The sequence below is a fragment of the Triturus cristatus genome, chromosome 11 (genome assembly GCF_964204655.1).
Source record: "Triturus cristatus chromosome 11, aTriCri1.1, whole genome shotgun sequence".
Taxonomy (NCBI): domain Eukaryota; kingdom Metazoa; phylum Chordata; class Amphibia; order Caudata; family Salamandridae; genus Triturus; species Triturus cristatus.
The window spans coordinates 217,700,984-217,845,162 of record NC_140594.1 but is presented as its reverse complement, the minus strand read 5'-3'; positions in this window follow the sequence as shown (position 1 = coordinate 217,845,162).

Genomic DNA, 144,179 nt, shown 5'->3' with positions numbered 1-144,179 from the left:
GTAACAAAAGATAAAATATGTATGAAATACATTGTCGAAATGTGTAGGTTTTGGGGACGTTATAGTTAGTTGCCTACTGGACTCTGAAATTAATGAATCAAGACTCAATTTTAATTGTGAGCCCTGCTGACCGCAGTGTAGGCCGGAGTAAGCGGTCAGCAGGGGCCAACAGCCACGTGGCGTGGAGTTGAGCTGCACAGTTAGTGGCACCTGAAGCAACCAGCATGTGCATAGCCTGCGATGATGCGTGGTCCGGATGGGCCGCACTGGTAGCAATGTCTTTTGTCTAATGAATTCTGCCTTACTAAGGCTACGTGACGATGACTTCTGGTGCACTGAGTTAGTGGCACCAGAAGCACTCAGCGTGTGCGCACCCTGCAATGATGCGTGGTTTGGGCGGGCCACACTGGTAGCAAAGACTTTTGCCTACTGAATTCTGCCTTAATAAGGCTACATGGCGATTACTTGTGGTGCACTGAGTTAGTGGCACCTGAATCACTCGGCGTGTGCGCACCCTGCAATGATGCGTGGTCCGGGCGGGCCGCACTGGTAGCAATGTCTTTTGTCTAATGAATTCTGCCTTAATGCGGCTATGTGGTGTGGACTTGTGGTGCACTGAGTTAGTGGTACCTCTGGCCCTCAGCGTGTGCGCAGCCTGCGATGATGCGTGGTCCGGGCAGGCCGCACTGGGAGCAATGTGTCTTGCCTACTGGATGTGTCATCTGCAATCGCCACTGCATCTGAATTGTGAGCCCTGCTGTCCGCAGTGTAGATCGAAGGCAGTAGTCTGTACAGACATAAGTCTTTGGTGCTGTGCCGCTGTGTTCGCAGGGGGCCTGTGTCGAGGAGGCCGGCAGACATGGTGGCAGCCACGTGGCAGGATAAGGGCCAGAGCCCAGGCCTATTTATTCACACTTATACGCTGGAGTGGCGAACGTTGGACCAGCCCACTGCGCTTCCACAAACAGGGGATGACCATACAGGTACATGACCGAGATCTTCCCCACTGCATGAGGTAACATGGTTGCGTCCACTGTCCACATTACTACAAGCACCAGCAGTATATGTACACATGGAGAGGTTTGTGCTCTGCATAGTGAGGTCTGTCCAGCACATCACCGCTACACTTGGTATTGTGTGCATTATTATTGGTGGGTGACTTGCGTCCTTCACACATGTTTGGTTGCTACATCTCCCAACGTTCAGCTATTATGTAGCTGAGGGGCCATGCCGTTTTTGGAAAGACCGCTGTCCTGTTGTGTGCTGCCTCGGTGGTAGAGGGACGGTGGTCTGGGGGGGAGGTCCTGAGGGTGGTGGCAGTGGGTTTTGTGGCCTTCTTGGGGGTCGGAGTGCATGATCAGTAGCACTATGACATGTTTTGGTCTTCAAATGTGATTCTGGGCTGGGCTCCTTTTCACACTGTAGTTAGTCGTCCTACTTTACACTAGTAAAAGGCAGATGTTACATTCCTACTGCTAATGCAGCTTATCGCCTGTTTTTGGATCGCACCGCAGATTTGGCTGCTCGTTGCAAATATCGGGAGGTGGTGTTTTCATGTTATTTTTGCACAGGGACGCCTACTGCGCATATTATTAGCGTTAGTTGTTGCTCTCATTTGTGGCATTTTTTTGGCGGAAGCTATTGCTGGAAAACTGGCGATATTAGCTGTTTTCACCAGGTTGAGAATGGAATGATAATTTAAAATCACTGAAAAAGCTATAGGTTTAATGAATATTATAATTAGAAATTAGCATTTAAAAAACCTTTGGGAAATTCCCAGAAAAAAACATAGGTTTCAGGGACATTATAGTTAGAAATTAGCATTTAAAATACCTTAGAAATTCACTGATAAAACCATAGGTTTCAGGGACGTTATAGTTAGTGCCTCAGAGTGCGCGGAGCGGGGAGTACGTGGCGATTGTAGAGACAGCACCACTTTCCCTTCTAAATCATATATCACCGCCTCACAGGAGTTAAATATTTTTCTCACATTTGATGTTGGCCATCTGCATTAGAGACAACAGGAATCATTTTCCTCATAATTAAGTCGGTTCCCCAGGTCCCCAACCTCGCTTGTCCTGATGAAGACCCTCTTTGATGCGTACTAATTGGCACACTTTCTTTGGGTCGAAACGTCGACGTTACATGTCCTATGTGTCTCATGCAAATCCACTTATGCAGCAAGAAAATTGAACCCTAAAGTGGCTTATGCATTGTTAATAGGACCCTGTTTGTTGATTATGTTTATGTATTGTCCATTGTACATATTCGTTATATGTGATGTGTTTTGTGCAAATTATCACTGTTTCACCAATTGTTTCACTATGAATGTGTTTTTTGGTTGGTTTATCCTGTAAATATCCTGGTGCTCTAGATACATTAATTAATATCATTCTATCAAGTGACTTGGATTCTGTCCTGTTTCTTTGGTTGTGTGTGTGTCCTTGATAATTGAAAAAGTGTATTCAGCACATATTAAGTTATTTCGTTCATTCTCCGACAGAACCATTGTTCTTGCATACACTATTACGCCCAGGTTCTGAGGGTTACTGGGTTGCCCCATTATCGTTAATGGTTATAGTTAGTTGGACATTTCACTCGTAGAAAACCAGAGAAATTCGAACATTATAGGTAGTAGAGCTAACTATAACTCGCCCCCCACAATGCACTACTGATGGCATCGCGTATTACATCACTCATGACATGGTCAGTGACATCACCGATGACATCACTGATGATATCTCAAATGACATCACTGATGACATCATCCACGTGATAATTTGATGCACCTTCTCACACCCTAATATAACCTTTGATACACCCAATCTAAAATACAGACTACCATTTTCGAAACCATAGACAAATCAATAGCAGTTACTATATACCCACTGACTAATTCCTAGCTATACACACACATTCATTTATTCACCCATACAGTAACTCATACATGCAGTCACTCATCAATACAGCACTATTATATGTACTCAGACACCTATACAAACACTCATACACAGTCACTCATCCATAGAGTTATTGACACACATAGCTAGACATGTAAAGATTCAATAACACTGCCATTTACTCACCTATTGAGTTATACATTCACTATCTAACCTATTTATACAGATACTAACTTATATTTACTCTCTTATACAAGCACTGACACAAGCACACACTCATTTATACTGTCACTCTCACAATTACTCACTCTAGCATATAGTCATTTACATACTCCAACACTCACATATACTGCCTTTCACATATGTAGTTACTCACACATGTACCAGTGAGACATACATTCACTCACTAACACACTGATACACACACTCACTCACCTATACAGCTATTTCCGCATGCACTAGTGAACCCATACACCCAGTAAATTATCCACTCATACATGTAGGCAGAAAGTCACAAACCACCCACCCACCCACACACACTATCACTGAGTTACCCATACAGCTACGCATGCAACCAATAAGTAACCCATATAGACAGTCATGTACCTAATCATCAACCCATGGAGCAGCTTACACAACAACTAAGAGACTGATACAGACATTCACACAGTTTAGTCACTGACCAATGCATTCAGTAAGACACATTTAATCACTAACTTATATAGTCAGTCACACACCTATTAATCCTCCACCCACACACTTATACACCAATTCATTCTTCAATATACCTTGGCATTAACATAAATAAAATATATTTTAACTTTACAGAAACACACATTCACTGGATGATGTCATCAGTGATGTCATTTGAGATGTCATCACTGATATCATCAGTGATGTTACTGACCATGTCATGAGTGATGTAATATGTGACGTCATCAGCAGTGCATTGCGGGGGCGCGAGTTATAGTTAGCTCTACCAACTATAACATTCGAATTTCTCTGGTTTAGTACGAGTAAAAATGTCCAACTAACTATAATGTCCCTGAAACCTATGTTTTTTTCAGTGAATTTCTAATGTTTTTTAAATGATAATTTCTAACTATAATGTCCCTGAAACCTATTTTTTTTTCAGTGAATTTCTAAGGTTTTTTAAATGCTAATTTCTAACTATAACGTCCCTGAAACCTATATATATATATTCACTGAAAAAAACCATAGGTTTCAGGGACGTTATAGTTAGCTGGACAATTCACTCATACAAAACCAGAGAAATTCCACAGCTAACTATAACTCGCGCCCCCGCAATGCACTGCTGATGACGTCACATATTACATCATTCAAGACATGGTCAGTGATATCACTGATGACATCACTGATGACATCTGAAATGACATCACTGAGGACATCATCCAGTGACTGTGTGTTTCTGTAAAGTTTAAATATGTTTTATATATATGCCAAGGTGAATTGAAGAATGAGTGGGTGTATTAGTGTCTGGATGGAGGATTTGGTAGGTGCGTGACTGACTGTATAAGTGAGTGATTAAATGTGTCTTACTGAATGCATGGGTTAGTGACTAAACTGTCTGAATATGTGTATCAGTATGTCGGTTGTTGTGTAAGCTGCTACTTGTGTTGGTCAGTAGCTACATGCGTGTCTATATGGGTTATTGATTGGTTGCCTGAGTATTTGTATGGGAGACTGAGTGTGTGTGTGGGTGGGTGGGAGGTAGGTGTGCATAGATGTGTGAGTGGTTGATTCACTGGGTGTATGGGTTCAAGGAATAACTTTGCATAGATTACTGATTTTACCAGTTGAGCATGATAACAAATTAGAATATCAGAATTTGTCTGGAGAAGCTTCTTATGAAGTGTCAAAAGTGCTGAAGAATCCAGCCGGAGCTGTTACCACACAAGATAAATGTGAACCAGTAGTTTTTTGAAGATAACTGGTCAAAACTTTAATTAAAAAACTTTTACCTGTTCCAGCTTGACCACTAATGTACATCAGAATCGGTTTAAATGATGAACATACACATTCTTTTTTTTCATGTAACAAACCAATCTGTTCTCTCACTTGTACATATATTTATTTCTGTCCAATATTTACTTGTTCTTCTAACTTTTCCAATGTAAGGTTCTCCTCTTGTGCTTGTTGCATGGCAATTTCGACTTCATGCATAGCAATCGCCGCTTCGTTTTCCACTATTGGTTACCCAAGTGGATCTTGACTACATGGACCGGAACTTTGACTATCTTGAGAACTTTCATTGGCAACTTCAGCTGTAATAGTCTTTTCCTGTTCAACTTCATCATTCAACATTTTTAAATATGTAGGGAAAATTGAGCATGCAATACTATCTTTACATGCATTAAAAGAATCTTCGCAGCAGTCAAAATCTCCAAGTAATTCACTTTCGCGACGCCATGGTTTGAACAGTTGGAGAGGTGCTAAATAGTAAAATTCTTGCTTATCTGGAGTTTCACAGCTGAGTTTCTTGTGGTTGATAAGATTCCATTTTGTGTGTTTTATTAAACATCCATGCCATCCAACTACTGCATATTTTCCTTCTTTTTAAAATTCTGTTTAACATTTCTTTTGAAGCTATAATGTTGAAGTACTTCATACAGACATAGCTGTTCCAGATGTCGACTCGTTTTCGGATAGTATGTATCCAACATATTAGTTTTAAGAATGTCTATACTGTCTGGTTCATTTGCTGCTAAGTATTCAATTTCTTCTAATGATTTCAACACTCTATTCCGTGAATAGGCAAGACCTAAACTTACCCAAATGATCCCTTGTGATTTTGAATATAAACTTGAAGAGGACAAGTGGTCTGAACATTCATAGGATCCAATTTCTCTGTGGGAAAGCATTTTTAAAGTAAAGCTGTACAATCTTTTGCTAAGGCTCTTCTCTTGTTCAATTTCCTCCCACATTTGTTTCATCTCATTTTTTTCTGATTTTGTTATGTATGATGTTACATAGCGTGCAACAGCAATTGAGTTGTCTGCAACATACTGGATGTTCATGTTTGCATTCCACATTTTTAAAATAACCGGATTGTAGTCATTAATATACTTTGACGGTTCTGTTCTTTTTAAGTTGTAGGTATTGTTTGGAGATTTGCGATTTATTGTGTGCCCTACAGAAGAAAAAAAAGAATTTACTCTTCCTTTAGAAATTACTGGACGTGGAAATCCAAACTGACACTTGGTATAACATTTTCCTTTAGACTTGTATTTTCATCGACAGTAATTTCCACAATGGTGACTTTGGAAACGTAAAACTTGCTGTCTCAAGCTTCTATCTCCTTCTCTTGAAACCTCACATGTCACATACTGTTCAATGAAAGACAATACTATTTCATCTGAATCACTTCCAAATGTAGGTGCATCCTTAATCCACAATAACATATGTATATGAGGAGCACCTCTTGCTTGGTACTCCTTTCTCCAAAAGAAATCGGTAACTTCTCCAAGAGGTTGATTCTTTTTATTGCAGATGAAAGACATCATAGCTTGAAACCTCTGATTAAAATATTTGCACATATTTACAGGATCCAAAGAACACAGTTCTCCAGGTGTCTTCATTTCAACATTCTTTATATTGGAATTTGCTTCTCGTAGAAATTCAAGCAAATCTTCCCATGAATACTCTGCACAGCTAAGTGTCACAAACCATGCTGGTGTACCTAAGTTCCGTAACATACACATCAGTTCTCCATGACGACGATACCAATACTCATTTGTTCCTCTATGACATGCCATCAAATTAATTAACTGTGCTTCTAAATTTTCATCTGTTTCTTGAACTTTCTCCACAAATTCTTTTGCTGAAAGAAGTTATTGATGAACTCCAGTTTTCAGTATGTGGTTCACTGTATAGGACGGAGAAGACAGATCATTTTCAAACAAAAGGTGAAATATATATGGAATACACTGCCGGAATCTAGGATCTTCAGAGTATAATCTTGTTGAGCGATATTCTGAACCTGGAATCCGCACAGGTCGGTCATCATATCGTCCACCTTCTCCAGTCGGAAACAGCTGTGGAAAACAACGAGCTTCTAAGCTTTTCTCCCATACACTTATTGGAGTTCCCGTTGCTTTTTTCATTTGAAATAACTCAATGCTGTTTCCTATTACTTCTTTTGAATGTAGAGGACATATTGTGTAACGTTCATAAATCTCTTCACCCCTTGACTTGTCCACTTTCTCTATTTGAACACTTGAAATTTCAGATTCATCTTCCAAACTTATTACCTGTTCTTCCACATTCACATTTTTATAAAAAATATTATTCTCCACAAGATATAAAGTATCATTTTGAAGGTTTTTAACATCAATAAATTCTTGCCATATTTTCCAACTCTTTGTTGGTACTCCATTTACTAGAATGACTACTGCTTCATTTCATTTTCATCTTTGTCTCCACCAACAATTTCAATATTTTTCTTAAAATCCAAAGGTACACCACTCTTCCTTTCAGCCCTCTTTGTAAGTCTGTTGGTGGCAGTTTACCTGTTTTTGGCTCCATGCGAATTATAGTTTGAAATGGATGAACAGATTGAATTAGAACTGACTCATGTATTCAAATCTGCCAGCTCCTCTGGAATAGCTACTAATTCTACCTTATTATCTACTGCTCTAGTGGGCATTTTGTTCTCTTCTAATTTGTTATAACAATATTTACGAACACGTTGATCACTGCCTATTTCAAATTGACCTTCCACTAACAAGTAAGTTGCAAATTCCTTACATTTATAATTCTTCTTCTTTTCAGATTACAAATACAAATCAGCATTCCTAGTTTGAATTTTATAATTAGTACATCGACAACAAACACAAACATAGTTTGGAATTTCAGAGCACAGTATGTTAAACTATCCAATTTCTTCTTCAAACTGATCAATGCTAATCACTTTCCCATCTTCTTCAACATCTGTAATTGTCACTCTTTCACTTTCTATGCACTGCTCTTCTGAACCAAAATATCAGAACTGAATATCATCACACTTTTTTTGTACATCTGATAAAGAACCGTATAAAAGAGCTGTATTTAGTACACTTAAACATAACGCAAGACTTTTGACATAGTACACTTTCCTTACAAACGTTCGCATTTCTAAATGGTGTACTGCTAACATCCTCAAGTGATGAAAAACACTTTTACACACTTTCCTTGAAAGACAAGCCAGAGAATGCCCATGTTTCTCAGTATATTTTCTTACATTACATGGATCTAGTCCTTGTAACAACCTAATCTTTTGCTTTACACTTTTCTGTGCATATTCTCGTAACAAATTTCGCATTATATCAATAGATTCCTGTCGAATACTACAAATACTGCTACAACCCCACTGATACACAGGAGCTTGTGTGTGTTTCCCTTGCACTTCTTCAGCTATTAACTGTTCTGCACTAATAGTAACCATTTCATCTTTTAGAACAGGATAACCATTCTGAACTTCGTAGCAATGACCTCCAGTATCAACTGCAAATGGTAAACTATTTTCTTGGAAGTAACTCTCTTCACTAAAAAAAGGTTCACTATTAGATGTATGTTTCCATTGTCCACTGAAGATTTTACAAAAGTTGCTTCCGTTTACACGTCTTTTTTTAAACTTTTAAACTCAGAATCTTCATTGTTTTATCCAACACTTTCATCCTCTTCAAAATCAAAATAAATATTTTTTGTTTTAACTTAAAAGCAGTATCCACTATGCTTTCAACATGCTATTTCTCTTTCAATTGCATCACTTTCTTTTTACATTTGCAGCATCCTTTTATTAAATTCTGAATTACTCTATTTCGAAAAAGTCAAATTTATTGAATTGTTTTTGCCTATGGGTAACAAATACTCTTTCCTTATCATGATGTTTTTTTCTTGCAATTTGAAGTCGAAGTTTGCATCTCCTTACTTGACAAATCCTTCTTTTTCCTTTTTGTGATGCTATTTTCATTAAATGTTCGTAATACTTTTTTAAAAGTTGTAGTACTTTCATTTACTTGTAATCTACATTTTTGACTTTTCTTTAAGTAGATTGCCTTTTTTGTTATTCTTTTCTTCTCAGTTCATCTAGGCATTTTTAATTTTAAATCCAATTACAATAATTTTCTGAGAATGATTTTTTTTTTCAATTGTATGTTATATCTGTTCAAAATGTCAAAATAATCGCATACAATTACATAAGTTCCACTGGCGGCTTGCAGAGGAAATGCTGCATGGTACTAGAGCAGAATAAGGAAACAGTAGGGTGGCAGGTAGTGTCACTGGACATACAGCACGTATTTATTGAATTATTTAGATTCACCTTCCCATTTTATATGTGACTCCACTACCTTCTACTTTTCCCCTCGCCCCCATCCCACCCGACCGTCCCACAACACTTCCTCTGCAACCCACTACAGATAACTTTGTAGTTACTATTTTTGTAAAATTGTGATCAGTATCCTTAGAGTCATATTTTCAACTAAATGGCACATGTAAACGTTACCCTTATTAGTTTAAGACTTCTATCGGCAACTTAGCAAGCATAACACTGCATCATATCAGCAAAGATATCGTACAGACTTATATTTCATTGTGGATGTACATAAACATACACAGATCAACTGTTAGAGAGTAACACAAACAACCAACATGGAGATGAAGAGGGGGGAAACATTAAGTAAGGTGTTATTACCATTCTGGTAATGTGCCAGCCCAGTCGTGTACGGAGCTGTAACACCAGCAGAAAACCTCATAAGTACGTTAATTTACATTTATGTGTGCTTAACCACTGCAACCAACACTTTGTATCCCTGAGACTACTGTCTTGAAAAATAAACAAACAGAGCTTTATCTAGTATAACAATAGCACACAGTGGAGTGAGATGTCCCCTCCCCCCCACATGACCTGGCTCATAGAGGGAAAGCTGCAGGCCACTGGATCCTAGAGGGACAGCTGCCTTCCCGCTTGCAGACGGAGAGCTGAGGGATGCCTCGCAGATGGATAGCTTCGGACCGAGTCGCATGGGGAAAGCTGCGGGCTGTCGGCTTGCAAAAGAATACCTGCGACTGCTAATGTGGGGTGAGGGAAGGTGAAGGAAGTATCTGGCAGAGGGAAAGCTGCGGTATATTTCCAGTATTGGCTTGGGAAAGCTGCAGTATATTTCCAGTATTGGCTTGCAGAGATAGACCTGTGGGCCTAACAGCTTTTAGAGGGAGAACTGGGAGCCGCTGGCTTGCAGAAGAACAGTTGCGTGCCAATTCACAGAGGGAGAGCTGCGGGCCGGCTCGCACAGCATCAGCTGCGGGCCGCTACAGGCCGGTGATGTGGGATGAACGAGGGTGAAGGGGGTATCTAGCAGAGGTACAGCTGCTGTATATTTTCAGTGTTGGCTTGCAGAGTTACAGCTGCAGACCCGACGGCTCGCAAAGCAAGAGAAAGAGCCGACGGGCTGCCTTATAGAAGCAGAGCTGCGAGCCGATGGCCTGGCTCGCAGAGGGAAAGCTGTGAGCCGACCGGCTGGCTCGTAGAGGGAGAATTGCGGTATATTTCCAGTGTTGGCTTGTAGGGTCAGCCCTCCCTCCATGAGACAGCCAGTCGGCTCACATTTCTTCCTTTGCAAACCACCGGTCGTCTGTGAGCCATCGGGCCCACAAGCTTATCTGTAGAATCCTTCAGGTCTGTAACTCTACCTCTACTAGCCAACACTGTGAATATAACGTAGCTCTCCCTCTACCAGATACCCCCTTCACCCTCCATCGGCCCACATCAACAGCCCCCAGCTATCTCTCTGCAAACTAATAGTGAGAATATACCACAGCTGTCTCTCTCCGAAATACCTCCTTTACCCTCTCTTGTCCCGCATAACCGGGCATTCCATATTATAGTTAACACTGTGATCAAATTTTTCAAACCAAAATGTGGGTGACACATGAGAAGAGTAAACGGAGGTGTAATTTCTAAACTTTTACTCTACTGTTCCTTTAATATACGTATATAGAGGCTTTGCAGTGGGATGAAAAAAATTGTGGGTGTCTAAAAGGGATACCAGTGTTCAGCACTGGTAAAACCTGGCCCATTTAAAATTCTGCGTACATTCAGCACAGAGACACATCATAACAATTTTCTTCACCTATAATCACAGTTAGTTTACTAGTGTGAAAAAATCGTACAGAACATTTACTAAGAACATTTTTATTTCTTTTTCATCTCTCAAACATTAATAAAATATCTCTTGTAAAGAAACACCGAGCAACAAATAACCCCTTTACCAGCATTTAGCCACTAACTACTAACACTGTGCACTGTACCCAATTGTAAAGCAGAAACAGTGTTTAAAGTGTCATCAAATGATTCAAACCATGTATACATACACAAAGCAACGTGCATGTTTACTTTGTCCATTTACTGTCCATTTAATCTGTGCACATTCTGAACGGGTTTGCAGTATATCACCTGTCTTCACTTATACTCAAATGTGCCTCACAGTGAAAAAAATGACATCCCAACCTATGCATATGTAATATTTCCAACATAATAAAGTGAAGTTTTATACCATTAAACTGATTGCAACATTCTCTATATAGTACAAATCGTACGAATATGCCAATAAATCTATAAGTTCTATTTTTATAATACCAAAAGCTGTATTAGATTATTTTTATAAACAGTACTGCTAGGGGCACAAAATGGTGGTGGAAGGTGGACACAGTAAATGAAGGTGTAGTTCCAAACTCCTTATGTATCGTCCCTTTACTATATGTATATTAACAGCTTTAAGTGGGATGAAAGAAATTGGCGGTTCTCTTTAAGGGGTGGCGGAGCTCAGTACCGATAACACCAGCACCACTTAAAGGCCTGTGAATATTCAACAGAGGAACACACACTGACAATTACTATCACTAATAATCACATTTACTTTAGCACTGTGAACAAAATCGTACAGAAAATATACAAAGAACATTTTCATTCCTTTTTATCTCTCACATATTTAATAAAAATGTCTTCTGGAGAAACGCTCCCCAACAACTTAGATTTCTTAAGAACACCCAAATCCAAAGTCTCGCAGTACCACACCAGCCTTGACTAATATTGAAATCTACTTCTCAGTGTAAAGAATGAGACCACAAACTGTGCACATAACATTTCTGTTTTTTGTTCCATCTCTGTTAAGTTAATAACACGTAATTTTCTACTCTCACACCTTCCCCATTATTTCCAGACTAAGCATAATTTGTAAAACATACGACATTCTGTTTATCTCACCGGAATAGATATACAAATCCAAATGAACGCTACAGCAAGTTTTCATAACCATACAGTCTTTTACAGATGACAACTTACACCTTTCCTTTGAGAAAACCCCCTAAACATACATAAGGTACTTGTTTAACAACTAGTCACACCTTTTACATATTTTAGAACCAATAAAACACCAGAATTTACTAACACTATGTTATTTAGAAATAAACAATACTTTAAAAGTTAAAAATATCGCCTCAAATACTTAACCACTACTACAGAACACATAACACACCTTCTTAGTTTCTAACTTACCTTTTTAGTTGGTACGCAGATTTCAAATGTCACAAACAGATGCAATTCTTTCTTTGTCACACAGTACATGTACTGCACCGCTTTCATCAAGGATGGAACCAGTAATGGCATAATTTCCCTGTTGCTCCACCCATAAATACATGTAAAGAACAAATCAGAATGGTTCCTTGCTTTTTTTGCATTGCAAAACTTCTCTCTATTAGTAATTTTTTAACTTTCCATTTAAACAGTTTTTTTAAGGACACATACAGGTCAAAAGTTCAACGTATTGTATCAACACTTTCTAGAACATTCTACGACACGTGCAGGTTAAAAGTTCATCATGTTTTTAAACCTTACAATATTTTTTTTGCAACATTTTCTCCAACATTTAATGGCACGTGCAGGTCAAAAGTCCACCATTCTTTCAAATTCGAACTGCACCTTCCAAATACAATTAGCAGGTGTGGCTGAGCTGAGCAAATTTTATCCTATAATATGTACTCCACTATAAACTGCTTTTTTATTAACCAATGACAAAGATGCTTTTCCTCAAAACTAATATGCACCGTGCTTTTTAGGAGACAAAGCATTTCATCTCCCAATCGGTTAACGTTTTGTATGTAAAACAAAAAGTAGTTCCCCATCTTTAAACATATCTCTCATTCTACGAACGGACTGAATGAGCTACAGACATCTATCCATATCTTCCAGCCATACCTTCAAAATGCTAGTGCGGATTGTAGAACATAGCTATGTTTTCTGGTGCAAGAGGTATGCAATACAGAGACATATTGACTTAGACCTAGGTTTACAAAATGTGCACATTAAATGGTTTGCACAGAGAGGATTGAAGTGGCACCAATTGCTGCCTTTGGTTAAAACCTGTTTGCATCTCCAACAACCTGACCTCATAATTGTGCAGTGTGGTGGTAACGACCTTTTGGAAATGCTTATGAAGGACACCTTTGGACAATTGATGTTACTTTTGCCTCAAAATGTCTTTGTATATTCCAATATATGCCAAAGACAGAAGTGGAAATGGTCAAACCAATTTTGTCGTAAGATTGAAAAATCTAGGAAGAATGTCAACAAAGCTGTGTCTGCATATCTCAGAGACCATAGAATGGGGTTGATCTACAACAACAACATACGTTTTGATATGGCTGATATCTACAGAAGTGATGGAGTACACTTCACAGAAGAGGGAAACCGAGTTTTTCTAAATAACCTGAAGCTGTGCATCCGCACTTACATGAAGCTCCAACTAATAAACACAAGGGCTCTTTTTAGAGTCGCCTTATATTCCCAATATCGGCTCGCAGAGTGACAGCTGCGGTTCGTAGCAGAGGGAGACCTACAGTCTGTCGGGCAGGCTTGCAGAGGAAGAGCTGCGGCCTGTGGGTTCAGCTCGCAGAGGAAGAGCTACGGGTCGTTGGCTCGCAAAAGCACAGCAGCGTACTGGCTCGCAGAGGGAGACCTGTGGTCTCACTCGCACCGGGAGACCAATGGTCCAACAGGCCTGCTAGCAGAGACACAGCTATGAGCTAACGTGCTGGATCGCAGACGTACTGCTGCGAGCCCGAGCTGCGAGCAGACGGGCTGATTTGCAGAGGGAGATAACGGGCCGACCGGCCTGCTAGCACAGACACACCTACAAGCTAACAGGGTGGCTCGCAGAGGTAGAGCTGCGGTTCCAACGGCTCACAGACGCAGAGCTGCGAGCCGACGCACTGGTTTCTAAAGGCATAAAGGGCCAATGATGTGGGGAGCGAGCCGCGAGCCTGTGATGTGGGGAGAGGGGCCGTGAAAGGGGTATCTAGCACAGACAGAGCTGCGGTATATTTTCAGTGTTGCCTCGCAGAAGTAGAACTACGGACCCAATGGCTTGTAGAGGGAGAGATGCGAGCTGGTGCACTGACGCACAAAATGTCTGACAGTTCACAGACCCAGACCTGCGAGCCGATGGACTGACTTTTAAAAGCATAACCGCGAGCTGGTAATGTGGGGAGAGGGACCGAAAAAGGGGTATCTCACAGAGACAGAGCTGCGGTATATTTTCAGTGTTGCCTCGCAGAGGTAGAACTACGGACCCGATGGCTTGCAGACGGAGAGATGCAATCTGACGGACTGAATCACAAAATGGCTGCCAACACTTCCTAGTTTCAACCGTTCACAGCCAATCAGCTGCAAGCTCGTGCTCGTAACCGCTCAGCCAATCAGTTGTCAGAATTCCCAAATATCGATATCTGTAAAATGTGATATTTCTCAGAAACTACTGAACAGATATACACCATTTTAACAAAAGCATGCTTTCTGGACCAAGACCTTTATCCCTGCCAAATTTGGCATAATTCCGTTCAGCAGTTTGACCTGTAGCCTTGTCTAAAATTTCCTATAGAAAATGCATTGAGAAAACACTTTTTGGGACCCCCCATTTTTCACAGCCCCTCCTTGACCAATCACCCCCAAACTTTCAAGATAGGAGCTGATCAAAAAAGAGAAACTTTTTGGAAAATTTTGTAAAGATTTGTCAAACGTCGCCAAAGTTATAAGCACATGTAAAAATGCTTTTCCTATGAAAAAGTGGTCCTAACTATAACTATCTACTGGCGACCTTAGACAAGGATAGAACCCTTTTATGTCTACAAGGCACTTTTCCAAGGAGTATCTTTCAAGCAGATGGCATGATTGGTAAAGCTATCACACTACAGAGGGAAGACCTCTCTCAAAGATCTTGTGCACAGCCATTTTAGTGGCAGGGAAAAGAACCCTGCAGACATAAAAGGCTTCTATCCTTGTCTAAAATGCAAGGCACGTAAGAAAAGCAATAAAGTTAAAGAGTTTCAGGTCCCAGGTAGAGTTTCATACAAACAGATAACAAAATTACTCTACGCGGGAGCCCCGACCAAGCTCATCAAACGACTACAACGCATCCAAAACGCCTCGGCACTACTGATCCTCGACGTACCACGCCACGGTCACATCACTCCCCACCTGAGAAACCTGCACTGGCTCCCCGTCAACAGGAGGATATCCTTCAAGCTCCTCATCCACGCACACAAGGCACTCCACAAGACCGGCCCTGCCTACCTCAACAGACGACTCTCCTTCTACATCCCCAACCGCCAGCTACACTCCGCCGACCTCTCACTAGCCACCATCCCACGCATTAAAAGAACTATCACCGGCAGGAGATCCTTCTCCCATCTTGCCGCCAAGACATGGAACACCCTCCCACTAAGCCTAGGACAGACCCAAGACCTGCTGACCTTCAGGAGGACACTCAAGACCTGGCTGTTCGATCAGTAGCTGCCCCCCCCCCAGCGCCTTAAGACCCTCGTGGGTATGTAGTGCGCTTTACACATGACTGATTGATTGATTGATTGAACTGTAATACAGATGTCACCGTTTATTGTTTGGTGTGTCCGTGAAACCAACGTTATGTGGGTAGCACGATACACCAGGCAAAAAAGAGAGTCTTGGAGCATGTGCGCGCGATAACTAGGAAGGAGAGCAGTTATCCAGTTGCGAGACATTTTGCAGAGCAACACAAGAGCAACAGCCAATTGCTGAGTTTCTTTTGTATAGATCAGGTACCAACTCTGGGGAGAGGCGGTGACAGAGTAAGAGCTCTGAGGCAACTGGAGTCGCAATATATAATTGAACTTCGAACATTGGTCTCATATGGACTTAATAGTGAAGAGAAATTATGGGTTCACATTGGCTAGGTCATCTATCAGCATCAATGAATGAATGAGAGGAATATGATATATGAGGTTTTATATCTCTCTGTACATTAATTTGCATCTGTATATGAATATTATCCCTCTCCCCCTCCGTTCCCTTCCACTTTCTTGTCTCTTACTCACTTTCATATATTGTTTTCATATATTGTTTTTATTGTACACGTCACCTTTATATTTGAACATCCTGAAAGAGCTTCAGGAATAACCTTGTTGTGAGGGACATTGCCACTATAGATTAAGAAATGCCAATGTGAACTGTGAGCCCATTCAGGGCATGATTGGTTACAAATTTGGGGAGACATTAACTTTTGATATTCCCCACATACGTTCTGAAACTATCGTGGTAGTAAACAGCACCCTATGGGAATTATTGACATGGTAATGTGAATGGATTTATAGACATGCAAATATGGTATACTTGTATTCTGTTTTGACCACTTCAAAATGGCCGTGTTGTTTCATGTATATATATATATATATATTACTTCAACTCCCTTTGCTTGCACTCGTTCCCGCTGCAGGTAGGAGCCCAGACCATGATTAGGTGCTTCAAAAGGATCTTTTTTCGTCCGCTCACAAGTGTTTACACAGCCATTACGCGTTACGAGCCAGTGGGCCCTTGATCACATATATGTATATGTATATGTATATAAATATATATATATGAATATATGTATATATATAACCACAAAGATCAACTGTAACCTTCAGCCATAAATGAGTGCACTCACGGGTGTGATATTTTAGCAGATCTTTACTTTGCAAGCCTCTATATATTTGAAATTACCCTAAAGATTAAGACGCACTCCCATGCAGACAAAAGGATTTTATTTTCAGGCAGGAGGTCTGACGTTTGCACTGGGATTATTTTCTGCCTTATGTGTTTCAGATCCTTGATCACAGGCAGCAGCATGACATTACACCAAACAGCTGAGGCACTTTTCTCTCATGCTTCTTTAGTCTTATTGCCCTCTGGTGGGCCTTTCAGGTAAGTTCAATATTCTACATGCATGCTGGGAGACGTAGTGCTGCAACATTCATTGTTTCCCTCCAGTGGGTGTGCATTGCTGCAAAAAATCAACAATGGTTTATAGCCCTCCAGTGGGCCTCTCAGTGTAAGAACCAGATATACTTTCATTTTCTTTGCCAGTCTGACATTGCTCTGCTTGGCTCCACGATATGAGACAAACCATACCCACACAGTATCCTGTGTAGTGGTGCAGTCTTACTGGCAGGGCAGCCATATTATTTCTCACCTAAATTGCCCTAAAAGATGAAGACGGAATCCCATGCGGAAAAAAGGATTTTATTTTCAGGCAGGAGTTCTGATGCTTACACAGGGATTCTTTTCTGCCTCACGTGTTTCGGATACCCCCGATCCTTGATCACAGGCCGCAGCATGACATTACACAAAACAGCTGCTGCACTTTTCTCTCATGCCTCTTTAGTCCTATTGCCCTCTGGGTGGAGCTTACTGGAGTTAACATGAGGGCTAGTTGGCCCATAAGGACCCTCAGCAGCGAAGGGGACTTTATCCCCCAACCAGTAGTGCGCCAAGAGGTGCATACGTAGAGTAGTGGAGAAATGGGTGGGGCCTCTGGTGAGTTGCCGGCTTTTTATTTTTTAGGAAGGGGGTCTCCCTCCAGGGCTAATTTCAGCCCCAGGAACCCATCCCCCAGGGCCAGGCATCTTCGTTGGGGACCGCGGGGTGAGCCTGAAGGCCCCCAATGTCCTGGTTGGCTCCCACCTCCTTCTGGAACCGGCATTGCTTTATACACCCAGAAGCTGCTAACATGCAGCTCCCTGAGTGTAAAAAGCAAAGTGTGCTCTGCTTTGAGCAAGCGAAAGCAAAATGTTTTTGCTTACTCAAACCAGAGCACTTGTTTGCTATGGCATGGCAGGAGCAGTGCTCCTGCCATAGCAAACAGCAATGCCCCGGAATGAGGCACACTGGGACATTGCAGGAGCCGGGCCCTGGGGGGTGGCGGTCCCCAGAGCCACCTAGGGTTCCTGGAGGAGGGCTGCATGGCCCCCCTCCTGCCATCACATTTGACCTGAGAGATGGTGGTCCCCGGGAATGGGGGGGTCTGTGAGTCCCCCCACAAAATTTAAATTAGCCCCTGGGAGGTGGCGGTCCCCAGGGCAGGGAGGTCCGCGAGGCCCCACCATATTATTTGAATGAACTCCCTGGGGCTTTCAAAAGTCTTAGAAGGGGGGGCCTGTGCATCACCTCCTATAATTAGAATATGCCTCTGGGACCTAGCCCACTCAGGGCTATTTTAAAGCAAGCATGGGAGACCGGGCTCTCTTTCTTTTAATTTTTTTGCAGCTAATTCACGATTATCGTGAATTCACTGCAAATATTTTTTTTAAATAAAATGGCTTTATGCCATGGCAGGGTCCCAGGGGGACCCCATGACCATGGCTGAGGTTCAGGGTATTCCTATCCTGCCCTCTTTTCTTTATTTTCCCAAGATGGCTAGCAACACTTCCTGGTTGAAGTGATGGCAGCCAATCAGAGCAGTGCATTTCCCTGCACAAGCTCCCTTTTTTCGCAAAGACAGAGACAAAAAATGTAAACTTACATTTTCTCAAAAACTACTGAACAGATTTATACCAGATAGGCAAAAGGCACTTCCTTGAACCAACATGTACCTCCCTGCCAACTTTGGTGCAATTCCGCTAAGCAGTTCGGCCTGTTTGTGGCCAAATGTTCCTATGGGAATTAACATTACAATTACAACCTTAATTCATGCCCCAGATTCTCGGTTCCGCCTGCACAGATCGCCCCCACACTTTCCCCAATCAATTGTACCCACAGTGACACTTTATTGGCAAAATTTCATGCAGATTGGTCAAACGACGCTAAAGTTATAGCCAAGTCCCAAAATTATTTTCCTATGGAAACTAGGTCCTAACTATAACTACCTACAGACGACCGCAAGTAGGAAATATATATATATATATATATATATATATATATATATATATATTACCTAGAGGTGCTCACCACGGGGTAGTTATAGTTAGGTCTGCTTTTCCATGGATGGAGTGTTTTTTAGTTTGCTAATAACTGGCCCCATTTGACAAACTTCTCAAAACTTTCTAAGAAACTCTAATCCACCTCAGCTCCTTCGTGGAAAGTTTCAGGGTGATCTGTGAAGCGGGGCCAAGAAAAAAGGGAAATCCCAAAATGAAAAATCCCTTTGCATTTTTCATAGACCTGTTTAGGCAGGGCTATAACAAAACTACTAAACCGAATTATACCAAATTTGACAGGAAGCTAGATCTTGGTCAGCAGATTGTGCTTTTTGTGATTTGATGTCAATTCGTTCAGCAGTTTTTAAGATATTAAGGGTAAAAAATAATTGTATGTTTTGGTGTTATGGCAGTTGGGCTCTTGTGGGTGTCCCGTGAGAGTGCTAAATCAAAAATGGAGCCCTATGATTGTTCAACAAGAGGCCAGTTTTTCACATGAGCCTCCATTCTCTTGTGGGAGTGAGAGGCTCCTGTAAGTCCCACAAACATTCTGATTGGCTGGCTGTTGGAAGTTTAGAAATGAAATGGCCTCAATTACAGTTAACTGTGAAAAACTGGAGGTGTTGTAGAAATTATGTAAAAAAGTTATACAAGGGGCAGCAGAAAGGCATGCTGTACCTCCAAAATTTAGAGAGGAGGTGCTTAAGGAATAACTACTGTGAAACAAATTAATTTATACTGCTTTTAACACATTTTTATGATCTAGAGGGATTTTCATGGGATTGGGAATAGTAAAAATCTGTAAATGCGTTCTGGATACACTCTGATAGTAGGAATACATTTTGTGGTCATTGTTTTTGAGAGGAAGTGTGTAAGTACTGTGATGAATGTCAAAACATTTTATGATCTTGCAAGACTCTGAAAAGTAGAAAGAAGTAGGTGATCTTTGAATACACTATAGTATGCACACTTGTTACTGTGGGAAAGAGTCTTACTAGAGATGGTATTTAGCAAAGTCTACTATATAGGCCCATCGGCTTTTTAAGAGTTGTGAGTAGAATACAGTCTCTTCCCACACCCAACTATTTTCACCCATTATCAGAGAGAGGGGTGTAAGCAGGGAGGACAGTCCATGGACAGACCATACTATGCACACCTGTCATCCAAGAGAGAGGTCTAAGCGGGGAGGGCAGTCTCTCTTCACACACCCCACTTCTAAGTACACCTGTCATCTGAGAAAGAAGTCTGAAAGGAGAAGCTAGTCCATGCACATACCTTACTATGCTAACCAGTCATCAGAGGGAGACGTCTTACAGGAGAGGCCGGTCCATCCACACACTGTAGTATGCACATACGTCATCTGAGCGAGAGGTCTGACCGGAGAGGCTAGTCCATCCACGCACTTTGCTAGGCACATTCATCATCTGAGAGAGAGGTCTGAAAGGAAAGGCTAGTCCATCCACACACCCTACTATGCACACCCGTCATCTGAAAGATAGGTCTCAAAGGAGAGGCCAGTGATTCCCCATATACCCTTCTATGCACACCTGCCATCTGAGAGTGAGGTCTCAAAGGAGAGACCATTCCATCCACATATCCTTCTATGCAAACCTGTCATCTGCGAGAGAGGTCTGAAAGGAGAGACCAGACCCTCCCTACACTTTACTATGCACGCCTGTCATGTGAGAGAGTGGTCTGAAAGGAGAGCCCGGGCCTCCTCCACACCCTACTAAGCACACCGTCATTACAGAGAGTGGTCTCAGAAAAGAAGCCAGTCCCTCCCAACACCCTGCTATGCACGTCCATCATCCAAGCAAAGGGCCTGAAAGGAGATGGCAGTCCCTCCCCACACCAAGCTGCGCACACACGTTCTCTGAGAGAGCTGTCTGAAAGGAAAGCACAGTCCCTCTCCACACCCTACTACGCACACCAGTCATTACAAAGAGTGGTCTCAGCAGAGAGGCCAGTTCCTCCCAACACCCTACTAGGCACACCTATCATCTGAGAGAGAGTTCTGAAAGGATAGGCCAGTCCTTCCCCACACTCTACTGCATACACCAGTCATGTGAAAGAGTGATCTGAAAGGAGAGCCAGTTCCCTCTCCACACCTTACTAAGCACACCCGTCAGTACAGAGAGAGGTCTCAGCAGAGAAGTCAGTCCCTTAACACACCCTACTACACACACCCATTATCTGAGAGAGAGTTCAGAAAGGAGAGGCAAGTCCCGACCCATACCCTAAAACACACACTCATCATCTAAGAGAGGGACCTGAAAAGGAGAGGCCACTCCCTCTCCACACCAAACTATGCACACCCATCATCTGAGAGAAGGGTCCGAAAGAAGATGTGGGGAAAGAAGAGTCACGTCCCTCCACACACACTGCTACACACACCCATCATCTGAGAGAGTGGTGTGAGAGGAGAAGCCATTTCCTCCCCAAACCCCTCTATGCACACTCGTCATCTGAAAGAGTGGTCTGAAAGGAGAGGCTAGTCCCTCCCCACTCCCTACTACGCACACCTGTCATCTGAGAGAGCAGTCTGAAAGGAGAGGTCAGTTCCTCCCCACACTCTATATGCCAGGCCATGCCACCAACAACCCCCTTGTGTGGCAGGGGGTTTCATTTTCTTATGGTAATTAAGTATTACTTTCTATGTTTTTTTAAAAACACTCGAAATTCACTGAAAAATCAAAGGTTAAAGTAATGTTATAGTTAGGTGTGATGTAAAGATTTTGGTTCATAAAAAAACCTTACAAATCCACTGAAAAAAACAAAGTTTAAATTAACATTATAGTCTAATCAAAATAGCCTTATTTGATTTGACACAGCAAATCATAAAAGTACAATAACAACAATTCCAATTGTTAAAATACAATTTCACACACAAGAATTCAACACCCCGCTAAAAAACACAATACACAGTAGTAAACTTTGAAATTATCTAACAACTGCTGATGCAGAAAGGCAGGCTTTGCCTGTTTAGAATCTAGAGGCAGAATATCTTAAACTATATCATTTGGGACAAATGAAGGTGATATGTAAATCTAGTGCAGCAGCCATGTCACATAAGCATACTGGAGGGTGCAAAGACTTTTACCACCCCACTAATCATTGTGGAAACAGATTCAGATTCGGAAGAAAATAAGTTAAAAGTCTTCTATGAAAAGCCAGCATATCAAGCGTTAAATGCAAGTCTATCTTGCTCGAAGATTTCACAATAGCTTAATAGATGCATAGGCTTTTGGATAGGGAACATTTGGCCCCTTTCTCTTGCATGTGTCCCAAAAAGGACCCTTACACAGGCAACATCTGTTTTAAAAATCAAGACTGGGTCACTAAAAAGCTAGGATTTTCCCAGTTCAGCCAAGATGGTTTTGATGTAATTCAACCATGGTATATAAAGACAGTGATCCAGGCTCTGTAATTCACATTTTAGCCTTACTGAAAACCACAAACGTAAGCAGCAGAATCCTATATGATCTGAAATAAGGCCAGCATCCAATTCAAAGTGCACAATCTCTGCGGGTACACTCTGGGGTATCCATAATATCCTCCTAAAGAATTTATTTTCTGCTATTTGTATTGCTGGACATGACTTATGTCCCCAGATCTCCATCCCGAATGGCACAGTTGGCACACATTTTGCTTTGTATAAATGTAATATTGACTAAACATGACTATAACCTAGGCACCAAGAGAAAACATCGATACTGTGAGCTACCCTGTTGAACGATCGTACATGTGATCTCATCAAGGGATCCCAATTCATTTTACTGTCCAACAAAATGCCGAGGTATCAGAATTTATCCACTTTGCCAATGTGATGATCTTTAATTACATATGTTTTGCAATTTTCGGGCCTAGTATCATCGCATAGGATTTAGTATAATAGTAAAAAAAAAAATCCAGTCCCAGATGAGCCATATAATTGTGATATAGATCTAATAAAAGCTGCAAGCCATTTGCTGTACACGCTACAAGGACGTATTATCCGCATACAGTAATACTGGGACCAATCTATTCCCTACCTTCGGTATGTCCTTACAATTAATTCCTAATAACTGCTCTAGCCGGTTAATGTAAAGAATAAAAAGCATAGGTGCCAATATACAGCCATACCGCACCCTTCTTAAATAAAAGTGCGGAGTATATTCACCATTTGGCCCAAATCTTACTTTAGCTCCTAGTCCCACATGCAAATCATGCAGAAAAGTCCCAAGAGCATTGTTCACCCACATGTCCATCAGCACAGCCCACAGTTTTGATCTGTCAAATGTGTCAAATGCTATGCTGACGTCCATGAAGCCAAATTAATGCTTTCCCTCCTTTCTACTGTGTATTTGGTGATTAATAAAAAAGATTCAAATTCTATTCAACTGTACCTCTTCCTGATCTAAATCCATATTGAATTTCTAACATGATTTCCTTGCTACCCGCACTCTCAATTAGGCGATTGAGCGGGACCCTACCAAAAAATTTCACATCAGCGTCTATCAAAGAAATTGATTGATAGCATGTAGGGTCCACTCGATTCCCTTTTGGGACAGTAGCTGATTACTTCTAAGATATGGGATATGGGAATATGGCCCGTGCTACTGCATTTAAATGTTGAGTGATCAATGAGGCCCAGAGGTCATGATTTAAATTTAACACGGTCCCCAGGAACACCATCCGGGCCAGGCACTTTTCCTGAACTAAGACCCACAATTCATTCCTTCACCTCCACCAGGTAAAAATTTAGTTTTAACTCCCTATCTGAAAATGTGCTGGGGTTGGATGACTTATTTGCATAAATAGTTTTGAAGTGGGCTACCCAGTTTTGGGCTGGGATAGTTCGGGCAATATCTGGAGCTGCTACCTCATTGAAGAGTGGCTGGTTCACTACTTTCGGAATGGCTGAGCTGTCTTTAGAACAGCAGGCTTCCTTTAACTCTTCCCACGCTTCTCTTTTAAGGGCCAGTGCATACAGCCTTCTGGCTTCCTTTACAGCTTCTTTCGACCCTGGCTTATGCTGGAGAGCCAACTTTAAATCTTTGTAAGCTTTAGTACAGCTCCTGTCAAACCATTTAGGACCATGGCAGTCTAGCCTTTTGCTGTTCCTAGTTAGGGCAGTCTCAACCTCTTTACAGACAGTGGAGAAAGAATCCACAATATCTTGGTCAGATGAGTCAAGATGCAGGCACACTTCAAATTCAGAACTGCACCTTTAATCCAAATTCCTTGTACAATTTTCCAGGATGGTCTTGCCCCAACCAATTCGCTGACCTTGTTCCTTTAAAAGAGTTTCTTTAGGGATGTTATTGCTCTTGCCCCTAAATCCCACCAGCAGAACTCAGCTATGAGTGGGTTATGATCACTACTAGCACTCCACTCTATCTTAAATTTATTAAGAAGGGGAATCATAACATCGGATACAAAGACAAAGTCTACAGTGGAATTGATGCCTCTACAAGGGGACTCATACTCATCTTTAGTCAAAAGGCTGGTACCGTTGAAGTCAGACAGCATGAGATTTAAAGTATCTCCTTGGCAGAAATGACTAAAATGGACATGTTCTGATTCCTCACCAAGGCCGTATTCACCCCTATTAGCACCAAGCAAGGAATGTGGGTGTAAGTTAAAGTCCCCTACTAGCAAGATTATAGGCACAAAAAACCAAACAAGTAAGGTTCCTACCCAGAGTTTTCTTAACTCAGCTTCCAGCCGGACCTCTGAGAAGGTTGAGTTATAGATGGTAAATTACCAAGACCCTAACCTTGCACGAGAAAGATATGAGGACGCCCAGGATGATTCCTGAACCATTGGAAACTTGCCCTGTGCCGCAACCTAATCCCAAGCTCACAAACATCACCAAACGTCTCTTCGCTCTACCATGTAGTGAGGGTGTTGCATTGGCCCTAAAAGCTGTGAGCCCATCAAAGCAAATGCCTCCTCTATGTCCCAGGTCCCCTGAAAGCACATTATATCAACTAACTTGCAAATGTAAATCCCTGATCATCTGCCAGTAAATATCTTATCTTTGCTATATTCATGCTCAATACTCCCAAGTTATTCTTATGCGTCCCATTAAGGGCCAGTTCCCCCCCTGGAAACCTCTTTTGTGCTGGCTTTTTTCATGTTCACATTGTCACTGGCATTCGCATATAGAGAGACGGCCTCCCCCCATTGTGTCAATATTTCTCTGATAAAACATCAAATTGATTATATATGGGAATTCCAACTCAGCTAGCACATAAAAAGATTGTAGTTTTTGGGGCTACTGGTGGCCCTCTCCCTGGCTGGTGTAGGCCCGAGCAGAAACCTAGACTGCTCGGGGATCTGGCTTATAAAAGTAGCCCAATTACAATAATACGATATTATTATGTACAAGCTCAGTACTCATATGCCCAAGAAGCAAACTGTTGGCCAAGTTAGGTGAACTAAAATTGACAATAATACAATCACCTTGCCAGTCCACCAGCTCAGTGGCAATCCAACCCACTCTCCTTGTCAGCAAAATACTGTTAGCGCAAGTAGGTGGAAAATGTCTGTGATGGCCAAGTTCATAGACTTAATAAGCAGTTCTTCATGGGTCTCCTTTTGGCCATTCATCAGACCAGGAACTCCTAGGAGGATAATTACATATGGACAGGAGACAGGAGGTAAGGCTATTACCGGCTCTTTTTCAAATTCGACAACCTCCCCCCCATTCTGCATTTTCTCCAATGCCTCATCCCTGTGGCATGTTAATGGGCTGCCCTTCAGGCTGAACACTACTGTTACCTAGTGTAGTACCCCCAAGGCTCAGAGGATTAACATGAGTATTTGTGCCAACACCTGAGGAATACGATGAGGGTCTTGAAATGGGGTGCGCAAACAACAGGGGGTGCCTAGAAGAGTTAAGATGTTGTGAACTGTACAGATTCAAATCTCCCCAACAATATTTAATTCTTTTAAGATCACAAATATTTTGTGCTTGTATTCTCTTTCCCCTGCCAGTTTTTCCATCCCAGGTGTTGGAATGCGCTGGGGTGTTGCAAGCCCTATGATAAAGCATGCCACAGCTTGTGGGTTAGGGCAGTTTTCAAAAAACAAAGCGCATGCCACTAATTACATAAGTTATCTGTTATTTTACACTCCTCTTTTGTGTGTTCGGATATTTGTTGGGGAGGTTGGTGTAGGTATTTAACCTCTTCCCCCTCATTTGTGTGTGACTAACTGTGAGGCCCAGCTTTTCCTGTACCAGCAATAACTGTGGTGCAAAAGTCTCCTTCAGCTTTTTAAGGTCCAACAATGCGCAGTATATGGCATCCAGTCAAGAGAAAATTGGGAGCTGTTAAGCCAGTAGAAGCTCCATGATTTTAGTCAAATCCTCACCAGTCCTTATCCACCTCATTCCCCACTGGCATGAGGATTGGGTCAGCTTCTTCTGTTATGGCCGGACGCGGTGGTGGCTTTTTTGCTTGCCTTATGTCTATTTAGACGTTTGGAGCATTTAGCTACCATCCGTGGGGGTGGGCTATCAGGGTAATGTGAACTTGAAACCAGGAGAAGTGCTCCTATATCTTGGGCAGGGGAAACCGGGAGCAATAGTTCTGAAGTATTCATTGATAGGACAGAGGAGCGAGGAGGAATAAGATGCTTTTTTTTATTGCCGGACCCAGCCACTACCATAAGGGACAGCCTCCTTTCAGTGTGATCTATTTCATTGCTGATGGTGGTCATAGTTTGTTGGATCATTCTATCATGTAAGGTGGTGGCATTAGTATCTGAGGCTTACACTTGAGCAGGGTCAGACTCTGTCTCACAGCTTCCAGTGTCAGCCTCCAGATCATCTCAGCACAGCCAACATCATTCTGCACTGTCTGTAGGGGCCACTTCTCGCTGTGTTTCAGCTTCGGAAGGGCCTCTGATGCGCACCTCGCAACAGCGCGGCAAATCTCAGTTTAGTGCCAATGACTTCAGACATCCCCCAGGAACATTGAGGGGGAAGTCACAACTGGCGATGGGGGTCCCAGCAGGTCACGTAGGATGGAAGACTTTGCAGGCCTGGCAGGAGCCTCACACTAGCGCGTCCACACTGGACGCCATCTTGGATCAGGAAAAATGAACATTATAGTTAGGTGAATTTGTCAATGACAACATTAAATTTTAAAACTAAAAAAACACCGAAATTCACCAGTTATATTTAGTAGCACGAACTATAACATGCGCCCCGCCATGCACTGCTTTTGAGTTCACATATAACATGACTCATGGCATGTTCTATGACATCAACGATGACATCAACGATGACACCTAAAATGACATAATTGGTTACATCACTGATGACATCATCCAATGAGTGTGCTAGTTTATTTTATAGTTTATATTGTGGCTGGTAGGTACCATATTACTAGGCCTGGGCATAAATATAATTCCGCTCGTGGAGTTGGTGGAATTTGGGCCCTTCTTTGTATGTGGTGGAATTATATTTTTGTTGGGGTGCGCAAGATTTGTTTTGGTGCACGCTGGTGAGCTTGCGCAAAGAGGTTTGCCAGCCACCATCAAGAAAGATTTTTCCTGCCCGCTAGTGTGGGTTCCAGTGGATACAGAACCTTTTGCCGCCATTTTTCGATGCTAGCAAGTGCGAGCGGGTGCTTCTTGGGCAGATTCTTTGCTTGAGAAGCAGCTAAATCTCCTTGAAAAGACGTTTTCAAGTTAATATTTTACTCCAACGGACTGTTTAAGGTGATTTTTAGTGGGAAAAGATTTTTTCTATTTTACTTCAAAAAGAAGGAAGTGCCCAAGAGACTCCAGCTTTTTCTTCCTGTCCAGCAGGCTCCTCCCAGGGCGACGTCCATCTCCTGATCACTTTTCGTTTGGATTTCAAGGTAGAAGGATCACTCTCTATGGGTCTGATTACTAGTTTGGCTGGGCGGTGCTGGGTACGCCCAACTTCCACAATGCCAAACCCGTGGTCAGGCCGCCCACCAGATTACGAGTATTTCTCATGTCAGGCAGTCTTATTTTGACATTCCCATGGCGGTGCCTCAAAAAATAGGCACTGCAATGTGAACTCCAAAAACACTTCCTGCATGGTATGATCTTTAAAGGCCATGTCGTGCACTTATTGGTGTGCATGCACTCAGGGGGCCACATGTTGTGCCCCCCTGTGTGCATCCACATAGCATGAGGTACCAGGGAGACTTGCAGTTCCCCTTTTTTTCCTCTCCACCATGGGTTTCAAGGCGGTGCAACCGCCATGAAAATTGTGGCAAAGAGGAAGCTTGTAATATGCTTGACCAGACCATGGCAGTCCCGCCAAGCATATTACTGCATTTGCACAGCCCCATCACTGCTAGGGAACAGTGATTACCTGGTGGCTGTGGCTGGGCAATGGTTGTCTGACCACCCTAATTGTAATAGGGCGGTTGGGAGACTGCCACCGCCGCAACCTCATAAGTCTGGTGGTCAATAGACAACCAGACTCGTAATCAACAGCCTCATGCATCAAGCCAAAATCCAGTCGGTAAAATAACGATTCCTTATTAGCTCCCGGTAGCGAGTCCCAAATCCCCAATCCCAATGCATCAACCCAAAACGTGAGCAAATAACGAATCGCTAAATAAATATCCGCTAACATACCGAATCGGTAATACCAAAAATGCTAAGTTACCGAATCGCTAAATACCGAATTAGCAGTTACCGAAACACTATTAGCTCCCGGAAAGTGCCAATAGCAAATAACGAATCGCACCCCAATGCAACAAAACTCGCTAATAACGAAAATGCCTAAAATCGCTATTTTGCCAGAGCTAAATAAGGGGAATCAAAACCTGGAGGTAAAGTTACAAAAAAAAAAAAAAAGACAATGCAAAAAATTTGAGGCACTCACTAATCCCTTAAAGGTGGCCCAGGAGACCCTGTTGGCTCCCACAAAATGGCTGCCCTCTACGTGCTTGCAAGGAGGATGCGGATCAATGCAGCAGGACAGCGCAGGAGAAGGGTCCAGGAGCGAGTTTTCAGACTGCGCATAACCTTGCTCGGGCAGAATGAGGACGAGGTGTACCAGAAGTATCGCCTCAATCGCGCTATGATCATGCGCCTGATTGCAGACCTGGAACCATTGCTGCAGCACCAGACACACCGGACAAATGCAATCCCTGTGCACGTTCAGGTCCTATGCAGCCTGCACCTACTGGCCTCAGGGAGTTTCCAGGGTGTAATTGCGGTGGCCGGAGGTGTTTCGCAAAGCGCACTGTCACGCTTCTTCAGGAAATTCCTAGATGCCATGCTGACAATGCTCCACACACACATCAGCTTCCCCACAACCCCACAGCAGTTGGACCGCACCAAACAGGCTTTCTACCAGGTGGCACAATTCCCACATGTGATTGGATGCATCGACTGCACGCATATCCCCATTTGCCCTCCAGCTGCAAATGAGTACATATTCCGGAACCGCAAGTCATACCACTCGATCAACGTGCAGGTTGTGTGCGATGCCAAGAACATCATAACGGACCTAGTGGCACAATTCCCGGGGAGCACACACGACTCATACATCTTCCGCAACAGTGGAATGCACAGGCGACTAATCAACGGAGAATTTGGAGAGGGACTCCTGCTAGGTACGTAGAAATACGCTTCCCCACACCAACACCACACATGTATGTACATCACCAATGCTAAGTCTATGCTTCTATCCTCTAGGTGACAGTGCCTACGCCCTGCGGGAATACTTACTCACCCCATACTTAAATCCAGCAACCCCGCAGGAACATCGCTACAACGCTGCACACATCAGCACGAGGAATGTGATAGAGAGGACTTTTGGGATTCTCAAGAGCCACTTCCGTATCCTCCACAAGACTGGCGGCGCCATGTTATACCAACCAGAAACATGCTGTCGGATAATTGCTGTATGTGCAATGCTGCACAACATTGCCACCAGAAGGGGGATACCAATAGAGGTGGACAGGGATGACGACCACCGGGCTGACCAACCACCCGCCCAACGACGACAGGCACACATCCCAAACACAGCAGAGGGCCATAGGAGGCGGACATATATTATGCAACATAATTTTTGAAACATGGGGAAATGAGACATTACAAGTTGGTTTGGGGTGCAACTGTTTAATGCACAGTAGCACTGAGGATTGTGCAACAAAACTAGCATTGTAAATCATGCTCCAATTGCATCATTGTAAATAAAAGGTGCCTTAAAGTCACGCCTGTGCATACACAGTGATTGGATGGCCATGGTTGCCCCACCATGGTCCTGCATGCATGTCCAACTGTCTAGTGGCGCTTCCCACGTACCCCAAGCCTCCGCTCAGGTGTATCCAATGCCTCACCACGGCCTGTCCCCGCGGAGGCACGCGAACTGCGGCGCCTGGTGCTGGCCTCTGCCAGTGACACGCTGCTGACACTGGAGGCAGCCTCACTTGTGTCATCCCCTCCCAATGCAGCAGCACTGCATGTGCTGCTCTGAAGGTGTTCCACAGCAGTGGTGATGTGTCCTAGTGACTTTGCGACATCCCCGCAGAAGTGCCCAAGGTCCACCTGCAGGGCGACTGAGCGGCGTGCCAACACAGCGGTGCTGTTGCTGTGCCGTGTGATGGCCTTGGTAGCGGCGGAGGTACGCAACATTTGCTGCCGGTGACTCCTCTTATGGCACTCATGGCCCTCCCTCGTGGCGCGGGTGAGCTCATGTACCTCCTCCCTGAGCTGAGCATTGCCCTCTGCAACTGCTGTGGTCATGTCCCTGACCGCCTTGCTCATGTCCGTGACTGCTGCAGTCATGGCGCGCATCTGCCTAGCAAGGCACACAATATTGCAGCTAATGTTAGCCACATGTCGCCCCTGCATGCGCTGTGTACGCAGCATCCTCTCCTCAATTGCAGAGGTTGTTGGGACATCCTGTTCGGCTGAGGAGACGGAACTGCGACGAGCCCTGTGCCGCCGTGCGCGTCTAGCACCTCCAGGTGGTGCATCAGGTGGTGTGTATGTGCTCTGCCTGGGTGCCAATTGCGAGGTGGTTGTTCCCATCTCCTGCAAGGGCGCAACTTGGGACCTGCGCCTCTGCGCTATTGAGGCTGTAGTAGCTGCAGCCTGTTTGGCTGGTGCCGTTGCTTGTGGCGCTGGTGCAGGTGCCGTAGCTTGTGGCGCTGGTGGAGGTGCCGTAGCTAGTGGCGCTGGTGGAGGTGGTGCTGTTGGGGTGGCAGGTGTTGGCGATGCATGCGCGTCCTGCGCTGTCTCCTGGTCTGACTCGACGGGTGTTTCCGATATGAACAGCTGGCTGCTGTCGTCCGAATCCCCAGGTGATGCATCTGTGTGTGAAACAGTGCATGGTTAGTGGGATAATTACAACTACAAGTGTTGTACACATTAATCTCCCTCTGTGGTCCACTACATGAACAGTCTCCATCCATGTTCAACTGATGTGGTGTATGGTCATTGGATTTACGCCTGTACATGCACACTGGGCTGACTAGACTACAACTCCCAAGATGCACTGGTGTCATGTGTTAAGCTGTCTGTGCCAGAGCTGCAGACACACTGAGATCGGGCTGGGGGCATGGAAATGGATTTACGCTATGCTGGGTGTGGGCACATGCATGCATCTTACCTTGGGCACTTGTGGCTGCGCCAGACGTGTCCATCTGGGTCACCCCCACGACGGCTTCCCGCTCTATCGTCCCTTCCACAAGGTCCTCCAGGGCTGTGTTGGCTGGTGCTGTGGATGCTCCGCCTCCAGTCCTGCTCGCCTCCCGGAGCCTCTCCGCAATCCTCTCTTTGGCACGCTTCCGCAGGTCGTACCACCTTTTTTTGAGGTCGTCGATGCTGCGGGTCGTGACGCCAACAGCATTCACCCTCTCACGGATGCGCAGCCATATGCGCCGCTTCTCCTGCTCAGGCACCTTGAGGGACAGCTTGCCAAAGAGGCGGTCGTGTTTGCTGGAGACTCCCTCGATTAGGTACTCGAGCTCCCTGTCTGAAAATTTACGCTTTCGTTTGCGTGCAGACTCTGCGCTGGATGGCACTTCCTGCGCCATGATGTTTGTGGCTTTGGATTTGCAGAGTCGGTGTGGCCTCACTCTGCACAGGCAGTCCTCCTTCCCAGCTCCTGTCGGCTCCTCTGTCGAGGCAATGTGGGTGGGGCAGCAATATTTCCTGGTTGGTGATGTCATCTGCACGTTCCCGGAGCGACGCGGCAAATTGCGATTTCGCTAATACCGATTCGGTAATAGCTAACTCGGTATTACCGGACTCGCTATTAGCTAATTCGGTATTACCGAACTCGCTATTTGCTAGGGGGAGTTTGCGTGCCCCGCTATGTAGGAATCGGTAAATTTAGCGATTTTTAAGGAATCGCTAAATTTTACCGAATCTGTTGATGCATGCCATTTACCGATTCCTTAATGGCGATTCCTTAATTTTCGCTATTAAGGAATCGGTATTCGTTTGGTTGATGCATAGGCCCCCAAGTCTTTTGTCTACACTTCTTGCTGCATGTATACCACTGGATTTTAAGGACTTTGTTTTTGTGAGATCACAAGTAAGTGCAAAAACCTTTGTATAAGGGTGTTGTTTGTTTGATAGAGGACATGCACCAGTATTTATGTATACTTTTATTTGAATTTTAAATTTGATTGTGTCTGTGGTGGGTTTCCAGGAGTTACAGTAGGTTCCTAATAATATTTTGTGCATTTATTTTTTTATCTTTTGTAAGGAGAAAGGCTGCACAGTTGTGTGCATTTTCTTCATGTTTGTTAAAGTTGCAGTATTCATTTATTTTACTATGTGATCTAGTCTGACTACGGGCCATCCTGCCAGTAATAGTCATTTGGTACATGAAACAACTGTTTCTGGGGTACATGCTGTTTTAAAACTGTATTTAGGCCAGGGATGACATTGGATTACATTAGACATGTGGGTTTTCATTTTTTATGCACAAAGTATATTTTTGTGGGGTAATATTTGATGTCTTAGGAGGATGATTGCTGTTTTAAAATGTTTATAGCTCACTTAATTTTCATTTTTGGCATTGCTGAATTAATGGTGGTGTTTTCTTCAATGTTACCATGCCTCTTTAGTCTGTCCAGTGTGTGTGTGTTTCCCTAGGCCACCATTAGACTTTGTGCTCCATTCCATGTGGCTAGGGGGCATATTGTGTAGTCAGTGTTTATAGACTTGCATGCATTCTTTGTTGTGCATTCCTCCTTGCTTGTTGTTTGACCATGTGGCTGGCGACCACTTTGTGCAGCCAGCCAGTGTGATTTTGCCATAGGGCTGCATGTGCTCTTTGTTGTCCATCCCTTTTTGCTTGTTGTTTCACCATGTGGTTAGTGGCATTTTGTGTAGCCAGCCAGTGTGCTTTTTCCATAGACCTGCATGTGTTCTTTGCTGTGTCCATGTCTCTTTGCTTGTTGTTGTTGGTTGACCATGTGGCTGGTGGCCATTTTGTACAGCCAGCAAGTGTGTCATTCTTTTTTTCCAGTTTTCAAAGCTATTTTCGATGGAGATTGATGGGAAAGGGTTATGCCTTTTTCTTTTAGTTATTTTGAATTTTACCTGATATCAGTCTTAATATGCTTGAGGATCAAGTTAGCATATGTATATATGAACAGTTTTTAATGTTACATGCATTTTTTCACTTTTTTCCCTGCACCTCCTTGCCTCCTAATGGGTTCTTAATAGTCCCTTAGTACACAGCAATTAATTGTTTTTTATTTAAAAAAAATATTTAACCTTTTTAGAAATGTTTTAATTTTTGCAAATTTGTGTTTACATTTTTCTTAAATGTTTTTTACATTTTTACATTTTCTCTTCAACCACTCCCTGCCTGCCATAGGTGTGCAATGCACACCAGCATTCATTTTTAAGGATTGTCATCACTAATTTTCCCCTGGACCCCCTGCCTGCCATAGATGCACAACCATATACCAGTATTCATTTTTTAAGAATTATTCCATTTTCCCCTAGACCCCCTGCCTGGCATAGGCACACTACAGGATACATTTCTTAAGGATTATTCAATTTTCGCCAGGAACCCCAGGGGCATTCATTTTTTAAGGATGTTTCCGTTATCCCCTAGATCCCCTGCCTGCCATAGGAACACATCAGCATTCATTTTTAAGTATTCTTCCATTTTCCCCTGCACCTCCCTGCCTGCCACAGGTGTCTCCCCTTAGATGCACATTAATCAAACAGTAACATCTGTATGTTCTTATCCTAATTGAAACTGAAATATGTTATGTTGGTGTGGTTTGATTTTGAAATGGATACACTACTCTTGTTAATTATTTAGATTTGATTTTGAAATGGATACACTATTGTTGTTAATTATTTAGGATAATAAGTAACCACACTAAATTATATTGTCTGTACTATAAATAATTCAAACTGCAAAAATGCCATGTTTCACTAAAAGTTTTTCTTGCTTGTTTGCTTTTAGGTACCCAAGAGTCATCACCCACAGTACTGCCAGACAGAAGGCCGGCGCAAAGTGACGTGACCACAAGACGTGAGCTCTCTAGTCCCTTCTGCTTGTGCAGCTAAGTGACACTGCCAACTGACAGAACTTGAAGATGGTCCCAAAGAAAGGCACTGCCAAGAAAGTGGCTAGTGAGAAGGAGAAGAAGAATCCGATTCACACCACTGGCCTGCCACCCTAAAACGTTTTTAGAAGACGTGTGTGTGCCGCACCGTCCTTTGAGCAGCAAGCAGGGAGTAGCACTCCCGCATCAACAGAACCACCCCAACCTAAGACGAAACCCTTGTCTCTCAGCGAGGCAGCCACTCCAATCATGGCGACAAGCAGTGAGTCTGAATTGGATTTGTCTCAGCTGCAAACTAGTACCCAATCGTCACAGCTAACTGAGCAAAGTGGAAAACAGGAGCCGCAGCCAGCAATAGTAGATCTGCCTGAAGTAGCAGCAGAACAGGAGATTGAGCTTCCTGCTGAGCAAGATGTACCTCTTCTTGAACCATTGGCTTGCCAATTTTCAGCAAGAAAAAAGAAGGGTACTCCACCATCTTCTCTATGCCACCTTCTGATGATCCGGACATGGATTGTGGCTGAGTATGAGACCTGCCACAAGAGACAAGGGAAAAAGAAAGTTCCTGAATCCTTACAATTATGGAATGAGATGAGGAGGACGAGCCAGTCATTGTCATGGAAACTGGCTTAGAGGACACTGACATTACCCCTCCTACTCAAACTCCTCCAAGGGATGTGGCACGAGCCATCATCATCAACTTCTATATTTGTAAGGCTCCTGCTGAGACCTGCATCCACCACTACTCAGTCGAAGTATGCACTGCAGAGAGGCAATTGTCGACACACCCACCTACCTCCAGTTCTTCGGGAATTGGCAGTGGCACCAGTGATCCATTTAAAAAGTTATCCTCCCCAGTTTCTGACTTCTTTACAATTAGCAATCAGGAGGATAACATTGCAATATGCCCCATTTGCCACACAAGTGTTCATTGAGGTAAGCCTGGTTTACACTATGGTACTAGAAGCCAAATGACCCATATGAAAAAACATCACATGGTCCGCTGGGAGGTGCACCTTGAAAAAAATTGCCTCAGGTGGTGGTGTTGATAAGAGAGGGGAATCACCTCTGATCATGGTGGGAGGTGATGAGGAAAAAGAGATGACATCTTTAAGCAAAGCAGCCCTGTCCCCAGCAGTGCGCCAGTATCACCCACCTCAGCAACCTTCAAAATGGCACAGGAGGCAGATGGAGGCACCACAATTACAGTGACTGCCCTATGGCGCACATTGAGTCTACCACCTCCTGGTTCCCTCTGGAAGTTGCCTGTGTCAGTGGCACCAGAAAAGAAAAAAATCCAGGCAGGAGGGCCCCTTTAGACACAACCACCCAATAGCACGTGTGTACAATGAGAAGTTGGCTAAAATGTTAGCACTGTACCTCCTCCCTTTTGCTTTTATGGAAGGAGTGGGATTTTTAGAATTTGTAGCAGCCATCTTCTCGAAATGGAAGGTTCAGAAGGTCCTATTTTGCCAGAGTTGCTACTCCAGCACTCTATCACAATGTGTTGCAGTTGCTTGGACAAGCTTTGCAGCAGACTGCTATTCATACTATCCACCTGATGATGACAGACAATGGACTAGTTGTCAAGCAAATCATTATATGTTTATCAATGCACACTGGATCTCTTTTCTGGGGGTTAGTCAACAGCTAGATACAGCGCTGAAGAAACGTTTAAGAGCGTTTGGTGAAATGCAACAGTAGCCATGTTCACCATGGAGAAATCCTATACAGCTAAAAAAAACTCAGAAGACTTTAATAGCAAGGTGTTTAAATAGCTGTGACCCAGCGCTTCACAGAATTGGATTTGTTGCCACAGAAAATGGCAGTAATATAGTTAAAGCCATGGCAGATAGTGTCTATTTCAGGGTCCTGTGTTTGCCGCACTGCATCAGCTTGACTGTGCAGGACTTTCTAAAAAATGAAGACATAGTCAGCAGCATACTAAGCACTTGCAGAAGAATCTGCACTCATTTCAGCCATTTCTTTAAAGCACGGAAGCAGTTGAGGATCATTCAGCATGCTAACAGAGCACAATTAAAGCCCTCATTCAGGAGGTGCCAATATATTTGAACTCAACATATGACATGTTGCAACGTCTGTTTGAGCAGTACAAACCGATCAATCACCGTCATTAAAAGAGGAGGGGATGCTACTGAGAAAAGCATGACCATGGAGGTGGACATATGGGGCCTAGTCAAATTCCAGACGTAGATGCTACTTCCTTTTGAGGTTTTCACATGGGAAGTCAGCAAGGAGGACAGTATGATGAGCCAAGCTATTCAGTTGCTGCATTTGCTAAAGGACCAGTTAAAAAAGGTATGCAAAGGTTCGCCAGTGTGAACGGCAACGAAGTGTATGATTTGGTTAAGAGTTTAATCCTTCGCTTGGCTGTTAATCCAATACTGCAAAGAGACATTGTGTCTTCCAAAGATACATAAGTGGTATAATACTTATTTATTTAATTTATTTATTGAGTTTTATTAGGTCAAATTCAACACAAAAGTATCAGAGGGTTTTACAGAGTTAGAACAACGGTAATTACACGAGTTAAAAACAAATACATAGTAACAGTAGAAAAAAGACGTAGGCAAGAGACAGTAGGATATGTAAATGATATAGCAGAAATTGCATGAGTTACATGAAGAGTAAATAAAAATACATAGTAACAGTATATACAAGAAGTATACGATAGATAGTGGATATGTAAACAATTTTGGGCCTGATTCACAAAAGAGATCTGAGACAAAATCCTAACTTTATGACTTTCAGTATTCACAAAGGGCATTTAGGAGTAGTAAAGTTAGGATTCCTACCTTTACTAATCCTAAATGCCCATTGTGAATACCGAAAGTCGTAAAGTTAGGATTTTGTCTCAGATTACTTTTGTGAATCGGGCTGATAGTTCTGAGGTAGTTATGGTAGTATATTAGGAGGGTGGGCCCTTTCTTTGCTAATTTGGGGCTGCACTTTCTATTTGAGACACTTATGAACACACTCCGTCGTTTTCATTTGCTTTAAGCACAGTGTTTCCTGTTTTAATTCTCACCTATTCTATTTATTGCTTGCATAATTATTTTCTTTCATGTTCTTTTTTTAGAAAAGATCCATCTTTATAGAAAGTTCATTAATAGAGAGCCAACTGTATCATTTATGTTGTAGGTTTTATTCTTTTTGACAGCCCATTATCATGTATTGCCTCAATGTACACTTATTGTTAATATGTGTCTATATATATACATTTTATTGTCGTTTTCTGTGTTGTACAGTAATCCATGTGGCTTTTCCTTAATGTATGCTTAATGCCAGTATGTGTCTATATATACATACTTTATTGTTTTTTCTCTTTGCTGTACAGGAATTTATGTGGCTTTTCCTGAAGAAGGCCTTTAATACGCCGAAACGCGCGTAGAAATTTTACATCTGTCTACCAAAAACATCAACCTTTGAGCCACTCTTTGCGTCACTTTATATATTGTAATTTGTCTATTTATGTACAATGATTTGCTTTTTGTTCTATTACTCACGTTTTGTGTAATCATCATGTGGTATATTTATGTTTAGGTATAGATTTGTACATCCAGAATATTATTCAATATAAATAAAATGATCAATACTTTTAATTGTTTGTCAGTACACTGAGTCGATTTGACCAATTCTGAGTATTATTTAGGATTTGATATTTACCAAGTCCATTGTTGCCTAGGAATGTTATTTTCTTTGAACTATTTCCCTGTCCTAGGAGCATCTAGTAACTACAGGGGGGCCTTTTGCTCTAGTCACTCTCTGACAGGCTTACGGTAATGCCTAACTGGGTGCCGATTGATAACAATTACCGCAACAACCTTGTTTCTCACAATTGCGCAACTACGGCGCCATGGGTTAGCCCCAACCCTTCTGGTAGAGTTAAATACATTGGAAATATATAGTCCCAGTTTGTCAACCCCTTCGCCTTATTCCCCGCAGAACCAGTCGGAATTCTCCTAAACCAGGATTCTCTTCCATTATCCCATCAGGGTCCACGCATTCTGGTCAGTATACACAATCAATTTTTGCACTGTTACAGTTTTTCACTTTGTTCATGCCCGCCAGCTAATACATCACTGCCTGACGAATATATGACGTTACAACACATGCAATTACAGCTCATGCTTTTACAACGCAGTCTTTACATCGCAACTACCATTACATTGCATGATTTTACAATGCATGCCATTACAACGCATGTTTAAAAACTACCATTACAATGCATACCATTACAACGCATACCATTACAATGCATAATACCTTTAGGGCAACAGTAGGGTAAGTGTGGGATAGTGTAGAAGTGAAAATTACTATTCACACAACAGTGAGTGCAAAAGTAGGGTAAGTGTTGGATCGTGTAGGGGTAAAAATTATTATTCCCACTCCAGAGAGTGCAACAGTAGGGAAAATGTTGGATAGTGTAGGGGTAAAAATTACTATTTCCATGTACTCCAAAATCCATACCCGCCCTAATACTAAAAAAACTCTATTACTTACCTTATAATGTGTTGTAATGGCATGCGTTGTAAAGGTATGCGTTGTAATGGCATGCGTTGTAATGGCATGCTTGTAATGGCATGCGAACTAAAGGCTGTTGATTGTAACAGTTGCGTTGTAAAGGTAGGTCGTTGTAATGACTGCGTTGTAATGGATGTATCCCCTGCCTGACTACAGGCATAGTCACTCTCTATTGAGCTATTAATGTGTATTTGGACACCACCAAGTGCCTTAAAGGTTTTTTGCTCACCATTAACGCCTAGGAGCATGCTCATCACCTATGCATGCCTCACTGGCAATGACCCATCAGTTAGTGCCTATTTTAATAATTTCCATTATCTTCCTTTTTCTCCCCTTTTTCTTTTTTCTTTTTTCTCTCCGCCTCACACCCTCACAGGCATCTTTGTCAGGCATTTATTGTCATGTAATGTCCTGATGATGATCCCAGTAGCTTGCTTTGGGATCGAAAAGTCGATGACTCCCAGCACCTTGACACATATATATATTTCTCTTGCTATTATTGTGAGCTATTGTGCCATTATGTATGTTCTGCGGCCTAAATAGCTACATTTGTCTCTCGGCCACAATATGCAAATGCCTGCGTTTGTTTTACTTGAATTTTCTGTTGTTAAATTGTCCCGCTTATGTGTCTTCCTTTGTAATTTTCAGAAAAAACTATTATATCAAATTTTGATATATTATCATAGATGTCATCGTATCTCTATGTGAATCACAACCATAATTTATTGAGGTGAGGGACCACTCTTCCTGTTTAATAGAATAGTGGGGTGTCACTGACCATCATCTGCTTAGTTTTTTGCTTAGTTAGTCATTGTAGGTGACGGATAACGAAAGGGAAAAATTTGAACAGGCACAAATCCGTTCTGGAAGCCATAAAATATATATACATCGATCACTTGGCCAGATAAATGTGACACAGACCAATTGGTTTTTCAATTTTTTTGGTAGGGTGGGACAGAACTCAGGAAAGAATAATGGAGTGAATTCCTAGGAAGAGGAGACTCAGTGGGCACTGGGAAACACACCTTATTTTTGGCTTGTAATGCATTGAAAACTTTGCAATGCCACAGTAAATAAAGCAGATGCAAATTGCGCAGCCAACACTGCTGCATGGAGCAGTTAGGTCACAGGTGACAAATTGCCATGGGCAGGGAGGTCAAAAATGATGATAGGTGGAATATCTGCCTCACTTAACAATTACAGTATACTTCATTTGTCAGGAAGCAAACAATGTGACTTACCACCAACCGTTCCTGCCACCACTGGAACTCCCCCTCCAACAGCTTCCTCTTCCAAACTGGGGCTGCTGACGGTGCCGGCCCGATGGTCTGGGCGGCTAGAATTTATTCTTACACATTTTAGATGCCAGATTCACCTCCTAAGTAATTATTATTATTTTTTTTAACAAAGTAAAACTGCAATACCTCACTACAGTTCAATTAGCAGTACCTTCTATTGAAATTATCACTTTTGTAGGTTTGTTGGTTCACAATGTTAGAAAAGCCAGGTAGTCAAGCCAACCAAATACTTTTCATATTGGAGGGGTAGAGCATTGAAGCGTAATGAAGAGGTGGAATGGTCAATGAAGGACATATTGTGTTGGTTGACAATGGCAATGGGATCGTATACTTTCCTGCCATGCTGCACTATCATGGAAACTGCTGGTATACTGTATAAATGAATGATAACCCAGCATTGGAGGGTCCGAGACTATGGCCACTCACTCGCCTTGACTGTTTGAGCATAAGCAACAAAACCCTCTCAACAAACATGCGTTGTGAAATATAGCTTACTTGGGCCTACAATCTTCACAGTAGAGTACCAAAAATCTGTTCTCTTAGTTTTACAGTATTACATGATATATAAGGGGAGAGGGGAGGCTTACTAACAAAGCAGAAGAAAGCTAGAGGACAGACAGGAGGAAGTCAGCTACAGAAACCTGAAATAGAGAAAAAATGGATAATGCAGGGATAAGAAGAATTTACCAAACATTATATAGAGGAGTTGAAAAAATAAACCAGGCAAAATTATTCTAATACTGGGACGAGGTAAAAGTTAGGGAAATAATAATGAGATCAGGACTTGCTGGGGCCAGCAAACAACCTGCTGCGGTACTGATGGTGGTGGTGGTTCCACCCACCGTGGTACTGGTGGTGGAAGCCCCTTCGCCCACCTGTGATGCCGTCTTGCCCTTGGGTGCTGATGTAAGAAATTAAGAAGATAAAAAAATAGATCAGTGGTACAGTTAATCTCTCCAAAAATATTTTGACGGGCAGATTTAGTAGCATTGTACTTTTCGAAATCAGATCGCCTATAGTATTATTAGTGAGCTGACCTGGTCCAAATTTCATAAACCTAAACCCCATTCCCAATTTCCTAAACCTAAACTACATATTGAACTACTAATGCAATGCAAAAAATTTACTTTGCGTCTCAAACCCCTTTGATGTTCCAACTCATTCTCCCTTTTCAATGCATAGACATTGCACATCACTGGGAGATTTGGACTGTATCAGCTACAGGTAGCACTGAGCACTTGGCTAGCTTAAGCTGGATCAGAAATTATTCATAACATAACTTAATTTACCTCTAAATGTAAGCTGCATGCTATTTAAAAAAGAAAATTTGCATTTTTTGATAACAAAAAATTAACAATTATTCATGAGCCCCGCAACCTCGCCATCCAGCAGGTTGACCAGGTCTTGTTCTTGGTCTAGCAGGTCTGCCCGGCAGTGCATCAGCTGGTGTGTCATTCGCATAACCCTAGTGCTCCCTTGCACCCACTGGTGCACTCTCCCTCACAGCAGCTGACACTCCCTCTCCGAGGCCTGCCACTTGCTGCCAGCATGGTTGGGAGGTGGCGCAGCACAAAAAAAACAAGCGCGGCCACCACTGCTTCTGCAAAAAATGGGGCAAGGCTGCACTTCATGGTGGCACCAGCAACCGTTAAGACATGGCGGTAGGGTGAAAAAAAAGAAGTAAAAAAAAGAAACAGCAAAGCTGAATAAAATAACTAAAGAAGGTACAACACAAAGAGTAAAGGGAAAGCAAAAAAAGAACATAAAGACATGGAAAAAGTAAAAAAAAAGACAAAAACTTAAAATGCATATACAGAAAGACACAAACTGATTAAAAAAAGGTAAATAAGGCGTGGATGAGTGGGTTGCGGGAGGATTGGAAGAGGTTAAAATCAGATTGAAAAAGCAGGGCCATTGTCATGCATGGAACAGAAAGCAGGTAAATCAAAATGGCTGCACCCATGCTGACCGTGTGGTGCCATTCGTGTATATATTTCAGTACGGAACGCACTGCTGACCTGAAAAAGCAGCTCGAACGGGCGGGCGGGCGAGCATTTTTCCATTCGTGGAGTTACGCGGAATCTCACGGAATTCCAATAAGTCCTATACATTTCTTGTCTACCTAATTTTGTACAGCTTGGGTCCAGCTAATAGGTTAAAGTGTTTACTAAACACATGTGCTCCAAATAAACAATAGGTGTGTAAAGGTATAGAACACGTTCAAAATCTTTGTATTCAAGAGTAGCTCTGTGGGCAGTTGACAGTTGACTTGTGTTCATTATGTTTCACACAAGTTTTATGGTTCTACAGACAAAAAATTCAACAGGAGAATGATTCTTTGTATTAGATACTAACTCTTGTAAGCAGCCTTGAGTAATTAGAGAGAATCATGTTAGCATGACAATTTCTACTTAACATAGAAGAGTGTGTGCACCAGGTATTAGCCCATGTATATGTCCTTGTTTTGCTTCAGAAGATGAGTTAACTGTAAAGTTTTCACCACAGTATGAAGGCCGCAGGCATTATCAGCTTTAGCACCTTCAATTTTTGGTTATTTTTGAGCAAATAGTGTCTTTTTTGACAACTGTTGCGTAGAGTGTACACTGTTCTTAGTAGATTATTTGTAATACTCTGTGGGGCATATCTCATGAGAGTTTGACTGTTTGCAAACAGTGTGGTATAGAACAAACTCTCTCCATAGAGTAAAGACTGTTTACATTACCCAGTTCTCTAATGATATCAAATTTATTTCACAATGTAGATTTAGTGAGGGTCAGGGGTTTGAAATAGATGAAAGCTGTCTGTAGTAGACCATTTGTTATGGACTCGGCATTCCCTATTTTGCCTCTCTGTGAGCAGTTGTATAGAGATTGAACACCATATATCTGTGGTTAATTGATAATGTAAACTATGCTACCTGTAAAATATATGCTATCGGGTGAATGTTGCATGTAATTCTTGCTTTCTACACCTAAGGGAGTTGTATCTGTGATGGCACTAATGAGGCCTGCTATTCTCATTAGCTATTTTATACTACTTTCAGGACTCTAATGCCACAGTAATTTCTAGAGCAATATGCAGGAAAACAAAGCTTGGATCATGTCATCAGTGATGTAATCAATGATGTCATCAGTGATGTCATCAGTGATGTCATAAATGATGACCTAGAACATGTAATGAGTGATGTCATATGTGAGGCCATAAGCAGTGCATGGCAGTGTGCAAGTTATAGTTTGTGTGAATAACTACAACTGGTGACATTCAGTTTTTTAGTTCAAAGCATTAAAGTTTTCATTGACAGTTCACCTAATTATAATGTTACCTCAACCTTTGGTATTTTCAGTGAATGTAAATATATATATATATATATATATATATGAGTCACTAATTACAATCTCCTCCAAAAGAGAAACCTGTGTGCGACTCCTTTTTTCCTGCGCCTGGAAACGCGCGAGAAATGCTCAGTCTGATATATATATCTATATGTATATATCCACTTACACATGCAGACACACACTCATACAGCCACTCACTCTCCCATGCAGTCACTACATACCCACTCACTCACCAATACAGCCACTTACACAGCATTGCACTCACCCGCACAGCTACGCACACACCCACTTATAAACCCATATGGCAACTCACACAGTCCTACACACAAGGATACAAATAGTCACATAGCCACTCATATATATATATGTCAACGTACCCAGTCCCTCTCATTGACCACGACACGGTGGCACAGCACAAAATCAATGAAAGACAGGTAATTTGTGCAATTTCTTCCATTTATTCAGTGTAACTGCCAAAAAAAGCTAACTTTCAAGGTGCAAACAATAAAAATAAAAAATTGATAAGGTATGTGTAGCAGGTAAACGAACCCTTTGTGCTATTTAGGTAATTTACACACAAAGGTGTGAAGGTGTGTGTGTAAAAGGTTTAAAATTTAGATTTGGAGTTCAAAATGTATTTAACTTTGAAAAGTGATTATTATTATTAACACGGATAAAGATAGCAAACCTGAGAAGCAAACGTAGAGAAACAAGTCTATATACACTCATCTGGCCCATGCAAACATTTATATGTAACAATTTTATAGCAATAATGTAGTCTTCAATCGATGTAGTTTCTTCAATCTTGTTCTTTATAAACAGTTTAGTGTAATCCTAATGGCTCTTCACAATAGCCAATCACGACTTCATCAGAGTTACAAATATCAAGCAAGATAACAGAAAGGAATTGTCTAATCTAAAATTCATATGAGGCACTGATAACCACCACCTGTGACTTCAAAGTGCAGCATGTCTAGCAAGCGCACACAGTGAGCATTGTGCAGGCATGTCAAATCACCCTATTATATTTACATATAGTAATAGTTACATATAGTTAGTCAGTTGGATCTCTCATTCCAATAGAGAGAAGTAGATAAAGGATGAAGAAAAATGAGAAAAATCATGAGCCCATATTTCAAAGTGAAGTGAATTGAGAACTTTAACTAAGAAATTAGTTTCTATTTTCAGATATCACGAGATCAGGACAGTTATAAGCAGCCAGAACCCAAATGCAGGTGAAATACTATAAGGCCATGTAGCCTTTGCCTGCTAACCACAATTCCTGATATAAGTACACCATGGTTCTCAATTGGCATTAACTACAATTCCACCTGGAGAGATAATACATAGTGATATAAATAAAATATGTCCTGCACATAACAGTATAGAATCACAGTAATCTGAGATGTTCCATATGCACTCACCCCATACGACGAAAACTTAATGTGATGCTGGAGTTATTGTGATTCCTTAGTTTGTTGGTCAGTAAACCTTTCTCTAATGGACAAAGCAATTGCGGTCACTGTCTACGTATCCAGAGAATTATATGTCGGATAAGCATTTGCTAGGTATGTTGAAAATAAATGATCGTAATGCACCATGGGGCAAATTATCAAGAAACGGCGTTAAAATTATCGTCGCTTTAGCGACAGAAAACTGCCACTAAAGCGGCGATAATGGGCTTGATAATATGCCCTTGAGAATTCCCATAGAAGCCCATGTTCTGGTGTCAACATGGGCTTCTATTGGAATTCTCTGCGGCATATTATCAAGCCCATTATTGCCGCTTTAGCGGCAGTTTTCTGCCGCTAAAGCGGCGATAATTTTAATGCCGTGCTTAATAATATACCCCCATGTTATCTTAAAGTTCAGCTGTGCGAGTATACAATAGGTAGCATTCCAAACGTTATAAAGGTCCCTATTTCGGGTAAAGCCCTGCAATCTTTAACAAAGTTGAGCGAGAGATCTTGAGTTATCACCCTGATGTCGTATTAGACTACATTCTACTATAGCAAGATTATGCAGCCACTTTAGAATAGAGGACGGGGTTCCGATATTTACCAAGAGCTGTGTGGAACCCTATGCTGGGAATATGCGGCGAGTTCCAGTGTTCTGTTCGGGCGCCATATTGACTTCAACTAACCCAACGCAAACTGAATACTGTGTAGGTGAATGGTATTGCCATATTGGAATTGTAAGTAAGAGCGTGTTAGCCCCGATAGCTTATTTAACTTAGGCCGATAATGAGTCCTGTTGTAGACTCATTGGAGAGATAGTTTTGGTTTTGCTACTTAATAAAGTTCGAGATTAAAATAGAACCCTGAATGGACTTGATTTGATTTGATTTGTGATTTATAAAGCGCAGCAATTACCCTAAGGCATCAAGGCGCTAGAGACTGGCTGTCCATAAACAGGAAGTAAGGGAAAAAGAAACTCGAGCAAATGCTAAACCGCAAAAAGCCAGGTCTTAAGAGTTTTTCTGAAAGGGAGCAGAAGGGGAATAGAACTAAGGGCAAGGGGTAGGAAGTTCCAAAGATTGCTTGTAGCCACCGAGAATGCTCTGTTCCCCCACTTCTTCTTCTTGGTTCTTGGTACAACCAGTTGCATTTGGAGCGAAGAACGCAAGGGTCTGCTTGGGGAATGCCACTTGAACATGGTCTTTAACCTTGACGGGTAGGGAGCATGCAGCGATTTATGAACCATACAAAGTGATTTGAAACTAATGCGTTTTTCAATGGGGAGCCAGTGCAGGAACTCCAGTCCCTTCCTGGCAGATTGTTTCCTGGGAATGTCCAGAACGAGTCTTACCAGTGCGTTCTGCAGCACCAGGAGTTTGTACTGCATACTCTTATTAGCAGACAAGTATAATGCATTACAGTTGTCGAGTCTGGACATTACCAAGGCTAGTGCTACCTGTATATGGGCTGTTCGTTGGATAAAAGGGAAGATTTTTTTTAACATCCATATGAGCCAGGAGCATGTCGAGATGGTACAGTTCATTTGAATATTAAAGCTGAGTTCAATATACATTAGAACTCTGAGGTTCTTAGCCTATTTGGGTCAGGCAGGACAGCATCCTAAGGATTGAGGCCAGCAGTTACTATTCCACTTAGATGACCCTGATCCAAATATCATTACTCCCCATTGAGTTTTAAAAAGTTAGCAGACATCCATTCTGCCACTTTGGTCATGCATCCAAGAATATTTTCTGATGATGAGCATGGCCCTTTAGTGATAGTAATCATAATCTGTGTATCATCTGCATATGACACCACCTCCAGTCAAAATGAGTGGATCACAGTTGCTAAGGGTGCCACATACAGATTAAAAAGAGTAGGGCTCAGAGATAGGGTTGAACATAGGAGTCTGAGTGAAAAGATTTTAAAGTCCCCCTTTGGGATCTCCCTGTCAGAAATGAGGACAGGAGGGCTAGCGCTTGATGCGAGATACCGAGACTCCGGAGTCTATTCTGCAGCAGAATAGATGAAATGGCATCAAATGCTGCTGACAGATCCAAGAGAATCAGCACTACCCCCTGCCCTTTATCCACAGTACGCCTGATATAGTCAGTGGCTGATATTAAAGCCGTTTCTGTACCATGATGCCTCCTAAATCCAAACTGAGAATCATTGAGCCATGATTGCTGTTCTGCAGTTTCCATGAGCTGCTTGTTAAGATGCAGCTCCAGGATTTTAGCTGGGGCAGGAAGCAAGGATATGGGACGGTAGTTCTTGCAGTCCCTAGGATCTAAGTTAGATTTTTTTTAGAAGTGGTCTAATAATGGCCTGTTTCCAACTCTGGGGATAAATTCCAAATAGAATAATATTATTTATTAGTTTACAGAGGGGTTCTGCTATGGTGTTATCAGCCATATGGAGAATTGCAGGTGGACATGCCTCCAATGCAGAACCCGCATGCGTTCTCAAAAGATATTGTGCAACAATAAGGAGTTTGAGATCAGAGAATTTAGAAAGGCGTCTATTCTCGCTACAGGGCTCCAAAGGTGCCTCCTCGATAAGGCTGTGAAATACCGGTGTTATAATGGGCATTTCAAGGTGTGGATCGAAGCCGGTATATGTATCCATGATTTTGGTTTGAAAGAAGACGGCCAGTTGATCGTTGAATGCTTGTGATGTTTCTGGTTCTGCTGTGGGTTGGGAGGATGAAAGCTGTTGTACCAGCTTAAATAACTCTTTTGTAGATGTTGAATTTTCAATTATGTGTGTACAGTATTTGGATTTTTCTTTCACTAGTGCGTATTTATATTCCTTAATACTAGCTTTGTATAAAGTTCAAGCAGGTTTCTCTAGGGTTAGCCTCCAGGCTCGGTCAGCATGACAACAAGCTTGTTTTAATAGTCAGAGTTTGTCGTTATACCAGGGAGCCGAGGGACTGCATTTTTTCTGGGTATGTGATTTCAGAGGTGCCAATATATTAGCCAAGATTATAATCCTCTTGAATTGTACAAGGAATATTTTTTAAGTTGTTGGTTAAGGTGACGGCTGAGATGCCTTTCCAGCCTCTAATTTTATTAGGCAAATGAGAGGATCTCTGATCCACACTTATAGCTGGTGGGAAGAAGTAAAACAGTATTGCACTGTGGTCCGACCAGCAAATAGGTATAGTATGTATGAAAGTAATACATAAATCATTGGAGAAAATTACATCCAATGTGTGTCCTGCTTTGTGAGTCAGAGCTATTACTAGTTGAGCTAGACCAATGCTAGCAAGCATCTCTATGAGAGTATTAGAATCTAATTTGATCCCTTTCCTCTAGATGGAAATTAAAGTCCCCTAAGATCGTTAGAGACTTCTCTGCTATAACTGGCTCTAGAAGCTGCTTAAGTTCTTGCAGAAAAGATGGCCTAGGTCCTGGCGGTCTATACATCATTAAGCCTCCAAAAGTGCTGGTGGCTGAGAGAATAAGTTTGAAGGAAGTGGCCTCACACGTGTGGGTATTTAGGTCTGACTCAAGAATGCATTTATATTGAGATTTAAAAAGAAGAGCTAACCCCCCCGCCCATGTGACCCACCTTATCTACCCTTTGGAAAGAATAATTATCCGGGATAGCATCAATTAGGTCGGGTCCTGGGGCTGCATTAGCCCACGTTTCAGTTATGAAGACCCAGTCAGGTTCCAAGTCCTCAATTAGTGTCGCAAACTCAATTCTATGTTTAATGAGGGAGCGCGCATTGAGTAGTAACCCCTGTTTTACCTAAGGTGGTGACCAATGGAATTTTGAGTTTTCCCTTTCTGTGAGCAGTAGATGTGTTTGCACAGAGGTGGAATGGAGTAACTGCATGACATGCAAGAGCGACTTAGATGATCCCGCCCACTCTCCGAAGGAAACATAGCACATACACAGCGATTGTGGCTCTCACCATTTCTAATTTCTAATAGTGCTTTCGCAGAATAAGCAATGGATTTAGGAATTTCTGTATTGAAACGGCCAGCATGCCATGCTCCAGCGCTGTCCGGATGTTGGTGGGTGCTGACGGGCTTGCAGGCATCCCAGCGGCACACCCGCTGCACGCATCTGCTGTAGGGCCGCATCACCATGCACATTTAATAGCGGTGTTAGCAGAAGCACTAGACCGCTAACTGTCCCCTGGCTCCTCCTAACTGGGAAACTGGAAGAGTGCAGATCAAAACCCCAATGGTATCTGCCTCCCTCTGCATCAAACGAGCAAGGAAAGCTTGCAGCGGAATGAGGAAGCAGCACTGCTGAACAACCCCCACAACAGGAGAACCGCTAGCAGTAAAAACGAGTATGTGCAAATTCGCAAATAAAAAGCGAAATGAAGTATATTTTAAAAGTAAAAGCAGGAGCAAGTCTAAGCACCTCTTTCCAGGAGCCCCGCAGTGTAGAACGGCGCAATCTGTAGGACGGTGCAATGGAGTGCTTAAAGGTGTAGAGTCATCCACTATTCATATTACATGTTAATTCTATGTAGACTACCATACCATAGATCTATCTAATATTATAAGACTAGATGTAGCAATCGTAGCACCATAATCGTTTCTTCTGTGACCGGTGTTGAGTCATCATGCAGACTCAGTCAAGAAAGGAAATCTAGTAAATTACCCAAGGCACGCTCACGTTTACACCGAGGGATGGTTACAGTGTAATTATTGGGTGTATATATATATATATATATATATACATGAATATATATATATATATATATTCACTGAAAAAAACATAGGTTTCAGGGGCGTTATAGTTAGCTGGACTTTTCACTCGTACAAAACCATTGAAATTCCCCCGTTATAGTTAGTTCAGCTAACTATAACTCGCGCGCCCGCAATGCACTGCTGATGACGTCACATATTACATCACTCATGACATGGTCAGTGACATCACTCATGACATCACTGATGACATCTCAAATGACATCACTGATGAAATCATCCAGTGAATGTGTGTTTTTCTGAAAATTACATATGTTTTATATATGTATATCTCAAGGTCGATGGAAGAATAAATGGGTATATAAGTGTCTAAATGGATGATTTGTTTTTGAAAAATTGATTGTATAACTGACTGATTAAGTGTATCTTAGTGAATACATGGCTTAGTGAGTAATGTTTAAATGTGTAAATATCTGTATCAGTCTCTCACTTTGTGTATAAGTGGCTGCATGGGTTGGTGAGAGTCTGTATGGTTCGGTGGGGGGTATTACGTAGTGCATAGGTGCATGAATGAGTGACTCACTGTTTGTATGTGTTGAAGACAGGATGTGTGCAGGACTGTATGGGTGGATGAGTGTGTGCATGGGTGTGTTAGTGAGTGATAGACTGTCTCAATAGTGTCTTTATGAGTAACTACATATGTTTTAAACTAGTATATGTGACTATTGGTGTATATAAGTGAGTATATGTGAGAGTGAGAGATTGAAAGAGTTCCTGTATGAATAAGTATGTGTTTCTATAAGTGATTGTTTAAAAGACTAAGTATGTGTAAGTTTCTGAAGAAGTAAGTGTGGTGGTGTGTGTATAACTGTATATGCAAGTAAATGGATGTTTGATTCTTTATTAGCATGAGTGACTATGTGTGTGAGTAACTCTATGGATGAGTGGCGTTGTGTAACAGGATGTATAGGTGTGTGAGTACATATGATGAGTGAGATGCATACACATGTATGAGTGACTGTATAGGACTGTTGGTGAATGAGTGGATGTGTATGTGGATCTTAGAATTACTGAATAGGTTGTTGTAACTGGTATTGGTATGTCCATTGTTTTGAAAATTTTAATTTCTATTTTCGAATGTGTGTATCAAAGGTCATATTAGGGGGAGAGGAGGTATGCCACTCTATCACAAGGATGATGTCATCAGTGATGTCATGAGTGATGTCACTGACCATGTCATGAGTGATGTAATATGTGACGTCATCAGCAGTGCATTGCGGGCGCACGAGTTATAGTTAGCTGAACTAACTATAACGGGGGAATTTCAATGGTTTTGTACGAGTGAAAAGTCCAGCTAACTATAACGCCCCTGAAACCTATGGTTTTTTCAGTGAATTTCTAAGGTTTTTTAAATGCTAATTCCTAACTATAACATGCCTGAAACCTATGGTTTTTTCTGTGAATTTCAAAGGTTTTTTAAATGCTAATTTCTAACTATGCCTACAGAGATAGGACATGTGAAGAAAGAAGAAAAAACGCACAGAAAGAAAAAAAAAGAAATGCAGAAAGAAGCAACAGAAGTCCTCAAAGACGAAGAAAAGTGCAGGAAGAAGGATAACGTGCAGAAAGAACAAACAGAAGAGCAGAAAGAAGCCTAGTTGCAAAATCATCCTGTACCCTCAACTTTTTCAGATGGATACTGGTGGTAACTGAGTCTGACTAACCAGTCCTAGAGCCAGTGCTATGTTAAAAGACACTCAGAATACAGTGAAAACACCTACATACACTAGGGAACACTATGTGTTGGGGTCCCCCTGTGATCAGCATGACCTCCTCTGTAAGCCCCTAGTATATAATAGGGCAGGGGATCAAAACTACCTCTTAAAACGCGCCACAGGGCGTGTTTGCACACGTCACCTCAGGCCCCGTCCCCTCACTTCCCCACTGTGTAAAGTCCCCTTGAATCCTGAGGGTCCCTAGGGTCCAACTAGACCACTAGGTACCTCCAGTAAGCGCCACAGAGCTGCTTGGAGAGAGATGTAAAAAGGGGCACGGCCTAGACCACCTCTCTGCAACGTAGCGGAGTGGTGTTTACTGGAAGCACCTGGTGGGCTAGTTGGCCCCCAGGGTCCCTCAGGATTGAAGGGGAATTATTTCCCCAACTAACACGCCACAGGGCTTGTTTGCACACGTTAACTCAGGCCCCGTCCCCTCCCTTCACCACTGTGTAAACGCGCCCTGTGGCCGTTTTTAGTTGGGTGATTAAGTTCATTTGAATCCTGAGGGTCCCTAGGGTCCAACTAGCCCACTAGGTACCTCCAGTATGCGCCACAGAGCTGCGTTGCAGAGAGGTGTAAAAAGTGGCACGGCCTGGACCACCTCTCTGCAACACAGCTCAGTGGCGCTTACTGGAAGCACCTGGTGGGCTAGTTAGCCCCCAGGGGCCCTCAGGATTGAAGGGGAATTATTTCCCCAACTCAAAACGCGCCATAGGGCGTGTTTGCACACGTCACCTCAGGCCCCGTCCCCTTCCTTCCCCACTGTGTAAACATGCCCTGTGGCCGTTTTTTAAGTTGGGAGATTAAGTCCCCTTGAATCCTGAGGATCCCTAGGGGCAAAATAGCCCACTAGGTACGTCCAGTAAGCGCCATTGCAGAGAGGTGTAAAAAGGGGCACGGCCTGCACCACCTCTCTGCAACGCAGAGCAGTGGCACTTACTGGAAGCACCTGGTGGGCTAGTTGGCCCCCAGTTTCCCTCAGGATTGAAAGGGAATTATTTCCCCAACTTAAAACGCGCCACAGGGCGTGTTTGCACACGTCACCTCAGGCCCCGTCCCCTCCCTTCACCACAGTGTAAACGCGCCCTGTGGCCGTTCTAAGTTGAGAGATTAAGTCCCCTTGAATCCTAAGGGTCCCTAGGGTCAAACTAGCCCACTAGGTACCTCCAGTAAGCGCCACAGAGCTGCGTTGCATAGAGGTGTAAAAAGGGGCGTGGCCTCAGAACACCTGTCTGCAACGCAGCTCCCTGGCGCACACTGGAGATACCTGTTGGGCTAGTTGTCCCTCAGGGACTTTCAGTATTGAAGGGGAATTAATTCCCCAACTTGCAACTGCCCAGGGGGCGCGTTTGCAGAGTGCTGCAAGGAGGGGGCATGGCCTCCAGCGCGATGCCGGTCTTTTATTTATTTTATTTTTTTAAGAAGGAGGGCTGTGTGGCCCCCCTTCTTTTTCTAATTTACTGGCCCTGGGGACCCCATCCCCCAGGGCCTGCACCCTAATTTTTTTTTTTGAAAAAAATAAATTTGGCCCTCCCAAGGCCTTAATCGGCCCCGGGGACCCCAACCCCCGGGTCATGGCATTTTTTTAATTTAAATTCTTTAGGACGGGGCTGCGTTGCCCCCCTCCTCAGGCCACTTATGGCTCCGGGGACCCCATGCCACGGGGCCGGCCTTTGTTTTTTATTATTTTAAAAATATATATATTTATAGAAACACCTAGGACATGCAGGACAAACTGTATGTACCTATCACCATGACGATTTGCGTGATATTCATTAAAAGGCGACTATGCATAGAATGAATCCACATGGAATGTATTTACAACGCTAGTGAAGCTCTGACGTTTCTGCCGCCCTACCGTGCCTAATCCCTGCGCCCACGCCGGTGGGTACTCTCCAAGTAGCAACCCTTGTCATTTATTTATACAAACATGGGTAGCTATTGACGGGCACATTTAATATACACGCACACCAAGCCATTCAAAGGGGATTCGACAAAAATTCGACCAAACTATGCAAGAAACCCCCCTCACAGTTAATAAAAAACACAGACACCGCCAGATGTGTAATACTTTTTATTTTACTCTCTGGAAAGGAGACGAACCTCACTTGAGAGTCCCAGCGTGCTCCTGGCTGAGCCCAATGCTGTGTTACACCCACCAGTGCCTGCCGATTGCCTCACACCTCTGTGTTGTATTCCACCAGCTAGTGCGTATGCTATGACACTCTCTAGCCCATGTGCACTGTAACACCACCCCGTGAATATGTCATGCCACACTTGCCTTCGCACGGGTTATATTGCCCCATCTAACATGCCTTCCTCGATGTGTATGTTATAACGCACAGTGCTATGCCATACATATTACAATCTGGGATCCATATCTTTGTCACAGTGCATATGCAACGTTACACTCCCCAGCACATATTTTATATTACAACTTTAGAGACTAGTTATGTTACACAACACTGACCTGTGCATATTACACTCCAAGGCGCATATCGCATAGCACGCGCTAGTGCCTGTGCTATCTCGCGCTCTCCAATGAATCTGTCATTGCACACAATGTATTGCATATTATATTTCACACCCGGTTCATCTTTTATCACACTTTTTGGTGCATAGTTTATACCACATACTACATCTAGTTTTTATTTTCAATCGTGCTCTCAGGACTATATTCTATATAACACTGCGTCCACCTACCCTTTTCACGGGCATTACATTTTGCGATGGGGGTGGAGGGTCAGGGGGTGTTTCTGCCAAGTGAGCCCGGAGTCACAGTCACAAACGTCCTCTTCTTCCTGAATAAAAGTGAGATTATGCTGCATACTTGTTCATATTTTAAGTAGTTCGCACAGACACACATTTGAAAAACAATAAAGTTCCTAATACCCACCTTCTCTGAACAGTTAGCTTGCTGCCCCATCCACCTCCTCCCTATCCTCTGTTGTCTGAATCCATGAACTAGCCTTCTCAAACCTGCCATGCATGGTCTGATGTGCTGCCACTGCCCTCCATTTAGCATGATGTACCAGTCCACTCCTCCTGCCCTCCATTGCCCAATTCTATGGCCCATCATTGACCTCCTGCTTAGCCTCTGTGCTTAGCTTGCTGCCCCTATTCTCCTTCCCCCTGCCCTCCGATGTCTTTGTGCATGCCCCTGCTCCATCCTTTTTGCCCACTATGTTCCATGGACCTGCCACTCCTATATACTCTGATTGTTCTGTTGAGCTGCCACTCCCCTCCCACCTGCCTAGCATTGTCGGATGACTGTAACCTGTCCCTGCCACCTCCACCCTGCCTGTCCACATGCCATGCCACTATCCCCTTCCTCCTGTCCTCCATGGTCCATTTTACTGCCACACCCTTCTGCCCTCCCTGATCTGTTGTGCTGCAACTGCTCCTCCTGCCTGCCCCGCACGGTCTGTTGTGAGGCCCCTTCCCCTGAACTCTCTTGTCTGTGCCCAGGTCCTGACCCTCCCTTCTATCCTCCATGGTCCTTTGTGCATGCCCCTGCACCCTCCTTCTTGCCCATCATAGCCATTGTGCTGCCACTAACCATCCCGCTTGCCATGCATGGTCTTCTGTGCTGCCATGCCCCCTCCCACCTTCCCTGTGTGGTCAGCTAGCTGCCCCTGACCCCCTCCCACCTTCCCTCCATGGTCTGTGTGTATGCCACCATAGTCTCATTGTTGCTCTCCTTGGTGTGTCTTGTTTCTAGTGCCCATCCTGCCTGACCTCCATGGTCATCTTGCTGCTCCTGCCCTGCCACCTTGCCCCCAGCCCTCTGTTTCCATGTGCAGACCCCCTATTCCCTCCCTCCTGGCTTGTCTGTTCCATTGTAATGCCCCTGATCATCCCTCCTGCCCTTTATGGTCTGTTATGTTGCAGCTTTCTCTCCTGTCTGTCCATTATGGTCAGCTAGCTACCATTGCCTCTTTCACATCTGTTCTCTGTTGTCCACGTGCATGGTCCTGTCCCCTCCCTATTGCTTTCTATGGATTGTTGTGCTGCACTCCTGTCCCGCATGCGCTGTGTGGTGTATTGTGGTGCTGCAAACCCTGATGCCTGCCCTGTAGGGTCAGTTTGGTGCACCTCTCCATGTCCCTCCTGCCCTCTGTTATCCGAGTCCATGTCCCTACCCCAATTCCTCCTGCCTACCATGATTCAATGTACCATACTTGCGAACATTTTGAACTTGGTAAGAGGGAGATTTTGAAAAACACTGGGGTTTTGATTTTCCTCTTTGAGTTACATTGAAAAAGAGGAGATTGTAGACAGGAGACAGATCAAATAAAGCCCATTTGAGATTAAAAACATTGGACGTTTCCTGGCTGAAATGGGTCTGTTGGCATGTATGGTTGTACTACCACTGCCTCTTCCTTCTGCCCACAATGGTCTATTATATTGCCACAGCCTCTCTTGCCAGTCCTGTATTGTTGGTTTGTTGCCCCTGCCCCCCTTTCCACGGCCCTCCATAGTCTGTTGTGCTGCCACTGCCCTTCCTGCCTGCCCAGTGTGGTCAAATTGTTGCCTCTGCACTCTCCTTTCAGAGTCCGTGCCCCTGGCCTCTGCCTCTCAACAGTATCCCAATGAACAACTAGATTGCTAACATTCTATATTTATTACAAAAGTGTGGAACGCCTGACGTCATCTTGAAGTAATCACAACTGTAATACCTAGAGTATTTCCTTTAGAAATTACATATATGAGAGGGTCTTATTTGCATCCAAATTATGGTTAGTGCTCTAAAAAACTAAAATGAGGACATATTTTCTGAGTTTTCAAATAGCAACAAAGAACTTTTAAATTATTTGGAATCTTTATGTTTTTTTATCCAGTTGACCACTTGATTAAATGTTGCACCTTGGCGAGAGGATGTGGTGTTACTTCCAGAGCTGCAGACTTTGCAACTGGGGAACCAGGTTGGAGTTTCTGCTTCAGCTCAACATTCTGTGATTGTGGTCAACTCACTTAATCTCCCCATGTCTACAACCAAAATGAATTTGATCTTGTGTGATGTAACCAATGCTCATGTAAAGCATTCCAATACCTGACAAGTCTGCACTATATAAAACTGCAAATACACAAAAAATAAGTGTTTTGCACACTTCTGTCATTGGGCTACATGTGGGCTACATCTGGGTGATATCTGTGCTGCATTTAGGCTCTTTTGTGTCTGGTGGCCATCTTGGGAGATTTATTTGTTATGAAGTTTCCTAATTTCCTCATTTACTGCAGTCTCCTCAGTAGGAAATGCTTTCAGTTTTTTACTTTGATTCCATCAAGAAGGTATTCAGATATGTCACACATTTGCCATAAATTCTGAATGTTAGCACTCTAGTTGCTCATTAGATCACTGTAGTAAAGCTACCGCTCACCACGGAAGTCTGCTGCTGGTATTAAAAGTGCATGTTTCAGTCTGCATATCAGAATTTTTTAATGAAATAGAAGAGGATTTGAGAAGTCACTCAAAATGTGCCCTAATTTTTCTTTCTTCAGCACTAATCATAATTTCTATGGCAAAATGAACCCCCTCATTGTGTTCCTTTTTAAATTAAATGTTTTAAGTGTTACCAGTTTATTCCAATCAAGATGGCTTCAGGTGTGCCATACTTTTGTCATAAGTAAGACAGTAAGCGCTCTAGTTGTTCTTAAGAACACTCTGGGACATTCTGTCATTAGGCTATACTTGGGCTACATCTGGGTGATATTTGGGCTACATTTGGGCTCTTTTGTCTCTGGTGGCCATCTTGGGAGATTTATTTGTTATGAAGTTTCCTAATTTCCTCATTTACTGCAGTCTCCTCAGTGGGAATACTTTCAGTTTTTTATTTTGGTTCCATCAAGAAGGCATTCAGATGTGTCACACTTTTGCCATAAATTCTGAATGTTAGCACTCTAGTTGCTCATTAGATCACTGTAGTAAAACTACTGCTCACCAGGGAAGTCTGCTGCTGGTATTCAAAGTGCATGTTTCAGTCTGCATGTCAGAATTTGTTTATGAAATAGAAGAGGATTTGAGAAGTCAAAATGTGCCCTACTTTTTCTTTCTGCAGAACTAATCATAATTTCTATGGCAAAATGAACCCCCTCATTTTGTTCCTTTGTAAATTAAATGTTTTAAGTGTTACCACTTTATTCCAATCAAGATGGCTTCAGGTGTGCCATACTTTTGTCATAAGTAGGACTGTTAGCGCTCTAGTTGTTCTTTAGAACACTCTGGGAAGCTGCAGTAGAACACAAAGGAATCAACTGACAGTCTCTGCCCTTGTTGGATGTACATGTTTTACTGAGAATGTCAGACTTCATTCTCACATGACTGAGAAAGATAATGTGAATTTACAGAAAATATGCTCTCAGTTAGCTTATAGATCACCTTCCAAACCTCTGTGGGAAAGCATGAGAAAATAGTTTTCTCTCAAACATGATTCATGATATCACAGCAGAAGGCTTTTTCACATGGTAAAATCACCTTAGAACACACCACAATTCCTAAAATGAGTATGGTACCATCAACAAATGATTTATAATGTAACTAAAGTCTTAAAACCTTCTATTAACTGCAATGCTTTTTAATGAGGTGCTATCATGTATATTGGTCCCAAGATGGCTGCCAACACTTCTTGGATGAAGTGCTGACAGCCAATCGGATCTCACGATGAGATGTGTGGTTAGGCTCCGCCCAGATATATATGTGATTTTACTTTTGATTTTCTCAGGAACTACTGAACGGATTTACACCATTTAAGCAAAAGGCACATGCCTGACCTGAGGACTACCTCTTTGCCAAATTTCAAGTAATTCTGTTCAGCCGTTCGGGCTGTACCTTCGACTAAAGGTCCTATGGGAAAATGCATGGGGAAAACGCGTTTTGGGACCCCCCTTTTTTCTCAGCCCCCGCTTGACGAATCACCCCGAGACTTTCAGGGTAGGAGCTGAGCGGAGCACCCTATTAGTTTTGAAAATTTCACGAAGATAAGTCAACCGGCGCCAAAGTTATTCAAAATAGAATTTTCAGATTTCCTATGGGAACTCGGTCCTAACTATAACTATCTACTGGCGACCGCCAGTAGATAATATATATATATATATATATATATATATCATAGTGTACATGGTAAATAGTAGTTTTATTAATCAATCTTAGGTAACTATTGTACAAGAATCTAGCCCCTCACATGGGAATGGCCTTTATCAATGATCCAAAATCAGCAATGACTCAGGTTAGGTCACTAAGATGTGCCTAAAATACTTTAAGCCATATATTTTAAATGCAAATCCGTGTCACGGTACAAGTAGATACAGGTTTGGAATTGGACCAATATTTATGAGTCTCCTAGTGCTATAAGTCCAATAGGGTCTCCTCGTTGTCCGAGCTTCCTACAGAAGAAGCAAGGGTTATTGAGGATGATTTCTGGTTGATGTTAGGACGTGAACATCTTGTCCCCAGTACATTGCTGCCATGAAGCGAATATGGTGCTGCGGAGAAGTATACCCGCACTGCCGAAGTTCTTTGTTCTGGGGCGCAGTAACAGATATGCCGGCATTCCGGGATGTTTGTGGAAATCCAACACTGTCACGATTTATCATGATATTCTGGTCATGCGTGTCTAGAAACTCAGTGAGGAATGTCTCTCTCCCTCATGCAATCAGTTACCTATGCCAAGTGCAGTGGTCATGTAGGGACATAGGAAGTGACACCTCGTGCAATATTAAAGATAGTGATTTTTGGGTCTCACTACCATCACACATCAATTTGTGCTACACATCAACTCTTCACCATCACATGTATATGTGTCAGATATCCAGCTCCTTACTGTGCCATTTACATGACACATGTAAGCTTCACTGCCAACTCTGAGCACCATACATCCAGCTCCTCACTGTGCCATTGACATATGTGTGCTAAACCAGTATCTTCTCTCTCTGCCACTCACCACTGTGTGCTATGTACCCAGATCCTCAGATTGTGTTTGGCCTCTGCCTCTCGCTCCTTCTAGAGCCTAACTCTCCCATTTACATCTATTCTAGGGGCTTTTCCTCATTTTGTTGTTTGCCCCATGCCCCCATCGAGTCACTCTCCTCCATTTTCTATAGCAGTAGCTTGTCGCTATAAACTACCTATGTTTGCTACCCCACTGCCTACTCCCGCTGCCAATCATCTGTGTGATTTACCTCACTGCGACAATCTACGGCTTCTGCTCTTCTGCCATCCTCCTCTCCGAGTTTTCACTTCTAGTTCCTCATTCCTCACCATCCCATCTCTAGCTCTAGCTTTTTGTGTTGCCACTCACCTCTATGTGCTCCAACATCAGCTGATCTGCTACTCACTTCTACAGCCTATACCTCCAGCTTCTTTGCACTCACACCTGTGTTCCCTACACTTCAAACTCCTCACAATTTGAAGCAACTCTGGGTACTATAGAATCGTTTTCCCTGCCACTGACTCCTTTGATCTATAACAACAGCTCCACAGCCATTCAAATCTATGTGCTATAACAACAGCTCGCCTGTCACCTATATCTGTGTGCTGCAACACAAGCTCCTATATCGCCCATGTTTGTGTGCGATATTATAGGATAATTCCAGTTTCTCGTTCTGTCACCTCCTTTATTCTCTATGCTTTCAGTTCCTCACTGTGTCACTCATCTAAGGGCACTATTGGTAGTCATGCCAGCTCTGTTGGCAGTCACCTATGGGCGCAATTACTCCAGCTTCTCTGCCATTTACATGTGGGAGCTAGTAACTGATAGAGCACCACGTTATTCTGCAATTTGTTGGGGTGCATCATATTCACTGTTAGTCCGCACCCACATATTAATCAAAGTAGTTTAGGTGTGACATAGAAATTGTATCACTAGAATCGTTTAAGATAGAGGTGATTAGAAATGTAATCATGCTTTTCATGAAGAGTAATGTCGTAGATCATTGCAAATTTATTTTTAGTAAATGCATAATGTTTGGGTTTTATGTAATGCAATGTATTAGGTTAAATGTGCACCATATTAAAGTTGCACGTGCAGTCTGCTTACTCATGTATAAAGGAGTAATGAACTAATGCTTAAAGTGTGATTTAGGAGTGTGTTTAACAGTGTAAAGGCCTGATCGCATATACGTTTAAAGAGAAAGTCCTGTTGGTTTCTTATGTTAGCTAAATGTTGTAGGCCGAAAAATGATTTCCCTTGGAAAAGGCTTTGGGTTTCAGGAGGAAGGAAAATCTTAGAAAAGTGAACAGTTTTCGTTCCCATGTTTCTGTTGCAGGTGCAAGGACATTTAGCTCGTTAGAGAGACTAGGTCTATGTTTTAGGAGTCAGGATGGAACGAGAAGCCAACAGGGGAGTACATTGGAATTTACGGATGATACTTTCAGCAACGATGGTGCCTGGGACCCAGGGTCAAGCTAACCATCGTTGGTTGAAGTACAAGTTTCGCTGGAAAAGTACTGGAAGAAGACCTGGCTGAAGAGGTGCGCCGAAGGGCGTGTTCTATGTTTTTGGGATTTTGTATTAGGGACAGTGCCCCGAGGGTGAAGCAGTTGAGGTTTAGATGGGAGCTGGAAGGAGCATCTTAGAACAAGCTCTGACTAAGTGAATGTACTTCTAAGGAAGTCTTCACTTCTGACACCTTTTTACTCTCTTGCCTGGGAGGGAAATGTTAAGTAGGGATGTCACTTTAGAGATAGAGTAGGGACAGACTAACTGATTTCCTTTTTAGGCTAAAGATTCCTAATGTAGACATTGGACTAACTATTGCATTTCTTATGCTTTTAGAATTGATCATGCTTCTTATTTTGAGTCGAATGAGACTCTTGCGTAGACTTTTATTTGTATTAGTGCCCATTTATTTTCTTCACCTGGTATTAAGGTGCTTGTATGTGCAGTTATTTTTGGTTGTAATAAAATCCTCAAAATTTTAGGTTCGTAGTCAGTGGTCCTTTTGAACTAGGATTTGATTCTGTTGATTATGTGCTAAGAATTGAATTTCCTCCCCTCTACACTATTTACCAGATAAAGAGATCCTGGTGAACTGAAAGGATTCTTGGCGATTGTAAGGTAGACAAGAATCCGGCGTCTTCAGTTGGTAGCAGAGGATGGTTATCTCTGATAGTGAGGGGAGATCTAGATTAAGATAAGAGATTTTAGAGGTCCATAGAAGTCAAGTGATGGTGACCCATTGGATGGTGAGCGGCGGACGACAGCAGCTGATGGAGATTGATGGAGAGTACCAGTGCGGCAGACGGCAGCAGTTTGTGGAGGAGTGAGTATGAATAGGGTGATATGTTTTGTAGATTGTGGTGTTGATTTGATTGTGTGACGTCTTGCGGAGTTGGAGTGAGTGTTGAGTGATTGTGAGATCAGGCTGTGAGCGCGCGCAGCCCGGGAAAATCTTAGTCTCGACAAGTAGCTTAAGTGATTGTGGTTTAGAATACACCCAAGGTAGATTTTGTTGACCACCGAAAGGGGATTGTGAGACGTCATTGATTACCCAGACCGAGATAGGGGGTGCGAATGTGTGAGTGCGCGAGTAACCAACGCTGGTCGAGGATTGTTGCATGTGGATCAGTTGAGGCGATTGTTCGGTCGGTTCACGGACAGACAGTTGCCAGTTGAGGTCGACAATTTTGAGAGACTGTCGGAGACAGTCAGAGAAGTGATTGTCCGGTCGTTTCGTGGACAGATAATTACTTCAGCGTGTGAATGGGATGAATGCAAGGGTGAGACGTGAATTGTGAAGGAGGGGAACTGCTGCGAGCGGAGGAAGTGTGACGGCAGAAGGTGTTGTGCTGTGATAGGTCGGTTGGTGTGAGTTGCGCTGCTGTTGGTGGATTGACACCAGGAAGTGAACGAAAACATTGGTGTGCGATCAAAAATTTGTTCATCATGAAATGTTTTAAGATTTTCCGAGAACTATGTAGAGGTGACAAACATGTGGTTCCTCGAGGGGGAGAAGAAGCCCCTCCTGAGGATACTCCGGCGCATTATATGGCAAGTAATGTGGGATTGCATACTATAATTTGGCTTAAAAATTGGCATAAAATGACTCATGGCGAGGGTGAACTGGCTTTCCCGCGATATGGTACGACAGGAAAAGAGATCGAAGTCAAGAAAGGGTGAAGAAGTCAATTAAGGCATTCCAGGATGCGAGGTGGGATGCACAAGAGAAGAGGTGGAGAGTAGAAACGATAGAGGGAGACAGGTTGTACCCGCTACTAGAAAAGATAGACAGCGCTAAGGCAAAGAGTGTAGATGACGATGACAGTGATACAGATGACAGTCTAGTAGAGAGGTTGTTGTCTGAGAGACCACCTCCATAAAATCCAGATTCCTATGAAGGGAAGTCGGCTCAAGCAGAAGGGACTAGTGGATTACAGACTCAGGAAGAGGTGAGAGTAGTAGGGAAAATCTCGACAGGAACTGAGGACACGAAAAATCAGTCCGTAGCAAACGCAGAGGTTGGGAGAGGTGTGAGGTTACCGGATGCTTTAAAGGTACTGGTTACCATCGGACCCATTGTTTCAGTTTACGACCCAGATCAAGAGAAAGTTGGTAGTCTTGCACTGTCAGTTGTAGGATCGAGGAGTGTGGTTGGGGCAAATGGATCAGTGAGTGGAATGGAGCAGACTCCGAGACCTATAGAATGGAGTACGCCAATATCAGCCACCGCAGACTCCTCTAGGGACAGGTGGATGCGAGGTCAGTAAGACCAAGGTCTTTGGCCGAGTCAAGATCCGATCTGAGGATGTGGGTACCTCCTGCAAGGAATCAGAATCAGTGTGAGAGAACTGTAGAAAATGAGGAGCAAGGTAATTCGGGGAACCGACCAGTTTCTAGGAATATGACAGAAGAAAGTAGACTTCGAGAACAGGACTGCGAGTACGATGAATGGAATGGGGCAGCTTGTCGAGAAATACTGAAGGGATCCCTGAAAGGGAGGATGTTAGATGTAGTAAGGTTGAAAGCAGAAGTAGACAAAATCATAAGTGGCAATTTGCCCCTTGAAAGGATATACATGTATGAACACGATGAGTTACTTTTTGTAGCGAAGGATGTGACTCGCAAGGCAAGAACAGCACATGAGAAATTATCGGAATTGGCCAAAAGATATGAAGTGGATTTGTCCAAAACGAAGTCATTGCAGGGAAGCCATAGGTTGCAGTATAGCGACCAAGAATTGGAAGAGAAAAGGGTCATGGGATTGAGGACCCATATCAAAGATCTGATTATAGCAATGTGTGCCTGGATAATGCTTAATAAATAGGAAGAAAGGTGGTCCAAGAAGAAGAGTTCTAAAAAGACGATAGGAGAGACGCCACCTCCCGGTGGGGGGATGGTGGATGTAGGAAATTTCCCTTTACGGGAAGTACAGAATGGAGGGTACGTGCATGTGCCTTGGAGTAGGGGTGATTTGGCTGCATTTACGAACGATTTCCCTTGTTTGCGGGAGAAGCCCGTCGAGTGGTATAAGCAAGTTGATCAGTTTGTTAAGATCTCGAAGGTGTTGTGGGTTGATTTGAATACGATGTTTGACATTGTGGTTCCAGATGATTTATGGTCTGCATGTAAAATTGCTGTCGAATGGCTGACTTCGGAGCCCGAAAGAGATCCTGTTTCGAATGGTCCGTCACCTATAGTTATGAAGAAGTTTGAGCAGGTGATTACATGGCTGAAGTCGAAAATTTCACCTCAGGATATTCATTGGGTTAAGATAGATCGGACAGTCCAAGAACCAAAAGAGACGGTGCACAAGTACTATGAAAGACTCTTGCAGGCCTTTAAGCAGTACAGCTGATTAGATGCCTTAGAGACAAAAGACATGGGACAGTTTGTTTCGAAGTTTGTGTTGGGGTTGAGAACAGAGGTTAGTCTAATGATACAGCAGCATCTGATTTGCTGGCAGAATAAGCCTGTAGATGAGATCTTACGGTATGCCAGATACTGTAGTGATGAGATAGAATCGAAGCACAGGAAATTGAAGGATAAGTTGATGCTGGTCCAGATGCAAACGGTTCTAGTCCAGCCTAGCGGAGGGACGTTAGGAAGGAGGCAGGGAAATAACCAAGGAGGGAATCAGAATGTCCAAGGTCAGGGAAGACCAAAGTCAGATGATCCCAAGACAGGAATGGATGTGGCGACATCGAAGAAGACCACTGCGTGTCATCTTTGTCACCAGACTGGACATTGGAAACGCGAGTGTCCCTTGAACCCAATAAATCAGGTGCAGCAAGAAGTAGAGATAGCTCAGGTACCTGTACCTGAAGTAGTTCCCACAGTGACTAGACCAAGGTTGGTGAAAGGGAGGACTATTAGTCCGCAGGTGCAAGTTCCCCAGCCACCTAGAGTTCAAAGCGTTCAGCAGGGAGTTCAAACTTATCAACAGATGCCCTTGTTCGAAGGGTATGAGGAGTTCAGTCCAGACCCGTTGGCATGACGGTGCCTGAGGGGGGAGGAGGACTGCACACGCGGAGCAGTCTTGGAGGTAGACCATTTGTAGAAGCAGATGTTGATGGTCACCCTCTCACCTTTTTGGTTGACACTGGTGCTACCCGGTCTACTGTGAGATCAGCAGTAGTCCCTAACCTACCCCTCTCGGGACAATCAATCCAAGTTATTGGAGTAGCAAATAAGAAATTGAACAGCCCATTGACAGAGCCAATTCCTGTGAGAATAGGAACTTTCCGGGATCGACATCAGTTCGTGGTGTGCGATTCGAGTCCAGTTTGCCTGTTAGAAAGAGATCTGTTGTGCAAACTGAATTTCACCATCTATTGTACTCAAAAGGGTGTTGAAGTACAGACAAAGGATGATGATGCGACCTTTAAGGTTGCAAATCAGCATGTGTGTATAGAAATGTACCCAGCACTGACAGTGGAGGAACTTCCACTTGACTTGAGGGATTCTGTGTCACTTGATGTGTGGGATTTCACTGGAGAGGAGATTGGATTGATCAAAGGTATAGGGCCAGTGAAGATTCAGATCAAGCCGAACGCAGAATTCCCTAGGACGCCCCAGTATAATTTGTCACCCAAGACTATTGCAGGGATCAAACCTGTAATCGAATCTATGATAAAGCAAGGAATTCTGAAAGAGATCATGGGTAGCCCGTGTAATTCACCTATCATGGGACTACAGAAACCGAGTGGGAAATTCAGGATCGTGCAAGACCTGCGAAGGGTCAACGCGATAGTTGTTCCATGTTGTCTGGTGGTACCAAATCCATCTGTAATCCTGTTTTAAATTCCATGTGAAGCTAAGTGGTTTATGGTGATCGATCTGTGTCAAGCCTTCTTCTCGATCCCACTCCATGAGGAAAGCCAATTTCTTTTTGCTTTTCGGCTGGAGAATCGTGTATTAACATGGTGTCGTATCCCTCAGGGGTATACGGAGAGTCCATCGATCTTTAATCAGATCTTGAAGAAGAATCTTGAGAGTCTTGTGTTGCCGCAGAACTCAGTTCTGGTGCAATACATCAATGATTTGCTCATTACTTCAGAAACAGAAGATGCTTGCAGAATTGATACCATTGCTTTACTGAATCATTTGGCAGAGAATGGACACAAGGTGTCCCCAAATAAATTTCAGTACTGTTTGAGTGAAGTGCAGTATTTGGGTCACAGACTTGAGAAGGGCAAGAGAAAGGTGTCACCAGATCGCGTTGAGGCTATTATGAACATGCCTGTGCCTATCACACAGAGAGAGGTCAGAATGTTCTTGGGGATGGTTGGCTACTGTCGCCAATGGATTTCCAACTTCCCCTTTGAAGCGAAGCCTTTACAACGGCTAACGCACAAAGATGTGAGTGATCTGGTACCATGGGACAATGATTGCTTAATGTCATTTTTAAGACTGAGAGAAGCTATGTGTCGCGCTCCAGCTTTGGGAATGCCTAACTACAACAAGGTATTCACATTGTTCTGTTGCGAGAGAGAAGGTTGTGCATTGTCACTTCTGACTCAGACTCATGGAGGTGTCCGTAGACCAGTTGCCTACTTTTCAGCTACTTTAGGTCCAGTAGCTTCCGCGTTGCCCGGATGTCTTAAATCCATTGCTGCAACAGGTGTCAGCATTGAAAGAGGTGAGAGTATTGTAATGGGACATCCACTTACAGTTTATGTGCCATACTCTGTTGAACTGTTGATGACGAGGACCACAACACAGCAGCTCACGAACAATCGATTAACACGTTATGAGCAAGTTATACTTGCCGCAGAAAATGTGACTTTGAAGAGGTGTTCTGTTTTGAATCCTGCAACATTGATGCCTATCCCAAATGCAGATGGTGAAGATTGTGAGGATCAGGATTGTCTTGATGTGACTGAACTATGCACCAAACCGAGACCAGACATTGTTGATAAACCGCTCCCTGACCCTGATGAAATTTTCTTTGTGGACGGTTCATGTTTAAGAGACGATGTTGGTCGACTAAGATCAGCATTTGCTGTATGTACCATCACTGGAGTGGTTGAAGCTGCTTGTTTAGAGGGAGTACACTCCGCACAGGTACCTAAAATCATTGCTTTGACCCGTGCCTTTTGGCTGCTGATAAGATGCGGATAACGATTTACACTGTAAGTAAATACGGTTTTGGTGTGGTTCACGATTTCGGACAGTTATGGTCACAGAGAGGATTCATGACATCTTCTAGTGCGCCCATTAGAAATGGGGAATATGTGAGACAATTGTTGGAAGCATTACAATGTCCCAAAGAAATTGCGGTTGTTAAATGTTCGGCTCATTGTAAGGGGAACGACTTTGTGTCTCTGAGAAATAATTACGCAGATGAGGTTGCCAAGTTTTGTGCAGAACAACGATGCATATTTACAGGAGGGTACACTGGAGAAAGCCAAGAAAGAACCAAGCTCAGCATGATGTTAGCCATGGCCGATACTTGGGAGGAATTAAAGCGATTGCAGGATGAGGTTACTGATCAAGAGCGAGATAGCTGGATAAGATCAGGATGTGAGAAGGGAGATGTGGATGTGTGGGTTTCAAGCGATGGTCGAGCTGTGCTACCGGAAAGTCTGTTGAACCCAATGGCAAGATTGATACATGGTGCAGTACATCTTGGTAGAGACACAATGGTGCGAGTGTTCATACAGACATGGGACAATCCGAAGTTTCGTGCGGTTGCTGAAGCTGTATGTCAGAGGTGTGTCACATGTTAGCAGATGAATGCAGGAAAGAAGACTGCTGTAAGTTTGAGTCACATATGAGGTCAGGAGGGCCTTTCAATAGAATGCAGTTGGATTTTATTGAGATGCCAAAGTGTAATGGGCTGAGGTACATCTTAGTTGTGGTATGTGTCTTTTCGAGGTGGGTGGAGGCTTACCCAACACGTATGTGTGACACACTCACTGTAGCTAAGCTGTTGTTGAGGGAACTTATCCCTAGGTTCGGTTTTCCGACCTCTTTGGAGTCGGACAGAGGGACGCACTTCCACAGTGAGATCATGAAATTGCTCTGTGCTGCTTTGAATGTGGATCAGAGATTACATTGCAGCTATCGACCAGAGGCTTCTGGGATTGTGGAGCAAGTTAATGGGACTTTGAAAGCACGGATGACAAAAGTGTGTTCTTCGACATCTCTGAAATGGCCTGACGCACTGCCCTTGGTCCTCATGAGCCTTCGCAGTGTTCCTGATAGGAGAACAGGGTTGTCACCTCACAAGATCCTGATGGGGAGGGCAATGTGATTACCAGTGATACCTGCTACTGTTCTGATTAACATCACTGATGACTTAATTCTCGACTACTGTAAGGGACTGGCTGACGTAGTCCATTCTGTGTCCCAGCAGGTACAAGCAGCAACTGTTCCAGCCGCAAGTGACCTGTGCCACGACTTGTGCCCGGGAGATTGGGTGCTTGTTCGCAAACATGTGAGGAAGAGTTGCCTGGAAGTTCGTTGGCGTGGTCCGTACCAGGTAATACTGGTCACGAACATGGCAGTGAAGTGTGGGGGACTGCCGAACTGGGTACATGCCTCCCATACCTGCAGAGTTCCAGTACCCTTGGAAGATACAGCCCGTCTCGTGAATGAAAATCCAGCTGAGGTGGCAGGGCCATCTGAGAGGGCAAGTCAAGCTGTGAGGGTTGCTGATGCAGTTGGTTGTGCACTGGATCGAGCTGAAAGGGGTTGTGTCAATCAAAGCCCCGAATTTGACTCAGACGGAGAAGGTACTGCTGTGGGTGGAGTAGAGTCAAATTCAGCTGAAGGAGGAAGTAGTGCACAGGGTACCCAAATGGAGAGCAGAAGTGCCACAGAAGCAGAAGAGGTTTGGCCTGTGAGTGAGAGGCGGCTGAACCTGAGGTTGGCACCTGAAAGAGATCTTGCCCCAGTTTCTGAAACGTCTGAATCCGAACAGAGTGATGAAGAGCAAACTCGAGGTGGTTTGAGAAGATCCAGGAGAACAAGAATGCTGTGTCAAATGTACGCCTCACCAGAGTGGACATACGCTGTGACTGATGCCAGGAGTGTTGAGCTCGGGGAGGCTGAAGTCTTTGACGCTGGTCAACGACTCCCCGAATTTGAAAGTGGATGTGCTGCTGTTGGTTCCAGGAGTGGTGATCGAAGGAATACTGACTCTCACTATTCCGAATCCACCACTTCTAAGCAAAATCCGTGAACTAATTCTGGAGACGCTGTTTTTTCCAACTTTTGGTTACGGACCACCGCATCAAGAACTAGTGTTGCTTCATCTTGAACTTTTGCAGTGTGTTTTAGAGATTCTGGGAGCTGATCTTATTTTGGATTGAAGGCGAACTTTGTTGTATGTAAAAGTCTATAAAGAAGATAACCTAGGCCCGAGTGGAAGAAGAATAAACTTAGGGACTTTCCATCAAGTCGACGAAAGAGGGCTAGGGAAGTCTTTTTGTGGACTGTGTAAATAAGGAACTGAAATCGCAAGGGGATTTCCAGCTCTTGAAGTGTCGTTCGAACTGGTTAGCAAGCGACACCCAGATGAGAAATAGACCCTTAAATTGCTGCTGTCGAAACCAAGAATTTGAGAACTTTGCCAAATTATGGAAGCTGGAAATATTCACCGTATGTCTAAATTAGTGATAGGTACACTTATAGGGGTGGTGTTAGTTTCTATAGTCATAATAGTCGTAGCCTTGTATATTGTTTCACATGAGCAGGAAGAGAAGGTACAGGGAACACCTACGCCTACCACTTCTAGCCAAAAGGAGGTCACTATAGGAGCTAAAAGAGCTTTACTAATCGAAGAGAGTCATAGATTTTGCGTAGATTTGTCTAGAAGTGATTTTAAGCTTAATGCTTATGCAAAGCTGCTATATGAATATGTGGATGCGATGGATGTAAAGGATTGTTATGTGTGTATGCAGTTAACTTCTTCAGTGGACGAGGGTATCAGATACCATCATCTTCCACTGACGTATGGAATTTCTTGTAGTTTGTTGCTTAGTATCTTTTATGAAAGAGGTCAGTTTGAGTATTTCTTTTCCAATTACGATGCAGTACTTCCTGAAGTTCCAGCTTACAAGCATTTGAATATGTACGATTATTATAAGTCAGAAGACAGACTCTGGAAGTATTTCATACCGTCTTTGGAACTGGATACGGCTTATGCTCATCGGCATAATTTGACAGGTTCATTGTCAGCTACAGAGAAGAAATTTATAGGTCAAGTAGAGGATATATATAGAAAACTAACTGAAACACGAAATACAGGGGATAGTCCAGTGTATTAGACTGATGAGGAAAGATTACACAGATCTAAGGGGAGTTATGGACCCATAGCAGTGGACCAGGAGCAAAAGGGGAAGTTGTGTGTGAGACGTTATCAAACCTATTATGAAAAGGTTTCGGTAGGACAAAGTATGTGTGATCATACCTTCACTATGGAAGATTCTGCAAATAACTTTTTGCAAGGCTCAGTGCAAGTGATTCCAACTGTTTAATATGTGTGTGGAAGGAATGCTTATGTGAGGTTGCCTGCGAATTGGTATGGTACATGCTATTTGGGAATTATTTTTCAGAAGATCTATCATGCAGAAGATTTAGAGCTTTTGGAGACTGGACACCATTCTAGAGCAAAAAGAGCTGCAAGTGCAGGGACGGTGATTGGTGATATCTTTGGAGCAATGATACCGAGTTTGGGTGTGGTCTGGTCTTGAATGATGTGAAGATCAGAATGCTGGCGACTGTGGTTGATGAGCTGTCAATGAATACCGCAAGGTCTTTGGTATTGGTGGATGGAGAGATATTATCGATAAGGATGATGGTTTTGCAGAACCGCCTTGGTGTAGATGTATTATTAGCAAAAGGGGGCGGAGTCTGTAAATTATTGAAAGTTCAGGAATGTTGTACATATATTCCAGACAACAGTAAGGATCTGGAGAGATACATACATAACATTACCAAGATTCATCAAGTGATTGAGGATTTGACTGAAGAGGGTGTGTGGGAAAAGATTGGTAAAGGATTTGGTCATGTGGGGAGTTGGTTTGCGAATTTGGGGAAAGGGTTCCTTGGCTTTGTGCTAAAACCCCTTATCATTGTTGTAGTTTGTGTGATCTGTTTGTGGGGATTCATCAGAGCTTATAATGGTACAGAGGAAACAGAATTGAAAGAGCTCTCAGAGTGAGTGAAATGCGAATGGCCAGACTGCAGGACAGTCAGTATCAGAATATTAGGAATATGGAGAGATTCCGACGGGGGAGGATGGCGACAAGTACTGTTTAGGTCGGTTCTTTCTCCAGGGGAATTAATTGTGTGATGGTGTGATGACATTTGTCATCAAAGGGGGGAACTGATAGAGAGCCACGTTATTCTGAAATTTGTAGGGGTGCATCATATTTACTGTTAGTCCGCACCCACATATTATTCAAAGTAGTTTAGGTGTGACATAGAAATTGTATCACCAAAATCGTTTAACATAGTGGTGTTTAGAATTGTAATCATGCTTTTCATGAAGAGTAATGTCGTAGATCATTGCAAATGTATTTTTAGTAAATGCATAATGTTTGGGTTTTATGTAATGCAATGTATTAGGTTAAATGTGCACCATATTAAAGTTGCACGTGCAGTCTGCTTACTCACGTATAAAGGAGTAAAGAACTAATGCTTAAAGTGTGATTTTGGAGTGTGTTTAACACTGTAAAGGCCTGATCGCATATACGTTTAAAGAGAAAGGCCTGTTTGTTTCTTATGTTATGTTGTAGGCTGAAAAATGATTTCCCTTGGTAAAGGCTTTGGGTTTCAGGAGGATGGAAAATCTTAGAGAAGGGAAAAGTGTTCGTTCCCATGTTTCTGTTGCAGGTGCAAGGACATTTAGCTCGTTAGAGAGACTAGGGGCCCGATTCACAGAACTAACTTAAGACAAAATCCTAAACTTACTACCATTTTGGTATTCACAGAAGGCACTTACTCATTTTTGTATTTACAGGAGGCACTTACTCATTTCGGTATTCACAGAAGTTAGGAGTCCTAACTTTAGGACTCCTAAATGCCTTCTGTGAATACCGAATGTCTTAAAATTAGGATTTTTCTTAGTTTAGTAGAAGTATAGTTAGGACTCCTAACTTTAGGACTCCTGTATGCCTTCTGTGAAAACCGAAAGTCTTAAAATTATTATTTTTCTCAATTTAGTAGTAGTAAAGTTAGGACTCCTAACTTTAGGACTCCTAAATGCCTTCTGTGAATACCAAAAGCCTTAAAATTAGGATTTTTCTCAGTTTAGTAGTAGTAAAGTTAGGAGTCCTAACTTTAGGACTCCTAAACTGAGAAAAATCCTAATTTTAAGACTTTCGGTATTCACAGAAGCCATTTAGGAGTCCTAAAGTTAGGACTCCTAACTTCTGTGAATACCGAAGTGAGTAAGTGTCTTCTGTGAATACCAAAATGAGTAAGTGCCTTCTGTGAATACGAAAATGGTAGTAAGTTTAGGATTTTGTCTTAAGTTAGTTATGTGAATCGGGCCCTAGGTCTTTGTTTTAGGAGTTAGGATGGTACGAGAAGCCAAAAGGGGAGTACATTGGAATTTACGGATGAAACTTTCAGCAGAGATGGTGCCTGGGACCCAAGGTCAAGCTAACCGTCGTTGGATGAAATACAAGTTTCTCTGGAAAAGTACTGGAAAAAGACCTGGCTGAAGAGGTGTGCCGAAGGGCGTGTTCTGTGTTTTTGGGATTTTGTATTAGGGACAGTGCCCCGAGTGTGGAGCAGTTGAGGTTTAGATGGGAAGCTGGAAGGAGCATCTTAGAACGAGCTCTGACTAAGTGAATGTACTTCTAAGGAAGTCTTCACTTCTGACACCTTTTTACTTTCTTGCCTGGGAGGGAAATGTTAAGTAGGGATGTCACTTTAGAGATAGAGTTGGGACAGACTAACTGATTTCCTTTTTAGGCTAATGGTTCCGAATGTAGACATTGGATTAACTATTGCATTTCTTGTGCTTTTAGAATTGATTATGCTTCTTATTTTGAGTCGAATGAGACTCTTGCGTAGACTTTTATTTATCTGCTCATTTGTCTTAAAAGAAACACCCACCCCTCCCCGGGAAAATTTCGAGTTTGGTGACGGTCAGTGTGTGGGCTATAGCCGTACCCTTCTTGGCTGTCGTCCTGCCCACGAGGCATACCTTTTCCCTCTCCAATAATGCCTGCTTTGTCTGCAGTTGTTGGGCAGTGATCCGCTTTTCAAGGGATTGGAGAGATTAGAGATTTTACTAGAGGTGGCATGGGACTCTTTGCCCACCAAGCCCCCATCGCCAACCTCCACCTTGTGCTTGCTTCGACCCTGGTGTCTTATGTTGGTGGTATTTAACTGTGTCCTCTTTTGCAATAACCAGTTAATAAAGTTTATTTATGGCTGCAATTTCTGCTTTGCAGGTTAAATTATTTGTGCCCGCTGGGCAGCATGCATGTGAAGTCCCTGCACCTCAGAATAAAAATACCCTTTCTGACTGCCGTTGAGAGTTGTGAGTGGTCACCAACATGTGAGTATCGCAGTTTTGTTTCTTGTCTAGAAGTTATTTTAAGTTACTGGCATGTGTGTAGCACCTTTTGGTAATCGTATACGCCAAAGCACTTTCTAGCGCTTCACCTAAAATTTTAGCTGTGTGTGTCAGTGTGTGCTAGAGTTGTGCGCCCTATGACCCATGCTAAGTGTGGATCTGGTTTTGGATATTGTTTGATGATGTTATTGTTTGCGCTGGGTGTTCTTTAGCATTATCCTCTGTAGCTGTCGCTGCTCCTGCGGGTGGTATATGATATTCCAGATTCTTGTAAGGCACATACTGACAAGCCATAACCTGTCTGCTTAACTCTACAATTTACATGTGTGTGTGGATGAGTTTGTTGGTTTTATGTGGGAGACGGTACTTTTTTTCAACAATTTTGCTGCAAAATCGCGGCTCTGTTGATATTTCAAAGCATAATTTTTTATAAAGTGAATTTTTGCCCTGGTGGGGTCCCTCTGGGTCCCCAGGACCAGAGCTAAGGGGTCAGGGTGTTCCTACCCTGCCACCTTTTCTATTTTATTTAACATCTTTTCTGGAGCTCAGCCTAAGCCAAGTCCCAAGATGGCTGCCAACACTTCCTGGTTGAAGCGTTGGCTTCAACCAGGTCCGTCAAGTGGGTGCCAAGAAAAAGGGTAGGCTCCCAAAACATGTTTTCCTCGCTCAATTTCCCATAGGGATTTTAGACACAGCTGCAGCCCGAACCGCTGCACGGAATTACACCAAATTTGGCAGAATGGTATCTGTTGGTGTAGAAAGAAACCTTTTTGTAAATTGCTGTAAGTAGTTTGTGAGATATTAAAGAAAAAAAACAATTTGTACATATAGGGACACAAAGGCTCCGCAAACCCTCCCAGATTTTCTTTTTTTACAGAAAAGGGGCCAGGGTAGGAATACCCTGACCCCTTAGATCTGGTCCTGGGGTCCCCCTGGGTCCCTGACAGGGCTAAAAGGCATTTAAAAAAAACTTTTTGCTGAAAGATGATGCAGATCCGGGGATCTGGTGAAATTGTAAAAATAAAAACAAGCGCTTGTTTTGAAATGAGCCCCCGGGTTGGGAAGGTCCAATTTATATATTGGAGGGTGACAGTGTGGACCCCACTCAATGAGTTGTTTTGAGCCCCTGAGACCACCACCTCCTCAGAACTTTTGTTAAGATAGTGGAGGGGACTGTGCAGACCTTCCTCCATGGGCTCTTTATGAGCATGGGGGCCATATGAACCACCACGCCCAGGGGAGCCCCACCCCACCAGGGCCACCTAATAAAAACATGTGGGAGGGGGGCCCTTCTGTTACCAACAGTAAGTCCCACACAGCAGGATTTATTAGAGGTCATTGGATGCCCCACCCCTATGTCCAGCACTCTGCAAACATGCCTCATGGTGCGCTACTGGTTGCTGTGAATCCTTGGGGGATAAGAACCCCTCTAGTTACCTCCAGTAAGTCACACACAGCGGAATTTCTGAGAGCTAATTGACGGCCCGACCCCTTTCCCCACTACTCTGCAAATGTACCTCCTGGTGCACTACTGGTTGAACGATAAAGTCCACTTGGATGCTAAGGGTCCCTTGGGAGCCAAGAACACCTCCTGTTACCTCAAGTAAGTCCCACACAACAGGATTGCATAGAGCTCATCGGAGGCCCTAACCCCTGTCTCCACCACTCTGCAAACATGTCTCGGAGGCAAACTACTGGTTGGGGGATGAAGTCCCATTGTATACTTAGAGTCCTAGGGGGCCAAGAACCCTTCCTGTTACCACCAGTAAGCCCCACACAGTGGGATTGGTAAGAGTTCATCAGAGGCCCCACCCCCTTTGTCCAGCACTCTGCAAGTACATCTGCTGGCACACTACTAGTTGGGGGATGAAATCTCCTTGGATGCTAAGGATCATTGGGGGCCAAGAACCCCTCCTGTACTCACTCTCCAATCCAGCCACTCACCCACCAACTCACTTAACCAAACACCCACTTAAACCCCACTCATTCACCCATACAGCCACTTACATACTCAATCACTCACTCATGTAGGCATACAGACACCCACTCACTCACCCACACAGTCACTCACCCACATTCCTGAGTGCCCATGCCTGTTGTTTGAGGGTTGATCATTTGGAAGATTATATATATATATACATATATATATATATATATATTACCTACTGGCGGTCGCCAGTAGGTAGTTATAGTTAGGACCCCTTTTCCATAGGAAAACCTCAACATTCTATTTTGAATAACTTTGGCGCCGGTCGACGAATCCTCGCGAATTTTTCAAAATAGGTGGGGCGCTACACTCCGCTCCTACCTTGAAAGTCTCGGGGGGATTCGTCAAGCGGGGGCTGAGATAAAAGGGGGGTCCCAAAACGCGTTTTTCCCATGCATTTTTCCATAGGACCTTTAGACACAGCTACAGCCCGAACGGCTGAACAGAATTACTTGAAATTTGGCAGAGAGGTAGTCCTCAGGTCAAGGAAGTGCCTTTTGTAGGTTTGGTGTAAATCTGTTCAGTAGATTCTGAGAAAATAGCATTTAAATCAATATATATATCTGTGGCAGCTTACGGTGCGCTTACGGTGCGCTTACCGTAAGCTTACCGTACGCGTACGGTGCCGTGCTCGAGCGCGATTCTGATTGGCTGTTAGATCATAGTAAACATTCGAATCGGTCGAAACCAGGAAGCGGCGGCCGCCATTTTCTCACTCGCACTGTCAGGGGGGTGAATAAAAAAGGTGGATAATGAGAAAAGGGGGCAGGCTCGACAGTTCCTGACCCCCTAGCCTTGGTCAGGGGGTCCCAGAAGGACCCTCAAGGGCAAAAATGAAATTTATTTTTTTTTCGAAAAATCGCCGTATGCGCGTAGCGTACGCGCACGGCGTAATATGCGAAAATTCCGCGAAATTCGCGGAATTACGCGTACCGTGCGCGCACGGCAAAAAAAATTTGCAAAAAGGAAAGCTTAAAAAAAAATAAAAAAAATTGTGAGGTAAGGTTGGCTCTTATAAGAGCCGTTGGGTTCATACAGGGATAGAGGAAAGAAAGAATGGGAATATTATGAGCGTCTACAAACATGCTGGTCTATCTTATTGTTAATAAGGGGAAGACTGACCTCCCCAAAAACAATAAGACCACCACATTTTGTATACCTCATTTCAACACTCCCAAATCGAGGGTTGATGTCCGAAGGAAAAGAAGAAGGTGATGCTCCAACAACAGAGGAAGGGCTCAGCTGAGCTGCCGATGATGTACTCGGCTGAGCATCTGAGGCTGGGCTCTGGTGACTTACTGAAGAGTTTTCTCCAGTATGTCGAGCAAAGGTCCTTGGGTGTCTGTCCTGAAGGTGTCTCTTCATAGAGTGATTTCCAAAGGAATATTTTTTCCTTGGATTTCCTCTTGATAAAACACGATCACAAAGTATGCAAGTGACCAATTGAGCATTCACCTTTTTCTCCCCCTCTGGAAAAGTGAAATACTCCCATACAAAAGAAGTCTTTTGTTTCCTCCTTCTCTGGATCATGGTGGTGCTGCTGGCCTCACTCTCAGAAGAGGTGTGCTGTTCTGCCATTGTATCCCAATGTCAATCCAGCTCCTGCTCCTAGAGAATCACAAGCAGAAATGAGGGGAATGGGTGTGGTGTGGGAAGAATCTGGAACTGAAAGTAGTTTCAACCAATGAAAAGTGTTCTTTCAAGCAGTAATGAGGGGAATGGGTGTGGTGTGGGAAGTTTCTGGAAGTGAAAGTAATTTCAACCAATAAAAAGTGATCTTTGTAAGTCACATGACCTGCCGTGCGCGCACATGACGCTTACGGTGCGCTTACGCAGCGCTTACGTCACTTTCGCGCATGCGCATTACACGCCCCTGCGTAACCGCGACGTTGCTTCCGGGTATACGCGTACGGCACGCACGTATCACGTAGGCGCGCCGCACTAATGACGTCCAGAGCGCGTAGCGTCAGCTTACCGTACGCGTATCCTACAAGCGCGTAGCGTCAGCTTACCGTACGCGCACGGAAAAAAATGCATAAAAAAAAAAACCTTTCCATAATGCAGGATATAGTACATAAATTATTATATAAAAAGGCTTACAAAAAATGACATAAAAAAAATTTGCATTTAAAAAACCATACAAATTAAATGAATTTGGGAATCAGACACATTATAGTTAGAAATTACCATTTTAAAAATCTTGCAAAGACACTGGAAAAACCATAGGTATCAAACATATTATAGTTAGGAATTAGCATTTAAAAAACCTTGCAAATTCACTGAAAAAACCATAGGTTTCACACACGTTATAGTTAGGAATTAGCATTTAAAAAACCTTGCAAATTCACTGAAAAAACCATAGGTTTCACACATGTTATAGTTAGTGGAAATTTTACTGATAAAAAACCAGTGAAATTGCCCCGTTATAGTTAGTGCTGGCAACTATAACTCACGCGACCGCAATCTTCTGCTGATGACATATGTGTCTTTATGAAAAAAAAATATTTGTAATATATGTATAGCTAAAAATGTATGGAAGAAGACATGGGCAAATAAGTGTCTAAATAAACTATTAGCATCAAGGGACCCCTTCCCCTTTGTGAATGGTTGTAACAACATTTTTAAGAGCAGGCAGTGGTCCCACAGACCATTGCCTGGTCTTAAAAAATGAAAACAAAACTTCTTTTCACTTTTTGTAAAGCACCTCGTTTTCCTTTAAGGAAAATGGACTGCTTTACAAGAAAAAGATTGCTTTATATAAAAGCAATCACGGACATGGTGGTCTGTTGACCTCAGAAGGCCACCATTCCCGTGATGTTTGCGATTCCTAGGGGGTCGCAAATTGCACCTACCTCATTAATATTAATGAGGTTGAGTGATTTGCGACCCCATAGGAATCGCAATCTGAAACTCTTTGAGTTTCATGCATTGTAAATTGCGATTACCTAATTGCGATTCTCAGGAATTCGCAATTAGGTATTAGCAATTTACAATTTTGATGCATGTGTCCCTTCATTTTTAACCACTACATTACTGAAAATGATATGTAAAACATAACTATTATTTAAAACAATATTACCTGTCAACAATATTCTTATATCATGATATTTATGTATCACATTCTTTTATTTCCAATATGTCCATCTCCTGATATTTACAACTCAATATTTTGTCCAAAATTTTATAAAAAAGCACTAAATGCTGTATTACTTTGAATCTTGTGTAATTTTTCAGTCATTCCGTGTGATTACGCTACAGCTAATTGCTCTAGTTATACCCACCCTGCAGAATGATTGTCTAGAAGGCGTCTCCAGCTACTTGATGTCGACGATAATGACCCTTCCTCTTCTATACTTCTGCCATTGAGGGACTACCCTGCGGCCCGAGTAGAATTATGGTCTATGTCCTCTGGACCCCCTCCAAATTAACGAGCATTAAAAAACAATTCCACAACATTCTGGAAATTCGCACTCAGTTCAGAGTAGAACTGTGTAGTAGGTGTACAAACCCAATTGGATTGATGTGAATCCGTTTTTGCAATTGGTGGTGTTTAGTAGGGTGAGAAAATAAATTGGTAAAGAGCCATGCCTGAGAGTGGCCCCTAGACATTATTGAGAATTGAGTGCAGCAAATGATGCATTGTTGAATGCAATTGAGGATGTGTTCCCAGTGAAAGTTGATTGGACTAAGATCTTACATTATTACCAAAAAAGGGTGAGGCCCCAGCTGATTATTTGGATAGACTTAAGAATGTGTTTGTATGTATTTGTGTACAGCCTGTTTGACTGAGATGGCTCAGAATTCTGTAATTACTGCTTTTGTGCAGGGATTATCACTAAATGTGAGTTGTTATTTGACAACAATTTGAATGGTTGACTAAGACCTTGGCTTAAATGTTGATGGTCACAAATCACTGTGTGACCTTTCAAGAGAAAAAGAAAGAAATGCTGAATCAAAATTGAACTGGAAACTATGTAGACGACAGTCAAGGGGATGGGACAAGGAACCGCCAAAGAGGGGATGGAAAGGGAGGATGGGAAAGAAGGAGAGTTGATTTAGAGAATTGAAGGAGCCGGGGAGAGGCTCCAAGAGTAGGAAGTTCTTGTTTCACTTGTGGTCAGCTAGCACATTACAAACCAGACTGTCCGAATACTGTGCTTAACGTGCCAGACCTCCTTGATCAGTCTGGCTTTCATCAAGTTTCCTAAAACCATTTTCAGCTGGAGATATTCTGAGTGGGTTATGTATAACCGAATTCGAGTGGTTCAGTGAGGGCGCTGTAAATTGTCTCATTGATATTAAACATACTACTTGCCTTATGGACACAGGGTCCTAGTAGCTCAGCTCTAAAAACCTCTGAATACTGCTCTATACTTTTCTTGTGCATGTCCATAGATGCAGATGGTATTTCCAACTGTTTTCCCAATTATATTACTGATCCTCTATCCATTTCTGTGATACCTATTAGCTATAAGCATTCCTTTTTGCTTAGCCCAACATCCCTAACAAATTTGCTTTCCAGAGATATCTTATGTAAGCAGGGACGGCTCCTCCATGAGACCAGAGCGGCGTCGCCAAACTGCCAAAAATGTCCAACAGAAAAGCCCCAGAGATGAAAAATAAAATGGTAATAAAGTCAATTTATTACCAGTTTATTTTTCATCCACCCATCCTGAACCGAGTATCAGGACGGGGTGGGGCCACTGCCGTACTGCTGCTGAGTGGCAGCAGTGAGCTGTGCACTTCAGTTTAAAGTGCTCATGTATTCTTGTCCAGCTATTTGCGATTGTCAAGAACTTAATGGATTTGCACTTGGAGTGTTGGTATAGAGTGACGGTGATCAGAAAAAGCCCATAGCTTAATATTCTTTATTTGTGGACCCAACCTTGGCTAAGCTCCATCCATGTTTATTGTCTGTGGCAAATGTTGCACATCTTGTTGAAGCTTCTGACTATATTGTGTTGAGTCCATGCTGTGTAGGAATGGGCTTTGGTGCTCCCATTGCGGTGCCTTTCTAAGAGGCACTGCTGTGGGACTGCCAAAGGACTGCCTGCTAGACCTGGAGAAAACTCTTAATCTGGCAGGCAGGCAGTAGTTGAGTTTGGCAGTGTGGGAGTGGGTCGCCGGTGTGGCGGCCTGCTCCCACTCCGCGAAACTCGTAATCAGCCCCTAAATCTGCTTGATAGTTGTCCATCAGGGTGTAGAACCTAATGTCCTCCTCTGCTCTGATAGACCATATTCCATCCATCAGCCCCAAGCCTCTTTCAAAATGAAACATCTTTCAGGCCATGAAATTATTGTGAACATTGGCATGGAATGACTGAAGCTAATAGGTGGGCTTTCACTAGTGTGAATGTGCACACCCACATCTTCTACTGGTGTGTAACCCCACTGTGAATGGTTGTAAAGAATGCTGTGAAGTATGTTGGTTTTCATGGAATCTGTTTGAATGTATTCCACAGTGAATTGATTTGTCTTTTATTCTTACCACATCCTTCCGTACAGACATACAAGTAATGTACACACCAAATGAAACTATAAATAAGCATCATGCTTTAGACAAGTCACAGTTCAAACATAAAAATATTTTACTTACTAATGCCCAGTATGTCTTGCACGTCAGGCACAATCATTTCATAATGCGATTCACAAAAGCAGTGCCCTGCTGCTTTGCTTGGGTTGTTTAATGAGGCATGGGGAAAGGAAATGTAAAAGGCCTGTGGTGTGTACCTTTTTAACATGATTGTAAAAGAATGAAAATTCCAACAGCACAGAGTGCTACTAATTATGTGCCTATAGAATTCTGACTATCCAGTTTAGAAATATTATCAACTATGAACACAGTACAACCCAAGAAAATCGTAAGAACTAATACAAAAGACAATTTGTATTCAAATGATTTAACTTTATCCTTATCCAATAAGAATTCGACCTATGTGTAGGACACATATACTAAGAATAGACCCTTTTAAATTCAGCCTACTCTTGAGGCAAAGATAAAAGAGGGTTATTTAAGGTTTAGACTTCTATATATTCCAATGGTGCAAACAGAAGGCACCTGCTTTAATCCACCCAGGACACAGTGGACCTTATTCCGAACAGCCTGGATAATTGCAATAGCTGTGGTAAACTGCTTAGAGTAATTATGAATTTTATGATAAAGATCAGCAGGTCAAACCTGCCATTATTTACAGGGGGAAAAGCAGCCGCCGGTCATACAGGTAAGAGCGGTGGGCTGTGTGGGGGCAATTATGACAGACGACGACGAGGCAAAGTTAATTATTTATTTTGCTTTTCCTCCTCTGTCAAAATCCCCCCCCCCCACCCAGCCCCACGCTCTTACCACCACAAGCCGCGGCTGGGGAAAAGGCACTCTATATACCTGAACATGAGGATTTCAGCACAGTAAGGTCATAATTACAACTCTGCAAAGTTAGATTTTATTAAGTCTGGGAGAAATTTGCTTTACTATAGTCAAGTGTAATTTGATTCATTTTAAGTTACTCCTTTTATGCGGAATTCCTGAATTTGTGCTGTTATGCTACAGCATGTAATTTTGCACCACTAGAGGTAAAACTTTACACCGACTGCATGGCAACAAAGAGAACAACAGAAAGCGAGCAGCTGCTACACTTCTTTTGGGTTTATCCACATTTTGTTTTAGTGCGAACTGCATCCTGACACCCAAAGCGGACCCCGGCACACATTTCATGGCAAAATACAGCACCAAATGCCATTTTCTTTTTTGCATTTTGCAACTAAACCCCAATGAATATTACGAGAGTTTCACATAGCCCTGGATTTTATCGGGTGCGATAAATATTACACTAATTTCTGTACTAGTTGAAATGAGGGCCGAAGTGTATATCGACAAATCAATAGAGCATGTAAGTTTGTGTACAACCTCTTTACACTCTATGTGTGTTGCATTCTTAAAATACATTTTATCGGTGAAGCTGTTCTTTTTATTTATGATCATCTTTTATGATTTGCAATTGATTTGATAACTAATGAAATAAACATTACTATAGCCTAGCATGCCCTACAATACTATACAGAATTGTAACTTCGGCATAAGGAATAAAGGCTGGTAGATATGCCAAGTCAATTGTGTTATGCTGGGGGGCGTGGTCTCGCACCGTAAGAAGATGGCGGCTTATCGGTGAGCTCCGTTCGGATGCGGAGCCTTTGCTGACATTGCAGCCTGTTCTTGGACTTCGGAGACTCGTGGGTGCCGGAATCCTGAAGATGAAAGGTCTGAGCGACGATTGGAGTCATTCCAACCGCGTATAATATATTTTTGGACTCAGTGGCAGTACCGGTAACTTCTCCTCAGCAAGATGCGAGCGGCGGCCATTTTGTACCGGCTGTCTGCATATTTTCTCCAGCTATGAGGTAATCCGGCGTTTTTCATTATAAACGTGCTGCAACGTTTTTGTTTCCTTTTCTTTACCTACATCTTCATGTAGTATGGCTAATTCTTCTCTGCAAACGGATTCGCTGGCCACAATATGCCCTGCAACAGCTGGTGAATTTGTACTTTACTTTTCCTCAACTCAAATTCAAGATTCAACGTGTACTCTTTAATTTGACTGTGACTATACCTTAGAGGTGCTAAATAATTGTATTTATTTTTTTTATTCTTAGCATGCGCATGCTTTAATCCTCCTACCTCATTCATGTCACACTTCCTAGCCTCCTGTGCACTTGACCGTCTACTTAAATTGTGCCATTTTTTCATGGATATTTGTCAATTAGTGTCGGAGTGCTGACGGAGGGTGACGCCTTTTTCTGTTTTCACATCAAATGCTTTCTTCGTTAGTTTTCTTTTTGGATGTCTTTTTTTATGGAGCCTCGTTGAGTAGTGATCTGTGTTCATTAGGTCTATGGGCAGACAGAAGTCTTTATTGAGAATCACTTCTCGACCTTCGCATCTTATCAAGATGGCTAATGAAGCTCCAATCTCGGTCAGAGCCTCGTCATCAGGTACCAAACCCAAGAGAGCCAAAAATGATCCTCCCTCACCTATATTATCCTCTCAAAATCCTGTTCTTGATACTATTTTGGATGAGGTGAGGGGTCTTAAATCTTTCATGACCACGACTAACGAGAAGCTCCGACTAATTGAGGATAGATGGATCAATATGGAAGCTAAAGTGTTAGATATGGAACAACGCATCAGTGATGTTCATGATGTTACTACTAAAATTCTGATTTTGGAACAGGAAATTCAACGTCTCAATGCTTCACACTGAGGACCTTGAAAATCGTAATAGACGTAACAACCTCCGCCTTTATGGTCTGCCGGAAAATCTTGAGGGTCCAGATCTGCTTCTCTTTCTAAAGAAATTCCTGACTGAACTTTTGGGCCTTCCTCCTGAACCTCCATTAAATATTCAACGTGCTCATAGACTGGGTCGTTTTCAACCTAATGCTTCCAAACCTAGAGGTATCATTATGTTGTTTTTGGAATTAACTGATTTAATGAGAGTCCTTTCTGCAGCCAAAGCTAAACGTCACCTTAAATGGTTGGATCATAACATTTTCATATCACAAGATTTATCCAATGCTACCAACGCAAGAAGGAAGGAATTTTTGGCTCTTCGACCTCAAATGAGACAGTTGAATATTCGTTATGGCATTCTCCATCCTTGCCTGTGTAAAATTACTCATGATGGCTCCACTCTTTCTTTCGATGACCCGCTTAAATTGAAATTGTTTCTTCAAAATCTGTCTTCAGTTTCTGCCACTGGTCCGTCTTATCATCCTTAATGTTTTTGTTTCTTTTAACTATTTCATTTAGTATGGCTGTTTTCTGTTTTTCTATTTCTTATTTGTTTCTCTGTCATTTCATCTCTCGTAGGTGCTGTTACACCCCATGCATCTGTCTTTGTTGCTTTCTCTTAGATCTGGATATCTTTCCTTGATCTATCTTCTTCTTTTTCTGTATCTATTTCTTCTCTCTTTTTCCATACTTATGTTTTTTCTTTTTATTTGTTTCCTTTTCTACTCGATAATGTGCTATTCATTGCATGTGTCCACTAGTAATATTTGTTATTGTTTAGTCTATTCATTCTATTCGTCTCATTTATGGCGTTTCTTTCTTTTTAGCTGTATCCCTGAAGTGTATCACCTCCTTACATGTATTGCCCCTCCATCCCTTCATCATGTGTAATTTTGTCACGTGGAATGTTCGTGGTCTTGTAAACCCCGTCAAACATCAGAAGGTACTTTCTCATTTATCCAAATTAAATTCTCAAATTTCTTTCATTCAAGAAACACATTGTACTGAAGCAGAGTCACTTAAGTTAAAAAAAAATGGGTGGGTCAAGTTGTATACTCTCCTGCTTCTGGTAAAAAAGGGGGTGTTGCTATATTGTTTCATAAGTCATTGTCTGTACAGATTTTATCTACGCAAAGTGATGTTGATGGACGTTGGGTAATGGCCAGGGTTGTTATACAAGCCAGGGATTTGGTATTATTGAATATTTATGGTCCAGTTAAACCAGATCCCAAATTTTGGCATAACATTAAGATTTTATTGTCCTCAATTGACTGTCCTAATATTATTATGGCTGGTGATTTTAACCAATGCATTGACCCCTTTTCTGATAGGCAATCTAAGTGCAAGTTCCAACCAGACAAATCCCATAAAGCTTTCCATTCTGCCATTACCTCTCGTCCATTATTTGATGCTTGGAAGACTTGTAACCCTTATTCCCTCGAGTTTACTTTTTTTTCCAATGTCCACCAAACACGGTCTATGATTGACTATATTCTAATTAGAAACCCCTACTCCCATCTATTCAGTCATCGGAGATTGGGTCAATTTTTATCTCCGATCATGCACCAGTCCTTACTGCCCTGGACCTTTCATTATGCACCCCTAAGTTTAGCCGCTGGAAGCTCAATAATATTTTATTGTCAGATACTATTTTCATTACAGAAGCCACTGCCTTCATTAATGAGTTTTTCATGTTTAAGAATCCCATAGACATCTCTATTTCCAATAATTGGGATGCCTTTAAGGCTTCTTTTCGGGCATTTACTATTTCTTACGTTTCTAAGAAGAAGAAAATTGCTCGGAACAAATATTCAGCTTTACTTCAACAACTTAAATTATTGGAGCATAATTATTTTACTTCTAAATCAACCTCAGTCCTTCATGAGTTGATTAAGGTCAAATCTGAACTTAACAAACTTGCGACAATAGAAGCCTGCAATATTCTCCTTAAAATCAAATCTAAATATCATGGTGGCCAAAATAAAGCTGTAAGATGTTAGCCAATTACTTAAAAATCAAATCTGAACGTAAAAATATCGGACCCATTTTAAATGAATCCACAAAACGCTTAACGTCCTCAGATGAAGATATTGCTGATATTTTTCATGAATATTATAAATTTCTTTACTCTGATGACACGAATCCTACTACTCAAAATTTAGATATTTTCTTTACGGGTCTTCCCTCTCCTCCATCTTTACCCAATGAATTTAACTTGTTGGAGGGTGAATTACTGCTCAAGAGATAACTAATGCCATCAAGACTTTACAAAAATCAAAAGCGCCTGGGCCAGATGGCTTTTCGGTTGAACTCTATTCTACCTTTGCATCAATTTTTGTTCCGCAACTTTTTACACTTTTCAACTGCTAAGGCCTCTGGATCCTTTATGGATGCTCTAATAATCCTTATCCCTAAACCTGACAAAGATCATTCCCTCTGTAAAAATTATCGCCCTATATCATTAATCAACTATGACTGTAAAATATTTGCCAAGGTCCTTGCTAACCGACTTGAAAGTCTTGTTCCATTATTGGTTAAGACTGACCAAGTTGGATTTGTTAAAGGTAGATTAGCTGCAGATAATGCTCGATTGTTTGCAAATGTTATCTCTCATGCGAAAAAATTCCAATCTCCTCTTGGTGCGCTGTCTCTTGATGCCGAAAAGGCTTTTGACCGTATTAATTGGCAATTTATGTTTAGCACACTCCAATGGTTTGGTTTTGGTCCAACTTTTATTTCCTATATTAAATTATTATATTCCTGTCCGCGGGCCAGTATTTTTGTAAATAATCATTTTTCTAAATTTTTTTCCTTGTCTCGAGGTACACGCCAGGGTTGTCCTCTTTCCCCTTTATTATTTGTTCTTTGCCTTGAACCCTTCCTTGAGCGTATTCGTGTTAATGCTCATATATCTGGCTTCACTCTTAACTCCTTAGTAATTAAATTATCAGCTTATGCCGATGATATCTTAGTTTATATGTCTAATCCTCTTAGTTCCCTTCCACCTTTCTTGGATGAGGTTCGGCTATACTCTAGTATTTCTGGGTATAAGTTAAACCTCTCCAAGACAGAAGTTTTACCTCTGAACTCTATATGTTATCAATATATGTTTAATAATACTAATTTCACTTGGTGCCCGACAAAAATTAAATACCTTGGTATTTGGTTCTCTGCTTCTTTACCTACCACAATTAGATATACGTTCAATGCCTTAATCACTAAAATTCAATCCCTGCTTCTTAATTGGACCCCCCTCTATCTTTCTTGGTGGGGTAGATTAGATACTATCAAAATGATGATTGTAACCCATGTCCTCTATACATTATCTATGCTACCTATGCGAATTCCCATTTCATATTTTTCTCAAATTAATTCCATTTGTATAAATTTTTTATGGAATAAGAAGCACCCACGTATTGCTCTTACAAAACTTAAGCGCCCCAAATCTGAGGGTGGAGTACGTTTTCCTGATTTTAAAGCCTATCACTCAGCCTTTTTAATTAAACAATCCTTTGCCTTATCTTTTGAATTTACTGATATCCCTATACCTAGATGGATTGTCTTGGAACGCTCCTCTTTAAAAGATTTTTCTTTTCAGAATGTACTTTATATGTCTAATTGTACTTTCATTTCCACTAACCCTATTTTAAAATATTCCCAAAATTTACTATATAATATATTTACCAATGGTTTATCTCCATTTCAATGCTTTTTATCCTCTACTATTTGGTATAATAAGTTTCTTAAATATAAGGGTAAATCACTCTATTATAAACATTGGAAGGAGAAGGGTATTATTTTTGTGCATCAATTAATTTTGCAGCACTCTGTTACCCCCTTCCTTGACTTGCAAACACGTTTTCATCTCCCTGACACCTCTTTTAATGAATATCTTTTATTTTCAGCTGCTTTACAATCACAGTTAGCTTCTTTTGATCTCCCTGATACCCTACCGTCACTCACTCCTCCAACACCTTTATACAGTTTATTTCCAATGAATAGACCTAAAGCCGCTTTTGTTTATAGACTATTGCAGTTGCATATAATTGAAAGACCTAAATCCTCTACTGAACTTGCATGGGAAATGGACTTGTCCCTTTCACTCTCTATCCCTGTTTGGGATAAATTATGGTCTAAGTTGTTTAAAATTTCTGCAGCTGCTCGGATAACTCAATCTCTATATTTTAATTATAATAGAGCTGTTATTACCCCTGTTTCTATATCCAAGTTTGCTCCTTCCTCGTCTCCACTATGCTGGTCGTGTTCTAAATATACCGGCACTTTGAGACATTTAATTTATGACTGTTCAAATGTTTTGAATTTTTGGGAATCTGTATGGTCTACTTGCATGAATATTTTTAATTGTAATCATACGTTATCATTTCATAATGTTTTTCTAGGTTCCTCGTCACCTGATCTAGATGACTCCACTTCTGTTTCTTTATTGTTTGATCTTTTTATTGCATTGGCATTCAAAGTTATTTTGTCATCTTGGAAAGATAATTCGAAAATATCTTCAATGATGTGGTGGAATTTTGTTTGCGATGAACATAGGATTGCCAATGTCTCTTCTTCTTTCCTGTCTCAAAAAATTAAATCTGATCTTCTCTGGTTACCCTTTACATCTTATCTTTCTACACATGCTCCTATGCCCTAAATTGTTTTTCACTATTATCTTATGTGGTCTTAGGACATTTTCTGTTTTATCTATTTATTATTCATTTTTCTTATTTCTTTTCCTCTTTATTTTCTTTTCTCTTCCCCCTTTCCTTGTTCTTTTTTTTTTTCTTTTTACTGTTTTCTCATCTATGGTACTGCTATATTAATTGACTCTTTACGATTTGCAAATATGGTTCTTATTTTGTACATGATTGTATTTTTTGTTTTTTATTTTGTTTGTCTTTCTTGAAAACTCAATAAAATTCTTAAACAAAAAAAAAAATTGTGTTATGCTGAAATGATGAGCCTTTGATCTCTCAGTCTGTTCCCTCCCAATACTGGACTAGAATGGCTGCTTGACATGTAGCAGACTCACACTAAAGAATAAACCAATTTATTAGCAAAAAGTATTGTAAGACAACACTACATGTCCAGGTCATCCTACCAGTTGTATGAGGGAGGTGAGGGTATGTGGAACAGTATTTTCCAAACAATTCAAAATGCATCTTTTGCAGCTTGGAAAACTGCACTGACCCTACAACAGGTGTACAGAAGGGCCCTTAGAAAGATAAGCGTAAATTAATGCATAAGTTGGCTGTCAATTATAGTGGTAGCTGGTAATATCAAAACCAAATCCCCTAGCTTCATTCATAAAGAGGTCTGCTTTGGACACTCAGCCCCCTTTGCCCTGTTAGATATCCATTGGATGGTTCGGGAATGCCTTGAAGTGTACTGAGTAGAACTTAGAAGTGGATGGAAATTAATAGAAAAAAGAGGTGTTTTGCCACAAGTCTGTCTTCAGCCTTGCCGCAATATACATGCAAATATTTCTAGGAAGATTTTGCTGCGCTAGATACATGTCCAACACAGTAATTGAATTACACCTTGGCCACTGTGGAAGTGTATTCTCTGGGAGCATCACTTATGCTTGTTGCCCTTTTATTAATCCATGCTTGGCTCACTTACACTTTACAATAAGCCTATAAGAAGAATGCGGGAGACACTCCAAGCCCACTATGCCTAAAGACAATCCTGCTAGTGCTCTCTGAAAATATATTGCTACTGTTCCTGGCTTGATTACATCAACTGGGAGAGTCCGTTTTGTGGCCTGCTTCACAGACACATTTTAGGCAAAGCCTGCTAAGGGCAAGTGCTAGTCTTTCTGTAGAGCTCTAGGCATAGAAGAAATGAACAGGCCCAGTACTAGAGGGGGATTCTGGCTTACTTATAGCATCCTGTTCAACATATGTGCACTTGGGAGGACAGTGGAGGCTCGCACTTATTATGAGGACCTTCTTACAACTGTTTTCAAGAGGACCAAGGTCTCAGGGGCTAGTTTCTGAGCACCAATAAAATAAATATGGTTTTTAAACTGTCTTGAATATGAAATGGAGATGCAACTACCAGTGCAACCTGTAAAGCTGAAAACCATCAAAACTAGGTTAAAAAAGAAGCCAGTAAAGTCCTGGCTATATGTAGGTAAAAAGGAATTTGCGATTCTGAAATTGCGATTTTCTGCGAATCGCACTTTGAGAATCGCAAATTTCGATGTAGGTAAAATATTGCAAAATAATAGCGATTCCCAAAAAATCGCAGAATTATTTAGCGATTACCGAAACTGCGATTCCTTAAATGCGAGAACGCAATTAAGGAATTGCATTTCCGGGAATCTGCAATTCAGGTTCAGAATGATGACATCACAACCAGGAAGTGTGACTGCCCATGCTGCACTTGATTGCCAGAAGCTGAGTGAGAGGCAGAAGCTGAGTGAGAGCTTGTGAGGAGAGTTGGAGATTTGTGCTCAGCTACTGAAAGCAGGATAAATGGAGTCCCAGGGGACAGAGAAGCAACAGGAAGAACCACCCAGAAAGAGGAAACAAAAATTTAGTGAAAGGGAGCTGGAGGTCCTCACCCAGGAAATAGTCAGCAGCCATGACCTCCTGTTCGGAAAAAGTTTCCTACGTGTGCCAGAGGCACGAAAAAGAAAAATATGGAGTGACATTGTAGTGTATATTGGTGTGTGTGATGAGTTATGGAATATATATATGTCATGGTTGGAAGGTTGTGGTGCGGGAGTTCTAGAGGTGCAGGAGTGAGGAGAGGATCGGGCTGGAGAGTGGAGTCGTGATGAGTTATGGAATACATATATGTCATGGTTGGAAGGTTGTGGTGCGGGAGTTCTAGAGGGGCAGGAGTGAGGAGAGGATCGGGCTGGAGAGTGGAGTCGTGTCCCTGGCACTCACTTGTTCCTGTATTTCTAATGTGTTATTAATAAATCCTTTTGAATACCAATCCGTCTACGTGCTTCACAACAGACATCCAGGAAAAAGTAAATGCCATTGGCGTGACACACCGCTCAGTCGAAGACCTCAGAAAAAGATGGCACGACATGCGGCAAATGTCAAAGGAGAGGGTGGCTACAAGATTGGTCGATGCCAAAAAGACCAGTGGTGGGCTGTCCACAGCAACAGACCCAACGTCCCTGGAGGAGCTGGTGGGGGGCACCCTTCAGCCTGAGAGTGTGAGTGGCGTGGCTGACCTGGACAGCTCCGAACACCCAGACACCAGACAAGGTAAGATGCATGCCAAAACCCCTTGATACATACCCAACCCACTCACACACCCCGAAAGCCAACCTGAGTGCAACTCCAGTACATGTCCACCAGCACACCCAGAAATTCATTATGGGAGATGTTATGTTATGTTATGTTATGTTATTTGGGAACTTATATAAGCGCACATACACCAACAGGTCTCTTGGCGCTAGGGAGTCTAAGCAGAAAAAGAGGAAACAAAGAAGAGAAGACCTAATTAAAAACTGAAGAGAACAACCAGGTTTTCAAAACCTTCCTAAACCGCATATAGTCTGTCTCCTGTCTGATGTGGTTAGGCAAAGAATTCCAAAACTGCAGGCCCAGATAAGAGAGCCGGGTCCCACCCATTCTTTTCCGTTTAATTCTGGGCACCTCCAAAAGATTAAGATACCTAGAACGCAAATTGCGCTCAGGACGATGTTTTTCAATACAAGAAATAATGAACCTAGGGCCAATTTCTAAGATAGCTTTGAAAAGTATACAACCAGTTTTGAACAGCACACGCTGCTCAACTGGGAGCCAATGAAGATCTTTAAGGAGCGGGGTAATATGACATCTCGTATCCTTAAGACAGATAAGTCTAGCTGCCTGATTTTGAATCATCTGGAGCCGATGTCTAAGGTATAAAGGGATGCCAAGATAAAGGGCATTTCCATAATCTAACTTGGAAAGGACAAGAGCAATCACAATTTGAATGCAGGCCTCTCTGCTGAAAAAACTTCTAATTTTACGCAATCTTCGAAGCTGAATAAAGCAAGCAGAGGTAACTGCATTAATTTGAGTACTCATGGACAGGTCGGAGTCTATATAAAGACCCAGGCTCTGAACCGATGATTTCGGAGTAGGGGCCACACCTAACTCAGGTGGCCAATAAGAGGGTGCCCAATGGATAATTTTGTTGCATGGAGTAATTATTTCTGTTTTTTCCGAATTTACTTTTAATTGATTCTTATCCATCCAAGTCTTTATAAAAACCATTGAATCCCCGATGAAATCTCTGCATTCGCTGGAGTTCTCCAAGGTAAAAATCAGCTGCATATCGTCAGCATAACTAAAGATTTTTACCCCCCTCTGCCGAAGACTCAAAATAAGAGGACGCATATAGATATTAAAAAGAATCGGCGATAAGGAGGAGCCCTGCAGAACCCCGCAACTCATTATAACAATATTGGATTTAAAGGGCGACAGCCACACCGACTGTTTACGATTTTTTCAAAAGGACCCAAACCAATCAAGTGCCAGCCCTCCATGACCTGCCGCGGCAATGCGATCCAACAAAAGTTTGTGGTTCACGGTGTCAAATGCCGCGGACAGGTCGAGGAGGATTAAAGCCTGATTATAATGTATGTCAGCCTGTCCTTTAAGATCATCCAGGACAGATACGATCACAGATTCTGTGGAGTGAGCAGGAGGAAAACCTGCCTGATAAATGTTCAGAAACTTTGAATCTTCCAAAAAAGAACTAAGGCAAGATGCCACGTGAGTTTCCAGCAATTTTGCCGGAAACTGAAGTAAAGAACTCGGTTGGTAATTTTCCAATTTATTGACATCTAAGCCTTGTTTTTTTTAAGTGGGATAACTACCGCTTCTTTAAAGGCCGATGGTACAATACCCTGTGATAGAGAGAGATTAAGTAGCTCAAGGAAAGGGTCAGGAAAAGCCTGAAAATTGCTTTCTTAATATTTATAGGACATTCCTCCATAGGATAGCCAGATTTGACCTTAGCAACCAATTCTAAATATTTTTCCCTATTTAACATGGGGAGAATATCAAGTGAAGGGAGATTGGAGGGAGCCCTACTATCTTCTGCAGCATAATTGTTGCAAGCAATGGAGGTCTGAATTTTTTTTATTTTTTCAATGAAAAAAGAGTTCAGGTCATCACAGAGTTCCTGAGTGGCTTTAATAGATGGTGCCACATGACTAGGGTTAGAGAGTTCTTTCACAATCTTAAAGATGTCCTTAGTACTGTTCTCAGATTCAAGTACTCTAGTGGTGAAAAAAACTCTCTTTGCATATAAAAGCGTTATTTTTTATTCTTTTAGTTTTGCTAAGTACTTAATTTTGACCTCCATGGCGTATGTTTTCCGCCATATGCGTTCAGCCAGACGTACTTGAAGTTTAAGAGCTCCCAGCTCTTTAGTAAACCATTTAGATGCTTCATGTTGCCTAGGGCGAGAATGTTTAATCTGAGAAGGAGCATGGAAGTTAAACGCCTTCTTCTGCCATTCGGTAATCTCTCTTTCCCTACTATCTAAATCTCCATCAAAAGATGGTTGCTCAAAGGAAAGAGTGTCCAAGTGTGCATTCACATCAACTCGGTTCCAATTTCTAAACAGTGTTTTTAAGGAGGATGACTGTACTGATAGAACCAAATTAATAATTTAAAACTAATAATATAATGATCTGACCAAACACAAGGAAGAATAATCAACTTGCGTACAATGACATTGGTAGACCATACTTGATCGAGAATGTGGCCTCCTTTATGCGTAGGGGTGCAAACATGCTGAATGAAATTAAGACTAGTTAGCAACTCTGTGAGTTCCTTAGGCAAAGTTCCCTCATCTATTTCATTGGGCCAATAGTTCAAATCGCCAGCAACCAAAACTTTCTCATAGTCTGACGACAGGGACGCAATATGTTTAGCTAATGCTTTGGGGAAATTAGGCAGATATTTAGGGGGTCTATATAGTATCACACACAGGAGGGTACTATTAAATAGGTCCACTTTAATTACCAATGAGTCGACAGATGGCAGAGCAAGGTGAGGCAAAGTGGAGACATGCAAAGCTTTCTTTACAGCCGCCGCCATTCCACCTCCTCTCTTTCCAGGCAATATGTCGGTATGATAAAACAGATATAGTCACATGCACTGATACCTGGGCCAGCGAGACACAGCTTTGTGGAATAGGCATGAGTCCTTCAGGAAATGTGGGAAACAGACAGATAGTACTCGTGTGAATTTTAATTTGTAAACTGTAATGCATGACAAATGCGAGACAGGACACAGAATTAATGTGTGCATTTAAATTCACAGCACCACCAACAACACAGGAAACCATGGCAGAAGGGGAGGAAACACCTGAAATTGAGGATGAGGCAGGGCAGGAGGAGCAGGGTGAAGCAAGACCAGCAAACCCTGCACCATGCAGATGGCGCAACATAGTGCCAACACTGCCACTGCTGGAGGCACAGGCAACAGACACAGCAGGAGAGGCACAACCAGTGCACAAGCAGCGTGCAGGACAGCAGACAACACAGTCCCCTGAACAATCCAGAGAAGGGAGAGGGTTGAGACACAGGGCACGGCCGACCACCAGCACTGCTCCTGTCGAAGAAGACACGGTGTTCTCGGGCCTTGAGGGCAGCATGCTGAAACAACAGCGCCTGCAAGTCAAGGGAATAAGATCAATACAGCACCAACTGGCTGCACAAAATCATAACATGACTGAGTTGCGGGCTGGTGTAATGGCCTTGACTGGTGCTTTGGAAGGACTCTGCAGGGAGATAAGGAGAGACAGGGCAGCCGGGCGCAGGGAGAAACATCGCCATCAAACCCGGCTGGACTTGTACACAAGAGCAGTCAACCGCCAGTCAACTGCCACATCCCTGCTGGCCCGAAAATGTGTCAGTATGAAGCATGAGATGGTCCACTGCTGCCAGGACGTGGGCAGGGTCCTGGTTCAGGTAACACATGCCACAGGTGGCATAGGCCCACTTAGCACAATGGATACGGACGAACAGTCCAGCAGGAGCAGCATCACTCCCCCAATTCCACCAGACAGATGCCAGAGTGCGTGCCAGGGGAGAGTGAATGATGACTCCAGGGAGGGCAGTGGGCAGACAGAGCGAGGGGCAACAGGGCATGCACGTAGGTAGTGAAGGTACACCAGGGACTAATGGCTATGTGTGAAGCAACACATTCCATATGGACGTATTGGCTGATGGAAATACTTGCACTGTGGCACAAACATGTGCAAGCACTAACAATAAAGTCACGCTGTGTGACAGATGTATTCCTGCACCAAAGGAAATAAACATCACTGTTAAGCACCATTCAGTGGCATTGTGTCCTCATTGCTCACTTAGAAGTAGTTCTGTGTGATCTCATCTCGTCTCATGCGCCCGGCAGCCGCCCAGCCCCACCTGCGGGTCTGTGACGTGGAGCTGGTCCCTCCTCATCTGATGTGTCTGAGTCTGTCAGATCCACTGGGGTGCCTTTCTTGGTAGCGATGTTGTGTAGCATTGCACAGGCAACCACAATTTTGCAAACTGTCTCAGGGCTGTACTGTAGCGCACCTCCACTCTTATGGAGGCATCAGAAACGGCTCTTTAGGGTTCCGGAGGTCCTCTCAATGGCACAGCATGTGGCTCTGTGTGCGCTGTTGTACCTCCTTTCACCTGCAGTGGCTGGATTCAGGTACGGTGTAAGGATGTAGTCACGTACAGCATACGCACTGTCACCTGCAGGGTATAAGTAGATTTATGTTCAATACTGTCCTGCTACTACAAACCTTTACTGGTTGTGTGTTTGTAAGCCATGCATTTACCTACCAGGTAGCCCTCTCCAAATTCGTCATTTGTGAGTCTGCGATTTAATGCACAGTGGCGAAACATGAATGAGTCGTGTGTGCTTCCTGGGTATTTTGCCACAATATCAGTGATTATATGTTGGGCATTGCACACTACCTGGATGTTCAGGGAATGATATGACTTTCTGTTCCAAAACACATACTCATTCTGTGATGGAGGTGAGATTGCGACATGGGTCCCATCTACACAGCCAATGACGTGGGGGAATTGGGCAATTTGGTAGAATTCCTACTTGGTCTGATCTAGTGCCTGCTGTGTGCTTGGAAATTGTATGTGTTGATGCAGCCTCTGTACCATTGTATCAAGGAAAGCGTGGAAGAAGCGCGAAAGTGCACTTTGAGAGACCCCTCCTGCTGTGGCGATCACCCCCTGAAAACTCCCTGATGCCAGGAGTTGCAGTGAGCACAGGACCTGGACATGGGTGGGAATGGTGTGTGCCTTGCATGTGGGGTGTTCAAGTATGGGTGTCAGCTCCTCAATTAAATCCAGGATGCTGTCTGGGTGCAGCCTGTAGTTCACATGGATCTCCTCCTCGGTCAGTTGGAAGAGGGTGATGCGTGCTCTGTAGATCCTTTCCTGGCGTCTCCTTCTCTGTGTGGCATCTCTGATTCGCAGCCTCCCAGCTATCACATACAGGCCAGCCATGGTTGGAAGTCCCAGTGACATTGTGGGCCTGTTTAAATAGGTTGCACCTGGTTACCACCTGCTCAGAGTTGGTGGTAAGTGAGAAGTGCAAAATTGCGATTTTCGTAAAATCGCTAATTGCGACTTTTTCCTACATCTAAATTTGCAAATTCAAATTTACCGAGAACTGTAGTAGCGAATTTCGTAGATGATGTGACGCAGACTGTGATTTCGCAAAATAAATTGCAGAATCATTGTTACGCTAAAATGGTAATTGCTAAATTAGCGATTACCCTTTTTGGGCAGCGGAAACCTTTCCTACATAGGAACGGTCTGTTTTGCGATCGCATACACCCTGAATTTTGCGATTCGCATTGTTTGCAATCGCAAAACAGCTTCCTACATATGGCCCCTGGTAACTGATTTATCTCTACCACCGCTAATCCATCATAATATTTCTATTTTGAGGGGTGTTCCCTCTCGTGGGCACTTTCCATACAAGATTATTTTAGTTGCTTCATTTGCAAGAAGTTCGATTTTATTTTTGATACCATTTTAACCTCATTTTAATTTTTTTCATTTCTCAATTCAAATGTTCTTGTTTTGCTTAGATTTGTATATCCAAAGCATGTTAATGGTCGCAAGTGCTCCGATTTTAAGAGTGGGTAACTTTTTCCCACTCCTAGAATAGGTTTAGAAATGGATAAGGAACTACAGTTTGGAAAGGCATCCCTTCCAAAAAGCAATTTCTATCCATATACCAAATAGTGATTCCTATGTATATGTTTCAGTGGCTTAGGATAGAAATAGTAGTCGTAAACATTGTGGGTGAGGCCTACAACCGAGCCAGAGCTTGGGCAGGCAGCGGTTCATGCAGCGGCGATTCACACACGTCTTTTCAGCATGTGGCTTTCGTAGGGCATAGCTGATTTCCAAGTCTCCAGCAGCAGTGAGGGTATGGTGCACATCGGTGATACACATACCTAGGTATCATGAGTACTGCATTTTCTTATTTCTGGGGATTAAAGCTAAAGTGCGTATCAGTGATATGCACACCTTGCAGTTTGAGTAGGTGAGCGTGCATTTTTGTTGATGTGCACACTATGATCATTAATGTTAATATCTTGGCAGTGATACAGGTCTGCACTTTTCGGTGACGCTACACAGTATTCACTTTCACCAAAAAATGGTTCCTTTCTCTTCATTGTCAAAAGCAGGTGTACTTTTTATTCTATTTGTTCTTTTTTTATTAACTTTAAGTACTGGCTGTTTATTTTTCCTGCACTCTGGGTGCCCAGTTAAATAATGCATTATTTTCTATCTACTTTAATGTGTTTAATGACATTATAACATTGTAGTGGGAAACAACTCTCACAACACAGTCATTACAACAACCTACCTTTACAACGTAACTGTTACAATGCAACTGCCTTTACATCTCATGCCATTACAATGCATGCCATTACAACGCATGTCACTGCAACGCATGCCATTACAACACATTATAAGATAAGTAATGGAGATTTTTTTTGTATTATGGTGAGTATGGGTTTTGGGGTACATGGGAATAGTAATTTTTACCCCTACACTATCCAACCCTTTCCCTACTGTTGCACTCACTGGAGTGGGAATAGTAATGTTTACCCCTACACTATCCAACACTTACCCTACTGTTGCCCTAGAAGTAATATGCGTTGTAATGGTATGCATTGTAATGGTATGCGTTGTAATGGAATGCGTTGTAATGGTAGTTTTAAAACTGCGTTGTAATGGCATGCATTGTAAAAACATGCAATGTAATGGTAGTTGCGATGTAAAGACTGCGCTATAAAAGCATGTGTTGTAGCGTCATATATTCCATTGTAGCTGACTGTGATTTGAGTACTCGGAGAGATGTTGATGTGTTCTTGTCTCCTTCAAAAATAATAATAAAATGCATTGTAAAACTGAAAGGATTGCTAATAGAAACATCACTGAAAAAATGGCAACATCAGTGATTCCTTTTTAAATAAAATAAAAACATTGCAAGTATATGGTAGCAACATTTAAGTACCAACATGTTTTGTTTTGTTTTGTACTTTTGTGTCACATATTGCAATAAAAAACATATAATAGCCATCCCACCAGCTAGCCAAGTCCAGGCCTATTGGCTTTTCCAATGCCTTTTCCTTCAAGCTTTGCATTTGATTCCTATGCTTTATTTATTTCCACATTGCTTGACCATGCTTTAGCCAGTTTGTCCTCTTCTTAGCAGTAGACCACCCTGCTCATGTGCTTAAACCAGGCCAGGATGGTTGGACGCTGCAGGCATACACACCAGTGAGCTGTCACTCTTTATCAGACTCCTGCCTCCATTTCTCGTCTCAACATTCCTATGATTGCGGCAGAAGACAGATTGGGAGGCGTCAAGTAGCTGGTTCTGCTCCAGGTGTATCATGAGTTGCTTGTTGAGGATCTTTTTCAGTACCTTAGCTGGGAATAGGAGCAGGGAGACTGGCTGGTAGTTTTTGTCTCCAGATTATGGGCCCGATTACGATCTGAGGTCGGAGGACTTACAACCGGGATCGTCGGTTTCAATTCCGACCAGCTGATTACAATACAGCCGGAATTGAAACAGGCTGGTCATTCCAACTGACTTCCCACGGGTTCCAAAAGCCCATCTGCCAGTCGGCGACTGGATCGTAATACAAATGCAAGGTGTTTCCACCTAATGGATTATGATGCACAGTTTCCCGCAGGGTTTCAATGCCGACTTCTCTGACACGGAAACCCCATCGTAAAGCATGTTTGGGGGCCTCTTGCATGGCCCCCTTCTGTTTTTGGTCACCAGTTGGGGGCCGAGGGGGCGCCATAGTTGTCCCTTAATTGATCCCTGCACCTTGTGGCAGGCACCTTTAGGTGCCTGCCACAGGGTGCAGGGATGAATTCAGACTCCCATTCCTCTATGGGATCTTGTGTTACGGCCTGTTCCTGTCCCCTACCAGGAGCTAAACCCTACTTAGTTGTCAGTAACTGACATCCATTGGCCTTCTTCCTAAACTCAAAGAAAGGCCATTGTTCTCTAAACTCAGATTGTAAACTATCCCAGCCAAGGATGTATATTCCAGCTCTGGAATTGTAATGAGTGGCAGAACTCATTTTAAGCCAGTCCTGGCTCAGGTAGACTTAAGTACATATTTTAAAGAGTTTTAGTTATCAAAAATTAAATTTTATCATTAAGTCAGATTATTTTGTTTTTGACTGCAGTCAATTACTTTGAAGCATTTTTCTAGCCTGTTTCTAATGGGAGGTGGAAAGTAAATGTTGTATTCTCATCTAGGTCTAATAGGCTAAAGTCTAGCCAGGCGTACATGTGAAATAGCTTTGGGGTTTTATTTTATAGTGAGGGCACAATAACTCTAATTTATAGTGTGCCAGATTTACTTTAAATTAGCACCCTGCCCTGTGGTTTACAAGGCACAATTTAGAGGTGACATAAAAAAATTAAAATATGTTTTTCCTACATGATAGAGACATTTTCCTACCACGTACCAATGTAGTGCATTTAAACTGCAAACTAGCCAAAGCTGAGAGGTGCTTCTAGCAGAAATATATTTTTGCTACACATGTGGGAGGTGTTAATGTACAATGCAGCCCACATATGACATTTAATTTCCCATGCCATTGGTGCGCTTTTTAAACCATTTGCAATGGACTTACGGGGAAGTTAAATATGCCATTTAGGAGTTCCAATGTACAGCATGTTTTTGAGCTCTATGTTCCTCGCATTTCAACCCCCAGTTTCACCTGTTTGTTCCACACTTGCCCAGTGTTTGCTTTAAGTGGACATGTGACATTTCTTTGGTTATGTTTGCTCAGTTACTGGCAGGACTTCTATGTTGCTCTTTACTCTTCCAGTAGCTTCCGACAAAATGACTCGTGTATGAAAAAATTGACCTATTGCATTGTTGGCACTGAGCAAGAGGATCTTATAAGTCTCTAAGATATAGGGAGGCCATACATTCCTCCTCAGTAAGTCAAAAGGCATAGGCCATGAGGGAACGGTCACATGTCATGGTCCAGTGGCACAGCACGTTTTTGGGTGGAGATTTTTCAAGCCTTTCTGTCTGTGTCTTCTGTCATACCACATGCACCTGATCATTACTCGGTTCTCAGGCCAATTTGGGCTATCCTATGTGTTTATATGGGCATTTAAGCCTGTGCATCACCGAACAAGGTACTGCCATCAGTGTCACAACTCTACCATATTTGGCTACTCTTTACAGCATGCTCAGCTGCCACTATGTTTTCGTAACATGTCTAACTCCTTAGGTATGTGGTCTTAATCAGGCTATCTGGTTTGAGCTCTTTTCTGTCCTCCTTCCCAACAGGGCTCCATTTACTTCCTTGGGAGCATTTGACTTTCTTGTTGACCAACAGCTTCACAGTCTTTTGCATCATTTCGTTGGCACCTGTGTAATGCCTTTTCTATCAGCAGCAATTGGCTTAGAACTTGATTTCGCCTGGTGGTGCTTGTCTCTGCTTCCTGCTGTGACTGTGTTCCTGCCCGTCAACCTCTTCTTGTCACTTTCTTACTGGTGACTGTTCAGCCACCATTTGACATCCTCCATGAACTATATGGGGTTGGTACCTATCTTTTCATGTTTGCCGCTTTGATTCACTGCTTCCTCCTTGCTGTGTGGTTGATCTCGGTTGATCCCTCTGGCGGGGTTCTGCTGGCTTACAGAGGTTTTTCAGGATATGTCTGTTTCAGTTATGACTTGGTCTTTTCTACATAGGCCTCATATGGCTTATGCTGCTGCCCTGCTCATCTCATGGATGCTAAGCTTTATGTCCTCGGAAAGTATTTCTGTGTTTCTGCCTGATCTATTGTTGCCGTGGTGTACTCTCAAATTAGGTTTGTATATCCCAGAATGATCTTGTTTTCCCCTTTTCATTGTGGCTCTGTGGACTCCTGAAGCATCCGTTCTTCTGGATGCTCTGATTCCTGGTTCTTGCCTTTGGTCAAAGTTTCTGTCTGCAGCAGGTGACAGACAGTTGCCCCTGGTGACTGAGAGATTGTTGCTGTCTTCCTGGCCTGTTCTTCCTGAGAGTTATGGATCTGGCGACATTCTAACTTCCCTTCAGCATACATGCAGGTTTTTTCCCATAATTTGTCTAGGGGACCCCTCGGGCTCTGCTTCTGGTTGCCACCGGTCTGTAACTGGGGGTGAATGCTTGCATTGTCCAGCATTCCGTCCATCAATTGTTTCTTTTGAATATGTCACCGCTTTGTCAGCAGCCCCTGCATTTTTTGCATTCCTGTCACTACCCCTGTCTCCTGGACTCTTAGGGGCCGATTCTGATGCAGTTAGGAATGGGTCAGAGCCATCCTAATTGCATCGGATGTGCCCGTTCGGATTCCTTTCCGACGGAGCCATTCCGATGGGCTAGATCAGAAAGGAATCCAACTCAGTTTCCCAGATGGCTTCCGACGTGCTCGGAAAGCCCGTCCACCATCTGGAAACCCTTCAGGGAGTATGATGGCAGTTTCCCACTGCCTTTCTGTGCTGGCCTTTCCGACACAGACAGGCATTCGAAAACTGTCTTTGGGGGCCCCCAGCAGGGCCCCCAAGGGTGTGTGGCCACTAAATGGCGGCCTAGGGGGCACCCTCTGTTGATCCCTGCAAGGATGAACTGCACCTCTGCTCATTCAATGACAGCATGCATTCCGTTCGAAATACATGCTCCCATTGAAAGGGATAGGCATGCGACCGAACAGGGTTCGGTCGCATCCTACTTACAGGTCTGGAACTGAGGACAAGAGGTTGTTCGGTTCCAATTCCTGACCGATGACATCGGAATCGGCCCCTTAGCGTTTTCTCTTTCTCTTCTCAGGTCTTCCAGCTTCTGAACTCTTTCAGGAGGTAAGGGATGTCGCCTGAGATTTTGACAGAGTCTTCAGTGCTTCTGTGTTGCGTGGGTGGTTCAGTAGTTCATGCTTGTTCACTGCGTTTCCGTGTCAAGTTGGTTTGGTGTGCCTAGAGTCAGATTACTTGCTTGGTGAGTCCTCACGCAAGCAAAGACAGGGATGAAGAAGACATGCAGGTGATGTCATGATTGCTAACCCATAACCTTTATTATCTTAAAACTAGCCTTACCAGTCCCTGTCCTTGCTCCATCCTCCATCCCTTCAGGAGGCTTCCTCACTGGGCCCATCCGTCTCAACTCCTGGTTGTTTTGCTGTGGGACTGGATGTGGTTGCTGTTATGAAGTGCCATTGGTAGCTTGTGGGTGTTTTGGGTAAAGAGGGTGAGGACAGAGTCATAGAAAAGGAAGAAGAGCTACCTCCACTAGATGAAAAAAGGAAGACATCTTCTATTCTGTATTTTTATGAAGGATTGTCTGTGCCGGAATGAGAAGCTTCCTCGTGTAAGTAAGGACTCGGATAAGGAAGGCTAGGACGTGTAGTAACGAGGATCACGGATAAGAAATGTTAGCGTGTTCTGTGTCCAGTGCTGACATTGAATCTTGTAGATGAGGTGTGAAGACAAGAAGTTAAAATGTGTTTTTTTACAGGAGACTCTGCCTATCCTGCTAACTTTTCAAGTATTACATTAGAAAGAAAAATATAATGTAATTGATTTAAATTTGAGCAGCAGGTATCCATGATAAAGGTGGCTTGATACGATTAGGCATTGCGGCTTGTAGAATGACGTGTTTTTGTTCAATATTTGCCCAGCTGAGGCAACCTTCCTTCACAAAGGGAAGTAGGCATGTGAGTGCTGGAAAATCCCGGTGAGAGTGTTGATATATTGTACCTCATGATACGAAGTAGATCAGTAGAAGCCAGCATGCCTGAGGTTTGGCTGTATGACGATCGATCTGGATTTCCACCTCTGATCGTCCTGATTGCAACGGTCCCTTGATCAATTATGTCTGATAGGAGACTTTAGTTGGTCTACCCAGAATTCCATGCGTGCGCAGCAAGAGCATTTACCTGAAATTATTGTCGGGCTGCAGTTAATGGTGAGTGGCGAGGTGTTGCTTTATAAGCTGTCGTTGATCACTCTGACTTTGAGGTGCTGTGCTTGTCCTTAAATGATTACCTTAATTCTACCTGACATCATTCTAAAAGGGTGCGTCAGCAGCCTCTGCGTCTTGTCTAATTCATTTAATAAGGGTGATGTGACTGAACATATTGTAAAATGAGTCATACCGCAGGTAACAGGTGCTCAGAGGACATTTACCTGGCGTGACAGCACTTCTGGCTTGCAGTTGCGACCCCTGGCCTGCCCTTTGCTACCCCTGGCACTGCCTTTGCCACCCCTGTGTCCTAAAGGCAGTGGAAGGAAACAAAAGATAAACAGGGCTGTCATGAGCCATGCTTACTTTTTTCGGAAGCTTGCAGTTACCACGGATCTCGGACTGTTTTACCAATACATGTGTTCAGGATTAGAACACGGGCTACACTGAAACAAAATGTCAGCAAAAAGGCGTTTCTACTTCTTTGGCCGTCTGTGAGCATGTGAGGGGGAAAGGAACATCAGCGCAGGAGAAAAAAGGGTGAACTCAGAAGAGAATGAGAGAGGAGAGGGAGAGAGAGAAAGAATAGTGGACGCAGAGAGAATGTAGAAAGAAGACACTAGAGTGGCAGATGAGTGACAGACAAAAACCGCTGTGTTTGTATTTTATGTGTGAGCGAGATATTAAAGAGACAGTTAATATGGAGGAGACCAATATTAGAGCAATAGAGCGCAACAGATGTTAAAAAGGTAGAAGCACTTTATCCCACTCGCACAATTCGAATCTTAAGTTCTTCAGGCGGAGCAACTGTCAAAATCTCTCCATCGGGTCACGCCGCCTCTTGCTACTTGCACGAAGCTGGGCTCAAGTCACAGTAGGGGTGTCGACTCACAAATCTTGCGCAATTTTAGTCTATAATTTTAAAGACATTTCTTATTCCATTTTGTATATAAATGATTTTAACTACCCTCTCAATAAAGCTTTTAGAACCCAAACCTATGGCATTTGAGGTAAGCAATTAAACTTTTGGGGCACATTTCCTCGACAGGAGCACCTGCGGCACATTTAATTGTTCCGGCTCTGGTTGTACGTGCACGAGGATACATCGGAATGATGCATGCACGTGGCTTTCAAGCACACGTCCCTCTGTAAAGAAGAAGGTGTTGATGTATGCAGCAGTTTGATGATAACCTCACTACAGCTTATGCGATTGGGAAGCAGGAGAAATATTTGTTAATAATTCTGATATGACATCAAATGTATTATTTGCTTCCCTTTGAGATCCAGCGGCAGGTTTACTAAGAATTTGCACCTGTTTTGCATCAGAAAATTTGTACAAACCGGCGCAAAATGTTTATTTGAATTTTACTTTCCTGTACTGAAAATTTACCTGAAAGTAACACAAAGAAAGTATGAGAGGGTTTCTTCATATGTAGCGGTTTTAAGGGGCATGTCAGTAACTTGCGAATTTGGTGCATTAACGGATTCCCTTATCAGGGACCAATTGGTTAGGTGTACTAATGACATGAAGGTTCAAGAAGAATTGTTGACCAGGAACCCAGATCTAGAGGAGGCGATAAGCATTGCAAAGGGTTTAGAACATACAGCTATATGCATGAAGGAGATAAGAGCAACCGCAGGTGAGAGTAGAGAGAAAGGAGAATCCAAACCTATCCAAGCTGAGGAAGGTGTTTGTAAGGTGGGGTATAGAAGTAAAGATATTCCCAGTAGAGTCAAGGAGGGTTTGGTGTGTTTTAGATGTGGTAGTCCAAATCACTTGGCAAATAATTGGAAATGCCCAGCTAGGAATGTTGCTTGCAGGAAGTGTAACAAGAAGGGACATTTGTCAAAAGTATGCAAAGCATTCATACCTAAAGTACATGAAATTGGATGTGCGGAGGATGAGATTGTTGAAGGCAAAACTTACATTTTTCAGATAGGTCAAGGAAGTATGGGTGAGAAGGTACAGTATCCCTCTTGCGACATTATCCTGGATGAGGAGAAATTTCAAATGTATGCGGACTCATGTTCACCATTCACACTCATTGAGGAGAAAGTATTCAAGGAAAAGTTCAAGGGTAAACATATAGAGTTAGAAAGTGCAGACATCAGTCCTTCAGGGTACAACAAGGAACCCATTCCCTTAGTGGGGATGGTGAGTATGAGAATTACTTTTAAGGATAGACACACGGTGGGCAAAGTTTATATCACCAAACAAGGGTCGAGTCTTCTAGGGTGGAAGCACCAGAAGGATTTGGGCATCACTTTAGACTCAAACAATGAAGAACAGGTCATGTTGGTAGAGCCACAGGAGGTGGGCAGTAATCTCATCAAAGAAATCCCTGAGGTGTTTTCCGATAGACTTGGTAAGTTAAAGAATTACATGTACAAAATTGTTTTAAAGGAAGGTGTGGTCCCGGTGGTGCACAAAACCAGGTCTATTCCACTGCTCATGAGAGAACCTTTAAAGGAGGAACTCCAAAAATTGGTAAAGCAGGGTGTTATCGAGGAAATAGAGAGTTCAGAGTGGTTGGCACCCATCGTTCTCACAACCAAGGATAAAGGGGGCAGTATCAGATTGTGTGTGGACTTGAGGGACTTGAACGCAAATATCCTGGTTGATAGACATCCTTTACCAAGGATAAATGAAATGTTGAGCACAATCCATGGAGCAAAATTTTTCAGTGTACTGGACCTTTCATCGGCCTACCATCAGGTGGATCTTCATCCAGATTCTCAGCTTTTGACGGCCTTCACCACCCCATTTGGCAACTATAGGTTCTTGAGGATGCCTTTTGGCTTGGCGTCTGCCGCCTCAGCATTCCAAAGGATAATGCAACATATTCTAAAAGATTGTAAGAAAACAATGTGTTTTCAGGATGACATTTTGGTGTATGGTTCAAGTGAGCATGAACATGGTAAAAATGTAGAAATGGCACTAAATAAATTGAAAGAGGCAGGATTTACTACGAAAGAAAGTAAATGTAAATTGGGTGTAACATCAGTGGACTATTTGGGGCACACGATTTCGGAGGAAGGCATTAAACCTAAAATTGATTTGGTGGAGGCGGTTAGAAAAGCGCCTACTCCCACCTGTAGGGAAGAAATTGTGTCATTTCTGGGTTTAGCTGAATTCATGTCAAAGTACATAAAGAACTTTTCTACGTTGTCTCAACCCCTAAGGGATTTGGTAAAGAAAAATTCCACCTTCACCTGGGGTAAGGAACAAGATGAGGCCGTCAAGCAGATAAAGGAATCCATAATTTCGGCCCCATTCATAGGTAACTTTGAGGTGGCAAGGGACACTTTGATCTCATCGGATGCTAGTAGCAAGGGGATAGGGGCCACCCTAGCTCAAAGGATTGACAATAAGGAGCGGGTGGTGGCATTTGCTTCTAGAACCATAACAGTTGCTGAGTCAAACTATTCTACTGTAGAAAAGGAGGCATTGGCTGTGTATTGGGCTATACAACACTTCAAGTTTTTTGTGTGGGGTGTACCATTCGAATTGTGTACTGATCACAAACCCCTACTGGCCATTTTCACGAAAAAAGACATGGAGAACATGACTCCTCGCATTGCAAAATGGGTGCTAGGTCTCCAAGGTTATAATTTCAAGATGGTGTATATACCAGGTCCGCAGAATAGTGTGGCAGATTTTTTATCAAGGTCTCCCATTGAATCAGAAGAGGGGGTTCCGGATTCGAAGGAGGCTATTCTGGAGATTTCCCTTAAAGCGGTTTCACAAAGCCAATGGGATCTCCAAATGGAGCAAGATAGCACCATTATATTAGTAAAAATATATGTGATTAATGGGTGGCCAAACAAATGCAAAACACTTCCGGAGGAAGTACATCCCTTTTGGAATGTAAGAGATGAGTTGTCTGTTGAAGGGAATTTTCTACTCAGGTCAGGAAAGTTAGTTCCTCCGGGGGGTCTCAGGAACCACATTATAGATCTCTCGCACGAGGGACACAGGGAAAAGTCTGTGTAAGGCGAGACTAAGATCAGACTTTTGGTTTCCATACATGGATCCATTGATGGAGGAGAAAGTAAATGAATGTGAGGCATGCAGCATGAGTGACAAAAGCAAGATTACTAGGCACATTCCTCTGAGACCGGTAGAGGTACCTGAGGATCCCTGGAACAAACTGGGTTTGGACATAGCAGGCCCCCTGCATGGGTTAGGTCCACAGGAGGTGTATCTCTTGGTCCTAATTGATTAATATTCCAACTGGATTACACATAAATTTGTGAATAAGATCAATACAAAGTCGCTCATAGAGTTTTTAACAGAGGTGTTTTCCAAAGAGGGCATTCCGAACTCCATCGTCACAGATAATGGTGTACAGTTTGCATCAGACGAGATGAAGGAATTTCTTGCGGACATGTCTATTGCTCACATACGCACACCTTTATATTGCCCTAAAGCCAATGGAAAGGTGGAGAGAGCTAATAGATTGTTAAAAGGATGCATTCAGTTGGCTGCCACTTCAAGTAATCCTATTGAATCAGCTGTTAGAGATATGCTGTGGTCATACCATACCTGTCACAACCTGGCCACTGGGTATTCCCCGTTTGAGCTGTTGAGGGGAAGGAAGGCGGGCTCCAAATTATCTCCCATCTGGTTTCCCAAGAAAAGAGGAGTGGTTGTCAATCCGGTTGAATTCAGAAAGAAAGTTTCAGACAAACAACAAAAATACAAGGAGTGGTATGACAAGAAATGGGGTACCAGGAACAAGTCATTGGTCCCAGGGCAAAGGGTATGGATTAGAAAACCATATGGCATTGGTACAAAAGGTGACAAATTCTTTCCTCCTGAAAAGATCAAAGAGGTTAAGAGTAATGTGGTCATACTAGAGAATGGGAAAATGTGGAGCATGGATAGAGTTGCCACGAGTCCCGAGAGTGCAAGTACAAGAGTGGCAGACAAGTCACATGGTCATGGTAGCAGTCTAGAGGAGGAGCGGGAGAGAAGAAGGCAAAGACCCAGAAAGTCTCCGCTGTGGCTCAAAGACTACAAGAGGTGTTGAAGGGGAACTTTTACCCTAGGTTTTCTTCCTTTTCATCACATGCCTGACATCCCGGGTTGGGGGGTTGTTTCGTTGCTTTTCCCCTTTGCACTGTATTCTCTCTCCCACTCCTTTCCCAGGGTTTTTCCCTCCCGTCCCTTTCCCTTCGGGGAGGAAGATGTGTTGTATCCTCCCCTCTTGGTCTGATCCCTGCTCCCCCTCCTCTTCATGTCCTGATGGTTCTTTCTTAGAATGTTGTAAGGAAGGCTCTCATGGAATGTTGACATAGAGCCTGACGAGCATGAGTAGCGTTTGCGGCAAGCTGAAGATGCAGTTATTCTAATGTAAGAATAAAGAAGATTCTACTCACGTTTTGCTTCGCTAATTACTTCACAGTGCTTTGCATTGCTATGTGTCAAGGAGGCGTTCCATGGCTGGTGCATCCAACCAATCATGTTTTTTTATGCAAACACTATCTGCAAAAATAAGTACAGTGGGTTTTGCACCAAAATTTATGTTTTTATTTCTCCAAACTTTTCCAACTTTGCATGTGTGATGCGCTGAGGAGTACACTCCCAAAGTGAGAAAAGTTTTAAAATTGGTCTAGACTTAGGGGCAGATTTATGTTGCCTGGCGCATCTCTGCAAATCAGCAGGGATGCGCCAAGAAAGATGCAGCACGCAAGTTTACCCTTGCGCGTCCCATGATGCGCCGCATTAACAATGCGGCGCATCATGGCGCAGGAATAAACAGATGCGTGTCGCATCTGGGGTGTAAAGTTGGCGCAGTGCTGAGGTAGTGTTGCATGCGACACGCAACTCCAGCACTCTTCCAACTTGCCCTATCTGTAACGTGGTGCGCCAAGCCTTACGCCTGCTTCATGCAGGCGCAGGGTTTTGACGCATCAGCGTTGGAAAAGTGACTCAGTGAAATCTTTTAGATTTCACTGAGTCACTTTTCAGGGGCGTTCCTGCAACAGAATGCCCCCCCCAGAGTAGAAACGCCCAGATGAAACCTGACGCAGGTTTCATGTGGAGCAGGGCTTTACACCGTGATGCATCTCCATAGATGCGTCACGATGTAAATAGGGCACAACTTGGCGCAGGGTTTACGCCGCCGCTGCGTCACAAAAGTGACGCAACGGCGGCGTAAAAGTGGCGCAAGTCCAACATAAATCTGCCCCATAGTATTTTGTGCCAGACGGTTATGGTGCAAAGGTCTGTGTATGGCGTTAGGCAGCCTGATCGTGTACCAGTCCAAGGGAAAATAGGACAGTGCGGTGTCTTAGCAGATGTGGCGCTTTCCTGCTTTCTCGCTCTCAAGCAACGCGACACAGAGCGGCACAGGAGCTTTGTTTGCTGAGCTGTTTTGTGTGAAAACTTTATATATCTAGGCACAAGTTTTTCAGTAGTTGACACAGATGATTCCTGAACCGGACAGTTCAAATGTGTTCAGGTTTGCACGTGCATGGTATTTCTTAGGCAAACTGATCCTAGACACTGTAAGATAAGAAAGAGACGCTATTGAAAGGGACGCCTAGCGAGTTAATGCAGACTTCAGAACGTATTGTTCTTTGATTTGGGAACTGCACTTGGTTCTGACGCACCGCTGTACTGCGCCTTTCGCAGACGCGAGGGTAGGTTACAAGCGCGGCGCTTGGCCTTAATATTGCTGGCATTCTGCTTTGTTTTAATTGTTTGAGTGTTGCGAAAATTATTTTATAACTTCTAAATTGTCCACTTACTTGCACTATAAAAAACTGAATACCACATCGCTATTAGCGAGACAACCACGATAATCCATCACGCCAGTGACATCCACCGAGCGCCATCTTGGTTAGCGCTCTAGTGGCTGGCTCTACTTAAGAGGGGGGGAATGCAAGCGCGCCTGGCTATTGAAAGAGACGCCTAGCGAGTTAATGCAGACTTCAGAACGTATTGTTCTTTGATTTGGGAACTGCACTTGGGTCTGATGCACCGCGCCCTTCGCAGACGCGAGGGTAGGTTACAAGCGCGGCGCTTGGCCTTAATATTGCTGGCATTCTGCTTTGTTGTAATTGTTTGAGTGTTGTGAAAATTATTTTATAACTTCTAAATTGTCCACTTACTTGCACTATAAAAAACTGAATACCACATCGCTATTAGCGAGACGACCACGATACTCCATCAAGCCAGTGCCACCCACCTAGCGCCATCTTGGTTAGCGCTCTAGTGGCTGGCTCTACTTAAGAGGGGGGGAATGCAAGCGCGCCTGGCTATTGAAAGAGACGCCTAGCGAGTTAATGCAGACTTCAGAACGTATTGTTCTTTGATTTGGGAACTGCACTTGGGTCTGACGCACCGCGCCCTTCGCAGACGCGAGGGTAGGTTACAAGCGCGGCGCTTGGCCTTAATATTGCTGGCATTCTGCTTTGTTGTAATTGTTTGAGTGTTGTGAAAATTATTTTATAACTTCTAAATTGTCCACTTACTTGCACTATAAAAAACTGAATACCACATCGCTATTAGCGAGACGACCACGATACTCCATCAAGCCAGTGCCACCCACCTAGCGCCATCTTGGTTAGCGCTCTAGTGGCTGGCTCTACTTAAGAGGGGGAAATGCAAGCACGCCTGGCTATTGAAAGAGACGCCTAGCGAGTTAATGCAGACTTCAGAACATATTATTCTTTGATTTGGGAACTGCACTTGGTTCTGACACACCGCTGCACCGGGCCCTTCGCAGACGCAGGGTAGGTACAAGCGCGATGCTTGGCCTTAATATTGCTGGCATTCTGCTTTGTTTTAATTGTTTGAGTGTTGCAAAAATTATTTTATAACTTCTAAATTGTCCACTTACTTGCACTATAAAAAACTGAATACCACATCACTATTAGCGAGACGACCACGATACTCCATCAAGCCAGTGCCACCCACTGAGCGCCATCTTGGTTAGCGCTCTAGTGGCTGGCTCTACTTAAGAGGGGGGAATGCAAGCGTGCAGCGCGCGCGTGCCGCTGGTGCGCCAGAGGCAAGTTCGTCTGCGCCCATCCACACACCGGTCGCGCCTAGCGCTAGCAACGCTGCCCAAATTTGCACAGGCAGGATCTGCTACTCCAGGGACTCTTTGCTTAACATCAGTAAGGGGGGGGGACGAGGGGAACACCAGAGTGCCCTGACATGTGGCCTGATTAACAGCAGGTCCCTGATAAAGCATTATCAGGAGATTACTAACTTGCTGGAAGATATGGACTTAGATTTTCTATTTATTACAGAAACTTGGATAAACCCAGACTCCTCAGTGGAGATTGGATTTGCGTGTCCAACAGGCTATAAAATCCTTCACAAACCACTCTTAACGGGGAGAGGAGGAGGGGTAGCGATAATTTTTAAAGATAAATGGGACTGTGCCCCATTGCAGATAAATGAGATAGCTGGGTATGAACTTTTGGGCTTTACTTTGCAGGAGCCTAAAGGGAGAGTGCTGACAGGCCTGGTATGCTATAGACCCCCGGGCTTAGACCCCCAACATCAGGCATTACTTGATACCATTGTCGCCTTAGCACTGACACACTCCAGATTGTTACTTTTAGGAGATTTCAATCTCTGGGATACTGGGAGCCTGGGGAACCATCTGCAAGCCCTGAGCCAAACCTGTGAGAATTGTGGTCTGCACCAGCTTATCCAAGAGCCAACCCACCAGGGAGGGCATATGCTTGATCTAGTCTTTGCTAAACAGTCTGAGTCAGAGGTGCTCAATATATCACCGCTTAGCTGGACCGATCATTTTCCGATACATTTTAGGATCACTATACCTAGAGCAAACTACCTTTCGGTTGCGAAGAGACTGGGCGAAACTTTCAAAAGAGGGCCCAGTCCCTCTCTTTCCTAATCAGACTCTGTTTAATCCGGATGTGTCAGTAAAGGAGAACTATAACAGATATAGTAATTTTGTCAATAATATTCTTGATGGAGGTATCCCCAGGAAAAGGCTTAAAATTAGGAGAACACCCTCGGCCCGTGGTTTAGCGAGGAGTTGAGATTGCTATGCTCGGCTCGCCGGCAGGCAGAGAGAAGGTGGCGCAGGTCAATCGCAGGTCAATCAGTACAAGCTCAATACAAGCAGGCCATTAGGGCGGCTAAGTCACAATTTTATGCTAGCTCCATCTTACAGGCGCCCAATGGCACAAAGGCCCTCTTTGATATAGTGTGGGACCTTAGTAATCCTGGGTGCATGGCTTATAGAATTCAGGCATCACAAAATCTTTGCGACGAGGTTGCCACTTTCTTCGTTGACAAGGTTGCCAAAATTGTGGGAGGGTTCGACCAGGGTTCCATTGGAACATTGTTGACCAATGAGGAAGTTAGAACTGATACATCTCTTGAATACTTTCAACCCCTCACTGAGGATCTCTTTAATAGCATAGCCCGGGAGATATCATCCGGATCGCCCCTTGATCCTCTTCCTCATAAGATCTGGAAGGAGTATGGCCCTGATTTATTTCCGGGTTTGCGGCAAAAATGTTGCCAATCCCTGAATGAAGGAGTGGTGCCAGAATGCTGGAAGCAGGTGATAGTTACCCCTTTTCTGAAGAAGCCGTCCTTAAATCCAACAATGCCAGCTAATTTTCGCCCCATATCTCTCTTGCCATTTCCTATTAAGATTCTGGAAAAGATGGTTAGTAATCCCTGTCATATTATCTGGAAGAAAACCATCTCTTGGACAGGGACCAGTTTGGATTTCGGCCGGGGCACGGGACGGAAACCGCTGTGACAACCGTGTTGGACAAACTTCGAATGCAAGCCGACAGTGGGAATTCTTCAGTGTTGGTGTTGCTGGATATGTCGGCCTGCATTTGACACGGTTAGCCATGCGGTATTGGTAGCAAGATTGGGAAGACTGGGAGTGAAGGGATGTGCCCTGAAATGGCTGCAATCCTATCTGTCAGATCGACAGCAGGCGATTACTATGATGCAATTTGCCTCCCCTTGGTCCCCGGTCTGCTATGGAGTGCCCCAGGGCTCGGCAATCAGCCCGATTCTTTTTAATGTCTACTTAGGCCCCCTGATCCCTATTATAAAATCTTATGGGATCGACATGGTCAATTATGCCGATGATATCCAACTGCTATTCTCCAGGCCAACAAAACAATTGGCACCTGTTTTGTCCTGATGAGAGCTCTTCGCCAAATTCTTCCTCTATTACCAAGCGAGGCGAGACCCTTAGTGGTCTGAAGCATAATTCTGAGTAGACTGGACTATTGCAACTCCCTGTATTTGGGTGCTCCCCAATACATTCTGCAGGAGTTGCAAAGAGTCCAGTCTATGGCAGCTAAATTGGCTCTTAAGAGACAGCGCGGCTCCTCTGCGATGCTGGCACTGAGGGACTTACATTGGCTGCCTACCAAAGACAGAATTAGCTTTAAGTCTCTGTGTATGGTCTATAAAGCACTACACAATATAGGCCCGCTACCTATACGAGAGCGATTCTCCTGGTACGAGCCCAAAAGACTCCTCCGGTCCACCAGCCAAAGTCTGGTGTCTATCGCTAGAGTAAAACTGGCAAAGATGGGAGGTAGGGCTTTTGGTACTGCAGCAGCTCGTCTCTGGAATGAGATCCCCCAAAACCTTAGACAAGCTGACTCTTTGCTGGACTTTAGGAGGAACCTTAAGACCTGGTTATTTGCCAGGAATAGGTAGCAATATTCCTGATCAGTGGCTCAGTCGTTCTGTTTTGCTGTACGTCATCATGGTCTCTAAGCGCCAGGATACCCGTTGGGTGATAGCTGCGCTATATAAAAGTTTATACAATACAATACAATACAATACAATAAGGATTTCAGGAAGGTTTTGAGCTTGGTCTCATGCTGAACGTCACCCACACTATCTCTTTTTACTGATTCTTCCCTAACAAAATTTGCTAAGGTTGCTAGAATGGGACACATAATGGATGTTACAACAGACCTTTGAAAATGAGGAAGATCATGTTGGGTAACCCTTTGTCATATACAATAGTGGAAGAAGGAAGCCGGGACACATAGGATAGGTTTTAGGAGAAACGCTTTCTTTAGGAAATGTTTAAGACACAAACCTAGGCACAAGCATGAAAGCAGAAAACATTCATGTTCTGAAGATTGTCATTTACTTGGCAACAAAGCCCTCTGTGTTAGATGGTGAACATCAGCTAAAGAAAAGATGTTTACAGCTGTCATAAAACAGAATATACGTAACCTTGTAGAAGTTAGTCTTCTATATATGAGTGGAGATTTCAACTTTGTGTACTCCACATAGGCTGTGTCCTTTTGGTGGGTGCCTAGATAAAACCTTTGTTTCACCCTATTTTAAGGAGCAACACCCTTTCTAATGGCTAGAATAATTTTAGACACTTGCTGACAGTGGTCACTTTTCAGGTGGAAGTTTTAATTGCTTTTACATTTTCCTGTGCAGGGAAGGTTTTATAGAGTCAGAAATATTAATAAAATAAATACTTCACATTAACAGCCTCATTAAGTGTAAAATTTTCCTTGGGCTGTTACTGCCTTAAAGCGTTGGATAAGCCATTCATGTCGACTACATTACCTCTGTAGTACTGTGGGTGAAAACAGTTTGTCCACCACATTAAAGAAGACAATCCTACGATTTTCTTTGTTTTAAAAAAACAGTCAGGATGTGAGGGAAAATCATCCAGGGGTTGTTTTTAGATAGAGCCTAGACTGTTGTATGTAGCTTGTGGAGTTAAACTCCTCCCAATTCTTGCCATTGCTTTTAATTTGTCTATGCCAGTGTCCTTGAGAAATCCTTGCTTGCTACTGGGCAATCCTTCCTCTTTTCCCTCCTTTGTGTTTGTGCTTTGATGCCACAGAGCCCTGGCCAAGTACTGTCTCCTTACGTTTTCAGTGTTTATGCATTCCTCTGGGGACTACATTTTTTTTCTTGTTACATTTGCTGTGCAGGAAGCCCCAGTACACGTCTCCACAACGCATCAAGTTTCACTGCTCTCCCACCATAGCAGGCCTCCGGATAGCAACAGACCATAGCGATGCCCAGAATAACACAGCAATTAAAGTCTGCTTTCCCACTCATCTTAAGGAGGGAAGCATGCACTGAGGCGCTCATCAGTGTTTATCAAGCGAGACATCTACATTACAGGGAAAGGCAGCTCCTCAAGCAGAAAGGGCTAGGCTGTGCAGCGAGGTCGCAGTGTGGCGAGTAGAAGCAGCATCGATTTCTTGTAATGTTTTTTATAAACCGTGGTCCGGTATTCCACGTACCTCACTGGTAACTTCTCCACCATTTAAAGAGGCTTCCCTTTCCAGCCAATTGGGTGTGTTATACTAGCGTTTAAAATCCAAGCCATCTACTCTATGAGAAGAGGATGAGGTCAGCAGATATTGAAGCCATCTCATTTCTACCAATCACATTTGCCATATTTATGGAGGTGGGATCTAGTAAATGCCGGTAGCCAATGACAATCTGGCATGAGCAAATTAATGCATGCTACATCGTAGTCTTTGCTTCCACTATCTTCAATTTTCATGGTTGCTGCACGTGAGGAAATGGGACCCATTGCTGTTCTGAAAAGGTACTAGAGGTGACATAACAAGGCGAGGAAGGGGTTGCGAGTCGGTTTTCTAGGGACGCTTTCCATTCGTTGCCTTTCTGATACATTCTTTCCTCATACAACCATTGTCTGCATCATGGAACAGTACACTCTGCTGCAAAACACAATTAAATCACATTTATTTTGCTAAGACGTCTGTATGTGTTTTTGTAAGATTTCATTTTACGCTTTTGAACATTTGCATAAAGTTTGATTGTTTCATTCAGTGCTTAGATGGACCTCCCCTTGCTACACAATCTAAGGTGATCCCCATAGGATACAGAAACCTGTTTTTTCTTTCCACTATCAGTTTCCTTAATATAGGTCTCCACCCCCACCCTTCATAGAGGGCACATGATTCTCCCATGGCCCCCCAGGCGCTAATGATGAGGGTTGGCCTATTGCACAGCTGTTTTCGCCTCTTATACTCAAGCAGCAGCAGCCGCCTCCTCCTTATCCTTATCTATATCAGACATGTTAATATACGTATTACAGAGGAAACATTTAGTCAATTCCGGGATGCTTTAAGAAACTGCTTAATTGGTGCCTGCTACCTTGTGTGGTCATCGTTTAATTTTGAAAAAACATTCTGCACTAAATTCAATTCAATTTCAGCTTTATTTCGACTTATTTTGTCATAAAAGCAACATACATAGATATTAAAAAACATATATAATACACAGTCCAAATTCCAGGTAATAAGGATGGAGATCAATCACATTAAATTCTATCACAGCTATGCTAAAAACATACAAGTTAGTTAAAAGCCAGATAATGTTTAAAAGATTATTATAATACATTTTGAAAGGGGAAAAGAATAAAATTCATGGTGTCTGACCAAGCAAGAAGGTTATCTAACCAGCCTTTAAATATTATAGCTTACATCCTTTCTGATTCCTTATGAGATATACATTAAATAGGAATCTACTTAAGCTGAAAACTATTATTTGTGAAGTATTTGCTTTGAGTGTACGTTCTGCCTCTTTGAAAAGCCTAAACCCCATGTTTATACACAGGGGTTTAATCCATCGAACTCTTGGCTTTTTGTAAACAGGGCAGAAAAACAGTACATGGGCATCATTTTCTTTTGCTTTTTGTGAACAAAGGGTACACAATCCACTATCATCTTCATTGCCCCTCCAACTACTAGTATTTGCAGCAATCTGTAAGACCCCATACCTAAATTGTAGATACAGTGTTTTAGCTAGAGGTGGTCTTATCTCGTCCATGAATTGTTCGAATACGGGAGTATCCTTAACGGACAAGAATTTCTGTGTCAATATACCTAGTGTGGAGCTAGTGGATACTTCATTCTTTACGTATGCCCAAAAAGCAGATTTCAGAAGTTTTTTTGAGATTGGTAACATATTCTGGGGATTTTCCCAAAAATGGGAAAACCCAAGCTTTTTAAACCACTGGGAAATATGTTTTAGCCAGGGAATACATTTATATTCATCGATCCTAATTATTTCTAACAGTCCATTCTTATAGTCGCTCAACTCAGGGGTTGTCCATAATCTAATCCAATAGAGTAGTGGCCTTAATGTGGCTTGATGATCAGTTCTTTTAAGATTGATATCCAGAAAAACTGGAATTATCGGTGTTCTTACTGGTATTTTAAGTAGCCTGCGTATGAAGATATTCTCTTCCTTCCTAAAAGTGTTGTTGCAGGAGTAACCCCAGACCTCAGCGCCGTAGAGTGCTGCCGATTGGGCCTTAGCTTTGAATAATTCTAGTGCCGGCGTAATTGATTTAGATTGGCTACTGCCGTACACCTTTAGAATAGGCATTAGATTTTGTTTTAAAATTAAATTACTTTTTTCCAATTGCCCTTTCCAATGGGGTTTACTATCCAGCATAATGCCCAGGTAATTAAAACTCTCGACGTATTCCAATTTCTGGTTTTTTAGGGCCAGATTCTTTCTAAAGGATTTCTGGGGGTTTATGGACATATATTTTGTTTTGGATGAGTTAATTTCTAGCCCCTTTTCCACACAGTAATTATTAAAAGTGTTTACTAGGTTTTGTAAGCCTTGCGGGGTTTGGGAGATGAGGATTGTGTCATCAACAAAAAGTAATGCGGTGACCGCCTCATCTGATAATTTCGGGGAGTCATGTTTACAGTCTTTTAGATAATTAGGTATATTATTGACATATAAAGAAAAGAGTGTGGGCGCCAGCACACACCCTTGACGGACGCCCCGATCCACAGGGATATCTTTCGAAATTTCTCCTCCCTTGCCCCATCTAACTCTAGCATAATTTCCTGTGTGGAGTCTAATTATTTCCTTGAGTAGCTCACTGGGGACTGCCATATCATTAAGGGTGGACCATAGTAATTTACGGGGTACAAGGTCAAATGCAGCCCTTAGATCGATGAATGCTACGTACAGGCTTCCCTTTCTTATATTAATATATTTCCAGCAAATACACATGAATCTAAACACTTGATCCACTGTGCTAGTTTTTAACCTAAATCCTGCTTGGTATTTAGTTAAAATCTGTTCCTATTTTATCCATGTTAAAAGTCTATTTAAAATATGTCTGGCGAAATTTTTTTGTAAAAGATCAATTAAACTTATCGGGCGGTAATTTGCTGGATCATAACGATCCCCTTTCTTAAAAATTGTAACGATTTCAGCCCCTTTCCATGATTCGGGAATTGGTGTCCCAGCCACTATAGAGTTACATAAGAAGTTAATGTAGGGTCCCCAAATTCCTACATCATGCTTTAGCAAGTCACCGGGAATTTTGTCGGGGCCTGGTGCTTTGCCCGTTTTAATAGCCTGTATTGCCTCAACAGTTTCTTCTAAACTAAAATCTAGACGAGTATTATTATCAAGTAATCTATTAATCTCTTGGTCCTCCGTGGCCATCTCCTCATTGGTGTTACAATATAATTTAGAGAAGTGATTGCACCAGGTTTTTTCATCGAGGTATATGTCCCTGGATAATCTGCCTTTTTTATTTCCCTTGGAGATTAGATTCCAGAATGTGGCCAGATCTTTCTGGTGGGCTGCATTTAAGAGGTCATCCCAGAGAACATCGTCCCAGGCTTTTTTTGCTTCGGCCAAGGTCTTTTTATATGTTAATCTACTATCTTTAATTCCCTGGAAGTCCTTTAATTTTACAGCCTGAATCATTCTGCACTCATGTGCTTTTGCTTAAATGTGTTTGCTAATATTTTGAGCACCAACAACAACTTGGATTGGAAATATAGCTAAGATGCTGACCTGTCATATTATCTACTCCACGACCAAAAAGCCTACATAGTTAGTCGGCACAAAATGGTTATCATCAAGGAGATCATGCATTGAATGGGAACATAGGATGATCCCTTTCAAATAACAAACATGTTTAAATACAAATTCTAATTATATTTACAACTCTTGGGGTCTTAATATGCAAGTCCGCCCTACACTGTTGTGGAAACGAGACCAACCGACCTCCGGTCAGTAGTCCCGACCGCCTAATCATGATGCTAATGCATATGTTGCATTTCCCTATGGGAGCATGTGATGCAGCTGTAAACCGAGAGGTTGTGTTAATTCCCGCATGCATCGCAGGCACCTCAGGGTGCCTGCCAAACAGTGCAGGGATCAACAAGGGGGCACCATAGATGCCACCTCGGCCCCCAACCGGAGGCTGCAAAAAGAAGGGGACACTACTAGGGGCCCCCAAACTTGCTTTCCGACAGGCTTTCCATGTCGGAAAGCACGGCATGGAAAGCCTGTCGGAAACCGAGCATCATAATCCGGACGGCGTAAAACGCCATCATATGGATTACAGGCCAGTCTCTGATTGGCCGGCGGCCTCCTTGAGCCTGTCGGAATCCATCCAGAATGACAGGCCGGTTTCACTTCAATCCACCTGACTTGTATAATTAGGCGGTCAGAATTGAAACCGACGATCTCGGTCGCAAAGCTGACCTAATATCGGAGGCATTCTGACCGAGATCGTAATCGGCCCCTTGATGTCTTTATGGCACTACAAATAATGAGAGGCCAGTATCGTTTCTACCCTTACTCATTCTGTCCCTTTTCGGAGGATGAAAGGTGGAGCTGTTCTGCCTTCTATTAGCAGGATTTAAAGCTTTTAGATGAACCAGTATTTTCCAGTGGGTGCTAAATTAATTGGACTTTGTTGGAGGCTTTGTCAGAGACTTTCTGCCAGCTGTAGTTTTGAAGAGCAGTTTTTTTATAGGCACAGGGACATTCAGTGATTTGCCCACAATCACAGGATGTTCAGCCCACGCAAGACTCTGACCTGTTCCACAGTTCCAAAGTCATCAGCTCATGCCCTTACACCACATCCTCTCCCCAAGGTTTCAGATGAGATTATGAACGGACTTGTGCAACAAACGATATGCCAATTTCAAAGATCTGTCTAAATGTTTATAACTTGCTGTTTAGTTTTATTTTGCACTGCTTTTAGCTGTCCAGGCGTAAAGTCTCTCGTTGTGAAACAGCTCATCTTTAACAAGATCTTTTCTTTCGGGGGGTAGGTGGAGGAGTTGGAGAGGTTATCACTGAAACATTGCTGCAGAGGTAGTTAATTTTAAAATGTATGTTTTTGAATGCACACATACCTTGTATCTTTTCGCTCTGCTAGTTTTTTTTCACTCGTAATAATACTCCTTTATTAAGCAGTAAAGTTAATTAGGGAGTTGAGATATCTGGAAATTGAACCTATTTCTAAACACCACACAAATCATGCCACACAATTTAACACCATCCAATAAAATTGCCCTCCACATAATGCAACTCAATGCAGAAATTACACTATGCCACATACCATCTATCCAGATAAATACATTCCACACCATGCCACATAATTCCAACCAGTATAATTTCACTCAACACCACACAGTTCCATGCGACATAATTCAACCGCACACATTTCCATTCCACACAACATAATTCAATAACAAAACACGTAATTCAACTCAACACAATTAAACAACACACCACTTGCATCCAGTCTGCTCCACTGATTCCCACATCATTCCACAAAATCTAACAGCACACCACATAATTAAACTCCACTGCATACCACTCTACAATACAAAATACCAATCCACATAATTACACTCCAAAGCACACAATCTCACTCCTCATAATTCCAGAACACTCAATACTGTATAAATTCTAGGCATATAATTCCAATACACAAATCCACTCCACGCCACACAATTCCACAACTAAGAATTCCAATACAACCCACATAATTCCACTACACACTACATACACACACTCCATAACATATGGGTAAAAGTAATTGTCATTTACAATGCCAATAGATCTAACTCAAGCAAAGGCGAATCCTATTGCATTTCCACTGCTTGTTTTTTTGTCAATATGACTCACAGCACCCGCAGCGTGCACAGCACGTTGACGTCACACTGAAAAAAGTTAAACCAGTCTGCCCCATTAGATGACAACTGGTTTCACTTTGATCAGTGATCGGGAACATAATTCCTCCCTTCCCCAAGCACGGACAAGTATGGAACAGGAACTGCTGTAAAAAGGACAATGTCTCATTTCCAGCAGTACCTCTCCCAAGTGGAAATCTGTTTCAGGATCACCCCAAGAATTCTTCGAGGCATGGTGTGATGTAGGTATTTTTCTGTCACTCCAATACGGCCATCACAACATTTTATTTTCATTTCAAATACAATAAACCTGCCCTGTCACCAGTTTGTAGAAATTTCAGCATTCTTTATATGTCTTGCCACTGACCGCCTGCCATTGTTTATGTTTTATTTTTTACTTTTGTTATCTCTTTTTATGCATTCCAGTTATTCTGTGGTGATGTGATCTAAAGATGAGCTTATTTTGCTTCTGGGTACCCAAGCTTTCTATTGTTTTCCTTAGTATGCCCGAAGCATACTGTGGAGCTGTACAAATCTCTTACAGATTATTTTGATGTATACATCTGGTCCTGCATTGAACAGGTCTAAAAGTGAACTAAAGAGTTGGTGTCTGAGGTCCAATATTTATACCTGGTACCTTTCCTCTGGAAGGTGGGCAAAGCTTCTAGAGGTTTCCCTTTGAAGTCCCTGGGCCCTCTGCATTCCCTGTCGTGCCTTCATACAACCTACAGGGGCTATGCATCCCTTTGTGTGGAGGCAGAAGCCAGCCTATTCAAGTGTAAGTATGGCTGTGCCCAGCTCCGCCTTCCCATCCTGCCAGTGATAGCCATTCAGACATACTTAAGCTCTCTAATGTGTGTGGCTGTCTAGGAGGAATACACAAAGCTCAATTGGCATCTACTCCCAGTCATGCGACCCAGGGACAGGCTATAGACATCAAATGGCTTCAAGCGGGAAAATGCTAGTTTTCTAAAAGTTCTAAAAACGGGCACATTATTCATAAGCCCAACTGTTGCACTGCTGAGATGGGAGGTAATCCCTCCAAGTAGGTCAATTCCTCCAAAGTTCACCATTTTTTTATGACTTTATACCAAATTTTCGAGTGAAGTGCATGAGGTTGATCAGGCTCCCGATTGAGACTCTGAAGAGGTAACTTGGTTTAGTATAGATTTAGTGTAACATGGGGCACTCAGGCTGTTATGGAAGGTGGGGTTGAGTTACTGTTGTAAGAGGGGCAATTAATAGGGAGCAAATAATTCTTTTTTAAAAACGGGGTGTTTGAGTCGTGTTTTTTTTTTTCACTGTCACTAGTTATTTGTCTTATCACACCGAGATGGAAGGCACTTTTAGCGCTGGGGTTGAGGATGTTTACAGGTTTACATGAGTTAGAGTAAGTGGGTATTGTTTAAATGACGAGGTTGGGGTAGGTAAAGAGGGTCATTTTGGCTGAAGAATTGGGTTTAGTAACATTTCATTTCACATAATATGTTTGAATTGAGCAGTGAGTTGAGTTGTTTTTTTCATGTGTTGCAGTTACCCCTGACGAATAGCCAGCAAGGCTCGAAATGCATTGAGTATGACACAAAGAGCTTTCTTCAAAAAATGGTTGACCTCACGTGCCACTGTTAAAAGCTTGGATGAGCAGCAAGCTGCATTTGAAACTGGTGAATAAAGTATTCAGGCGCAACCATTCTGTCTCCGTGGTGACTAAATGTGAAAGAACATTGGTAGAATTGATTGCTTTAAAATTTGGTATAAAGTCATAAGAAAATGGTGAACTTTGGAGGAATTGACCTACTTGGAGGGATTATCTCCCATCTCAGCAGTGCAACAGTTGGGCTTATGAATAATGTGCCCGTTTTTAGAATATTTTGATATTACTGGGACCTGGGATGGTTCCCAGCAGCTGTGTGCACGCACTACAAGAGCATCATAAAAATACAGAGGAAGTAATGAATAATAAGGGAAGGTGTGCACTCTTCCACATACCTTAGTTTTCTAAAAGTGGCATTTTCTAAATTGTAATTTAAAATCTGACTTCACCATAAGACAGAATTTTTCATTACAATTCCAAAGATAAGAAACATGAACTGGGTACCTGCTTCCATTTGGAATTACAGATTATTAAATATATTAAGTCAACTTCAATGTTATCCCATAAGAGAGGTAGGTTTTGCATTAGTGAAAAACAAGTTTAAAGGTTTCTCACTACCAGGACATATAAGAATTAAAATCACATGTCCTACTTTTTAAATAAATTGCACCCTTCCCTCTGGCCTGTATGGGGCCTACCCTAGGGGTGACTTATATATATTAAAAAGAAGGTATGAGCCTGGCAAAAGCTTTATTTTGCCAGGTCTAAATGGCATTTTTTAATGGCACACACAGGTTGCAATGGCAGGCCTGAGACGTGTTTAGACAGGTGGGACAATCAGTGCTCTAGGCCCACTGGTAGCATTTAATTTACACGTCCTGGGCACGTGTTTTTACTTTACTAGAGACTTACAGGTAGATTAAATGTGCTGATGAGAATAAGCTAATGGTACCTTGTTTTGGGGAGTGAGCACATGCACTTTAGCACTGGCCAGCAGTGGTAATGTGTGCCGAGTACTACGATCAGCAAAAACGAGATCAGCAAAAATGGTGGAGGAATACAAAATGTTTTGGGGAAGACCACTCCAAGGCTGACAGGTCTAACAGTGGGTGAGTACATTTTCCTGATGGCAAACCACACAGTAACATTGTAACTGAGGTAGATATGTGTTGTGAGATGGGTAGCTCATAACTCAAGTTCAGGTTAAGGATGTTTCTCTCTCTTGATACTTCCCTTATGGTAAATAGTTTTTGTGTAATGTGGGTTAATCAATTCCTTGAACTCTTGGTTTTGCTGCAAGTTGCAGGATGTAGACGGTCATTGGCAGATTGTGGGGTTTTCCAATGGAAAGGGCTAAGTTATTGAGACCTTTCACGTTGTCAGTATTACAATGATTAGTTGGATTGTGAGTTGTGGATAAACACATATGTGGGACCTCCAAAATATGTGTCTGAGATTGTGTCATTGAGGTTGGATCTCAGAGTCTGAGAGATATCAGTGTGTATGTGAATTATGGCTTATCTTGGTGCATTTTTTCTGCCTAACCTGTGGTTTACCGGACTAGCACATTTACCATTCAATAATGAGAAACAGAAAGGAGCTGCAGCTTTTATCATCCTCATCTGCAACGTAGAAGAAGCATTTCCCCCAGATAGCCTTTCTTTTGGCTTTCCACTTTCAGTTTTGAGTCCTAGCTCAGTTTTGATTTTAGGATAGACCTCAACCAATACATGAGTGCACAGGTACCTGGGCCTTTGCTATCAGATATGTGGGTCCAAATTTACTAATACTTGACCTCATATGTTATAGCAACCAAAGTTGCTGCTTTGCCTTGCGTCAAAGGGAGAGAAAGAAAAAATGCACCATATCTACTAAGACATATTTAATTTTTTCTCTCCCTCTTCGCTGGCACACGTTTAGCTGCAATACGACAATGCACACTTCCCTGTGACATAGTACCAGAGGGTATGAAACTGTCCTTTAAGACTTTCCCCACTTCATATGTATGCTGCACAATGCTGTTAACATGCGAAGATGGAAAAAAAGGAGAAATAAAAGTGTTTTTTCATTATGTCTGCCTCAGGGAGATAGAAGGTTTTGACATATATCCCTGTCTATCAATGTTAGTAGATAGGGATTTGCATCAAACCCCATGAGTGTTTGCATATGAATGCCCATGTAGCACCCATGGAATAGCCCCTTGATTCAAAGTAGTACAATGTAAAACATAGTGCAACTTAACATTGCTTTGGGTGACCTTCCAACATGAATCCTGTTTTCATTGGATAGTATATCCCACCCTAACACTTTGTACAAGGTTTGCACCAGGATCACTCTACATGTTCGTCTTCAAGTGTTCTTGCTGTTTTCAGACTTTCCATTTTCAACTGATTTTGCATAAGCAAGAAATATTTCCCATGTATTCTATACAATTGCATTTTTGTTCAATACAAGCACCAAAACATTATTTTGTTACATTATGACCTTTCCTGGCTACAGAAAGAAAAAATTGTGGTTGTATCAGCCTCCTCCCGATGACCCTCCTGCATCTATCATTGGTCCACCAAATAATTGTATGACCCTACAATCTTTGAGAGATTAGAACTGTGACTCCCTACTAGTCTGCGTCCGAGTCTTTAGGCAGAGTCAACCTTCTAGACTTAGAAGTAAGGTCTGACTTATACCGTTTCTCAATCACTTAGGTCTATAGGCCTACAGTGGTGACCTACCTTGTGTTAGCTAGTTATCACGCTTAGTAGTTTGAGTTTGTGTGTCTCCACTCCATCTCTCTAGTACTAACTTTGAGTATCTTCAGATTCAGCACCATGTATTCATAGCAGTGGATTGACTCTTTGTTGAGAAATGTATTTTTGAAAACAAGTTTCTTTTCCTGAATTTTAAGGAATGCACATGTTACTCCTTGGGTACTAAGTGCTAATAATAAGGCCCAATCTGCAGTACACCTTAATATTGTGTACTTGTTTTTCTGAAATGTACTGCTCTGTTGGAATACCCAAGCTGTCATCATCTGAACCAACTTCCCTGTCATTCCCAAATTTTTCCTTGTCCTACTTCCACTCAACTGAATACTTCAGAATGTGGTTTTATGCAGTTTACTTTATTTTGTTTCATATTATACATCACATGCTGACTAGTCTATTCCTCCTCTCTCCTCTGCATCTAGAGACACCTTTGGAGCCACAAGATTAGTCATACACCATGACTTCTCTCTCCATGCGCCCACCCTTTCTCACTCAGCACAGACTGGGATGTTAGTGATGTTCGCTGAGCTCACCCCAGCCGGTGATTGTGAAATATGGGCCTCAGACCTGGGCACTTTGAGGCTTATAACTGATACCTACAAGGCTAAAATTAATCAGTTCAGCTGGACTCTTACACTTCTAAAGCAATTCAGAAGCTCTGCAAGAGAAAGGCCTTCCAGATGTGTGCATAGATGCAGTTGTCCACCACCCAGTAACAAGCTGCTAGACCCTCCTTCAGGAGTAAATGAAAAAGTGATGGGTGAATGCTTGAATTAATCTAGGCCCCAGGTAATTACTCGGGCTGTATCCTATTTTATTTTATTGATTGTTGCCCACCATGCCTCTACAGATTAGACCCGTCCCATATGCAATTCAGCCTTGGTCTGGCTCCAGTAGGAACAGTCCAACACTAACTGCTGAGCCAAGTCCCATCTGACCTTGAGCACCAGCAAACCAAGACCGGTTAGACCCTAGTTATGGCTCATCAGTCATGTGCATCTTAGTTGCAGTGGTACAGCAAGCAAAGTACACTTGGGTGGACTGCTTGAACTAATGTTGGTCACTGGTAATTACTTGGGGCCACATCTCAGTCCATCATTTCTTTTCCCACTGTGCCACGTTAGTGTAGACAAACCATATGCAAATCAACCAATAGGAACAGTCCAGCCCAAACTGGCAAGCTAGGTCTTCTCCATACTTAAACACAAGCAATCCAAGACCCTCGATCAGAGCGAAGGCTAGCCTCTGATCACATTACATGAGATTCAATGACAAGGTATGCATACTCGGACAATACATTTTGATGAGCTGCAAATTAGGGGACCGAGCACCAGTGGGGGCTAAATTACAAGCCACCATTGGATAAAAACATGATCAGTTGCTACTCTCCCACCATGTCTCCATCTTCTAATTTCATATGAGCCCAAATCAAATCTCTTGACTAGCCAATCAAGTCACCATTTTTCTTCCTATGCTTTGGCATTTGGTGTATTCAAAATTGCATGGCTAACCCATTAATTTATTCATCAATTCATTTAATATTTAACCTTGACTTTATGGGTGCATTCAGTGCATTTCAAGTCTGTTTCGATAACTTCAGAAGCAGAATTACCAGGTAAAATGACTGGGCACTCAGATTGAGGTCTTCAATTCACTAAACTAAGTATGACCCCTTTAGTCTTCAGCTTTTTGTGGATACATTTTATTTGCATCTGCACCTCTCTCACAATCATAGTCCCTGTTTAAGAGTCAGTGGGGGCCGTGCACCTCAGCCCTTGAACTTTCATTTTGTAAAAATTCATATTTTTGATTGTTATAAATATGACATAAATGTATGCATGGCATGCTGATCCCACATGGGTAGCTGTTTGCTCTTTGATGCTAAATGTATCACAAAAACCCCTGGTCATGCCATGCAGGCTATGTGAAGTAATTCAATAGGTTGGTCGGCAACTCAAGTGTAGGGGTATTACGAGGGGCACCCTCCTCATTCCTTGCAGGGGACCCCAAAGGTTTTATGCCACTGAGGCAAAGACCATTCAAATGATATGCAGATAATGCTCATACCACCTCAAAAAAATAAAAATGCAAAATGCAAAAAGATTTTATTTCCGACCAAAAAAGAGATCACAAATGCCGTACATTTGACACACAACGTAAATAAACAGAGTGTATAAAAATAAGATGGCAGGTGAGACCAAATTAGGACAACTAATGAACTTGAGCTCAAAAGAGTGTCTATAAAGTTCAAGACATTTATCTTGTGAGGAAAACAATGGTGGTCATCAGAATTTCTGTATAACGACGATCATAACCAAGCACAGTCAACAGCACATATAGGGTCGAGTCGCTCCAAAGACCAGGAGCGGCCCATGCAGGTAAGAGCGGCGGGATGGGGTGGGGAGGGACTCGACAGACGACGACGAGGAAAAATTAAATAAATTATTAATTTTCCCTCGTCGTCTGCAGCCATCATTAGGAGTGGGTGGAATTTGCATATTCGCGCTACGCACAGCTCCGCGAAACGGTAAAAAATCTCCACGAACACGCAGAAACTCCACAAACACGCGGAATTGCTTATTCGCAGTGCTTTTTTCCTGTTCGCGAACGCTGTTTGTGTGCTCGAGGGGAAATATCACACGAACACGCATTTTGAGAACGCGAACAAGCAAAAAATTCCACGAAGCCATGGAACGCAGAATTTGGGCAATTCCGCGTTCTCCGCAAATTACCCAAATTCCGCAAATTCTGCAAGCGGAATGGAATTTACCGCACAGGCCTAGCCATCATGCGGCGATGGAATTCCTCTGCAAGATTCTCTTGGGAGGTATTATGTAAGAGGAGTAGAAGGCCACCATCCTGCTGTATCCTAAGCACTCTACCAAACCAAGATGGAGGCTTGTAATTTTCGAACTCTACATCCTGTTTTTTCCCTATGAAAAAGGAGAAGGTTTACTACCACTTTGAGTTGTTGGTTCATTTTGTTCTTCACTTGTGGCTCTAGCAGCTGGTTTTCCTCCTGAACGTGTGCCAGTTTCCCCCTTTTTTTCTTTTGTCCAATCTTTTTGTCTTTGGCTGCTTGCATCTCTCCATCCTACAATGACAACGTTCCATCTCCAGAGACCTTGGGTTCAAGCTTCTCGCAATCCAGTTCATTGTCTTAACTCCTTTTAGAGATTTCCTACTGACAAGCCTACCAGCCATCTCTGGAGTCTTTGCTGCTTGTCTTTAGGAATGTTTTTGCCCTATGGGGTGTTTTATCCTTGGAGCTCCTTCCCGAAGGCACTAACTGGTAGGCGCTTTTTGTGTCAATGGCACTGTGGCTACTGGAAGGGGTCACCCGTATCTCTGGCAGATTACATCTGTGAAGACCAGATCAACCAGGCTCAGAAGCAACCCCAGATACAATTCCAAGCACTGAGTCCATGACAAGCGAAGGCTTTTGACCTGATGAGCTAGACATTTTATTTAGAGTACTTCAAGTAATGGACTTTCTGTCACATCTCAGTAGGTCAATCGCTCACTTATATCTAGAGGCACACACATTTTATGTACTGAATGACAAAATTACCAAATGTACTTTTAGCGCTAGGAGGAACAGGCAAGGCTGCCCTTTGTCACAGATTTGCTTATCAGACCTCTGGCAATTGCTGTTAGGAAAGATGACCAGTTTAGGCCCACCTTGCCTTGAGCCCTCAAACTAAAATTATATGAAATGATGTGGCGGGATATGGTTTTTAGATCCCAACACCTTTGTTATGCAAAAAGTATTTAAATTGATTGCTTCTTTCGCTATAGTAGACGATTATAAGCTTTCAATAAGGAGGTTCTACTTTTCAACACAAGCTCACAGTCACCCCCCCCCCCCCCCCATTCTTAGCCAGACCTATAATAAACTACGAATTAGATATCTAGGCATTAGGCCCTCTGAGAACCATGACGACCTATATAAAATAAATTACATCCCATTATTACAGAAAATTAGGTCTTTGTTAAAATGATGGAATAACCTCAACCTATCTATAATAGGCAGAGCCACGTCCATTAAAATGATTATACTCCTCTTGATGATTTGTTCACAACTCTTCCCTGGATTTCGATTTAATTTTTCTTTAAAAAAAATTGAGGCAATTATTAGAATTTTTGGTATTGCACCATACATTCCTTTATCACCAAACAACAGCAACTATTATGGTTTCACAATATCCCCATAGTTTATGCTGAAACCCCATTAAGGATAATCTGTAGTGAATTATTCTTGCCCCCCCCCCCCAGCCCATGCAGCTACAGAAGAAGTGGGTTGTTATTAGTTTAGGTAAAAATGAAAATTGGTGTATTAATGATAAAATGATCTCCTGGGAATATACAACACACAAAATAAGTTTACAAAGAGGGGTATGCAATTTTTCTATCAGCATCCATAGTTTATTGGTTAAAAATCCACCACAGGAGAGTGAACATTTGAGACCAATGGCGGTGCATCTGTTTAAAATCAGTGGTATTCAAAGGAGGGTGAGTCATTAGACAAAATATCAGAAAAAGCTTAAATGTGGCTTTCAACACCATGGGAAAATACAAGCAAAATGTAAGAAGAAAGTAGGACTATTGATTATCCACACGTTTTGGGAAGAAGCATCAGTCCATAATATAGACGTTCTGCACCGTACCAATTTCAAAGAATGCACATATATGCCCAAAGACTGGTCTATTGTGCGCCAGTATATTTGCATAAATGTAATAAAAATATTATGGATCACAGCACTAGATTTCAGGGATTAGGGATCTGGCAGCAAGCATATGATCTGGAGCTTTCATTGCCATAAGTAGTACTTAAAGTTTAATTCATGACCCTCCTGCCTGAACTATGCCTCCAAGCAGCCTCTGCCACTGAGAGGAGAGCTTGAACTGGTTCTTCTGATTATTTTGGTTCCTGACCCTTTTGCCTCATAACCAGCACTGACTCCCACATCGCAGGCCACTTCCTGGCCTTCCTGCTTGAACTACTCCTCCCAGGACCCTCCACCACTGAGAGGAGAGCCCAGAATGGTTCTTCCTGTTTTCTTGGTTCACGCCCCTCTGGCCTTATAGCCGGACGCTGATTCCCACATCGCGGTACACATGCGGGTGGTGCCCTGTCAAAGGGTGGGCCTGCCAGAGCCCATCAGAGCCTGTGCTGGTCAACCCCTCTTTTGCCTGACCCTCAGCTTAAGGTACTGTGCCTGCACCCCTGCATCTGTCTGCTGCTGCCCCCTGCCCCTGCACTGCCTGCAGTCCCTGTGCTGAGCTGTGCTGCCACTTTCCCTGACCCTGATCTACCGCTCCCCCTGCCCTTGCAATGTCTGCTGTCCCTGTGCTGCAGCTCCCCCTGCGTTTCCACTGCCCCCACACAAGCTTGCCAGTCCCACTGCCCCAGCACTGCCAGCAGTCCCTGTTCCTGATTTGCCTGTTCCAGGTCCTTGCCCGGCACCCAGGTCCACTAGGACCACCCATCAGGATCACTATTGAAGGCTGTTGCATGGCCATGCAGTGGACACGCACTGCGGGAATGCATCCAACATACCACCTGTTGTACAACGCCCAGTTTCAGGACTCTGCCCCTCCCGCCACCCTATGGTACAACACTAACAACCTCCTGGACCTGGACCCCAGTGCCAAAACAACAGCTGCATCTCTTCCTCCCCACGATCCACCACAGCACCCTTCACCTGCCAGCACTCCAACTTCTCCTTCAACACAACCTACAAAAGAGCCTGCACCAACCTTACCCATAAGACCAAGAACACCCCACAACTGCTCCATTGTATCCTGCTCAACGCCTGCTCACTCTGCAAACACACCACAGAAATCTGGGACACCATCAACACCCTCTCCAAGGGCGTTGTCTTCATCACCAAAATGTGGTTCAACCCCTCCTCGAACCCCGACTTCACCACTGCCATTCCTGAAGGCTACAAGATGAGACACAGAGACCATGCCAGCAAACAAGTCAGAGGCATCACCATCATCTTCAAGGAAACCTTTAGATGCACCAACGACAACCCCATGCCTTTAATGGATCACCTCTACTTCCTACTTCAAACTGACACAAAGACCAGGATAAGTGGCACCCTTCCCTATATACCCCCGGGCCCACGAGCAACATTCTGCAATGCCATCTCCAACCTCATCACCCCCCTAGCAAACTACTCTCACCACTACTCGGCGACCTCAACTTCCACATTGATGACGCCAACTCCATCACCCTTCTGGAGGGTGAACCTGAACAACATCGGCCTCACCCAACTGGTCATCGAACTCATACACAAAGCCGGACACACACTCGACCCCATTTTCACCTCAAGCAACAGAATCAAATTCAGCCACACAACAGACTTCACATGACCACACCATTGTACATTTCACCATCCCCAACACCCAGCACACCGTCACCAGGCGTCAGATCTCCTCCCATCAAAGCTGGAGCAAGGTCACCGAAACTCAGTGGTCACAGGCTCTCATCACCTCCCAACCCGAGGCCTCAACAGACCTTGACCAAGCCATTCAGAACTTCACCGCCTGGATCACTGACAGTGTCGACAGAATCACCCCACTGAAACCTACAAAATCTAACAAGACCTCTAAACATGCCAGCGGGAACACCCCAGAACTCAGGAACACCAAACGCAACTGCCACCAACAGAAGAAACATTGGCGTGTCACTAAGAACCCCGCTGTCAGAGCAGCTCACAAAAGTGCCCTCAGAACTATCAACATCACATTAAGGAGCCAAGAAAGCAGTCATCACCATCTGCATCGACTCCGCAGCCAACCACACAAAGGTACTCTGCAAAAGTAGTCAAAGAATTCTCAAACCTGACAGCAATAGAGAACCCCATCCACCCCTTTCGAGTATTCTGTGACACCCTCTCAGACTAATTCCACAGCAGGACCACCTACATCTAGAACAGTTTCAACCCCCAATTCGCCACCCTCGATGCCCAATGACCTCTACCAACCAGCAAACATCAGCCAAACAATTAACACCTGGTCTACTCTCACCGACCTGACCACCTCAGCCATCATATCTTACATCTGCTCCAGGGAACCAATCAACTCCTGCCCCCACTACCTCTACAACCTCGCATTGAATCGGTAGTATAAGCTTTATTCGATATTAAAAATATCATAAAAGCAGCACATTTCCATATATACACATTATTTACATAGATAAGATAATTTAAAAAGTCATTAAATCGTCATCTGACACAGCTTATATAATTCATTATTACATTATTCACAGCAAGATAAAAATTCATGGATCGATTATTATTTTAAAGGTCCTTAAAAATTCTAAATCTAGAATATGTAAACTGGAGCCTAGTATAAGAGGGGGGCCCCAACCTCAAGCCTTAGCTAAGTGGGTGCTGGTCGCCATCGATGCCTACGCTAGTTAGGCAAAGAGGCTTCCTAGCCAGTAGCTTACTTCTAATTAACCAGGCTGATCCCAGAAATTTAGCCACCCCACATATCAGGGTGAGCGAAGAAGTATCAGTGGAGAGGATGCAGAGAGCATTACGATGGCACATTGGGCCCAATAGCTTGCAGACCGGTTTAAGCCACCTCTTTCTAGGGAGCCTGTATGCCGGGCAAGCAAACAAGAGGTGTGCCGTCGACTCATTGTGATAGTCACAGCCCGGGCAGGGAAGAGATATCGTAAATGGTCCTTTCCAGCGTGAAACAAAGCTGTTAGTCGGTAAAGTCCCGAATCTCAGCTTCATATATAATGCTCTATGTCTAGGGATCTGGATAAAATCTAGGTAGGGTTCCCAAGAGCAAGTGTATTTATGTTGAAGAAAACCCTCCGTGAGTTTCCCTAGTCTAGGATTTGTAGTAACCTGTAACTGGACCCATTCCCAATACAGTTTTTTAATAACCTGTTTAGTAGGCGGTGTCTGGGAGCACCAAGCCTCATTTAGTCCAATAGCAGTTAGAAGTTTACGGAGATCTAATAGCCATTTAATCTTGCTCCCCGAGTCCGCCGCAACAAGCTCATCAAAAGCTGCAGCATAATGGGAGAGTTCAGCAGTCCTTTTTATACGGGCCCAGAACAGAAGGGGGCGCAACCGTACAATGTCTTGAAATGAGTGTCTCCCAAGGTCCATAAATAGGGGCTTCAAAGGCGTCGAGGGGGGCAAGGAAAGCATGTCTCTCATAAACTTGTTTTCCGACAAAACAAGATCACTCACATTCTGGAAACCCCAGAGCTCAGAGCCATACAGGGCTGAAGAGAGTGCTTTGCCGGCGTAGACCGCAAGAACGGGGGCCACAGGCCTGCACCCAGTGAGACGCTGCTCTCTCAAGATAGCTCCAGATGTCCTCTTGTGATTTAAAAGGATCTTGGCGAGGTGGGGACCCATTTCATGTCTTTAGTAAGAGAAACTCACAAATAGTCAAAACCCGCCACATTGTCCAACGGGACAGCATCTAAGGTAAAGTGGCTTTTGAAGCGTTTGGACGGGTTAATACACATGATCTTAGTTTTGGTGGTATTGACTATCAGGCCATGTGAATCACAAAAGGAGGCAAAGTTATTCAAAAGTTTCTGGAGCCCCCCCGGGGATTTAGAGATCAAGAGAGTATCGTCTGCGAACAGGAGAGTCGGGATCTTTTCCCCGGCCAGTGATGGAGCATCGGCCGGGTCCTGACTTAAAAAATCAACCACCCCGTTGATGTAAAGAGAGAACAGGGTGGGTGCCAGGAACCATCCCTGTCGAACTCCCCTGTTCACAGCGATTCTCTCAGTCAATTGCCCTTGCGGCCCCCATCTGACCCTAGCATAATTGCCTTGATGTAAACGCTGGATCATGTCTAAGACCAAAGGGGGAGCGCCAAGACGTTGTAAGGTGAGCCAAAGTTTCCCCCGGGGTACTAAATCGAAAGCGGTCTTCAGATCTATGAAGGCGAGGTACAAACTGCCCTTACCCAGAAGTACTGTCTTCCAATAGATCATAAGAAATCTGAAAACCTGGTCGATTGTTCCCGTCTTATTCCTGAAGGCTGCTTGAAAATGGGAGAGAATGTTGTTATCTTCCATCCAAGTACCCAGCCTAGCTAGTAAGACCCTGCCAACCACCTTCTGGGTCACGTCGATTAAACTAATCGGTCGGTAGTTGGCATGGTCTTCCCTATTCCCCTTTTTAAAAATGGGAACCACCTCAGCACCCTTCCAGGAGTCGGGCACTGGTGAGCCTCTAGCTATCAAATTCAGAATCAAAAGAATAAGAACTGCACAAAGCTCGGCAAAATGTAAAAGCAGATCGCCAGGGAGGCCATCTGGACCTGCCGCCTTGCCAGGGGCAATACTTTTGATAGCTATCATCACCTCACTTAGACAAAAGGATCCCGGTGACAGCTGGGAGCTCTAGTGGGGGATGAATAAACCATTTCAAGGGGAGAGGGTGGAATAACATCCTCTGTATACAGTTTTGAGAAATGAAGCAACCATTGGCTGGCAGTTATATGATTGGACAATGGGGGGTTGGTACTACTGGCCCTCAAGTTAATTAGATCCCAAAAGCCTTTCGAGTCTTTCTCGATTGATGCCTGTTTTAGTTTGGCCCAGTGGGCCTCATCCCAGCTTTTCTTGGCCTCCCTTTGTGCCTTGGTGTACTCCTTCCTGGCTCTGATAACTGTGGAGGAGTCTTTTTTCTTAACTTCAAGGATAAGTGCCGCCCTTTTTTCCTTGCATATACTAGAGTACCAGGGGTTCCCGGCCTTCCTCTGTGGGCCTCCAGTGCTAACCTTGCCTCTAGTTGTAAAAAAAGTACTCAAGTTAAGAATAAAATCGTAATAGATTTTATGAAAATTGGATAGAGACAAAGCGGAATTAACATAGTTAGTGAAGTTGCTAATCTCCTCTTCTAAAATATCCTTTATGCTTGCCAGTTTATTTTCCTTAATGGCAACTTTCTGCCATTTGAGGCGTCTACAACAATTAGTAGGGACGACTTCTCTAGAGGACAGAAACGGTCGGCTAGTTACATCAGCACCAGATACTTGCCAAATATTTTTTAGTCTTAAGCATAGGGGGTTATGGTCGCTATCTGAGGTGGGTTTGACTTCCACATCTAGTAGGAAACACCATAACCTGACATCTAGCAAAATGTAATCAATCCTAGATGGAGAACAGATCCTATTAAAAGTGGGTGCCCCATGAGGATCTGAAATGGATCTTCCATTTACAGCTCTAAGGTTGAACTCTTGAGCAAGGGCATTTAATTGAATAACCCTCTGGGACCACTTTCTAATGGGAGGTAGGTTGAGGGTGGGGATGTTCCATTTAGCATCGACTTCTGCGGTTACCAGAAAGTCCTCCTCGCCAAGCGGTTCAAAAGTACAATTTAAATCGCCCCCTATAAAGATGTTCAAAGACGGGGAGATGCTCGAAAGGATGCTTTCCAATGTTGATATGGTTGCGGAACCCAAGGTGCCCTTGGATCCCCTAACATAGACATTAAAAAGATCCAATGTGGGTTTGTTATGTACTCCACCTACTGTTAGATGCAAGATGTCGTTAGAAATACAGTTGCGGGAAGAAATTGGCCAATTCAATGAGATACTGACCCAAATGTGAAGGCCTCCAGAGGGACGTCCCTTTCTTGATCTAACAGCCGGGCAAAAATAGGTGGTGTAACCTGACTTGTGTAGGGGTTTCAAGCTCCAGGTTTCCTGGAATAAGCAAATTTCATATTTTTCAACCTGGGCATTCCATTCAGGGATAGCTAGCTTCTTCTCCAGGCCCGCTATGTTCCAAGAGATAATGTGTAGTATGGAAGTATTTGGGGCAGCTAAGATTCCTGGGACATTTGTAATGGCATGAGGTGTCACGTTGGAAGGAGTATCCCCAATTTCATGTAGATCTTGGGGGAGGGGGGTATATGGGATACTAAGGCCAATACTAGATGGTGTTAACAGTCAGTCCACCCTGTTCAAGCCCGATTCCTCCCCAATTTCCCCCGGTGTCATGTGGGGTTTGACTCCTGATGGAGGCCATAACGGTGTTCGTCTAATTTGGATGGATGAAGAATCGGGAGAAGAGGAGCGAAATTCAAGGGCCACTAAATTCTCAGCCAGATTTGCATCCACGACTTCCAGCTCGAGACAATCAAACTTGGAATTGTGGGCCGACACTCTCTTTGCCCTAATAATATCCTCCCTAATAATTGATCTGCAACCCCGGACCTGGCGCAACCAGTGTATAGCCTTATTACAAAGCGATGCGCTCCCTTCAAATCCCTGGTTGGGTGAAAGTTTGGGAACTTAAACCAAGAAAACTATGTTCTTCTGATTGAGGGCCGGGTGGTAAGCACCAGGTATTTTGGTAGTAACTACCGGGGCATCCTGTTTAGCGGGAGGATAGGTTTGAGAGACCCTAGAAATCTCCCCCCTGCGAATTTCCATGGGATGGGCAGATCTGGTTACACTTACTTTCTCCGCATAGCTAGTCTTGAGAATAGGACGGGGTGGCAAGAGGGAAGAAGTGCTTGAAAGATGAGGCAGGCCGCAAGGTCGACTAGAAGGAACCAGTTGGGGTGAGATGGTCCGCAAACTAGTAGTGTGTGCAGCTACGGAAGAGATAGGTAGTGAGGGTAGGGCGGTATCCAAAGGCGAGGGGAAACTTAGTTTAGCATTGAGATTCTCAATGGTCTTGCTAAGTGCGGTCGCTGTACCCTGGAGCGAGTCAACTTTCTCCATAAGGCTCTCAATTAGTGCTTTGCAAGTGCAAGGGGTCGACAGTAGGGCGGCTTGCTCTGTGTAACCACATCTACTGGAAAGAGGGCAAACTACAGTCTCAATTATCTCTGGTGTGGATTCTAGCACTGAGAAGCGATTGGAACAGGGGATAGATTGTAAAGAATCATTCAAAGCTTTCTGGGATTCATGATCTCCTTTTACTGGGGACTTAGGTCGAGGAGCGGAGGAATCCAAGGCTGAGGTAAATCTAGTATCCTCTGTGAGTGGGCTTTGGGAAATCAGGTTGGGATGTATAATCGTTTTATTAGAATTTTTTTTCCTTTTTAAAAACATGGAGGGTATGCCCTTTTGGGGAATTTTACCCAAGCCCTCCACATTGCCCTCAACAGGCCCCTCGGAGTTCCCACCCAGAATCTCCTCACAATCCGAAACTATATTCTCGATTCTGTCCAAGACACAATTGCTGGCAGCATGCTTTAGAGATTTCAGTTTTTTTCCCTTTTTACTTCCTATAGACCCCCCGCTCTCCATTGCCTTCCTCTTACCCATTTTTGCAGTGGTATAGATAACTATATTCTCGTGCAAACACCGGAGCAATGATACAGCACAGTAACCAGTGGGCTATACTAACAGGGAACGGAACCTCAAAGCAAAATAACAGTTACATAACATCGCCCACGAGGGGCTCCACTCTCGAGATTTATCAGGGGTTCCACACAGTACCTTTTGAGTCTTGGTCTCAGATGTTAGAGAGGGAGCCCTGTCCTGTCTCCTCCTAGCTCCGACGGGCAAGGACGGGCCCGGGCTTCGCCCGCGTGCGTCCCGCGCTGCGGGAGGCGCCCCTGCCTGATAAGGGCTGTCAGCTGGTCCACGTAGTGTGTGGTGGCGTCAGGCGCGCTAGGACTGCTGGGGGTTGTGGTTTGAACCACAGTCTGCCGTTCCCCTCACGGCGTTGCTGGCGATAATGACAGGCAGTTCCGGGAACAGGGAAAGATCAGCGACCCAGCCGTTTCCCTCACGGCAATGGAAAAGATCGCAATATGCATATGAATCCAATCAGCATGCAACTCACCAGCATCCTCAACACCTCCATCCCCACAGAAGCCTTCCCGGACAGATGGTAACACACAGACGTCAGACCTCTCCTATAGAAAGCCTGCGCTACTCCCCTGCCCGGCCAAAGTACTCAAGCAAGCCAACAACCAGCAGCTCACCAAATTCCTGGAACATATACACCTACTGGATGACTCACAATCAGGATTCTGTGCCAACCATAGCACTGAGACCGCGCTGATTACCGGCCGCAAACAACACTTCTCCACCGGGGAGAAACTGTGGCCCTGATCCTCCTCGACCTCTCTGCGGCATTCAACACACCCAAAGACATCATGCCACAAGGATCATCCCTCAGCCCCACCCTGTTCAACATCTGGGAAATCAGATTCCCAGACCTGAGGCGGAAGCCGGGTCCTGGAGGTACGCGATTGTTTGTAAAACTGTGTAAACTTGCTTTTAATTGTGTTGACTGATAACCTTTAAACAGCTTACTGATCTCGGCATCCCACCTTTTCACCACGCAGCCGATTCAGCGCTGCTGCGGTAATTGTTTGGTCTCATCCAGCGGCCGCCATCGCAGGCGTGCTCGCTAGCCACGCCCCCTTGAGGCCACGCCCCCCTCCTTCTCCTTTATCATGTGCCTGGGCAGGAAGCGCAGCGGACGAGCGCAGCGGGAGCGCCGTTTGCGCGCCGAAGGCGCGCATGGGGCAAGCCCGTCTGCGCCCGTCCGTGCCTGGACGGGCCCAGGGACCAGGCAGTATGAAGAAATCATCAGGTACTCCTCTCTAGAGTTGCATTCTCTGCATGATCCCGTTCCTCAACCACTCGACCCGTCCACTCATGCCCGCCTAAAGGCAAGCAACATCCTTGCTCACCATTACTCACAAGAACCGACTTCTATCCTCTCTCTAAATTCAAAAAATAATAATCCCCCCCCTAAACCTAATCTCCGGACCCTCCGATGTCTCTATCTTAACACCAGATCCCTGGTCAAACACCAACTTGACATATTCCTGCTCCTAAAAACGGATAGCCCCGACATACTCTTTGTCACTGAGACATGGCTCACCATAGACTCCCTGCCAGATATACTCTCGGCTTTACCATCAGACTATTACATCCTGTCTGCAAATAGAAAACCAGGTAAAGCTGGGGGAGGTGTCGCCGCTATTATTCACAAAGACCACACATTTACCTCCTCACCCCCCCTAGACTTACCAGACACGGATAACCTAGTTATCAAATCCGACACCGAGACAGGCACCATGGTGCTAGCATTGATATACCGTCCACCCACATCTATGCCTTCCTTTCCTGCCTCCTTGTCTGAGCAAATAGCAGGTCTAGTCGTTGACTACGACAAGGTTATGGTCATTGGAGATTTCAATTACTGGTACAACAACGCAGATGCTGGTCCTCACGCCACAGAATTGTTCGAACCCCTCTCTAATTTAAACTTCCACCAACATGTCTCGACCCCCACCCATTAAAAGGGACATATCCTAGACCACATTTGGTCTCACAACATCTCTACCTCCTGCCCCACGGCCTCACCATGCATATGGTCCGACCACCACTTACTGCAATTTTCTATTACCACTCAGGGTCACCAAAAAAACAACGCGCCCCCGGGAGGATAAGTCAGGAAATGGAGATCTCTAAACCTCCAAGATTTTCTCTCCACCCTGACCAACTCCATCTCCACCCAGGGACCAGACATCAATCTGACGGATAAAGCGCACTCTGAGTGGCTCCTCTCTGCATGTAATGAACATGCTCCCCTTACCAAGTTCTCTCGCGCCCGTCGCATGGACGCCCACAAATGGTTCTCCGCTGAATTGAAAGAGCAGAAACTAGAACTCCGCCAACTCGAAAGGAAGTGGAGACATAGCTACCACGCCACAAACAGAGCACTCTATAAGATAGCCCGCAAAAATTACAAGGACTCCATCTTATCTGCTAAAGCCACTTTCTTTTCAGATAAAATTTCCAACGCCAAAAACAAATCACGGGAAATCTTCAGAGTGATTAACGATCTTTGCAATGACGCCAGAACCGCCCCTTCCCAACCTGCATCTCAAATGCTGTGTAACCAACTTAACGACTTCTTTAAGGAGAAGATCGACAACATAAAAAACAGCATTCAAACCAACCACCCTGCAGCTGACGAGTCGGACATCTGTAGAAACCCCAACATCCTGCAAGACATCCCCCCCATTGACCCACCTAAACTATTGGAACTAATGAACCGAGTAAAATCAGGCTCACCCAACGACCCCTGCCCCCCGCATATTTTGAAAGAGGTCTATACCATACTCCCTCAGAGCATACTCCCTATCCTGAACACCTCCCTTTCACAAGGAATAGTACCCGATTCCTTCAAAAATGCCACCCTGGTTCCTCTTATCAAAAAACCAGGTGCCGATCCCTCCAACCTCTCTAACTATCGCCCCATCTCCCTTCTCCCTTACTGTGCAAAACTACTGGAAGCCTATGTAACCAGCTACTTATCCAACTTTATCGAAACGTCAGACTATCTCGAACCCAACCAAGCGGGATTCCGCCAGGCACACTCCACCGAGGCGGTGATCCTCGCCGTGCAGAACACCCTAAGGACCAACGCCGACAATGGTATTCATCAGGCCCTCGTACTACTCGATTTATCGGCCGCGTTCGACACGGTGGACCATACTATACTATTACACCGTGTCGAACAAGCCGGCCTCAGTGGCGCGGCTCTCTCTTGGATTAAGTCCTTTCTGACAGACAGGTCTCAGGCAGTAAAGCTGGAGAACTTCACAGCTCCCACCCTCCCAACCACTTGCAGTGTCCCACAGGGCTCCTCATTGTCTCCCCTACTCTTTAATCTTTATATCAAACCCCTTCTGCACTCCCTGAAAAACAGAAAAGTAATTATTTTTAACTATGCTGACGATTTGCAGTTGGTATTCCCCCTCAACTCCCCGGACTCCATCGAGGAATTCCAAAAGACCATGCTGCATATCCAGAGCTGGATGGATCGGAACCACCTTAAACTAAACCCAGGAAAGACTGAGTTAGTACTCCCTAGTGACAGTGCACTCAGCTGGGGGCCCCACTTCTGGCCACCCTCAATGGGCACACCCCCATCCCCCTCCCAGTCAGCGAAAAGCCTCGGGGTCACTCTTAGCGCCGATCTCTCTCTGAAGACCCAGGTCGGAACTGTGATCTCCTCTTGCTTCTTCCAACTAAGAAAGATTAAAAAAATTGCTCATTTGCTGTCCCACTCTGCTCTCATTCAGGCAGTACTCGCACTAGTCCTCTCGCGATTAGATTTCTCTAATTCTATTTACCTCGGCCTCCCCCTCACCATCTCTAGACGCCTGCAGATTGTGCAAAATCAAGCAGCCAGATTAATTTTCAAGAGCAATCGCAGGAAGTCAGCCAAACCTTTGCTAGCCTCCCTCCACTGGCTCCCCATCACCCATCGGACCACCTTTAAGACAGGCTGCATAATTTTCAAGGCTTTTCACGGAAAAAGCCCTAGGTTCATTAACCAACTCCTCAACAAACACGTCCCGACTCGCGAGCTTCGGTCTGCCCATCTATCCCTTCTCACGGTGCCGACATTTAAAAAGAAACGACTCGGCGGATCCAGTTTCGCATACCTCGCCCCAAAAACCTGGAACTCTCTGCCCTTGTCTATCCGGAGCTGCTCCAAGCTGACAGAATTCAGGCGAGCGTTGAAGACCTGGCTATTCAAACAAGCGTACGGTTAGAACACCATACCTTCTGACCCTTCACTATCCATCTCTCATCTGTTTTCTTCAGCGCCATGAAACCCCTGGGTGTCCGTGCGCTTAACAAATTCCGCATAGAATAGAATCTACATGACTCCCTTGCAGATGTCATCAGATCCCACAGGCTCAACATTTTCTCCCATGCAGACTACACCGAACTGATCATCTCGCTCACCGAGGACCCCTCCAATGCCAAAACCAACTTCTGCAACACCATGACCAGCATAGCCATATGGATGAGAAGCAACTGCCTCCAACTCAGCTCCGACAAAATTGAAGTACTGATCTTCGGGAAGAAGACCTCCACATGGGACCACTGCTGGTGGCCTGCAGAATTGGGACCCACACTGACCGACCACGCACGCAACCTCTGAATCATCCTCGACACAGTCAACGCCTCCTGCTTTCACACACTTTGCATGCTCCGTAGAATCTTCAGATGGATCCCAACACCAGAAAGGCCATAACTTAGGCCCTTCTCAACAGCCACTTCAACTACAGCACCGCCGTCTACGCCTAAATTTCCACTTAGCTCCTCGGAAGACTCCAGACTATACAGAATGCTGCAGCCAGACACGTCCTGGACCTCCCCAAACAAATCCACATCACCCCCACCTCAGGGACCTCCATTAGCTCCCCATCCAGAAGAGATGCCAGTTCAAGATCCTCACATATGCCTACAAAGCCCTCCATGACCTAAGACCTGTCTACAGCAACCATCAACTGAACTTTCACCAACCCACAAGACACCTGTGCTCCTCTTCGCTTGCTATCACACACACCCCGCATCCATCGCAGCTACAGAAGTGGTCCCTCCTTCTCCTACATCGCTGCCAAGACCTGGAACGACCTTCCCCTCCAGCTACATACAACTTCCTCACTGGCAGACTTAAGAAAGAGACTCAAGACATGGCTCTTCGACAAGACACAGTTCCTAGATACCCCTAGGGGTGACAGTGTTGCACTTTACAAAGAGTTGTTGGATTGATTGATTGATTGAAGGAGTGCCGGTGTCCAAACTGCTCAGAAGCTTGGCTGGTGCAGTGAATGCCTAGATTTGAACCCACCTCGTGCTTCTTTAATCCACCACAAAACACTCCCTATCCCTTTATTTCAATCTTGCATGTTTCTGCTTTCTCCCTGTGTGATGTTTTGCCCATTTTTCTCTTCCTCCTTCTTTCCCCTTTGTGTGTTTTTCCATCTTTTGCTCTTGATCAATGTCTAATGATGAAATATAAGTGCAGGTCCCTAAAAATGACTGCCAGTGGGCCCCACCGGCAATCATAGAGTTTTGGAAGAAAGTAAGTGAGGGTTGTCAGTGATGGTTCATATCAGTACAGATAGCCATCTCAGTAACGACTACATATTGAAGATGGAGGAACCATCAGATTTTCAAATGCGGGTTAAAAAAATTTGACTCATTTTTGGATGGAAAGATATTTATGCATATCGTATGGGACATCTAAGAATTCTCATAGAATTGGGGGTCAAATGTATTATATCAAAGTTAATTAATTAATTAATCTACCTGCTAATTCGCTACTTTGTAATTTACCAATTTTTTAAGTTTTGTACTGAATGTTGACTGGATGCAGTGTATATAATCAACAGCTTTTGATTTGCTCTAATCAGGAACCTTAACAAAAAATACAAATAAACACATTACTAAATAAGGTGTAGGAATTTATTTCAGGGTACCTGTGCTCAAGCCTTGAAATATTGGATGAGAGACAGAAGTGTCCTCCTGCCACTATTGGGCTGTCCCTGCCGGAGTCTTGTATTAGGCTTG